General features: G+C 48.7%; 4 protein-coding genes across 9 annotated transcripts; 2 read left to right on the forward strand and 2 right to left on the reverse strand.

Annotated features, from left to right (window-relative positions):
• The first annotated feature begins 12,621 nt into the window (after positions 1–12,621).
• LRIF1 (ligand dependent nuclear receptor interacting factor 1) lies at positions 12,622–24,584 on the forward strand. The gene is made up of 4 exons (XM_074163406.1): positions 12,622–12,686; positions 18,746–20,261; positions 21,804–22,085; positions 23,378–24,584. The coding sequence occupies exons 1-4, from the start codon at positions 12,622–12,624 to the stop codon at positions 23,843–23,845; spliced, it is 2,331 nt and encodes a 776-aa protein (XP_074019507.1). The 3' UTR covers positions 23,846–24,584.
• Positions 24,585–38,125: 13,541 nt separating this feature from the next.
• DRAM2 (DNA damage regulated autophagy modulator 2) lies at positions 38,126–55,382 on the reverse strand. Of its 3 annotated transcripts, XM_074163510.1 has the most exons (10): positions 55,318–55,367; positions 51,009–51,105; positions 50,018–50,082; positions 47,760–47,917; positions 47,009–47,076; positions 46,310–46,449; positions 43,580–43,757; positions 40,703–40,785; positions 39,273–39,365; positions 38,137–38,501 (listed from the first exon to the last, which is right to left on the reverse strand). In XM_074163510.1, the coding sequence occupies exons 4-10, from the start codon at positions 47,888–47,890 to the stop codon at positions 38,394–38,396; spliced, it is 801 nt and encodes a 266-aa protein (XP_074019611.1). In that variant the 5' UTR covers positions 47,891–47,917; positions 50,018–50,082; positions 51,009–51,105; positions 55,318–55,367; the 3' UTR covers positions 38,137–38,393. The 3 variants fall into 3 exon arrangements, with proteins under 3 accessions (XP_074019610.1, XP_074019611.1, XP_074019612.1); XM_074163509.1 differs by lacking the exon at positions 50,018–50,082 and having other exon boundaries at positions 38,126–38,501; positions 55,318–55,377; XM_074163511.1 differs by lacking the exon at positions 50,018–50,082 and having other exon boundaries at positions 47,760–48,025; positions 55,318–55,382.
• On the forward strand, positions 54,068–88,648 carry CEPT1 (choline/ethanolamine phosphotransferase 1). Of its 4 annotated transcripts, none has more exons than XM_074163508.1 (9): positions 54,068–54,350; positions 57,228–57,629; positions 61,413–61,560; positions 62,564–62,705; positions 78,238–78,322; positions 83,304–83,435; positions 84,295–84,453; positions 86,293–86,418; positions 87,831–88,035. In XM_074163508.1, exons 2-9 carry the CDS (start codon positions 57,234–57,236, stop codon positions 87,948–87,950), a joined length of 1,308 nt encoding a protein of 435 aa, XP_074019609.1. In that variant the 5' UTR covers positions 54,068–54,350; positions 57,228–57,233; the 3' UTR covers positions 87,951–88,035. The 4 variants fall into 4 exon arrangements, with proteins under 4 accessions (XP_074019609.1, XP_074019608.1, XP_074019607.1 ...); XM_074163507.1 differs by lacking the exon at positions 78,238–78,322 and adding an exon at positions 69,912–69,996 and having other exon boundaries at positions 54,281–54,350; positions 87,831–88,648; XM_074163506.1 differs by lacking the exons at positions 54,068–54,350; positions 78,238–78,322 and adding exons at positions 55,446–55,477; positions 69,912–69,996 and having other exon boundaries at positions 87,831–88,648.
• Positions 88,649–94,684: 6,036 nt separating this feature from the next.
• DENND2D (DENN domain containing 2D) lies at positions 94,685–107,805 on the reverse strand. The gene is made up of 12 exons (XM_074163340.1): positions 107,695–107,805; positions 103,867–104,051; positions 103,229–103,341; positions 103,060–103,129; positions 101,848–101,925; positions 101,612–101,752; positions 99,341–99,489; positions 99,007–99,184; positions 98,464–98,505; positions 97,680–97,770; positions 97,004–97,243; positions 94,685–95,551 (listed from the first exon to the last, which is right to left on the reverse strand). The coding sequence occupies exons 1-12, from the start codon at positions 107,747–107,749 to the stop codon at positions 95,490–95,492; spliced, it is 1,404 nt and encodes a 467-aa protein (XP_074019441.1). The 5' UTR covers positions 107,750–107,805; the 3' UTR covers positions 94,685–95,489.
• Between the last annotated feature and the right edge of the window lie 9,647 nt (positions 107,806–117,452).

Genomic DNA, 117,452 nt, shown 5'->3' on the forward strand with positions numbered 1-117,452 from the left:
GGGCTCCGGCACCGGGGCAAGGAGTTGTCTGGATCCCGGCCATCATGGGAGAGAAACAGCGAGAGAACTCCTCAGCAAACTTTCTAATTTCTGTGGAATGTGCCTTTCATGGTATGAAATAACCCTGTTGTCAGCTTGGTCGTGGAGTCCCCTTCTCTGGAGACCTTCAAGCCCCGCCTGGATGCAGTCCTGAGTGATGTGCTCTGGGCAATCCTGCTTTAGCAGGGGAGTTGGACTAGATGATCTCTAGAGGTCCCTTCCAACTCTGACAATTCCATGATTCCGTGAAGTGCCCAGGTCTCGCTCCTCCTCGTCCCTGCACCTGGGAACCTTGAAAACATGGAGCCCTTGAATCCCGCCCCCCAGAGCTGGCTGTAAAGTAAATATTGTCACAAATTCAGACACCAGAGTCTTCTAAAAGTGCAGGTTTCCCAAGCATTGGCAGAGAAATTAATCCTGTGTTGCTCGAACCAGGACACCAGGGTTGGCATCTGCCAGAGCAAACCCTACCTGGGAGGTGCTGCTGCGACTGACCCTCTTCATCTGGCATTTTCAGAGCGTTTGTGTTCCAACATCTTCACTTCAGCAAAGCAGCACGTGCAAACAGTCCTGGCTGGCTGAACTTGGAGTCACCCGTCCATGCTTCCTAGGGATGATGCTTTTTGGAAGAAACTCACTCACTCCGAGCCCGAAGCGCTGCAGTTTCACTGCTCCGGCTATGCCCGGCTGCAGGTCTAGGGCTGAGTTCCTCAGTGTGGTATCCATTTGACCCCTCACGGGCTGGGGACCGTGAAGAACAACCTGCCTGTTCCCCAGACAACACGGTTAAAGGTGAAGCTGCTGCCCGAGCATTCACACACTGCTCGTGGTGTCTCATGCACACACACTTAATCCCAGGAGCTTTCTGCTTCTTCAGGCTCGACCCTCGGGTTTCCCGCAGCAGAGTCTCAGGCGTTGGATTTCATAAAGTAATTAATTTAATTGGAAGGTACAGCAGCAAGAACAGCCCAGGCTGGGTGCCTCCAAAGAGAGGGACCACGGACAAAGGAATCCCTGGGCAACGATTCCCTTGTGATCCACACACCCGCCCCTCACGTGCCCTTCACCCGCTGGCCACAAAAGTCTTTTAGTCCAATGGTGATTTTTCGTCCAGGGTCTTCTAACATCTAATTGGGTTCTTTTTCTGTGTCCAGGCAGGCGGGTTCTTATCTCGTTGATTTGCAGTTTATGTCAAGGGTTGGAGCCTCCGTATCTTCTGGTTTATGTTCCTTGTGCACCTGCCCTTGTTGGCAGAAGATGGGGAAATGAAAAGTCCTGGACTTGGGAGAAAGACTACCAAAACATCAGTGTGATACCCAGCACTTTCCACGCTGAAAGACTAAACAACACTGTACCATCTGCTGGGAAAAGTACTGAGAAGAGTAGCTTTCTCATGGCCTAGAGGTTTGAGCAAATCTAGCTACTCGTGCTAAGTAGAGCTAAGCAAGCAGCACAAATCACACCAAATTATCACAGAATCACAGAATGATATGGGGTTGGAAGGGACCTCTGGAGATCATCTAGTCCAACCCCTCTGCCAAGCAGGTGGACCAAAGCAGGTCCACCTAGAGCAGGTTGCACAGGAACGTGTCCAGGCAGGGTTTGAATGTCTCCAGAGAAGGAGACTCCACCACCTCTCTGGGCAGCCTCTTCCAGGGCTCTGCCACCCTCACAGGAAAGAAGTTCCTCCTCATGTTGAGATGGAACTTCTTATGTTCAAGTTTGTGCCTGTTACCCCTTGTCCTGTCGCTGGGCACCACTGAAAAAAGACTGGCCCAAATTATAATCCTAAATAATTTATTCTACTTAAAACTTATTTATGCTAAACAATTAATATCCCTCAACAACACTGCCTTGGTTTGGCTGGATGTTTAAGGGAGAAATGGCTGGTTTCTGGACTGGTTGGGTTTTCTTGGAGAACTGAGCGATGATTTCTCCAGCTTCTGCAGATGGGAGAAGTTCTGAGTATTAAACTTTGACACAGAAACTTCTGAGGTTTTATATCTAAAAATTGTGGTGTTTAAGTCTAATTCCTTTCCCAGATTTACACTCCAAGAACATGGAAATCTATATCCTAATTTAGTTATATGACATTCCTAAGTGATATATCACTTTTATAAATGAGACTTAGAATTCTAAGTAGTTTACTTCTTGAATGTTTTACTGGGTTAATTAGCAGAAACAATAATTAACCTCCAATGTGTGGTGGGGAGGCAATGGAGCGTGTACTCTAAGGTAGAAAACACAGCCTTTGTGCAAGATTTCACAGAATCACAGAATGGTATGGGGTTGGAAGGGACCTCTAGAGATCACCCAGTCCAACCCCCTGCCAGAGCAGGTCCACCCAGAGCAGGTTGCACATGAACATGTCCAGGTGGGTTTGAATGTCTCCAGAGAAGGAGACTCCACCACCTCTCTGGGCAGCCTCTTCCAGGGCTCTGCCACCCTCACAGGAAAAAAGTTCCTCCTCATGTTTAGGTGGAACTTCTTATGCTCGTTTGTGCCCGTTTCCTCATGTCCTATCCCTGGGCACCACTGAAAAAAGACTGGCCCCATCCTCCTGACCCCCACCCTTTAAGTATTTATAGGTGTTGATCAGATCCCCCCTCAGCCTTCTCTTCTCCAGACTAAAAAGACCCAAGTCCCTCAGCCTTTCCCCATAAGAGAGATGCTCCAGGCCCCTCATCATCTTTGTAGCCCTCTGCTGTACCCTCTCCAGCAGCTCCCTGTCCTTCTGGAACTGGGGAGCCCAGAACTGGTCCCAGTGCTCCAGATTGAGTACTCCCCTTGTGCTCTGAATTGTCAAAATTGTAGTCTACCCCTCTCTTTCTTACTAAACTATTTTTCTTTAATCATGAAACTTTCTATACTTGGTCTCGTTAGAAAATATTGCTGTTTAAATTAATGGTGTTTTTTAATGGACCCTCAATCAGCCCATTGGCGTTTCAAACTTTGGACGAGTTTTGAATTTTATTATTTTGTGGTTTAGTCATAATTGTACAAAGGAATGCCTTTAACAAAATGAGCGATATTAGCTAGGATTTGGTGCACCTCTAATAGAATGTCAAGCATTAGTTTGTTTCACGTCTAGAAATGAGAAGGGTGGAATGCAAAATTCTTGCGAACCCTCACGAAGCCCTATTTTAATTAAAACAGGGTTTTACTATCTCTAACGCCGACTTTACTTTTTCCAGCTGTATAATTGGCAGAGAATTTAGACAAACTTATGGCTTTATACTTGCAAATTTGCTTTAAATGATTGAAAATGCTAATTGGGTCTGCACCACTGTGGAGGTGGAAGCCTGTCCTTGAGGGACGTGCACACCTTTGATGACTCGCCGCTAGAAATTGCACTGAGAATTATAAAGCAGTTTATAATTCACGTATCGAATAGGGAGCACACGGTAAACTCTGATTCAGCATCATTTAGCGCTGTCACAAGCGTTACGAGACTCCAGACGTATTAGGGCATGAGTTATGTTAATCAGCCTAATTTGCCTTCTTGTGATATCTCAGCGGCATCGCGTTTGACAAGAGCGAGTGTTGGCGATGTCCCTGTTGATTGGCAGAGGAGGCATCTGCCTGGCGGCTTCTCCAACAAGTCAATTAATCTTCCTGAAGAGAAGACGGGACCCGCATTTGATAAATAAAGCAGTCAGTTCTGCACACAAATACCTGCTTTCATTATCACGTGGTGAACTCAAAGTCAGAAACAAAATGATGGGGTAGGAACAGGCAGGAAAAGGAGGCACCAGTTGAACTGGTGTCCCCCCAAGGACTGCATCAAAAGTGATGTTCATGTGAAGCACATGGGACCGTTTTGTAATTTAGAGGAAGCTGAATTATACCTCACTCAAAATGTTTGAATTTAACACGAGGAAAAAGTTATGACTGCGAAAAAACCTTGGAGGGATTTTAGTCCAGCTTCTTATAAATGACAAAGTCAAAGATCTACCTCACCGTCAGCAGGGGCTGGGTACTCTGCCCGCTCAAAGGGAGCTTGAAAGGCTTGACAAGAATTGCCCAAATCTGAAGCAACCTGAATTTCCCAGAAGCCTCGGCTGGTGTCCTCGCATGATAAAAAACTGTACAGGAAACACAGCTTGGAAACAGTGATCCTGCTGTGGCAGGAATTGTGCCGTAGAGAAAATGAGTGGCTCAGATCAGCTCCCATGGAATTGAACAAGGCACCTGGAGGGAACCAAGGCCACTGGATCGACTGGTAAATTTTAAATCACTTTTCAGAGATTAGCTCCCTTTCCGTTTAAAAAAACAAATGGAGTTAGTCCTAACGATGCGTGTCTGATATATTCTAGATGAGAGGCCAACTTCTGCCTAAACGTGGGATTTCAATGTACTGGCCAGAACATCATTCTGGTGGGAAATAGTAAAAACTTACCCATAGAGATTTGACCTGGCTGGATCCTGATTTCACCCTGGAACGGGGCACGTCCAGAACAGGTCAGATGCACAATTTCCAATTCAGTCAGACACCAAACTTCCTTCCTTAGGATTTCCAGGTGGGGAGAGAGGGAAAGGAGGAGAAAAAGCTTTTGACCAGGTAGAGCGATGACTTCTGGTGAACACATTGGTGATGAGATGGTCACCAAACTCTTGTTTGGGGACATACGAGCACACAGACATCGCTGTGAGCAGCTTCAGGTGAAGTCCTGCTGTTTGTACGGCATGGCAGCACAGGAAGAGCCATGAGCTTTGCCCCTTCTTTGGGTTAGAATATCTCCATCCTATTAAATACATTCTGCTGTGGGGGCATTTCCATTTCAGCCTGAATAGAGGACGGAAGTTTGGGATCCATTGGAGTTACTTTCATTGGGGTAGAAAATCGACTTTATGGTGAATTCCCAGGACAGCACTTTATTAATTATAAATTAATACAGACTTGTACATTGATTCTTGTTTCTCTGAACACACCAACTTCCTCTTCAAATTTTACAAGCTGCCCCCGGAAAGCTCCGTGTCCAAGACAACTTCTTTCATTTCACCCTCGGTCTGGTTTCCAGCCTCCAATGAACAGCATCGCTGGTGAACTTGGAACTAGAAAATTTATTCTTCTCTTTGGTCTCCTGAAGTGATATTTATTTCACTGCCTCCCAGCAGTGAATGAAATGCATCATCGATACTTTGAAAAGCAAATTCACCAATAGCATAGAAGGTTGTTTTTTTTTTTCTTTTATTTCAATTATAAAATACCTTCTACAATTTTAGCAATCATCTTTTATATTCTCAGGTCATGCTCAGAAAACAAGAAGACTCAGAATTAACTTCTGAAGTGAAAAATCAGCTGTAGTGATACAGCTTCTGGAGCTTTAAAGAAAAAAAGTAAAGATTATAGGTCTTGTAGAAAAACTGAAAGAGATTCTCAAGCACCAGCCGTGGTACGAGCAAATCCTGTTCTTGAGTTGCTGGTCAAGAAGTACAAATGAGAGATGATACAGCTCCCTTCTGGGCTGAAAAGATGAGGTCTTTCCCCAGACAACCTCCCGAAGCAGGTCAGGGGTTAGGTCAGCACAGGTCCTTCTCAGAGAGATGATATGGAGAGACCACGACCGGTCACGGTGCCTCTGCCTGGCTTCACCTGCCAGAGCTCTTCTGGAAATTCTCTGTCCTCAGGTGTTCCCATGCCATGTCTCTCCATGAAAGCACACCATTGGCTTCATGTACAGAACCATGGCAGGTTCCAAAGTCAGTTTTATGTTATAAAGAAATAATAATTTTTAAAGATTATAATTTCTCAAGTCTATCAGGAACCATACAGCTCAGAAGATGGTCTGAACCTCTGTGGCAATGTGTCTTGAGCTACCCCAGACAAGAAGGCTGAGGTACCCAATGACGTTTTTGCCTCAGTCTTCACCGGCGACGGCTCTGACCACACTGGCCGAGTCACAGAAGGCAAGGGCAGTGCCATGATTTAACCCCAGCCAGCATCTAGGACCATGCAGCCGCTCACTCACTCCCCCCTCGGTGGGATGGGGGAGGGAATCAGAAAAGTGAGAAAACTCATCAGTTGAGATAAAGACAGTATAATGAATAAAGCAAAAGCCGTGCACACAAGCAAAGCAAACCAAGGAATTAATTTCCTGCTTCCCGTCAGCAGGTGGGTATTCAGCCATCTCCAGGAAAGCCGAGCTCCATCACACATAACGGTGACTTGGGAAGACAAACGCCATCACTCCAAACATCCCCCTGCTTCCTTCTTCTTCCCCCAGCTTTATACACTGAGCATGACATCACATGGCATGGAATATCCCTTTGGTCAGTTGAGATCAGCTCTCCTGGTTGTGTCTCCTCCCAGCCTTTTGTGCACCCCCAGCCCACCCACTGGCGGGGCAATGCAAGGAGAAAAAAAAGGCCTTCACTGTTTAGCAACAAACAAAACCATTAGCGCACTATCAACTATTCCCATCCCAAACCCAAAACACAGCTGCTAGTAAGAAAGTCAACTCCATCCCAGGCAAAACCACAACAGGCAGGGACTGGGAGAATGAAGAACTGCCCGCTGTAGGAGAATATCAGGTTTGAGACCATCTAAGAACCTAAACATGAACAAATCCATGGGACATGATGAGACTCATCTGCGGGTCCTGAGGGAACTGGTGGATGAAGTTGCCAAGCCACTATCCGTCACATTTGAGAAGTTGTGGCAGTCTGGTGAAGTTCCCGCTGACTGGAAAAGGGGAAACAGAACCCCCATTTTCAAAAAGGAAAAAAAAAGAAGATGCGGGGAACTACAGGCTGGTCAGTCCCACCTCTGTGCTCAGCAAGATCGTGGAGCAGATCCTCCTGGAAAATCTGCTAAGGCACATGGAAAATAAGGAGGTGACTGGTGACAGCCAACATGGCTTCACTAAGGGAAAATAATTTCTGATGAATTTGGTGGCCTTCTATGATGGCGTTAAGAGCATTGGTGGATAAGGGAAGAACAACTGATATCACCTACCTGGACTTGTGCAAAGCATTTGACACTGTCCTGCACGACATGCTGGTCTCAAAATTGGAGAGACACAGATTTGATGGATGGACCACTCAGTGGAGAAGGAATTGGCTGGATGCCCACACTCAGAGAGTTGTGGTCAACAGCTCAATGTCCAAGTGGCGACCAGTGACGAGTGGTGTTCCCCGGGGGTTGGTACTGGGACTGGAGCTGTTCAACATCTTTTTTGGTGACGTGGATGTGGGATTGAGTGCACCCTTAGCAAGTTTGCCGACAACACCAAGCTGTGTGGTACAGTTGACACGCTGGAGGGCTGGGATGTCATTCAGAGGGACCTGGACAGGCTGGGGAGGGGGGCCTGTGCCAACCTCATGAAGTTCAACCAGGCCAAGTGCAAGGTCCTGCACTCGGGTCAGGGCAGTCCCAGGCACAAATCCAGGCTGGGCGGAGAATGGCTGGAGAGCAGCCCTGAGGAGAAGAACTTGGGGGTGTTGGCGGGTGAGAAGCTCAACATGTTCTCCAGCCCTGGACAATCTTTGTGGCTCTCCACTGGACTCTTGCCAGTTGGCTGATGTCTACTTTGCAGGGTAGGGTGGGGAAGCTGTGCAAAAGTGGATGCAGTGCCCCATATGAGCCCTCACAAATGTGACTGTGGTGGGTTGACCATGGCTGGCTGTCAGATGACCACAGAGCTGCTCTCTCACTCCCCCTCCTCAAGAACACAGGGGGATAAAAGATGATGAAAACGCTCATTTGTTGAGCTAAAGACAGGGAGGTCACTTAGCAATTAGCCTCATAGGCAAAACAGTTGACTTTGGGAAAATTAATTTAGTTTATTGAAAATTAAAATAGATTTGGGTGGTGAGAAACAAACAGAAGAATTAAACCACCACCTTCTCCTCTCCCACCCTTTTTTCCCAGGGTCAACTTCACTTCTTCATCCCCAACTCCTTGAGCAGCACAAGGGTGATGGGCAATGGGGGGTTGTGGTCAGCCCATAACAGCTCCTCTCTGCCATTCCTTCTTCCTCACACTTCTCTCCTGCTCCAGTGTGGGCCCTCCATGGGCTGTGGTTTCTTCAGGAAACAGCCACTTGCTCCTGCATCAGGTCCTCCACCCCTGCAGCCCTCTCACTGCCACAATCTGGATGCGTACAGTAGTGCCAGGGGACATTTTGCCTTCTGATTCACAAATCCGGAGAGTTTTGACTCATTCTATTGCTTGCAGAGGAGGGAATTAATGGGAGATTATGGTCCTGGAGCAAAAGAGAGAGGACAGATTACAAGAGGGTCTCTCAGTATGTTCCCAAAGAAGAACTTCAAAATCAAGAATCAAGAAGTTTTTAAGAACTTCAAAACCAAGAGTCTCTCAAGTACTTTTTAAAAAATCTTCATGGATACCAAACACTAGTGATTGTCAGCTTCTTGGCTGGGAGCCAGTGAAGCAGCTGAACAGTTGGGAAGATGGGATTTGGGTTGATGTGAAGCCCGTTGTATTTCGTGCCACTGAGAGCTTTAGGCCATACCTGAAGGTTTTCTTAAAAGCTGACTAAATGCAAAAGCCCAGCTCTGAGGTCCTAAATTAGAGGTCAGTTCTGTCTCACCTAAGGCTTCTGCTGACCATTAACTCTAATGACCATTAACATTAACTCAGACACAGTTACTCTTAAAAGTGGGCGTCTAAAATAGATCAGCAAAGATGAAAACAGTCCATTTTTCTAGAGTGGTCATACAGGACAATGAACAGACATGGACATCTACATTGCAGGGATCTGGAGAGCCATTGGATGAGCCACTTCTGGTTTTTTTCATATTAGCCATACAAGCTAAGTCTCCATCAAGGAGAAAGAACGAGCCTGTCAACACAGGTGGAAGAAGATAACTTTAGCCAGCTGTTCCTCCATAAAATGGAGAGGAGTCCAACATATGCTTGAAGTTTCATGTCACTTTGACAATTTACGGTTGGTAAAAGCAAAATTTTAACAGATTACTTTGAAAGTTTTCCCTTCTATGAAATACACACGCTGAAGATCTTGGATTGATGAATTGATTTATAGGGACTGGTCACGTATAGGAATTTATACTCCTAGGGAACTGAAGGGGGGATAGATGATAGAGGGAAAAGGATGAGGGAGAGAAAAGTGCATGCTGTGGGTAAGATGAGGTGGAAAGGAGTGGAGGGATCTCTGGGTGGATGAAGGACTGAGCTAATGCACTGTGATGTATTTGGATGAGCTAATTAGATAAAGTGGTGCCTCATACTGGAGAAAACAAAGCAGGGGGGAAAAGACAGATGACATCTAGGAAGGCTGTGAGTTCAGGGGATGGGTGGCAGCGAAAGGGTTAAGAGTAATTGGCAGAAGGAGGCTGGAAAATCAGAGTAAGCAGACGTCAGAGGTGTAGTGGGCCGAAGAAGTCAGTTGAAGGGGACAGTACAGGTAGAGAAAGGCAACTGATGCCTTGTGGACCTCGATGAGGTTGGTAAACAGGGAAGAACTGAGGGGAGAAGGGCAGACACTGGGTGTGGTGTGGTGATTTAATGGAGAAAGAGGGAAGAGGGGGCCACTGAGATCCAATGACAACTGGAAAAATCACATTTGCTGTGAGTGTGTATAATTCCTCTTTTGTGATGCTCTCCCAGATCTTAATGATTTGCAGGTCAGGGATTTCCTGGGGATGTTGTAGTTTGTTTGCTCAGAAGATGCCTAATAGAGTCCAAGTGCTTGTCTCATCTCCCCTCAAACCTCTCCTGGAGGGAGGGACAGGTGGAGCTTATTCAATGGCAGAGGCAGAGCTGATTTAAGTGGGCAGTAGCTGAGGATGCTGGTTAATGAGATGGCTTGGAAGAAGCAGGGTCAGTCGAATTAGAAGACATTAGTTCAAGGCAATTAAGGAATATCAGAGCTAGCAGCAGGGAGATGTAAACACTGAGGGACAAGCAGAGTTGCTTCCAGAGCAGTAACTGGGAATAAGAGATCCATGCACAGCAAAGGGATTCCCGGCGAGGAAAGAGCGCAGGCGGTGTCCTGGTTTGAGGTAAAACAGAACCAATTTTCTGATCAGTAATTTTACTTTGCAGCTAATCCTCTTCTAATGCTCTGAAATTAACAACATATTGTGCAGAAACTGCTCATTCTCAGAGTGATTAAGACCCATGTTTATAGTTAATGCCAGGGAACGGGATGCAGAGAGGCTCTTGCTTGCACTTATTGCTCTAACAACCAAGGTCAGATAACTTTGTTATTTGCCCTGTTGGAGGGTTGGAAGGGGAGAAGCGCGGAAGGGTGGCACCTGTAGGGAGGAGAGGACAGGAGAGGTGACCCCAAACTGACCAACAGGGGATTTCATCCCATCTGCCCCACGCTCAGTATAAAAGCTGAGGGATCAAAGGGTCAGGCCTCTTTCCTCAAAAGCCAACATCCAAGGAGGACTCTGTTTGTCTGCCTTTGATCCAAATCCATGTGTTTCTGAATCCAGTTCCTGTATCCGGATCTGAATCCAGTTCCTGTCTGTCGCTGTGTCCAGTCCAGGATTTTCCCAGTGCCTGCTGGCGACGTGATCATCATCCTGGGAGCATATTTCTTTTATATACACGTGTATATGTACAATGTAATATATACTATTTACTTTTTATTTTATTATTATTAATATTTTCATTAAAGTTTCATAAAAGTTTCTTCTAAACTCCTAAGTCTCTTCCTCTCTTTCCCTCCTCTCCTTGAAGAGAGAGGTGGGGGAGAGGATCTGTCATTCATCTCGGTGGCCACTCGGGCCCAAACCTGGCAGTCAGCCCGGTGGAGACGAGAGAGGGAGCATGTGAGAAGGCGGAGGCAAGGCGGGCCATTAGAGCCACAGTGTCCTGTGCACAGTGCCACCCATGGCAGGATGCGTAAGTGCCACCAAGTTGATACAGCTTTGAAAGCTTTGCTGCCACCGTTGTGTCTGCAGTGGCAAGATGAGCCGTGCGAGAAAGGCTCAAGAAAGCCCACCTGGGTGCTGTCCTAGGGACACAATTTTGATGATCTTCCTGTGCCAAAAGAATCGGGGGGAAAATGCACTAAATCCTGGGCAGCTCCGTTCTGCCTCCATGTGCCTGTTCACTCGAGTCCTGCTCAGATTTTGGCCTGACGCGTGCTGGGAGCAGCACCCTTTAGTCAAAGCGAGAGAGCCGCGTAGGCAGGATAGGCAAATTCCTGCACCTGGGGAAGAAAATCTCCCTGCACCAGTAGATGCTGGGGACCATCTGGCTGGAAAGCAGCCTGGAAAAAAAGGACCGGGGGATCCTGGTGGCCACCAGGTTGAACATGAAGCCAGCAATGCACCCTTCTGCACAGAATGTGAGTGGTGTCCTGGGCTGCATTCGGTAAAATGTTGCCAGCACATCAAGGGACATGATCCTTCCCCTCAGCTCAGCACTGGTGAGGCCACACCTGGAGTCCAGTTCTGGGCTCCCCAGTACAAGAGCGACTCACTGGAGAGAGTCCAGCAAAAAGCCAGGAAGGTGATGAAGAGACTGGAGAATCTCTCACATGAGGAATGACTGAGAGAGCTGGGACTGTTTAGCCTGGAGAAGAGAAAGCTGAGAGGAATCTTATTAATGTATGTAAATACCTGGCGGGAGGGTGCAAGGAGGGCAGTGCCAGCCTCTCGTCCGTGGTGCCCAGTGCCAGACCACGAGGCAACGGGCACAGGCTGAAACACAGGAGGTTCCCTCTGAACATTAGGAAACACTTTTTCACCGCGAGGGCGACACAGCACTAGCACAGGTTGCCCAGAGAGGCTGTGAGAGTCTTATTCTTAGAGATATTAAAAAAAGCACTGTCTTGACAAAGGCTCTGGGTGGCCCTGGTTGAGCAGGGGGTTGGATCCGATGAGCTCCAGAGGTCCCTTCCCACCTCGGCTATGCCAGGATTCCGTCGCTGTGCGAGTTGACAGCAGAAAAATAGCTGGTTTTGGTTGGAAGAATCACCCGGGAGGCGACAGCAACCTGGTCAGCCCATATTCACAGCACGGGACGCTCAGGAAGGTGACATAGGTTGAGGAGGGGTCCCATGAGGTGACATCCAGTGCTTTGGCCAAGCGCCTGAGGGCGGGCGTGGTGGCTGGGGTCTCCATGGGGATGAAGGGCCTAGCGCAGCGTCGCCTCCTGCCCAGGCTGCGCCGGGCCCTGGGGCTGCTCCCGGCCTGTTGGCTCAGCCCCATCCGTGCCCAGGGTGACGGTGGGGGGAGGCCGGGCCTGGGGCTGTCGCTTGTGCCCCTCGGAGCCATCGCTGGCGACCAAACCCACCATTTCCAGCCCTAAATCCGGCCGAGCCGGAAGCGCTCCCTCATCGCCCCCAACTACTTCCGGCGGCGGCCGGAAGCGCCGCCGCTCCTCGCTACGCCCTTTGCGGCCGCCCGGCGGCGCCGCGCTCCACTTCCTCCCTCCGCCGGAAGTGGGCGTGGCGGAAGTGACTGCCGATTGGCTGGCGGAGGGGGCGGAGAGGTGGGGGAGCGGAAGTGACGCGCACCGCGCTCCGCTCCGCCCCCCGCATTCCCCCCCTCCTTCTCCACCACCCCCCCCCGCGGCGGCAGTTCTCCGCCGCCGGTGTGGGGCAGCCCGGCCCCTCCCGCCGCCGCCGCCGCCGCGCCATGTCCAGCCGCCCGCTGGGGGCCCCGCGGAGCCGAGAGGAGCGGTCGGGCAGCGCCACGCAGTTGTGAGTAGCGGGCCGCGGGCGGCGCGGTGCGGAGCGGCGAGGGCCAGCCCGGCGCTCGCCTCCTCCCGGCCTCGGGCCGAGGTAGGCGAGCAGCGCCCTCCGCAGCCCCGGTACCGCTGTTCTCCCGGGAAGCTCGGGAGCCCAGCAGGGAGAGACCCGCCAGGTACGGTCCTGCCGCCCGCCCTCCCAGCGGGGGCCCGGCGGGGGGTGCGAGGCGGCGGCCGCCATCCGCCCCCTCCCCGGGGCGGGGGTGTCGCCGGTGTTGGGGACCTTTTTTGGGGGGGGCGGGGAGCGGGTGGAGGGCGTGCCGCGGTTCCTCCGCCTCCTTCCCTTCACGGCTCCGCCCCACCACACGGTGCGTTCGCCTGGCTCGACGCCGCTCGCTGCTTCACCCTCGGGGGTGGGGGGGTTGCGGTTGCCTCCCGGGGGACGGTCACCGGGAGGTTGGGTTGTACCGGCGGCAGCCAGGAAACAGGGAACAGGAAGAGCGCTGTGAGGTTGGTTGTGCTGGTTGTACTCGGTGATCTTAAAGGTCCTCCTTCCCACCGAGACCATCCTGTGGTTCTTGGGCACAGGGATTCAGCCTTTTACAGCGGGAGAACGGCTTTACACCAATCTGTTCATTCAAATCACAGAATCACATGGGGTTGGAAGGGACCTCTGGAGATCATCCAGTCCAACCCCCCTGCCAAAGCAGGTCCACCCAGAGCAGGTTGCACAGCAACATATCCAGACAGGTTTTGAATGTCTCCAGAGAAGGAGACTCCACCACCTCTCTGGACAGCCTCTTCCAGGGCTCTGCCACCCTCAAAGTGAAGAAGTTCCTCCTCATGTTTAGATGGAACTTCTTATGTTCAAGTTTGTGCCCATTTTCTCTTGTCCTGTCACTGCGCACCACTGAAAAAAGACCAGCCCCCTCCTCTATTTCCTTGAAAAAAGACTGGCCTCGTCCCCATTTCTCTGTGTCTTGAACTGTATTTTGTATGAATATAAATCTCAGTCTAGCACTTTCATTCAAATGGAGCCCTAGGCGCGGTGTGAGCCAGGTGATGCCAACTCTCATCACGCCAAGGAAGTTTTCCAGGCTGCCCAAGACTCCCCGTTTACATTCCTGCGTTAAACTGGCCGGAGCCCTGCGGGGGCCTACTGCTGGAGTTGTGGTTTGGCTCCCAATACATTTTGCCCGGCTTTCGGGAGTTCTCCGATGGCCGTGGGCTGTAGCTTTGGCGCTGTTGGCTTTCCCTGTAATTCTGCTAATGGTTTTTTGTGGCTGAGGGAGGACCTGGTCATTGATCGCTAGAGCTGTGGTTTTTAATAAAGCGTGGGGACCGTTTCCCCGCAGTTAGCATATCCTAGAATAATTATCCGTACTCCAAGGAATATTCGACAGTGGATGAAAGTGTTTTCATACAAAATTATTGTCAAACCAAAAATGTTTATTCTGTCATTGCTGAAAGCTTTTGGGATTATGATAAAACCGCCAAGCCATTAGGAATGGCCTGGACCTAAATTCTGGGCAGGATTCCTAGCTCTGTATGCAAACTCCACATAAATTTCCAGATTTCCCTCAGGTAATAATAACAAAGATTATTTTGTTGCAATGTTCAGCTAATAGATGGATGGGATACGGATATATAAAGTAAAGATAGACTGCAATCAATTGATTTTGCTTTGTCCCTGGGTACACGCTTCCAATTTATAATAAATGTTATTTTGCTGTTCCCTGGATTCAACTTAACCCATTGAAAGAAATGAAGTTGGTTCTCTGAAATTTGTAGCGGGTTGTAGTTCCTGTTTGATTTATTTATATTCATAGAAGATGAAAGTTGTCTCTAAAGTAATAGCTGGGAGTAAAAGCAGACTAAAATGTAGTTGCTTCTGCCGAAAGAGAATATTTCTTCTGACAGCTTTGAAGTATAATTGGAGTTTGAGCAAGTCCCTGTCTTTTTTTTATTTCCACTGATACATTTTTTTAGATGGCATGATCATGATTTCTTTTGCAATAATGTGTTGGGACGCCCTGGTGGTTGCAACGGATTTGGCGAATGGTTTTATTTACTGAAAATATTCTGTGGATATTTTTGTTAATGCAAAAATTATGGATAGAAGATGAATACTCAGTGCTTTGTTATTTGAGCCTCCTGTTTGCTAAGAGTGATAAATGACATGGAATGAGAATTTTAGACAACAAAATTGGTGTGCCTGATCATATAAGTGAAGAAAACAGGAATTCTGTTTCAACTGAGGAAAATGTAGGCTATTCTTATTTTTATTTTTTTCAGCTTGATAGATATAAATAAATAAATAAATATTCCTGTTTCTTTCTGTTATCTCTGCTTTCATAGCTTGCTTAATTTCATTTCCATCGCTGATTGGGAAGCTTTCAGTGTTGCCATGCAGACTACTTACCTAAAGAAATAATGACCTTTATCGGTCAAGAAAAATGTCATCTAGTTGACAGTTCCCTCTGTGAATGTCACAGAATTTTATTATTTTTTAAAGAAAGCCAACTACCTGAATCTGTGGTGACATTAGATAAGATTTCTATCAGTCCACCACTTCTTTTTTTTTCCTCCATGAGCTTATTGTCCTTGGCTTCTGTTCAGTGATCTGCCTTATATTCAGCCCTTGGGTCATGCTGAAACATCATAACAATAGAATTGTTAAGGGTTAATATGTGAGATTTGAGATGGTTTATATTTGTGGGGTGGGGAAGTGAAGGAGGATGAAGAAGAGAAAGAAATCTCTACTTCAGTAATTATGGGGAAAATCCCCAAGTACAACTTGGCATGAATTACAGAATTCTTGTTATTATTTAGTCTAAATTAATCTGACCTTCTTAAAGGGGGATACTGATGGGAAGATTTTTTTTTCCGCTCTGCTTAAGGAATTCTTAAAATGTATTCTTCACAGAAACAATGGCCTGCAGAGTGAATTAAAATAGCTTCTAGCTCTCTTCTTCATCACTCAATAATGTATGAAATAGCTGAAAATGCTTTATTTTATTTTGGTAACGTGAAATGTCGGTCCTGGTTATTTCTTTGTATCACCTGGAGAAGTCTTTAGTGATGTGAGATATATACGGTTGAAGTATTTTCAACTTCTATCTGAAATAAGAAAAGCGTCTAAAAGCTTTGACACTGACATCTTTCCTTCCTCCTTCATGGATGTTTGAGTAAATACGTATGAATGCAACTTCCCAATATCTCATCTGAACATTTCCTTTTCTCCTTTCTTGTCTATCTTTTAGCTTTTTTGTAATTCTGCAATCCTGTAAGTACCTGCTACTTGCTTCAAGTAAAAGAATGTTATTTTCCAGAAAACTGTCATTTTGGGGTTTCTTGCTTTTTTTACATAGAATGTGAAGATTAAAGGTGCATTGTTTTTAAAAGCAAAATGACCTGCAGTTCAGACAAACTGGATTTTTTTAAAGGAGGTTTCTTCCTCAGCCTACTTAAAAGATCCTGTTTGTAAATCTGTTGATCCCACAGTTTCAAAACCATTTTTTTTTAAGCCCATCAAAAGGGTGGTGAAGAATGACTCAAGGTAGAAAAGAGAAGAGATGAGGTGAGCCCCGGAAACTGCCATTTCCTGCTGCTCAAGGAAATATTTGTTGCTGCTGAAGAAAATATTGATGCAAATGCATCTTCCCTCTCATCTCTCTCTTTCTCTCTCGGATTTTCTTGCTTCCTGTCTCTCTGATCTGCTCCGCTGCCTCTTTCCCAAAAGTTAGCGGTATCCCCTTGCTTTGACAGGTGGAGGAGTGTTGCCTCTTTGGAGGTTTCTTCTGCCCTTTGGTGCCTATTTGCAGTGATAGTTAGTTTGAGCTGAGGTAAGTGCCCGTTTGCTCTGTAGAAGCTGTAGTGGTTCAGCAGTTCCACATCTGTGGAGCCTGCTGAAAATTTCCTTCTGAATTTGCCTTCAGAACATTAATTTTTATCTATAAAAGAGAGGAAAAGTTGAGAGTGTAGATCATGGGATTATTAAAGAAGCACAAAAGAGATACAGGTGTTGTCCAGGAGCTCAGGGCTGGTCTTCCTCATTCTGCATTATCAGTAGCGCTGGGAAGTTTAAAGTGGCTCCAAAAGTGAGTCTTTTCTGCTTTAATTAAGTTCAAACATAAAAATATTTCTCATTGCTCTATGTTTAAGCAAAAATATTTCTGTAAGATCATCACCCTTTTGTACTAGTCCTTCTTAGGTGTCATTTCTGATTCCAAAACATCCAACTCCATTTTACTACTAAAAACTCTGATGGTGGCTTCCACTCGGAACCATGTGGTATATTGCTCATATTTTAATTTTCAGTATGTTTTGAAAACAAAACTATTGCAGAATTTCCTGCCCACTGCACTGATAAATCAGATAAACGTCTGCTTTTTCACGCAATGTGCCTAGAAATGGCCTTGTACCAAAGGATTGGATGTGGGAGTTAATTGTAAGGTTTCAGTGAGGAAAGCTCTGCGTGTCTAAAGCCTTTGTGTTTTAGACAGATGACACGGTCATTTATGTTGACCACCAAGGGGAACGTGACCCCTCAGGCTGTAGCAGGAATTGTCCAACTCTGGGAGTGAAGAGCATCCTTGCGACTTCTCACTTGATGGGAAAAGGCAATGTCTTGACTGACTCCTTGAGCAGATACAACGGTGGAACCCATGAATGGTATCTCCTAGTCACTCTGTTCCAAGCTGAGTTGGAATCCCAAACACGCTTAAGCCAGGAAAAATGCCAGTGTTTCAAAACTGCTTGACGGTAAACAGGACACAATACTGATGTCATCTGGACTGGGAAATACTCTCATGTCCATGTTCTCAGTGCGTTTATTGGTGTAGAAAGCCAATGGGACAGAACTAGAATGCTCTTGGTGACTGAAAGTGGAGTTGGCAGCCTTGCCTTTTAATCATTCTGGATCTGATGTCAAGACCCTGAAACACTTCCAGTTCATTTGGCCTCTTCTTTACTAGTGAGGGAAACTCTGGTTTGATCATACGTGTCTCAACGTGCCATGTTGCTTCTGCAGTGCTTTGGGCATTAGATTGTTCTTCTGAGAGTCCAAGAGTTCTTTGGGGAAGATGCCTGCGTTTGGGCAAACTCACTTGAAGTGGGAAAGATTCTCTGTCTTGCAATGGACTTGAAAAATCTTGACATTTGATGCAGTCACAACTAACTTCTGGTTTGACAAGGTTCTGTCTGCTGCTTTGAGTTCCTGTCTTCATCTGCAAAAAATCTGTACTTACTCTTCAGATTCCGCTGGTGCTGCTTCCATGTGTTCCTCCTTGGTTTTGAAGCCTTTTCCTTCCTAGACTTAGACTCCTGTTCTCATAAATTTATGCACTTTGATGGGATTTGAGGTTGATCTTCTTTTCCATCTCTTTAAAGATGTCTGGCTTCGTAGTCTATACCTAAGGAATGAGCGGGCAGGTGAGATGTAGGCACGAGAGGTGACCACCCTACGGCCTGTTCTACCAAGTACATGTATTCTCTGTTCCGCATCTTAATTTCTTTTTTGTATGTATGTGCCTGAAGTGATTTCTGTTTCCATCTTGCCATGCAACTCATCTGCCTGCATTTTGCTGAAGCTTTCCTGAAATTCATACTTTGTAGTGCTAAGGACACGTATTAACAGGGAGATGGGAGAGCAAAAAACATGGCTTCTCTGTGAAACCTGGAGGTAACATTTTTCTTTTTCAGAATGAAAGGCCCTGTAAGTAGAAGAGGAGGATGATGTCAGGGGTTTTCTTGGGTCTTTGAACTTATTTTTATCTGAAAAGGATGCCATTTCTTGCTACCCTGAGACGTAAAAGTTAGATGCTATTTTCAGATAGTCTCTGATTTTCTGAAACGCTAACCCAAGATGTGCGTGAAGTAGATCAGTATGATTTTTGCCAGTGAAGTTCCTGAGGATGAGATCTGGCATTTTTCAGTAGTAATCTGCTTCTGAGGTGTAGCAGTGCTGGGTATGCAAGTCACCGATGCACGTTAATTAAAATATCTATGCTGTGTTCACTTATGCTGTCTTTCGTTTTTCTTGTTCTTTTCTCTTTTCTTTGTTTTGTTAAGCGTTGCAGGCTGTGTGTACCGCGTAGTTCAGACGACGGGACCAGATGGAAAAAACCTTCTGAAATTACTTCCAATTTCTAAATCTTCTGGAAGCTTTGTGCCAATAGTTCCGTCTTCAGCCATGCCAAATAATTCTAAAGCGAATATTCCTAGTCCGGTCCATCTTACTTTTAAGACACAGCTTGCCAATACTACTACACCTTCTTCTGTTAAGATACCTGTTTTTCAGTCTCCTAATCCTGGGAAGATTATTCTTACGAGGACATTAGACAAACAGGAAGGTGTTAGGGCAGGTTCTGAAAAAGAAAGCTTAATTCCCAAATCAGCTGCTAACGTCCAGAGCAGTTGCGTGTCAGTTGATAGATGGTCTTTGCAGAACGTTGCTGTAACGAGCTCATCCAACCAGAGTAACCCTGCCTACATGTTGCTGAACACAACGAGTCTTCCAGTGGCTGTGAAGTCTCCGGTCCTGCCCTCTGACCACCACCTCCAGATACCAGCTGACGCAGAAGTGAAATCTGTCCCAGCTTCTTTTTTACCGCCTGCAATACAGCAAAAAATACTGGCGGCTGCGGCAACAAATGTGTCTGGAGGAGCTGAAAGTACAAAAATGCCGACTGTTATTTACGTGTCACCAGTGAATACGGTGAAAACGGTACTTCCGAAGTGTTTGCAAGCCATTTGCCCCAAACCTGCCGCAGAAGTTTCAAAATCATTAATAATGTCAGCTACACAAAAGGGAAATAGTTCTTCTCCTGAGACAGCGCCATCTGATGGTCAGCGGTGCCAGCAGACTCCAATGAAGTGGATTGTGCAAGAAAGTCCACAGTCATCAGCGCCTTGCCTTATTCCTGTAAAGTCATCAAATAACATGGCTTCTAAGATCTTGAAAACTTTGTCAGACATGAAGAATGTAGAAGGTAACTCCGCAAATATTTTACCACTCTGTTCTAGTGGTCCCGGTGGAAGCCAAACAAAAATCACACCTCTTAAAGATAATGCTCTGGTCATGTACAATGGGAAAGTCTATTTGTTGACCAAAAGAGGCTCTGATGTTCTCACAGCCCAAGCTGACAAGCAAGCACCTTCCTCTTCTGATGCTTCACTTAAAAAGGACACGTCCAAGTTGATTGATTCTACTGCAGTCAATAAAATAACCAATGAAGTAGTGAATCTGGTATTGTCAAAAAGCAAAGGAATGGTGCTGTCTCAGAAAGATCCAAAACCATGTAAAAACCCAAAAAATTCTTCACCAACTGGCTTAAGAAACGACTTAAAATCTGCACCTGCAGCTCTGGTGACACCAAATGCCAGTCAGGAGAATTCTGCTGGAAACCAGAGAAAGAGTTTGCCCGTCACCGAGAGCATTTCAAGTGGAGCGACCCCTATTACAGCTGTAGGGGCGCAGGAAAACGTGTGTCAAAATGGCAAAGAAAAGAGTCCTTTCCCCAAAGCAGCAAGTGCTGTTTCACCTCAGTCTAAGCAGGAGTGTGGTTTCAGTGACGACTGGCAAAAGGTAACTCTCTCCAATAAACGTGCCCATCTCAGTCTCTGCTAAATTTTTATATGGTCCTGGTTCTATTTGAATAAAAGGGCTATTAATAAGTTCACAGATTTTTATAACCAGGTTTCCTGTCACTGGAAATGCTGGTCTAAAGTGTGATTCTATTCAATAAATAATCTTTTTTTTTTTTTTTTTTTTTTCCAATAAGATTGCACTATGCAAGTGAGAAAATGCATAAAGAAAAGTGCAGGGAAAAGATGACTTTTTATTTTCTCGCAGGATAAATTGTCGGTAACAACTGAAACTTTAGGAAGGTTGTTCGTTGTTTGAGCCCTGGGAGCTGTGTCTGCTCTCTGGTGTTGGTGATGCCACGTTCTGATGGCACAGCCGCTGACTATGTGTAGGTGTGGTGTGAGGCAGAGAAGTTTGCAGCTACCCAAGAGGAAAATGAGGTGGAAGAGCAGGGTTTGTCATCCAGAGACAAACCCTAGTATTGCACTAAGTCAGCTCCAGTCTCCGCTAGCGCAGACGGCCAAAGGCAGAGTTGTGTTTCTGACCTTTCATGCCACGATGGGGAGGGACCCACCTCCTTTGACTCATGGTTTCATGTCAGGCAGAAGAAAATCTTGAGATCTTTAATGGTTTTCCCTCTTCATGCTGGACCAGCATATTCTTTTAAGATCATAATGTTGAAAATATATAAAAAGTCCTTGGCCTCAAATCCCACAAATTCTACCCATGAAGGGTTGTAGGTCAAGTTTTCAGTTGCTCAAGAGGCCAGAATGAATTTGCCTCCTGAAGCTAGATTGTACTTGCTTGCGTTGGCAGAAAAGAAATGCCAGCTCAGCTGATCTGTGCAAATTTTAGACATTTGATCATTGCAACAGGCTGTAGGGCCTCCTTTTTGATTGTTCCTTACCTGAAAAATGGTTAACATAGACTTTTTTTTTTTCCCTTCAGTGCTGTGTGATGCGAGGTGTTAGAATCGTCATTTGCTTTAACCTCTGAGAAAAATAGCGTGGCAAATGTTTACTGCTTTTAGTCCGTAAATTTGCAAGGCCATGGGTTGCCAGACACTGCTGTGAGATTGAACGTGAAGGTCAGAAACAGCTCAGGGTACAATGAGGGTAGGGACGAGAGATGGCTAATAGTGCTTTATTACTGTTATCAACCGCAGTGCAAATACCAAATGCATTCAACAGTCTGAAAGTGATGCTGTAAAGACACTGTCTGATCTTCCATCATCTTCCTTCGTTACTTTGAAGCTTTAGAGCAGGGGATTCCCTTGTTTCTTTCACTTCTGTGGTTTAGTAGTTGGACTACTGCATTTTCTGGATGTTCCACAAGGTACCCGGTGTTTTAAATAATTGTCAACAGTGTTAGACCTCTCAAAGTTGGCTTACCTGTCTTAAGTGTAACTCTTGCAGAATGGCTGACAAAACGAACATTCACCTGTCTTTCTGGTAGCGAATTTTTAGTTTATATGAATGGAGAGAGAAAGAGAGAGAGTGAGAGAGTGTGACTGATGGCGCTCTCACTGTTTCTGTATTGCAGATCCAGTCTGAAAAGATGGATTCACCAGAAAAGCGATTTATTCAAATCAAACAGCAAGAGAAGCCACATTGGAAACAATACTTGGAATTAAGGAAAAGATTTGGCCTCTCTAAGGAAGAGAGAGTGTACCTTAAGAGAATACCATTAAGGACCTCCTATGAGAAACCAGAAGAAAGGGTTTGTTCCAGTAACAGCTTGAAAAGGACAAATGATTCTTGCAGTTCATTGTCGTTAGATGTGGAAATAACAAATCAACATGAGGAATGTGTCGAACAGGAAAAGGTATCTTGACATTTTTCAGTGCTAAAACATATACTGCAGTACATTCAGAGCAGCACGTGTGTGGTCAGTACAGAGCTGCGTGGTTATTTGGACCCTCCCACCTCGGGATTTGTCAGGGCGAGTCAGTAATTGTTATGGTCCCCAGGAGAATTGTTCCTAGAACTTGTTTGTGTGCAACAGAGTTGTGGGATTTCGGTATGACTTGAATACTATCTAAGAATTTTTATGCTTTTTTGGGGTTCCACTGGAGGAAGTTTGAAGAACAAACACTTTGAAAAAGACCAGACTCTCTAGTGGTGGCTGAACAAAGGGATAGTCTCTGCTGGAACAGAAACCACACCTCTGTATCCTGAGTTATATTTAGCCTTCTGCAAACAATTATGTTTATCCAGTAGTGAATGGATATAAGCAGAATAACAGAAGAAGAATTTCTTGCAAGGCTTTACCCTTGAGTTTGAAATCAGTCAAGTGCCATTATTTCAAGGCACTTCAGTCCCTCCTGTGACAGGTGTGACTGGCTTCCGAAGATAGGTATCCACTTAGTCATGTGTGGATTTTGTAAAATAAATACCCATGTACCTGTCTAATCTCTAGAGTTACAAACGTCTATAAATTTAGTCCTCTGTCATTGGCTAGGAACTTACTTGGGGGCTTCTGGAAACGTTCTCTCGATGTAAGGACTTCCATCTTAAGGCATTAAAATGATTTTGTCCATCCAGAGTAGTTCTGTTGAGCCATAATGTTCTAAATTTTCTTTTGTAGGATTTTACCCAGCCAAAGGCTTTCTCAGGTTGTATAAATTGTTAAGAGCCCTGCTTTGAGCAGTTCTACTGCCTGCTCTTTGTAAAGTACCTTAACATTTAAATAACAAAGCAGCTGGGAGAAGTGCAGTCTTGTAATGGGCTTCGTTACTCATGTTTGAGCGTTTTGGAAATGAAAGCATGAAGGATTTTTCCTTTTTGAATTTTCTCATCAAGTTAGATAGAAAGTTTTTGTCTTACGCTCCAGTTAAAGAACTTAAGCAGCAAGAGGTCTGCTCAGGGAAGGCAGAAGTGCAGTTTTGACTAAGGAAGGAATTTAATGTTGTGGAATTGTTAACTGGGAATCTTTGCTAGAAGAATATTGATCACGGAAGTATATTTGCTCAAATTGCTAAAAGAAACATCTTCTGTATAGTAATTCTGAGAAGCTTACAACAAATAACTTGTAGTTTGTGCTTAGTGAACTGTGATGTTATAATAATGATGCTCAGTTTAACAGCAGTATATTTTGTATGTGTCTTGACTGTACAGATAATTATAGATCTGGAAGAGGATTTGACTAAGAAAAGAAAAATAAGATCTTCACCATTGTCAGACAGTGGAAAGAGAAGGAAAACTTCAGTCAGATCATCCACAAGTTCAAGTTCAGAAGATACCAGCCCAAGTTCCAGTGTACACAACAGAAGTGTTTCACCTCCACCAGTCTTAGTGCAGCAAAGTCCTTCCACAGACTTTGTTACATCATCTGCAGGGAGGGACCCTGAGCAAGACCCAGACTCTCAATATAGTTATGTTACAGACTCAAGTATTCCAGTTTTAGTGTCTTGTGAAGATGATACTTCAGTCCTTGAAGGTTCTTTCAGAGATGATGCTTTCCCTTTGACTGCCCCGGACTTGGATGAAACAATACGGGATGAAAAAATAAAACGACTTAAACAGCTCTTAAGAGAACGAGAAGCAGCTCTTGAAGACATGCGTAGAAAAATGCAGCAAAGCTGAAATACTGAAGCTGGTGATCTGGACCACGTTCATCTTCCTTTCAGGAACTTCAAGAAGAAATTCTTCGTTTAAACGAACACGAATCTTTCTGGTAGATAGAAGATCTTAGTGAGATTTACAGTATGTGTGTATTTAGAAAAGCATAGGTTTCTTGTTAAATACCAGAAATAAGACTTTGACCATCAAATTCTGCTTCTGGACATGATATGTATCAAAGAACGCAGAAGATCGGCATTTTTCTTAGTGTATTCCGTATATTTTGAATCGAGGGGTTTCTGTATTAGTCCTAGCAAATAAACTTTCCCACTTTGGAATTCCATGGCCTATCTCTTAGGAAGCGAATGTAAATTGCAAACCCCAATTGTAGATATTTTTTTGTTTTCCTAATGTTTTATAGGTGCATGACAACTTTTGTGAATTCCTGAGAACTGTCAATTGTCATAAAAGGTCAATGGTCAGTGTTTAATAAATGCTATTTAAGTGATCTGGGAATTAGAGTTTAGGCAGTAATAATGCAGATATTTGTACAAACCCCCTTACAGGTGTGAAGATGGAAGCAGTGGAAGCCCCTGCTGACAGTTATCTAGATATGTGTCTCTTTGCCGTTATTGTTGTACGCCTTTATAAGGCCTTTGCCAGCTGTGGAATGTTTGGTTGTGGGGTTATTTTTGGAGAGGGGAGGTGTATTTTTTTTTTAAAAAACAGAATTATGTTGAATAATAACTTGTTGAAGCAAAGGAAAAAAAAAAAAAGCATATTTCTTTATCCAGGGGTGGTATCTTTACTAATTCTTGAGGAGTATCTTTTCCATTAATTTGTTCAATCGTTATTTAAACATGTCTCTTGCTCCCTTTATTTGATGCTCCCTTGGTTTTGCATTGTAGGAGAGAATGTGGACTCGGACTGTCTTTTGCCATCGCAATTTTTATAGGTCTTTGTAGTGTATTTTCCCAGCGTGTTCTGTCATGTGTTGTATGGATGCCTTTTGCTACGCTCTGTTGTCCGTGTCATCGAATCTTGTAAGGCTCTTCTGCACTTCTTCAGTTGTTATTGTTACAGCCATGAATAACTGTGTTGCCAACAGAATTTGTCATTGGTTTTTTTGCTTGTCCATTTGTGGTTATATTCAACATCTCTGATCCCCATCAAACTCCATCGCTGATTTCTGTTCATGGGACACTATTTGATACTCTTCTTAGCTTCTTTATTTTAATCAGATTTTCATCTGCAAGGTTCTTCTCTGTTATCACGTGGATGCCTGGTGTATCTGTAGGGTTTTGGCAAAGGGTGTTGCTTTGGAGAGCCTGGTGGATTGTATCAGTCCTGTGTCCCGTATTAATATGCATCGTGACTGTGTGAAACACTCAAGTGGATTAGGGAGGCAGGACTGCCTTTCACAAGGAAAGAAGAAGATGGTTGCTGCTCTGAAGAGCTGAGATAGAGCAAGTGTAGGAGGTGGTGATACACCACACACACGACGGCGGGTGATGAAGGAAGGTGTATAATGGAGCTGAACTCTTTGGTGATTGAGATTACTGTGCGAGAAGCAAGTTCCTGTGATAGCGCACGCAAGTAAGGGTGATATCATGGGCATCCGTGGGTTCACTGTGTACAGAGAGTGTTTTGGGGCAGAAATCTCATAGTTTAGCACAGGGGAACAGACCTAACAAAGGGCACAGCAGAGAGAATGGTAGGAGTGAGCCAGGAGCACACGGAAAACAGCTGAGCGCCAGGGAAGGACTGTGTTGGTTGGACCAGTGACCCACATCCTGTAGCCGGTCGCTTACGGAGCAGCCGTGCACAAATGTTGCATGTCCTTCATTGGTAAATGTGCAAAGCAAAGAGGATAATTCATGGGACATGATTTTTTTGAGCAGTCAGTGATACCACTGGGGGAGATGTCCTTTTGCCGTCTCATTGGTGCTTGTTCCAAAAGTGTGGAAGAAGCAGAAATTTGGCCAAGCCTGCTCGTGAAATACAAGCAATAGTGAGGAGGCAATCGTTTTGTGTGAAAAGTGGGAATATTCCCTGCACGTTTGTGGGTGTGGTGGGTTGACCCTGCCCAACTGCCAAGCACCTACCCTGCTGCTCGCTCGCTGCCCTCTCCTGCAGGATGGGGAGAAAGTGGAAGGCAGGTTAGACTTGTGAAACGAGATGAAGACGGTTTAACAGGTTAAGCAAAAGGCGAAGTGAAAAAAGGAATTTAATTACTGTGTCCCATCAGCAGGCAGATGTTTATCCATTTCCTGGGTCTCGGTGTGCATAATGTTTACTTGAGAAGACAAATACCGTAACCATAAACGTCCCTGCATCCTCCTCCTTTCATTAAGCTTCTATTTGCTGAGCATGACGTCATATGGTATGGAATATCCCTTAGATCACTTCGGGGACACTGTCCTGGCTGTGTCCGTTCCCAGCTTATCCGTCCCCAGTCTGGGAAGGATGGAGAGTGAGAAAAAGAGGAAGCCTTGATGTGGTGCAAGCGCCGTTCAGAAGTAGCCAGGACACTGGTGTGCTGTTAGCGCTGTCTCCATCACAAATCCAAACCACAGCACTGCGTGGGCTGCAGTGAAGAAAATCGAGTCCATCCCAGACAGACCCAATATGACGGGATGGCAACCAGGAAGGAGGTAGAATCGGCCTTGTGTCTTGTATCTGCTGCTGCAGTCACTTGTGATACTCTCCCAACAGACACCACTCACCCATCCTGTCTTCTGACAAAAGTCTTTATTTTCCAGCGATCTCTAAAGAAATTAATGAAGGTGAGTTCATTTGCCCTCTCCTTTTGCTGGGAGGATTCCAGGTTTGAAGTTCTACAACACACCACCTTCTTTCTTCCAGAACCTCTTTTACCCAACCAAAGTGTCCATCAGCCTGAGTTTTCTCTAGAGACGATATGATACTGAAAATTCAGGGAAGAATCCAGAGGAGCATCCTCACTGCAAGGGTTTGAAGAAACGTGACCAGTAGGATTTGGTGGAAAAAAGCAAATGGGCGATTTCCTCATGAGCTTGTGATGGAAAACACTCGGTGCAATTCAGAAAGACAAAACCAAGCCATCTGTGGAAGAGAAGGAGAGCTCTGTCTCTCTTGAAACAACATCAGCGCAAAGTTGAAAGGGTCAGTGAGAGCCAAGAGAAGCCGCTCAACGTGCTGATGTAGCAAAGCTGTGCCAGCAGCAGGAGCAAAGGGACTTCCAACAGCCAAGGACCTTGTGGGTCGTTGGAACTGCTCCTCATCCAGACACGTTAATTATCTGTAGCTCAGCTTCTGGTTTTCTGCGCTGTTTGTCCTTGAACTCCTGTGATCTGTTAAGGATGTCTTTGCGACAGAAAAGCAGTTACACACCATGTTAAGTACGTAGCAATATGAAAACCATGGATTTAGGCTATGGATTAAAACTATCACTTTCAAACAAAGATTCAGGAAGTGTCAGTGGAAATTTGCTTTTAGAAGTGTCTGGGTCCAAAGAGCAAAGGTGGCGATGGGTGCTGGTCAGAACAGATTGGGAAGCAAGGACAATGCTGGGCCACTTGACAGCATCACCCTGACCTGGTGACTTGGAGTGTCTGGACAGAGCTGTCCATGTGCAGAGGTGTTACTCTTCAGCTAGAGGACAACCCACCGCAGCACTGGCATTTCTGTACGAGGACACAGATCTTCACGGAGAACTCTCCCAGCCATTTAGTCTGAGAGGCCACCTGGAAGCTGGGCACCCCGGAGTCCATCAGGTCCAGTCTCTTCCTGACAAACCAACAGTCAGTTGCTGGGGGTGGAGGTCCCAGAAATACTAGAAAATGAGTTAATCTTCAGATACTTGTCATCAGGGATGTGCAGATTCAGCTTTCGAACTGTTTTGGACAGTGTGGAAGTGACCCTGAATTTCCTACAGCTGTGTGATTTGAGTGGACAAATGGTCATCAGCAGGAGGCTGAATTTGACAAAGCCCCACCTGATCTCCTCTTGTGGCTGTGGGAGGCATGGGGCAGGTACGGTGCAGTCCCAAGAGAGCTTCGGGCAAATGGGAAGGGAGATGGCACCACTCTAAAAGCAAGATATAAAAGCAGAAGGAGTCAGTGGTGGATTAGTCAGAAGATCCATCCAGCCCATCATCGTGTCTCCAGCAGAAACCAGCATGGGAAAGGACATCAGGACAGAGACCGATAGTGGATATCTGGAGAAGAGTACAAAGATCATGATCCTACACGAGACTTCACCAGTATTTTTCATTTTCCAGCTACAACAGCTCTAAAAAAGACACACTGTCTTTAATACTCCTTATTGGTTTTTTTTTCCTTTGTTATATTTTTCTACTAACTTTTTGAGGTGAGTGTAACCTGTCCTCAAGTCACCATGTCCAAGCAAAAAAATGATTTTTGTAGACTTTCTTCATCTTACTCCTCAGTCTCTCTTTTCCTAGGCTTGAAAATTCTGTGTGGGCATCCTCTGAACCAGAACTATCTCAAACTTTTGACTATTTTTCTTGCCCTTGTCTGTAACTTTGTAGTTCCACCATAATCTTTTTCAGATGGATGGACCAGAACCACTATCCTGATTAAAATGTCATTGCATCATGAAGTAGAAGATAGATGGGTCCAAGAAAGCTGGTTAATATTCAAACACCAGTTCCTCCAAGCTCAGATCGGTGCATCCCTAGGAGCAGGAAATCAAGGAAAGGGGGCAGGAGACCTGTATGGATGAGCAAGGAGCTTCTGGAAAAACCCAAATGGAAGAAGGAAGTTTACAGAATGTGGAAAAATGGACTGGCCACTTGGGAGGAGTATAGGAGTGTTGTCAGAGTATGCAGGGATGCAACAAGGAAGACTAAGGCCCGCTTGGAATTGAATCTGGCAAGGGATGTCAAGGACAAGAAGAAGGGCTTCTTCAAGTACATCAGTAGCAAAAGGAAGACTAGAGAAAATGTGAGCCCTGTGCTGAATGAGGTGGGTGCCCTGGAGATGGAGGATACAGAGAAGGCAGAGTTACTGAATGCCTTCTTTGCTTCAGTCTTTACGGCTAAGGCTGGTCCTCAGGAATCCCAGACCCTGGAGGTAGGAGAAAAAGTCTGGAGAAAGGAAGACTTTCCCTTGGTTGAAGAGGATTGCTTTAGAGATCATTTAGGCAAACTCAACACCCACAAATCCATGGGCCCCAATGGGGTGCACCCACGAATGCTGAGGGAGCTGGCAGATGCTGGCCTTATCCACCACTTGGTAGATAAGGAATTGGCTGGATGGTCGCACACAAAGAGTTGAGGACAATGGCTCAATGTCCAAGTGGCAAGCAATGACAAGTGGTGTCCTCAAGGGTCGGTACTGGAACCAGTGTTGTTTTAACATCTTTGTTGGACACATGGACACTTTGCTGATGACACAAAGCTGGGAGGAGTGGGTGACTCACCAGAAGGCTGTGCCGCTAGCCAGAAAGACCTGAACAGGCTTGAGAGTTGCGTGGAGAAGAACGTCATGAAGTTCAACAAGGGCAAGTGTAGGGTCCTGCAGCTGGGGAGGAATAACTCCCTGCACTGGTACAGGTTAGGGGCTGAGCTGCTGGAAAGCAGCTCTGTAGAGAGGGACCTGGGTGTCCTGGTCGACAAGTTGCCCATGGGCCAGCACTGTACCCTGGTGGCCAAGAAGGGCAATGGTCTCCTGGGGATGCATCAAGACGACCATGGGCAGCAGGTGGAGGGAGGTCATCCTCCCCCTCTGCTCTGCCCTGGGGAGGCCACAGCTGGAGCACTGGGACCAGTTCTGGGCTCCCCAGTTCCAGAAGGAGAGGGAGCTGCTGGAGAGAGTCCAGCGGAGGCTACGAAGATGCTCAGGGGCTGGAGCATCTCTCTTAGGAGGAAAGGCTGAGGGACCTGGGGCTGTTCAGCTGGAGAAGAGCAGCCTGAGAGGGGATCTCATCGATGCTGAGCAATAGCTAAAGGGCAGGGGGCAAGAGAATGGGGCCAGACTCTTCCCAGTGGTGCCCGGGGACAGGACAAGGGGCAACAGGCACAAACTGCAACATGGGAAATTCCATCTGAACATGAGGAAAAACTTCTTTCCTGTGAGGGTGGCAGAGCCCTGGAACAGGCTGCCCAGAGAGGGTGTGGGGTCTCCTCTGCAGAGATTCAAATCCACTTGGAGGCGTTCCTGTCCAGCCTGCTCTGGGTGACCCTGCTTTGGCAAGGGGTTGGACTGGGTGATCTCCAGAGGTCCCTTCTGACCCCCACCAGTCTGGGATTCAGTGTAGATGATTGACCATAGATCCCTTTTTACAGATTGATACTGGATTTGAGGCAGGTCTTGTCTTGACTGAATCTGCAGAGATTTTTGTTCAGTTGTAGAGAGTTGTAGTAGAAAAAGAGAAGACCATTCTGGAGAGAGAATGAACAGCCACGGGACCAGTAGAAGAATCAAGCGGCAGGAGGGCTGTGGTCGATGGCACTGAGATTAGCAGCTTATCGAGATCCCAGCACATCTGTTTGGAGCTTCTGAGGACTTCCAGCTCAGGACAGTAATCACAGTCTGAAAAAAAAGGCTTAAAACAGCTTAAAATGAAAACTCAAGCCTTTCAGAGACGATGGTGGGAAGGTGGGGTAGGAGTCACAAGACACCACAAGACGTGAGCAGAAAGGGTAAAGTAATTCCAGATGGTTCACACAAGTGGGCAAGGATGGACAGACAAAAAGATCTGTCAGCTCCTGAAGGTATGAAAAGGTACTTTGAAAGCCAATAGGTCGTTGCCAAAGTCAGAACTGCCCAGGAGCTGTGAGGAGGATTTGGAAGCTGGTGTCACTCTCCATGTCACAGCAAGCAACACTGGACAACCCACCTGGATAACCCACCTGGATACTGGTGTCTTGGCACTGAGCTACAGGCCAGGCCACGTGGACACTTGGTACCTGCCTGTGGCTGTGAGCGTGAGAGGGTGTTTTAATTTAAAATAAAATCACCTTCTCCAATAAGGTCTACCATTGACATTTACTACATTGTTCTGCAATCTCACATTTTCCCACACAGTCGCTAGCATTGCTATTCCATTAATCTGTTTTTCATAGAATCATAGAATCGTCCAGGTTAGAAGAGACCCTCGGGATCATCAAGTCCAACCATCTACCCTACTCTACAAAGTTCTCCCCTACACCGTATCCCCCAACACCACATCTAAACGGCTCTTAAACACATCCAGGGATGGTGACTCAACCCCCTCCCTGGGCAGCCTGTTCCAATGCCCGACCACTCGTTCTGTGAAAAATTCTTTCCTAATGTTCAGTCTAAACCCACCCTGTTGGAGCTTGAAGCCATTCCCTCTCGTTCTGTCATTAATTACCTGTGAGAAGAGACCAGCACCAACCTCTCTACAGTGTCCTTTCAAGTAGTTGTAGAGAGTGATGAGGTCTCCCCTCAGCCTCCTCTTCCTCAAACTAAACAGTCCCAGCTCCTTCAACCGCTCTTCATAGGATTTGTTTTCCAGGCCCTTCACCAGCTTCATTGCCCTCCTCTGCACTCGCTCCTGCAGCTTGATATCTCTCTTGTATTTTATCATAATTTCTACCTATTTTATTGGTATGGACAAGAAAGCGCTGCTCTTCTGGCTCCGTAGACAGCCCTGGGAATGCTTCAGAAACTTGCTGTTGTATTTGCCGCTCTCCTGTGCTCCGGCACCGCAGCAGTTCTCAGTGAGGATTTACTTGAGCTGCTTCATCTTTTGGTCCTTTAGGTTCTTGTTTGAACATGAGAGTACGATCCTCTTCGTTCATAAACTTATTACTGTTCATCATTTGTTTCGAAACTTCTTACCCACATCTCGGTTTCAGAGAGATCCCTCAGTTCCCTGTGATGAAAGGGTGGGAACCTTCTGGACTTTTCTGCGGTGGTCATAGATCCCAATATCTTAATTTTTTCTGATGGACTTTTCGTTGAGGACTCATTCTATGCCTTGATCTTAAAAACCTTCTGGCAAACTTCCTCCTGATGTCTGAAAACATGTTCGTTGTCCCTTAAGTCACCTGCTCGTTTGGATGCAAGGTCGATTTATCCAAGGCTTTTTTTCACCCGACATCTAATGGCTGCCTTAGCCCAGCTCAGCCACGCTGACTGTCCCCCTCCCTCCCCAAGCCTTTTTGGGCTTGGGGGCACACATTCGCCCTCCAGAGTCTCCAGTGACTTGTGCACATTTTGCCCTTCAGGCTAGTGCTTTTAATTCTCTATTTTCTTTAGTTTATGATGGCCTCACTAATCATTTTTCTTAAAATAAATAATAATAAAACAACCCAAGCAAACCATAAAGACCTTGTTTCAATGCAGAAAGGATGAATCAGCTGGAAGTTTCCTTTCATAACACTACAAGCTCCTCGCCAGCTCCTGCCCCATCTTCTCACATGTCTCTGACGACGATGCTCAGTCCTTGCCATGGTCTCCATTGGGTTTTTGTTTGCCTTTTTACCCCATCTTTCTTGCACATTCTCCTCTCTCACCCAATCTGCCCCTTTCCTCCCACAGCTGGCCGCCTCCCATTTGGCTTTGGGTGGAACTAGAGGCTTGTTTTTGTGCTCCACCTCTCACACCTGACAAGGGGTGTTTAAGCTGAAGACAATCTGACAGACCCGAGCTGCCCAGGTGGTAGGACGAGGATTCACCAAGAATTTGAGTGGCCACTGGATGTTGCTGTTTTAGCAGGTTTTTCTCCATTTTTAATAGATGCCTTGCGTCTGCATTCCCATCAGCCTTAGCAAGAGAGCTGTGACTCTTTGGCATGCTTCATCTCCAGTGTTCAGCTGCTGTCAGGTGCCTCTGTTCTGGCTCTCCTTGCCACAAGCTGTGGGCTCGTTTCAGGAGTAACGCTGTAGAGCCACCTCGTGCACCCAGCAGGGGAGAACATCCTCCCTGCTTCCAGTTACGACCTCCCAAGAAGACACTGGTGTCATTTAGGTGGCAATTTCTCTGCAGCCCAAACCTGTAAGTTTCCTGCAGTCGGCCAGGAGTAGAAGAACAAGAAGTTCACAGGGGCCGGCAAGGACAAGAAGTATGAATGTAGCCACTCCTTAATGAGAAAACACTGATGAACTCAATGGGAGTTGACTGAAACATCTCAGCTTGTCAGGGAGTGGCAGGAGTGGGGCTGCTCCCCAAGGAAGGATGAGCTGAGAGTCACTGGGGCACAGGCAGTGTCCTCACCAGGCAGGGAGCTGGGCCAGGGAGGCAGAGCAGGGTGGTGATAACAGGGTCCATAGAATCATAGAACTGTCTGGGTGGGAAGGGACTTTTAAGATCATCTCATCCAACCATCAACCTAACCCTGACAAAACCCGTCACTAAACCATGTCTCTAAGCACTATGTTAACCCATCTTTTAAATCCCTCCAGGGATGGTGCCCCAACCCCTTCCCTGGGCAGCCCATTCCAAGGCTTAATAACCCTTTCCATGTAAAAATTGTTCCTAATCTCCAATCTGAACCTCCCCTGGCACAACTTGAGGCCGTTTCCTTTTGTCCCATCGCCTGTTCCTTGGGAGAAGAGACTGACCCCCATGGGTTACACCCTCCTTTCAGGGAGTTGGAGAGAGCGAGAAGGTCTCCCCTCAGCCTCCTTTTCTCCAGGCTGAACACCCCCAGCTCCCTCAGCCGCTCCTCACAAGACTTGTGCTCCAGACCCCTCACCAGCTCCGTTGCCCTTCTCTGGACCCGCTCCAGCTCCTCGATGTCTTTTTTGTGGTGAGGGGCCCAAAACTGGACACACACTGGTGGTGGGGCCTCACCAGTGCCCAGTTCAGGGGGACGATCACCTCCTGAGTCCCACTCACCATGCTGTTCCTGACACAGCCCAGGATGCTGGTGGCCTTCTTGGCCACCCGGGCACACTGCTGGCTTGTGTTCAGCTGAGGGTCGACCAACACACCCAGGTCCTTTTCCACCAGGCAGCTCCAGCCACTCTGCCCCAAGCTTGTATCACAAGGTGAGATGATGAACGAGGTTCTGGGTCCATCCAAGGTGTTCAGTCAGGAGCAGCAGGAGATAGGACAGGAGACAGGACTGATTGCATATCTGAGGTCTGTGGAGAAGATCAGGTTGGAGGAAAGTTACCCACTATCTAGGTCTGCAGTCTGTCCACAAAACAGAGGCAGAACTGAAGGCACCTCTACCTACAACACAGCTCAGGCCAGGACTGGGTGCTGGAGCCTGGGTTCAAATGGAGCTCCTGAGCCATGGGCAGGAAGTGTGGGAGGAGGTCCCAGGTGAGGCTGGTCGGGGCAATTAAGGTACCTTAATACCCTCAGGAACCTGGACTTCTTGTAGCAGTGGGGGAAACAGATCCTTGAGAGCTTTGGGGTGACTGCCTGAGTCTCCCAAGTTTCCTCAGCCAGCACAGTCTGACTCTGCCCAGCTTCTGCAGGGGAATTGGCCATCAGAAGTCTTCAGTTAAGAGAGGTAGAATCTGGCCAACCCCTCAGGAGAGCTCTTCTGTGCTAGAGGGGAGAAGGAGAAAGAGGCAGTGATGCAGTGGGGGATGTGTCTCTGGAGCGTTCTATCAGGAGTACAGAGCTGTTCCTGGGCGCTGCTCATCCCTGTCCCTTTGGAACAGGGTGAGAAGGAAGGAGGAGAGTTTTCCTGGTATTGAGGGGGCTGTTAAACAGAGAAGAGTTTGCTGCTTTGAGCTTGGACTTCTGTGGATTTGCAAATGAGCAAGAAACCCAACAAGTGGTGCTGAGCAGGTGGGGGAACATTAGGATGGTTTGGGGGGATGGTGGGTTTTTAACTGCAAACTCGGGGATGTGCTTGTTTAGGCAGAACTAAAAGTCTTCCCAGAGCTCAGAGTCCTGATTGCCCACAGTCTGTCCTGGTTGCTCGTCAGAGTGCTGCTGCTATGGAGAAATTTCATAGAACCATAGGTCAGAGTTGAGAGAGACCTTAAAGCCCACCCAGTGCCACCCCCTGCCCTGGGCAGGGACACCTCCCACCAGACCACGTTGCTCCAAGCCCCCTCCAACCTGGCCTTGAACTCCTCTGGGATGGGGCAGCCACAGCTTCTCTGGGCAACCTGGGCCAGGCTCTCACCACCCTCACAGCAAACAAGTTCTTCCCCAGATCTCAGCTCAATCTCCCCTCTTTCAGTGTCAAACCCTTCCCCCTCCTCCTATGGCTCCCCTCCCTGATCCAGAGTCCCCTCCCCAGCTTTCCTGGAGCCCCTTTAGGGACTGGAAGGGGCTTGAAGGTCTCCCCGGAGCCTTCTCTTCTCCAGGCTGAACCCCCCCAACTCTCTCAGCCTGTCCTCACAGCAGAGGGGCTCCAGCCCTCCCAGCATCTTTCTGGAGCAGGAATTGTTCCTGGGGGCAGCGTCTCTGATGTCTGTTGTCAGGAACAACCTCTCTGTGCTCCCCAGGGACCCGTGGGAGAGGGAGGGGACGGCAAGGTGACTCCGGACACCGAGGGTGAGGAGAGCAAAGCCCTGGGAGAAGGCACGGTCCTGCCGGAGCCTTCCTGATGAGCTGCGTGAATGACGTTTTTTGTTTCTCCCCTTTTGTACCAGGAGAAGGGCTCTGTCCCCCCTTCCCAGCAGGGATCAGGGCTCTGCAGACCCAGGGCAGCGTGTCACTGCAGTGACGATCTCCTGGTTAAGCCATTTGCCTGATGAGACTTAAATGGGGCACAGAAAAGGGGTTTCCGTGAGCTGAAACCTCGTGTTTTCAAGGTTGTAGCAGTTGACCAGAAACCGAGGTTTGTGTGTTGCCTCGTCGGAGGCTGTGTAGCCACGTGTGGAACTCTCCAGGGAGGCCCCAATCCCTGGGGATTTATTGGCAGCTAAAACGGAATACTTGGAAATCTTCCCCGAGCCGCAGAGCCCTGGGGGGGTCTCTGTGACTCCGTTAATCGTACCCACGTGTCCTCTCATTCCGCTGCCTTCAGTGGTTCGGCAGGTTTTTGGCTCCAACGCTTGTTTTCACCACCTGAACTGTCTGAGCTCGGGGCTGGACCTGGCTGTGACGGAGACATCCAATTTTAACCGGGGAGGATGAAGTCGCCCAGGGCAGCTGCTGGGATTTCCGGGAGGCCTCCAGCTGAAATCCCTCTCCTGGTCCTTTACCTGCTCCTCCAGGGAAGGGAAGACACCAGCATAAGCTGTTCTGGTGTGGGAGGAAGCACACCCCGGAGCTTCTGTTGTTGTAGACTTGGGCAATAATTTAGGAAGGAAGCTGAGCTGCTGCTGCCAAACAGGGCTCAAAGGCAGCTCGGGACAGTGTATTCCGTGGGTCGGTCTGTAACCAAATATCAAATTACTTTGCTCAAGTTCTACCAAAGTTTATCAAATATGTATTGTTTTAACGCTTCTGGCTCGGTCTGGACACGATGATTGTGTGGGGGAGGTTGCCCCTGTGAAAACAGGGGGTATAACCCCCCTGGAATGCAGCCGGGGTGTCGATGCCCCAGAGAGCTCAGTTCTGGAGCAGCCTGAGGAGCTGCAAGGGCAGGGCAGGGGCTGGTGACTCCACGTGTCCTGGGTTGAGTGACGCGGGGCTAATTTCTCTTCCAATGCTTGGGAAAACTGCACTTTTAGAAGACTCTGGTGTCTGAATTTGTGACAATATTTACTTTACAGCCAGCTCTGGGGGGCGGGATTCAAGGGCTCAGTGTTTCCGAGCTCCCCAGGTGCAGGGACGAGGAGGAGCGAGACCCGGGCACTTGACCCAAGCTGCCACCGGGGTTATTTCATACCATGAACGGCACATTCCATAGAAATTAGAAAGTTTGCTGAGGAGTTCTCTCTCTCTCTCTCTCTCTCTCCCATGATGGCTGGGATCCAGAGAACTCCTTGCTCCGGTGCCAGAGCCCTGAGCCCTTCCCTTCCTCCTGAAGCCGCAGCGCTCACAGGGTCCCACATTGGCTGTTCCTGCTGGGAGGGCACAGCTTCCTGGGATGGAATGGGCTGGGGATAGTCCTTGTGTGTTTTATATTGGTATCGGGATCAATACTGGTTCTTCAGTGTTATTAATGTTACTTTTCTCATCTTATTCTATCAATTCTGTTTATATTTCAACCCTTGGGTTTCCCTGGTGTTTCCGGTTCCTCTTCCCAGGTGGGGAGGGGTCATCGGGTGAGAGAATAATTGTCTGAATGATGACAAATTGTTGTGGGTTCCTCAAACCAGAACACGGCAGCTCTGGGAAGCAGCAGGAGGAACGAGCAGCTGGCTCTTGGGTTGGGACTTCTCGGGGGAGCACTGGGGACATCAAGGCTACAAGGACATTTGTCACGCTCTGTGCTGATGCTGTACGGACACTCGTGCAGTGTGCCCAGGTGGCCAAGAAGCCACTGGCATCCTGGCCTGTATCAGGAACAGTGTGGCCAGCAGGACTGGGGCAGTGACCGTCCCCCTCTGCTGGGCACTGGTGAGGCCCCACCTCGAGTGTGTGTCCAGTTTTGGGCCCCTCGCCACAAAAAAGCCATTGAGGGGCTGGAGCGTGTCCAGAGAAGGGCAACGGAGCTGGTGAGGGGTCTGGAGCTCAAGCCTTGTGAGGAGCGGCTGAGGGAGCTGGGGGTGTTCAGCCTGGAGAAAAGGAGGCTGAGGGGAAACCTTCTCGCTCTCTCCAACTCCCTGAAAGGAGGGTGTAGCCGGGGGGGGGTCGGTCTCTTCTCCCAAGGAACAGGCGATGGGATAAGAGCAAACGGCCTCAAGTTGCACCAGGAGAGGTTTAGGATGGATATTGGGAAAAATTTCTTCACCAAAAGGGCTGTCAAACATTGGAAGAGGCTGCCCATGGATGTGGTGGAGTCACCCTCCCTGGAGGGAGCTAAAAGATGGACATACGTGGTGCTGAGGGACATGGGTCAGTGGTGGTTTGGGCAGTGTTGGGTTGATGGTTGGACTCAATCTGAAAGGTCCCTTCCAACCAAAACAATTCCATGATTCTCGGAGTCAGCGCTTCCCCCCCCTGAGTGAGCAGGACACGGGCTGCGCACTCTGAATCCTCCTTGACTTGTGCAATAAGGCCATTCTGCACGTGGACTCCTGGATGAACCTGTCCATCAGCCCAGACAACTGCCAGGAAGAGGAGGGGAGGGAGGGAAGGAAGGAAGAAGGAAATTCGGAGTGTTTTCCTTTTGGGTTGCTCAAGGGATGGGGTGGCTTTGGGGTCCTTCCTCTCTGGTGTAGCTCAGCCCCAGCTGCCCCACAGCGGGAGTGAAGGACAAGGCTGGAGCCCGACTCTGGGCTGGGAGAGCTCTGTGTGTCTCCCAAAGGGCTTGACCTAAGGAACACTGGAGAGAGGAGGGCGGGGAATGAGAGTGGTTAAACGGGGTGTGGAGGAAGTGAGGAGGAGCCACAACTCTTTAATAACCTTCATTTAGTCTCTCGTGGCATTGGCATGTGCCGAAATGTTACAGGCTGGTTTACAATACTGATAACATTTGCGTTGCTGTGGGTTAATAGCAAAGCCCTTTGTGTCAAGTACAGTACAATCACTTCATAAATTTTTTTTTTTATATATAAAATAAATGCTTAGAAATATCAACCGTTATTGCTATTAAATTCCTGAGTTATGCTGAGAACGTGTTCTCTTCACCTTCATTAGATGCTTCCCGCTACCAGCAGCGTCTGCTCGTCCGTCGCGAAGCTCTGGGGCGTGTTGTAGAGGGTCTGTCCGTGCAAACTGGCAACCGCCCGCAGGGAGATTTTCTGTGTGGGAGAGAGGAAGGAAAATGGGAGTGAGGGGTTTTTCAGCCTCGTTGCAGTGTGGGCAGTTTCAGCGGTCAAATGAAAAACCGAGATGCAGATCAGCTCCAGGACTATGAGCCTGACTCCCAAGCGGTTCTCCTGGCCCGTCTCCATTGTCTGCCCTGTAATCCCAGAGCAAAGGGCCCCCACACTGTGACAGATCTTGCAGGTGAAGCTGGTTAAAGCCAGTCAGATGCCGGAGTCTGGGTGTTACCACAGTGGGATAGATCCTCCCGAGGAAGAGAGGGCTCTTTAATGCTCATCATAGAATCACAGAATGGTTGGAATTGGAAGGGACCTTAAAAATCATCGAGTTCCAACCCTCCCTGCCAAAAGCAGGGACACCTCCCACCAGACCAGGTTGCTCCAAGCCCCCTCCAACCTGGCCTTGAACCCCTCCAGGGATGGGGCAGCCACAGCTTCTCTGGGCAACCTGGGCCAGGGTCTCACCACCCTCACAGCAAAGAAGTTCTTCCCCACATCTCAGCTCAATCTCCCCTCTTTCAGTGTCAAACCCTTCCCCCTCGTCCCATGGCTCCATTCCCTGATCAAGAGTCCCTCCCCATCTCTCCTGTAGCCCCCTTCAGGTACTGGAAGGCCGTTATAAAGTTGTTATCGTGCCACAGGTGTTCCAGCTTTCATGGCTGGTAACATAAGGTGGCCCATCCTGCATCATGCTGGGGTATTTAGAGCTTGGTGAAGCAAAGCACTTAACGTAAACTCCATTTTTACCTGAAAGTCACGGATATAGGTGAGGAAAAAGCTGAGGAAGGAGAATGCTAAGGACCACTCGGAGACAGTGCTGACGATGTGAGCTGTGTAGCCCTGTGTGAGGGGGGGGGGAAAATTAATCAGTGTGAGAAGCTCCTCTTGGACCTGCACAAAGATGGCCTGTGCGTATAGTATCCTGCATCCATGGCTATTCCCTTGGGAGAGCAAAATTTCTCAGCTCTCTGGAGTCTCTAGGAATGAAGTGCTGAACTCAGCAGAGTGAGAATCACCAGGAAAATGCCTGCCCCGCACGACTGGGATGACCCCACCGGGAATTCAATATCCACAGCAAAACCTGAGGTCTCACTGAAGAGCTCAGCGTGACCAAGAGCCAAACCTCTTTACAAGAGTAAGGTTCAAGGCCCTTCTTTGGCTGTAAAGAGACTCCCAAGAGGCTCCTTAAGCTTTAAATAAAGGGAAGGGTGGGAAAAGCCCTCAAAACCAGCCGGCATAGAGCTTCCCCCAGTCAGTGCCCATACCTGCTGGACAGGACGGGGCATGGGCAGAGCTGTTGAGACCTGCAGGCCCTTTGTCCCACTTGGGACCCCTTGGTGGCAGCTCTGTCACTTGTACCCTTTGGCCTTTCTCTCCTTCTGCCCCCACCCGTCGGGAACTGCCCCGCTGCACCCGGCTGCGCCTGAGACCCGTTACTGACAGTTACTGTGTAACTGGGATTGGGAATTGCTGGCCAGCACAGACCAGACAGGCTGGTGGTTTGAGAACTCATTAAGACAATTCAATTATTGCCGGTGAGGGAGATTAATTTACAACAAGGCTTGAAGCTGCAACTGTTTTGCTCAGAGCAGGACTCGGCAAGTAGCTGCATACTGGCTGAACTGGTAACTTGTCCTCTCCCATCCCAGTCTGAGTACACAACTGCAATAAGTGCATTTGCCACTGCAAATCACAGGATGATATGGGGTTGGAAGGGACCTCTAGAGATCACCCAGTCCAACCCCCTGCCAAAGCAGGTCCACCCAGAGCAGGTCGCACAGGAACGTGTCCAGGCAGGGTTTGAATGTCTCCAAAGAAGGAGACTCCACCACCTCTCTGGGCAGCCTCTTCCAGGGCTCTGCCACCCTCAAGGTGAAGAAGTTCCTCCTCATGTTGAGATGGAACTTCTTATGTTCAAGTTTGTGCCTGTTACCTCTTGTCCTGTCCCTGGGCACCACTGAGAAAAGACCAGCCCCATCCTCCTGACACCCACCCTTTAAGTATTTATAGGCATTAATCGGATCCCCCCTCAGCCTTCTCTTCTCCAGACTAAAAAGACCCAAGTCCCTCAGCCTTTCCTCATAAGAGAGATGCTCCAGGCCCCTCATCATCTTTGTAGCCTTAAGTAATGTAGCTGGGTTTTGTTCTCTGTTTATTTTCTCCACTCAACCACTTACTTTTTCCTGAGGGTCCCAGTGCAACTTCTGCACTAGATTCATTCCGTACAGGCCACTGTATAAGACAACTGAGGAAACAAACACTGGGAGGAAATAAGTTAAGGAAGATTCAAGAGCAGGAATGTGCAAAATGGAAATTTCTGCCTCGGCTCTGGGCTGTGAGGAGATCTCTGTGCACTTCCCACAAGGTCTCCCCAGCAGGACGTGCAGTGATGGTGACATGGGCCACCCCACATCATCCCCTCCAGGTTCTGGGTTGTTCCAACTGACCAGTTACTGTCACATGAAAAGGTTAATTCTAATCTAACTCAATTCTCTTTGTTCTCTGTATGCTGCATCGTTTTACCTCCTTGATCAAACAGTGTGTCTTTATGAAAGCACTTAAACTATAATCAAATGTGAACAATTAGCATTTTGAATATTTTTTTAGTGGTATTTTCCAGGCTAATAGTGTCTAGACCTCTTTCTCTGATTGTTTTTCAGCTTCTCAACCTCCTTGAGTTCTTGATGCGTGGGTTACAGCTGGAACACTGTATCCTTCGCAGCAGAGAGGGTTGTTGGCTTTTCCCTTTCCCTCGTAGCTCACTCAGGGCTCGATGACAGCTTGGGCCCAGCAGCCAAGGGAAAACCCCATGTGACAACGATTCCCCACTGATCAGAGAGCGGGGCTCCTTCTGGAGTGATTGAGATGTCACTTTTTCACCATCTTGCCGAGGGAAGAGACGCTGTGTCAGTGCTGCTGCCTGTATAAATGACACTCGGAGCATTAAGCTATAGAAGATCTGATTTTCATAGGATTAACTTCTTCAGTCATTAATGAGATTAAACATCAAGAGCCTCCTGATGTGAAAGATTAATTTTGCTGGTGAACAAGGCTGAACTTCCTGGCACAAACATGTCTTTGAAAACCCAGACTTCCAAAGCTGATTAAAAAATTGATGTGAGTGGTCCAGGGAGCTCTGGTTACTGATCTGAACGCAAGATACCCAATTCTCTGCTAATTAAAATGTACGGCTTTAGTAGCTGTTAGTTACCTGCCTGAGTTACTACTGCAATGGAAAGAATTTAATTATTGTGATACAAAAATAACTGGCCGCCATCCTCCCCTCGTTACAGAGCGGGTAATTAACTGCTTTGCGCTTTGTGTGTTGGCAATTCTGCGGTTTCACTGCAGAGGATCAGGAGCGTTTTTAGGTTTCCTTCTGTCCCCCAGTACCAGTTACAACCATTTCACCTATGGCCACAGACTTCTCCCTGTGCCTCCTCTCCCTAATTACATTGAGCTGTTAATGTAGAAAATACTCTGACAATTTCCCTTTTCTTCCCCTTCCACAGATACCTACGTATATATCATTGTTTCTACAGCTGTCTCTACTTCCCTCTAATTTTGGTTAGACCACGCTCGTTTAAAAACCTCAATAGATTTTGGGGTTTGTGGGTTTTTTGGCAACAGTAAAAGACTCATTAACTTGCAGCAGTTCATCTTCTCGCATTTTAGTCTTCCCTGACTGTACTTTGCTCCTTGCTGTTCACGGCTGATAATCTTGTTCTTTGCTAGCACCAGAAATGCCTGCCAGGGCCGGCAGCTCTCCAAGGCTCAGAGATGACTTCCTTGCTCTGTGTGAAGCCTCCTCAGCAGGTAAAGGTCGTTCTCGCTTCTTTAGAGATAATGAGCCCGGGCCCCGACTGTCGCTTCTCCTCTGACCGGTACAGATTGTATAATCTTGCCGTAGCAGGAACGGGTGCTCAGCGAGATGCTCCGTCCCTGGGAAACGGAGCGGGTGGTTCAGTGTTGGTTTTGGCTGCTGGCCTGGAAATATGTGGAATTGGTGGGGATTAAATTGGTGGCCTTGATTCAGCTGCAGAAAGGACAGCATTTAAGCAATGATTTTTGCGCTTATGTCTTTGGAATGTAAATTTGAAAGCTTTATCGTGTTGTAGTCCTGTTTGACAGAGAACTGAGTCATAATTTTTGAAATACTATGTTTAGGTCCATCGGGGTGAGCAGAGGAACTGTTGTGGTTCAGTTTCCTGATCGTTAAATGACTCTGGAGAGGAAAAAGGCCTCTCTTTCTGGATGGGTTTGCCCATATTTCTGTAAACCCCACAGCTGCTTACAGCATGCAGAATTCAACGTTAAGAGAGCTGATGGATTCCAGAGCCGAGGGAAGGGCACAGGGAATGCCGTCAGAAATGTCTTGTCTTTCCAACTGTAGGATGGGCAGGGGAGGTCAGAGGCTGTACGTCTTTTCTGGCTCAACCTTGGCAACATGCTCCCGAATTGTCTCTCTGACAAATACCAGCACTTTAGACCTGCTCTGGGAGCCAGCTGGCACAGTGCAGCGCTGCTGCACGTGGTCAGGTTAGGAGGATTTTCTCTCTCTGTACTTCTCTTTTAGTTGTATCCGACTATAAAACTTGCTGCAGCATTTCTGTCACCAGGGAAGAGACATTTTTATTTCTTACCTGGCTTTTTGTCCCTCCATTAAAACCACCCATCTCTTAAGTACACTCCCCTTTCTCCCCATCTTTCACAATCTACAGTCAGACTTATTTGTGATAAACTCTTACTTTGCCATTTTCGGTCTCTGGTGTGCAGAAGGAAAGGAGAGGAGAAAGGGTGCTAACCATCCCTCTTACCTTTTTTCTATTATCCAGTGACTCACTTGTGGGCTTAACTGGATGGTTCTCTTTTTCCTAAAGTTCCCAGGTTGCAATACAGACTGTAAATAACATGATACAAGCTGTACCTGTAAAGATGACGGGCCTTCTGTGGCACAGCCTTTCACATTGGTGGGTTAAATTAGTGTAGATGCAAACACTGTCATTTGTGAAGGCTGCTCCGTCTTACGGTGACGCTGCAGAGCGAAAGGATACTGCTGACAATGCTCGAGCAACACCAGAGGAACACGGACAGACGGACCCAGAAGATGTCTTTGCTGTGAAGTTCTGGCTGCATCAGGTAGGAGAGGACGGTCTGAACCAGCATGTAAATGGCCCCTACTCCAAAGGTCAGGCAGGCTCCAACCACGTGGATGTAGTAGAGGATACATTTCTAGGGAAGGAAAGCACCGCTTGTACAGAACCTGGTTTCCTTTTAAACTCCAAGAACCATTTTCTTCTCTGAACCTTTGGCACTTCACCCACACAATCACCTTCTCGCATCCCAAATTAAGCAGTTCTGGAATGTGCTGCAGGAGGCCATGTTCTTCTTGGAAGGCCTGTACAGAGTTAGCTGGAAGCCAGCACCTGCCAGCCCTCTGCATTGCTGCTTTTAAATTCCTGTGGCTGTTACAGGTCTCAGCTATATCTTAACTACAGGAATTTGAAGGAGCTGCTCTCGTTAGCCATAATGGACAGTAACACTGAAACTGGATGAAGGAACACCTGCAGTTGGGCAGGGAATGAGAGTGACAGGTGACCGGCTCAGCATTTCTATCCCAGGAACCTGTGCTTCTGTGAAAGATAATGCAATACAGGAGAAACACGACACAGTCCTAGACCTCAAAATGGGATTAAAAATAATGAGGTTCAGCGATTTTTCTGAATTACTCTAGTTTGAATAAACCTTGTTTGTCAAATTGGTATCTTTGAATACTCAAAGGGAACAAGGTTGAGTCAAGCAGTAATACTCTTAACTTAAAAAAATACTATAGGAGAATCAACTGTCAAATAGCAAAAATCCTTAAAATTGGAAGTCATTCCACAAAAAACAACCCAATTCAAAATTTATGCCCCGAAAAGTCATATTGTCTTCCTTTCCATTCCTTTCCTCTGGTCCCTGGCCAGACACAGTACCCACAGACAGACACTAAAAGGCGTTATCTTGCCAGTTGAGCAACGCGAGGCCTGGCAGCCTCCCCGCTCTCCAATCGTGTGTGGGATCTTTTATGCCCTAAAGCAGGAGGCTGGCTGTGTATTTTACCGAGTAACTATTAAGATCAGGAACTGGAGACAGCCTTTCCTCACAATCTCCACGTGCACCTTATGTGCACAAATGAATCTGAAGTGCTGCATCCTCAGCATAACAGGGAATATATATTTAAATAGTGAATAACCAAGTTGCAAAGGCGCGTCCTCGAAAATCATGTGCTTCTCAGTGACGAGGTGTCACCAGAGAGAAATCTGTGCCCAATACGAGAGGAAATCACTAGCCACAGCTGGAATAAAGCGATAGGACTGGCTGAACAGCAGGAATTAAAGCTCCCCTGAGGATGAGCGATTGCTGTTGCTGTGGTGCCCAGCAGTCGGAGCTGGCGGGAGCTCTCCACGATGACAGCTCTTCCCAAATCCCCTTTGTTCATCTTTGTGCATTGTCACACTTCAGTTGTCTTCAGTAATTAGTGGATTCCAGGGGGCTTTAGCTCCTTTTGCCTCTGGGGTGGCCCTCAACCAGTCCTCAGCATCACGTGGACGTGCAGGTACAGCACTTCCAATTTTTGTCTTTATCAGGATGAAATGTTACACAAACTACTTAACTAATTAGCATGTGCCTTCTGTATTTTGATTATCTTGAAAACTGCAGAAAGCAGACATATCCGCTCCTGACCAGTGGTGGAGGGAAACAATGGAGCTGGACACAGCCCTGGGGCTTTTGCATGGTGGGGGTGGCAGGGGAGGCTGCGACCTCTGGGTAGAGCTGGGGCTCTATTAAAAAAAATAGATTGAGGCCTCCAAAAAAGCCAAAAACCAAACCCAAAATGAATATGCTGAGCCAGGGACTGCTGAAGCACTCAGAGAGCTGTGCTAGAGAAAGCAGAAGGGAAAAAGGTGGAGCTTTCCAGGAGCTTTTCCTCCTTGCTTTTCCCTGGCCCTAATCCAGGAGACCGAGGTGACGCTGCAGCCTCTAGTGGCTGAGGGAACCACTACAGATCCCCCAAAATCCGGCAGGTAATTAATACGACGAGGCTGGCAACTGTGCGACTGGCTTGTCTGTAACAGCCAACGATGGAGAATGTGGTCCTGCTGATGGTGCGATATGTGAGAATATCATCAGATTTTTGGAAATACAAAGTGTTGAGGAGGGGAAAAAAATAGACACCGAGAGGGAGAAATTCAAAAGTTGTTTGACACTGCAGTATTTTCAAGAATTGGGCAGGTTATTGTGTACATATATATAAAATATAGGTACATTAGGGAAATATACCTAAAAAGGTAGATTTTTCAGAGCTGGATGACTTCTGGGGTTGGGTGTTTTTGTTGGCTTTACTTAGTTCTAAGAGTTTTTGACGATTTGACACTTGATTCTCTTAAGGCAAAACAAAATACAGTTGTGGTCTTTTAACCTGGAGCTAAGGCTTTCAGATCTATACGGAGATCCATCTGAGTTTGCTTCTGCAAAACTTAAGGGTTTCTTAATGTTTTGGAATTTCATGAATGGCTGGTCCCAAGTCCCAGTGGATAAAGCAAATAAGAAATTATTAAGAAATTCTAACCCAAAACTTATTTTTTTTTAATGGTTTTCTGTAGGGGATTTGACAGGAACACAAACTGACAAAACAGGTTTGTCCTAAAAAGTTTTGCTTTCAGTAAAGCCCCCATTTTATCAGTAAACAAACAAACACACAACTCTGGGCAGCCTCAGAACATTGCAAGCAAAGCACAAACCTGGAAATTTGCAATAATGCAAAGTCCAAAACAGCTCATCAATCCCAGCGTGAGGCCAATCTTATTAAGCTTGAGGATCTTGGCTTTTTCTGGATTCAAAGCGTAAACTTGTTTATAACGGACATACATGGTGGCCACACCTGTTAACGAAGAACCCAAATGCAGTAAGATTTTCAGCTGACGAGCAGAGCGTCCTGTGTTAACCGGGAAGATGCTGAGTGACAGAAGCAACTAATCAAAATAAAAAACTGTCTTATGGTACACTGAAATAGGAAAGCTGAGAATCTGGAAGTCAAAACTGAAATAACATAATGGTAAACAAGTCAACTTTACTAGATTTTTCAGATCTCTTTCATTTGACAGATACACTGGGTTGTTTTTCCCCTCTCCAGAACTGCAGCACAAGTAAGCTGACTGCCTTGAATTTGCAGTTCTATTCCTTTTTACTAGTCTGTTGGGTTTTTTAAACACACTTTTGGCCTTCTGGAATTTGCAATTGTCACGCTGGCTTTGTGGCTAACATCCCTGACACACCCCTTCCTTGATTGCTGAAGAGGATTAAGATTGATTGCTTAGAAGTTAGTTTTTGACTGAGAATTATGGGCTGTGTAATGATTGGAATACGGAAATGAAATTGTTCAAAGCTGTGTGTATTCCAGAACTGCCTGCAGTTCACCAAGGACAGCTTTCTATACTCACCCAAGAAAGTGGAAATGTTTAACATGATCCCAAATAAGCATCTTTCTGGTGGTATTGTCCCTGTGTCACTGGAAGAGATAAATGGAGTGATACATATTTATCCATACTAAAAATACATGCAACAAAACTTTACTTATTTCAGTCTACAAAGGAACCATAAGAAACAGATTTGTAAAAACCCTCCCAGATATTTTTTACTGAATTTTGCATTACTCAGACTATACTGTGCTAGTTTCTAGAGCTGTAGAAATAAGCATGGTAAAGATAAGCTATCCCTAGATAGTATAACTATTCTTTTATATTGATCTTGAGTCCGTAAAAGGTGAATAAAGAGTATTAAAACTGGAAAAATGAAGAACCTCGAAAACTGAAAGACCAAAATTATGGCCAAAGACAAATTACTGTACAGCCTGGATGCAAGGCAGCTGGGAACAGAGATTATAGCATGGATTTACTGGTGCAACGCAACCTGGTGACAGAAAGACGCTTTACTCTGAACAGAGGGCTGGAGAGCAGCCCCAGCCTTCTTGTTCACCATCATTTTAAGGATACGTTCACAGAGCCACGGCTTAAAGGTTAGACTTTTGCACTAGAATAAACAGCTCTAAACAGAGTTACACACAAATAAACAGGTAGTAACTTTGGAACTGGAGCTGTTAGGTAAGAATTGCTGTTTCAAGTTTGGAGTTGGGGAAGAATTTGCAGGAGTGAGGCCAATTCAATACCGTGGTAGGGTCTGAGCGTTACTGACCTGATGTAGGGCACCAAAGGGTCGACGTGGTGCAGGACAATGGCAGTGATGTACGAAAACACGAAAGACGCCGCTGACCAAACAACCAAAGCCACAGGCAAGACAGAGAGGCCTTGCTGAAACCACCACATTGCAGCGCTGACTTCTAAGTCCGAACACTGTGAGGAATCAATTTGCAAAGGTTTACTAAGATTTCTCAAAGATTTTGCTTTTCTTGAGGCAAGCTGCTTTGAGTACAGCAATTTGGTATTGCTCTCGGTCCTGTCCTGCAAACCCAAAGTGAACACTTGACTTCACGGCACAGAAGCAATCATAAATAAGCAGAAGTAACATCTGGAAACGTTAATTCTGAAATTCTTAGATGATTATGAGAAAAGAAACCAGTAGTGTCATTTTACTACTTGTCTTGGCATTTGTTGCTGCCAGAATAAGGTCAAATGGGTCAACATGAATAACTGACTCTATTTTCTTCTTGCCCTTGTGTCATAACACCGTGTTAGAATGAGGGAGGCTGACAGAGAACGTGTCCCAGTAGTGACAGTTTAACTGATAGTGGCTGTCGAGGAGCCTCTAACTTCCATTAACAATCAACTGGGCAGACTTGGAGAAAATGACCTAAAATTACTTTAATATCTGCGCTCATTTACTCCCTGTCACGCTGTGTGACTCAACATCTGTTACAAGCATCACTTAAATAAGCTCACGGGTATCTGTGAGCAAGAGCTGAGTGCTACCAGCTACAGCCTTCATCCTCAAGGACTGCTTTGTCCTGGTGGCAGTGTAGCAGCCACCGTGTTTTTACTGGTGGGAGGAAAAGGTCCATTTACCGCAGAGTGCAATGGGTAACTCTGTACTCATGCTACCCAGTTCCCTAAGTCCCAGCCTGACAGCAAATCTGTGCCTCTACCTCCAGCTCTCTAAGAGCAATAATGGGTTATTATAAGAACAAGTAAGGGTTGTGTCACCCTGGTGAGCTCACACAGAAAGAGATGTGACTCCTCTTGCTGCTACAGGGAAGTAATTTTCTACCTGCTTCAAATCCAAAGTTAAACAGAGCTGATTTCAGCATCCCAGAATGGGAAGGGATGGCTGGAGGTCATCCTGTCCAACCCCCTGCTCAAGCAGGGCCACCAAGAGCCAGTGGTGAGGACAGCTTTTGAATATCTCCCAGGATGGAGATACTACAACCTCCCTGGGCAACCTGTGCCGGTGCTCTGTCATCCTCACAGTGAAAAAGTGTTTCCTTCAGTTCTGACAGAGCCTCCGGAGTTTCTGTGTGTGCCCACGGCCTCTGGTCCTGGCACTGGGCACCACTGAAAAGAGCCTGGCTCCATCCTCTTTGCAGCCTCCCTTCAGGTATTTGTAGACGTTGATGAGATCCCACCTGAGCCTTCTCTAGGCTATTCTTGGCCCTGCGTTTATTGCCATTCTTCTGATGGCATTCCCTTATGTTTACACCAGTGAGTTCAGAAAGTGTTTGAAATAGTTGAAACTGGAGACTGAAAATGGAATATGAAACAGGAAAAAGGTGAAGAGAAAATAATAAGAAGTTTTGATCCAAGGGCATCCAGGCAAAGATCAAGCAGTGCGTCAGAAAAGAAAAATAATGTTGAGACCAAACAGAGTGCAGCTCTGAGATGTTTTAGGAGGTGGGCACTGCCTAGAGTGTGAGAGACTGGAAGAAAGAGAAAAGGAAGAAAAAGACAGGAAACACCAAGACTATAAAGTCTCATGGGAGGAAAAAAGAAGTTGAAACAAAAGTGGGTGAATCCTGCAACAGATCAGAGCTGATCAACTCCTTTGTATGTCACTGAAGAGACCTGACGTGCTGGTCACTTGGCAGGTTCTCGGTCCCAGGCAGACCTTTGTCATTCCAGGGCGTAGCTTTTTGCTGCCCTTTGCCAGCCGCGTGTCCAGGAGAGCCTGTGGAAAGCCAGGCTGATAGATACATCCCATAATTCATAACAACACATAATGAGAATTGCTCATTTACCAGAAGCTCATCAGTGTCTTGTGTTTGTGCTGCTTTTAAGCTTAGAATATTAGTGGTTCAAACAAGAACAAATGAGCTCTGGCATGCTCCTGGGAGGTTATAAAAGCCAACTGATAGCCCTTGAAAAGAATGTACAATTACATCCTTGTCAAATTAAAGGTTCAGCTGTGTGTAAGGAAGACGTTAGGTAGCAGATAAAGGTGTCTAACAGGAGACGTAGTGGATAAGAATAGTGTGATAGAATTAAAGGTGCTCATTTTCTTACCCTTAAGCTTTCATTTTTAAGCTAAGTATAACATTTGCCCTCCAATGTTGACTTTCATTTTAAGGCTGTAACACAGTAAAAACAGTAATGAATGTAACTTCACAATCCCATCTCTTGTATGAGTAAATTGGGAATCTGTATGAAAGAGAAATGGATATTTTGCATGAAGTTCTGTTACAGATGTTACGTGCCTGGGCATGTAACTTAAAACTTCAAGCAGTGAGCCTGATGCTAAGCTCGACATGAGCCGGCAGTGCGTGCTGGCAGCCCAGAAAGCCAACCCCATCCTGGGCTGCATCAAAAGAAGCGCGGCCAGCAGGTTGAGGGAGGTGATTCTACCCCTCTGCTCTGCTCTTGTGAGACCCCACCTGGAGTACTGCGTCCAGCTCTGGAGTGCTCAGCACAGGAAGGACACGGAGCTGTTGGAACGGGTCCAGCAGAGGGCCACAAAAATGATCTGAGGGCTGTAGCACCTCTGCTATGAAGACAGGCTGAGAGAGTTGGGGTTGTTCAGCCTGGAGAAGAGAAGGCTCCAGGGAGACCTTGTAACGGCCTTCCAGTACCTGAAGGGGGCTAGAGGAGAGATGAGGAGGGACTCTTTATCAGGGAATGTAGCGATAGGATGATGGGTAATGGTTTTAAACTGAAAGAGGGGAGATTTAGATTAGATACCAGAAAGAAATTCTTTGCTGTGTGGGTGGTGAGACACCGGCCCAGGTTGCCCAGAGAAGCTGTGGCTGCCCCATCCCTGGAGATGTTCAAGGCCAGGTTGGAGGGGGCTTGGAGCAACCTGGTCTGGTGGGAGGTGTCCCTGCCCAGGGCAGGGGGGTTGGAACTTGATGATTTTTAAGGTCCCTTCCAACTCTAACCATTCTATGACTCTATGATTTTACTTTTCCTTTAGCATTTAAATGTTAATAGTGCCTTAATTTTATTTCTGAGCTAATAGATTTTTGCCTGAAAACAAACAAACAAACAATATGCCACATACCTGAGAACAAGGGCATCAGAAGAAATGACACATCAAAGGGAATCCAAAGCCATCTTTCTGGTGAAGTTCCACATTTCCTTCATGTTTTTTTCTAAATCTTTGAGATATAAAGGAAAACAATCAAGATGTGAGGTACTTCCATACCTCTTACTCTATAGTATTTATTCTCCTTCTTAGCATCTTCTATTAGTCACTGCTGCTGACTGGACATGGGATTAGATGGATGGTTGGCCTGACACAAGATGTTTTTCCTGTGTTCCCGGTGGTTTATGGAGCGAAGCTTGTGTATGGTGGGATGGTAGAAATGCAGAACAACAGCTGTTTAAGACTTTTCGATTTATAGGACTTGTCTACAGAAAGATTTAACTTGAAAAGAGAAGCTTTTAAGAAAAAAAATTAATGTAACTGAATGCAATTAAAACCAGTGCCTGTGATCACTGCTTTCGTGTAAGGAAGGGGAGAGAACATGGAGTTTTCCCGTTTCATTGTGGATGGGTATCCCAATGGGATGCTGATGCTGTGGCAGGACGGGTGCTGAAGCAACCTCAATTTAACCAGACATCCCCCAGCTGTCTTCTCCTCACATGGGCAGCTGCCATTTCCACACGCCGGAGAAGCCGTCAGAGAGGAGACACTGTGCTGCGTTCCCGTTAGGGGGGGGAGACTCATGAGCTTGAGACATCTGCAGCGTTTGGGTGCGGGTCAGATGCAGCTCTGGGGTGGTGCAGTGGGACTCTGCCCTGGTGAGGCCCCATCTGGAGCACTGGGACCAGTTCTGGGCTCCCCAGTTCAACAAGGTCAGGCAACTGCTGGAGAGGGTACAGCAAAGGGCTACAAAGATGATGAGGGGCCTGGAGCATCTCTCTTACGGGGAAAGGCTGAGGGACTTGGGTCTTTTTAGTCTGGAGAAGAGAAGGCTGAGGGGGGATCTGATCAACGCCTATAAATACTTAAAGGGAGGGTGTCAGGAGGATGGGGCCAGTCTTTTTTCAGTGGTGCCCAGTGACAGGACAAGAGGAAATGGGCACAAACTTGAATATAAGAAGTTCCATCTCAACATGAGGGGGAACTTCTTTATTTTGAGGGTGGCAGAGCCCTGGAAGAGGCTGCCCAGAGAGGTGGTGGAGTCTCCTTCTCTGGAGACATTCAAACCCTGCCTGGACACGTTCCTGTGCAACCTGCTCTGGGTGGACCTGCTTTGGTCCACCTGCTTGGCAGAGGGGTTGGACTAGATGATCTCCAGAGGTCCCTTCCAACCCCATATCATTCTGTGATTCTGTGACTGAAGCTATGGGGGGGGTCAGGCTCACAGACAACGCAGATTCTCCCCATTAGGAGCATTTCTGTGCCTATGCAGATTAATTTACCCGGACTAAGGTGAGGTTAGTAAAGCAGAACAGCTATTCTGAATTTCCCCCCTGGATATTGCTCTTCTTACACAGTAAGTGCGTCCACACAGGCAGCTCATCAGCAGCGGCTGCTGCAGAGAAGCCCTCGGTCGGTCCAGACTGGGCATCTCTGCATCCTGTGCTGTCACTCACCCCGAAGCCAAGGCCTGGATGCAAATTATGCTCGTTTTCATGTGGTCAGGCGGAACGAGCGGTGTGGCAGCTTTAGTTCCAACCTGAGAGCTCTGGCGAGGCGCGACTTCTTACTGCGGCAATAGCTGGAGGCTGGTACATCCCAATGGTACAGGGATTAGAGCTGGTTTAGGCTCTGCCAGAAAACTGCTGCTCCAATCCTCTTACTTTCACAGACATAAACCTCTCCTTACAACTGTTTTGCAATTTTTTTTCCCTCCTAAATTCTCTTAATTCTGTCAAGATCTTCCCTGAATTCTTACCGTCTCCCTTCATCTTCCTCCCTGTTTAAAGTTTTTCAGTGAAATCAAGCCCTTTTTTCACGCTATTATGTAGACAGACTGCAAATACCAAACAGGGGCTTGGTTCCGTTGCAAAGCGCTGTGCACATTTATGGCACTGTCTGCTCGAGGCCATCCAAGCTTCGCACGGCTGTAGATACACCGTGTCACTGCCAGCTCACGGGGCTCTCAACCTGGAACGTCTGGGCAAGCGCAGGCGCATAAGGAAGCATCTCAAATCACCAGGAGGCAGGATGGAATTGCCTCGCAATTTGCCAGCTGGAAGGTCTTGAAATAGATGATTATTAACACCTCATCCTGTCCTATTGTTTTCAACAGTAAGAAAGAAAACACACTCTACCTCCTTGTTTTTTTCACAAGGTCCTTTGCCAACTGATTATACAATGGTAATGCCTGCCCTGTCTTTTCAACATAACTAGGATTTTCTTCAACATTTATCCTGATCTGTAGGCACTTTTGTGTCCTAAGTGGAGGTTTAAGCCCCAGATTACCACAGATCTTTCCTGCAATAGACATTATCAAACCATCATCAAGAGCAAGTCAAGGAAGGGTTTTGAAAACAGTGGAAATTTTAAACATCTCTGAAGTTTTTCTTCAAATGCAGGAAGTTTTTCTTCAAATGCAGCACCATTCTGCACACGCTTGAGCAGGCAGAACAGAAACTACAAATGAAACTGAAAGGTGGCCAAGACCATTAACGGCAGAAAGTTAACGTTTATCTAGAATGATAATGCTGAGAAGATGGTTAAAAGAGTACATGTGGAAAAGGGAAATTTCTAAATTAACGCTGATACCCTCATGGTCAACCTGCCCCTCTCAGCAGGACAGGCAGAGATAAAGCCGAACTACGGGATACTCCTCTTTATCTCCAGCAAACTACTCCAACAGACACTGTGCTGAAGGAATAAAGACACAGCAATTTGCCGTGCGCTCTCCTAAGTAAACACGAAGGTCGGATGGGGATGAGTCAGAAAGGGACCGAACATGTTCATTTGCGCAACTTATTGTCAGGGTCAAACTGATAACAACAGTTAAAGGTTGCTAATCCTCAAAGGCCTAGAAGTAAGAAAGTAGAAAATGTGTCGCCTTTGTTGTTCCTACTGCAGGGTAATGACAGATGACTCATTCTGAGTGTTTTCTCGGTATAAACACCAAAAAAGTTGCTACTAAATCTTTTGGATATGGGGGTCAGCTTCCAGAGAGTTGAGGCTGGGCTCTTTATGCTCTCGCTAAGCCCCCGTTACCCAGCTGGGGAAGCAGCAGAACGGCACGGGGCCAAACCAAACAGAGCCAGGCACAAGATACCATGACATAAGGATGTACCAATGCCTGTTTTAGAAACCTGGCATAGCACGGTCCCGGCCCGTCGCTACAGCTGACTGGGGAGCTCAGTGTCGGGGATGAACGCACGCTACCTGTCAGTCCAACCTGTCTAACCAGAGAAAAGCAGCTAAAAATACGTGAGTACTCGAAGCAGAGCACGGGAGAGAGTTTCCCACGTTTCAGCTGGGGAATCAAAGTTGCTGCAAGGTCACAGAGGGGGACTGGAGGTGCCTGGTGTGGGGGAGCAGCTCTGGTTGTGAGAGAGGGAAAAGGGAGAGGGGACAGCACGGAGGGAGGGAAGGTTTAGGAGGGGGAGGAAGGGGAGATGGAGGGGGGGAAAGGGGAGGCCTGGGGGCAGGGAGGTGAGAGGATTGAGGGGTTCGATGGGGTCCCTGGGGCAAGGGAGTCATTGGGAACGATGGGGGACCATGGGGAATGGTGGCTGGGGGTAACTGGGGCAGCAGGGAGAGCGATGGCAGGTCACTAGGGCTTACGGCGGGATATTATGGGGGTGACCGGTGTGTTGGGGGTCTTGTTAGGGGAGGGAGGAAGGGGGGACACCTGAGGTAATGGGGAGTCCGTACAGCTGTTGGAAGCTCCCAGTGCGGCCGGCAGGAGAGCGGCAGGGAGGGCTGATGGGGAGTCGGGATGGAGGGGGCCAGGGATGGCACCGAGGAGGCTGGGGGACACGAGAGGGTCACTGAGGGGGTGACAGGGACACTGGACGTTTGGTGAGGGGGGGTGACAGGGAGGCCGGGAGACATTGGAGGGTCGCTGAGGGGGGTGACAGGGAGGCCAGGGGACACTGGAGGGTCGCTGAGGTGGTGATGGGGGCTGACGGAGACACTGGAGGGTCGCTGAGGGGGGCGACAGGGAGGCCAGGGGACACTGGAGGGTCGCTGAGGCGGTGATGGGGGCTGACGGAGACACTGGAGGGTCGCTGAGGCGGGGACAGGGACACCGGAGGGTCGCTGAGGGGGGTGACAGGGAGGCCGGGGGACACTGGAGGGTTCCTGAGGGGGTGACAGGGAGGGTCGGGACCCGGGGTGGGGAGGGGATGTCGCGCGCGGTGAGTCCTCCCGCCCCCCCCCCCCCCCAATTTACCTCAGCCGCTCCCGCGCCGTCCCCGCGGCGGCCTCGCACCGCCCCGCCCCGCCCCTGTCCGCCCCGCCCCGCCCCGCCCCCGGCCCGGGCCCCCGCCCACCTCCTTTCCGGCCGTCGCAAAAGGGGCGTAAAAGCGCCGCCCGGTGCGGGGAGGACTGAGGTAAATGCCGGGTTTCCCCTCGGTGTCGGGTGGGAGGTGAGAGGACGGGGTCTGTCCTCCGGGCTCTGCGCCTTCATTCCGGGCGGGACGGGGTCTCCGAGGGAGTGGGGCGCCCCGTGTGGGCGAGGGGAAAAGTCCTTGAGGTCGGGCCTGGGCCTGTGGTGCGGGCCGGGGGCTGGGGTACCCCCGCCCGGCCTGGGCGCGGGTGGGTCCTGGCCGCCTCTGGGGCTGCCGCTTTCGGGAGGGGAACGAAGCGGTTGGCTGGACCGAGAGGTGCCCTTGTCCTCCCTCCCATCCCCGGGGTGTTTGCCGGCGAGCAGCCAGGCCCGGGTGAAAGTCCTGCGGAAGCCAGGCAGTGTGGGGTTGTTTGTTTTGGAGGACGAGGCGGTCTCTGGTTGTTTTCTCTCCTCGGGGAGAGTAACCCTTCAGGAAGAGAGGAAAAAACATAGTTTTCTGCTTCTGAACTAATTTTTCTGGTCATCCTGGACAACACCCACAGGGACCTCCTAGGTGACTAAGTCTGATTTCCTGATAAACGAATGGGTACAAGTCTGTCTGCTCCCAAACTTATCAAGTTCCTGCATAAGCAAGGCCCAGTTTGCTTGCATTCTCCTCTCTTCCCACTGGCTGGGCTTTCTGTGGCTGCCTTTTCACTATAAGAAATTGCCTTAATTGAGCTGTGGAGGATGGAAGTGAGAGCACTTGTTCTTATGCCAGTATTGACCTTTGATTTACATGGCTTATTTTCCCTACCTGGTATGTGTGTTGCTGATGGCTTTGGCGATAGCTGTCATCTTCCCCTCACTACCTTCATTCTGCTTGACTTCACAAGTAGTTGTTGGGTTTTTTTTTGGTTTTGTTTGTTTGTTTTTTTCTGATTGGCTCTTGTAGATAAGTAGCAAAGTTCTCTTTTTAGTCGCCTTTCTCTACGGCTTCTTTAGCTTACGTGGAGAGTTATGTGTTTCTGATCACCTTCCTTCAAGGGAGGTGGAACATTGTGAGGGTCCTTGTTTGCGCTGGAACTGCTGTTCCCAACCCTGTGTTTTCCTTTCACAGCTGCCTCACACTGGTGTCTGGGCTGTCCGTGACCAGCTAAAGCTCTCTAGCTCCTGGGTGGTTTTTGCATATCGTAAAAGTTGAATAGACAATGAGCTTTCAGATGAGCTGGGTTAAATTTGGAGAAGAAAAAAGCCACAGCAAAACTGAAATCAGGAACAGCAATCTGAAAAAAATCCTTATAACTGCTTTTAGGTAATTGTTCAGCTTCACCAAAGAGGCAAAGCTGCTTCAAACCAGTTAAACTAAAAACACTACACACACAGAGAAATCTTTAGTGCTGTCAGTTGATAAGCTAAAGGGGTGTATGTCTCTTACGTACAGCTCTCCTGTGAGAGAGATGTGAGGGCACTGACTGTGCCTTAGTCTGTAACGTAAGTCAGTGGTGTGGTGTAAGTTTCTGCTGCTGATGAAATTTAGGCTGGTAGCTGCAGGATATTTGCTTCAGTAGGCAGCAGAGAAAGTAAACAAGTGCCACTTACCATTTTATAACTGCATTGAGAACCCTCGTTTCCTTTTTTTCCCTCAGCAATTCTCCAAATATCTTTCTTTTCTAAGGGAAAACTCATAAAATCATCTTGGTTTGCTGATGGCAAATGAAACGCTCCTTGGAGCAGCGCCTAGAAACTTCTGGTATCTTAAAATCTCATTTGTGCTCTTCACCTCCAATGTGTCTCAACCCTTTATGTTGCAGGATCTTATGATTCTCCGTAGCAGCTGCTACCTGCCAAATAAAAATTCCGAGGCCGCCCAATCCATGAGTGGGCATCGAAACGTAAAGAGGCGATGTGGGGAGTCACACCTGGAGTCCCCCGCGGGCTGTGGTCATGGTCCCGCCGCTGGATGCGTGTTAAGCAAACTAGTTCAGTTGCCTACACCTCCCTTGTCAAAGCACCAGCTGAAACGGTTAGAAGAACACAAATATCAGAGTGCCGGACGATCCCTGCTTGAACCCCTAATGCAAGGTTACTGGGAATGGTTAGTTGGAAGAGTTCCAGCCTGGATTGCCCCAAATCTGATCACCATCATTGGACTGTTAATAAATATATTTACAACTCTGCTATTAGTATATTACTGCCCGACAGCTACGGAACAGGTAAGTTATGGACCTCTGATGGTCTTTGTTTGTAGTTACTGTCATCTGGTAGCAGCTGGTGCTGTTTTCTGGTGGGTCCTTGTCGTTGTGGAGAACTGTTTCTCGTTGATCAGCCCACAGCTCTCATACGTTTAAGCTAAATTCTATAAATGCGTGTGCCTCCACATGGCTGCTTGTGTGCCAAGAGCCTGTGTGGATTCTGGGGTTAGCGTGCTGAGGGAAAACAGCGGTTCCTCTGGCCACCATGCACCGTATGAAATGGGGTCTGGAACCAAAATAGCTGTTCCTGTCGTGGCTGTGAAGGAGCTGCTGCATGAAAGCTGCAGCCCCACAAGGCTTGAGTTCATGTGCAGACAATTAAGGAAGAGATTTGCTGCTGTCTTCCTTGCATGGCATGGGGGTTTTTTTGCCTGTTTACTTTTTCTGCTTGCGACGGGGTTAGTCACCTTCAGCTTTCTGCTCTAGAGTTACCACACAACGAGAAGTGCAAGGTGACTCGGTTGGCAGGGAGCTGAGCCTGCCTGCGAGCCCAGCTAGGGTTGCAACACAGCGAGGAACTCGAGCTCGGGGAAGGGACCCGGTTCCAAAGGGGGGGTGCAGCTCGGGAGATGAGGGCCCGTTGCTTCTTCTGAGGCTGGGGTGACTAAACCCAGCTTAACTAAAATAAAAAAACCCACCTTTCTTCATCCCGCCTGGGCCCTGGCAGTTCGTGTTACCAGGCAGCTCAGATCGGGGCTGTGGGTACAGCGTGTTATGAGCTGTGGGAACACAGTGTTGTCTTCTTGAGCAGCACGTTGCCCGAGCAGTCCGTGCTGCAAGAAGGCTGGATAAAAGTCAGGAGTTCTATTCTCTGTCCTCAATGCACTAAAAGTTCCTGACCTGTTTTCAGGAGAACTGTCTTAACATCCTCTGGAAACATCCTGGTTTCAGGGGTACGAAAGTCTGTACGAGGCATTTCAAGTTACTAGTTTCAAACACTTTCTCTCTTACTAGAGTTACCTCGTAAAGCACTTGAAGACTTTCATTTTTGTGCACTGGAAAAGTTTTTCCACTTGAATGTTGACTCTTAAAAGCTGAAAAAAGCTTTTAAGCACTGAAAAGAGGAATAGTTTGGTACAGGAAATGTATTAATATCAAATAACTGGAGAATGTCTCATGAGTTCTAGCCTTTAAAATGCCTGAACTCCTTTGTAACCCAGTCTCCCAAGTTGGAAAAAGCCCTCGTGGTCAAGCAGAATGCAGTGTGTTTCCACCCAGGCTCTAAAACCCCCCGGGTGGGTTGGCACGTTGAACACTCCGCATCCCTGTTCCACAGATGACGTAGCAGAGGGATGTTTGCCTCTTCTGGAAATCTGTTGAAATAGATAGTTTCACAATAACTTGTGGAATTTGGCAGGTGTGAGATAAAAAGCGGATATGAAGTTCGAGCAGTGACTCCTTGGAGCAGCTCTTTCCTTTTTCAGGCGATGGCATTGCTGTGTGGCTTGGTTGTAACTCGCTGCTCACTCCTGAAGCTGTGTTACATGGGGCTGAGACTCCGGAATCCAGTTCAGTAGAGAGCTTTTGACCTGTCTCTATTTCAGCAACTTAGCAGCTAGTACAGGCCACTGAACCAGAGCATAATTTCAAATTTGGAGTACAGCTGTATTTTGGTTGGTAATTAAACTTCTGAAGTAAGCACTAAGCTACACTCGGAGCATCAGAAAGCGGTAGCGGTAACTGTAGCCGGCTGTATTAAAACACTGGGTTGCGTTTAACAGTTTGAGGGTTACTTTGTGCAAGTGAATGAGATTGTCTTCTCACTTCAGCTGGAAAATAACTTTCTGCTGAGGTAGGTTTCAGTCTGATCTGATTTGCCAGATGGCACTGCAGCCCTGTGTGCTGGCACGACAGGGAGGGTGCCATCTCGGCGGTGAGCCGGGAGCTTGTGCTTTTTAAGTGTCAAGTAGCTGTCTGGGAAAAAAATGGGGCTTTGAAATTCCAGAAACAGTGTTGGTTGTGTGTTTTTCCCCCCCCCCCCCCCCCCAAAAGCACTATCGCTTTCAGATGTAAATTGTCTCTTCCTTGTAGCTCAGTCTTAGTTCTGCTTTTTTCAAAAGTGACTTGTCTCTTCCTGTAGACGAAAGGTGTAGCCAAGGGAACGTGGCTATCGCTTGCAGCTCACTGGTAGCCCAGAAGAAAACGAGATACAAATAGTTCGGTTGCCTGTTTAACTTGGGAGGGGGAGGGGGGCCCAGCTAGCAAAGTGCTGAACAACGGAATGGTATCTGAATTTTTGTTTAAGGAAAAAAGGAAATTGGAGAAGAGAGGGAGCTGTGAAATTTTATGTGGATACAAATAATATCTAAGTGGAAACACCTACACTGGTAATGAAAGTAGTGTTTAAGAAAGAAGAGGAGCCAGCAGTCTGATTATTTTAGAGTTTATAGAGGGAAAAATTGCATGACACTGAAAGATAACTTAAACCCTATGTATAAAAATCTATCCATAAGAAATAGAACTATCATCTATTCCATGGGATGGAATTCTGTAGCATCAAAGCCTTGTCTAAATGCAATCCTCTGCTTTTGGGTGACGTGTTTCCCCTTTAACTCTTGTCTTGTGCTGGTTTGTGTAGACTGGTTTGCTAAAAGCAGAGCACGCTGCCAGCGTTTGAGGCAGGATGAACTGTTTTAGTGAAATGCAGTAGCAGGAACAATGCAAGCTGTACAGGGAATATATTGAAGTTGATGTGCTGCGAATGAGTCATGGTTGTGTAGATCAGAGGGAGCTGGACTTTAGAGCTTTACGAGAGGCAGGTCAGCTTGTTTAAGCTGCTGAGTTGTATTGGGACTTTATTGGCGTGGTCTGTAAAATGCAGCTGCTCGTAAATGCTCGCTTTTATAAAGTGTCAAATATGAAGATTGCAAAATATCCAATAATACCTGTTTTATGGATGCGTAAACTGAGACTAAAGGCAACCCTCTGGCTTTGTGGTAAAGATGGGTTATGCTTCAAATACTGAAAAAAGCTTGAATTGTAGTCTTTGGTCTAGCAGGGATTTGGTATCATTTATATTTCTGTAGAAATAAATGGCTATACGGGATGTGAGTACTAAGTGTTGTTAATATAGATTTGGCAAAGCTGCTGTTACCCAGTAATGGAAAAGCAGTTGGTGCTGGAGGTGCTGTTCCGCAGAGCCCTGAAGCTTTGCAGATCTCGCAAAACACGGTAGCTGAACCTGAACTCTCAAAGTTTGAGGGCTTTGCAGTGACACGGTTCCCGAGTGCCGCTGTAGCTGGTGATACCCTGTACTTGGCAGAGTTTTAGTACGTGACACCTCGTTGAGGTCTTGTGAAGATGAGCTCAGTGTTTCTGACACAATTGCCCATTTTCAGGGGCTAAGAAACTTTTCCAGTTTCTAAATCACTCAGACAACTCACAGATACCTCTACAGGGAAGAGAAGCAAGACAAGAACTTAATTGTGCACTGCTTTGCAGATGTAGTAGTATTTTTATTTCTTTTTTCCAGAGGTACAGCGTAGCTTTCTGCTTTAGAAAATCTGCTGTAGCTATTAATGTAAGCTGGTAATTCATGTCTGTTTTATTTACATTTCACATGTCATACCCCCCTCTGCCTGTCCCTGCAAGGATCAGCTGCTGACAGGTCCATGCATGGGATGAGGAAGTGTGTACAAGTGAAAAAACTACTGTATGAGAGTGTAAAATAGTTCAACTTCAGGCTTTTTTTTTTTTTTTAAGATTTAAAAAAGCTTTTCCTCTCATTGACTGTTTCTTTCTTAGGCGCCTCCCTGGGCATACATTGCTTGTGCGTGTGGCCTTTTCATCTACCAGTCTCTGGATGCTATAGATGGAAAACAAGCAAGAAGGACGAATAGCAGTACTCCGTTAGGAGAACTTTTTGATCATGGCTGTGATTCGCTTTCCACAGGTATTGTCATTTTTACTTGAAGTATGAGGATTAAATGACTCTATTTCAGGGGTCAAATCTGAATATAGAAAAATGCTTCTTTACTGAAGAAGAGGACAAGTGAGATTGCTGAATGTATAGCTTTTCAGTCAACATTTCCATAGACAGTGCTCTTGACCAACTGAATGTCCTCTTGTATTACACTCAAAACCACTAAGCGTGTGATTAACTCCATCTGAGCCAGAAGTTTTCTGTGTTTGCTTTATCAGAGCCTTGCTGCTACAAAAATTTCTGCAAGAAGTTGTCAAAATGTTCTTTTAGATGGAAATCTATATAGAGCGATTGCGAGACAGGTATGAAGCCTAAACAAGGGGACTGTAGAAGTTTGAGAGTTTAAGATTAGAATCAGCAAGACCAGTTCCTTTCTAGGTAGGCAGAGCTCACTGAGCCAGCCGGAGCTTAATCCCACTGCGAAAGAACGATCAGATGCTTTTGGTTACTTAAATTCGCTCTTATGCTTTTAAATATTTATGAATACTTTATTAAAGTTGTGTATTTAAAGCTGGCGGGGAGAAGCGTAGATACCTTATGAGTATTAAATGACAGAGCTTGGGTTTTCTTAATGGCATAATAAAAATTCAAAAGATGGAGGAAAATATGTCCAGGAAACTTGGATACATGAGAACCCCAAAACTCTGGCCACAGGCTTCAGTTGCATAAATCACTCGAGTCCCTTAATGTCTAATCCCATTAAGTTCAATGAAAATGACTAGACCCCTCAATATTGAGAATTTCTAATAACTGATAGGAATTTAAATATATGCTTTACAGCCTGTACCTTTTTAAAAAATAGAAATGTTAATCTGTTACGTCTGTGAAATAAACCACATCAGGATACCTTCACGCTGTCTCTGCTCTGGGTCCTTTGGTTAGATTTGTTTCTGGTAAGGATCTTTATACGCATACACACTTCATTTTATTTTTTTTTTTTTTTTTTTACTATGTGACTGATTTTCTTCTGCAGTCTTTGTGGTTTTGGGAACTTGTATTGCTGTGCAGCTGGGAACCAACCCTGACTGGATGTTCTTTTGTTGTTTTGCTGGAACATTCATGTTTTACTGCGCGCATTGGCAGACATACGTCTCTGGAACGTTGCGTTTTGGCATGTAAGTACCTTGGCTGAAAATAAAACTGAAAGTTAAGCTGCTTCCTTGTCTAGTTGCACTTTATGGGATCCTTAGAGCAGTAGTAAATTGTTTATATTCACATATATTTCCGCATTTAGAGCTTGTGGTAGCTACTACCTGTTGGATCTGCAATTAATCCTGAAAGTTACTTAGCTTGTTTTAAGAGTAATAAAATATCCTTTTGTCATATTAGTTAATTAGGAGCTTCTGATGTGATTTCCTGTATTTATTTATGTTTAAAGTACCTGGTGTTTCCTCCCCAAGAATGGAAAGCTTTTGTCAGATGGTGGCAGTGTGGCTTCACTATTCAATTAACTACCCATCTCTTAATACTGCTTGACTTGTGATGATGCATCTTCACTGTTAACCATAATTCTTAAAATATAGTGTATTAATTGACACTATGCCTACAACTTAAAGTTCCAAGTCCCTTGTAGTTAGTGTAGACCGTGGTTCTGTCAACAACGGGACCCGACTTGCAGTGCCAAGGAAATCAACAGCTGAAATCCTCTTTACTGCTGGGTGAGGGTTGGTGGGGAAATGGAGCACAAGGACTCAGTGACCTGCGGGATTCACTGGCCTTAATGTGGAAATGTATGTTTGTTCTATGTTTGCATTTATAGATCTAACATATATTTCAAGCAAATACACTGCAGAATGATTTCGCACCTGGGAACCTCTGAAATCTGTCCCTAACTTGTATGGGATTTTGAAACAATGCTAAAACATGCACCATTTCTTTATAGTCTATTGTTACTGGCCTGGAGATACCCAGATACTGCTAAACCAGTACACCTATGGACCTCTTGTCTAGAGCAGCTCTTACTGACAGGATGCTAATGCAGATTCTCCTGGGAAACTTTCATGTTTCTGCTCAAAAATGTAGGATGACAGAGCAGTTTTCAATGTCTGTTGGAGGAAGAAAAGAAAAACATCTAAACCCCTGTTCTAATCCTGCCTACACCAATGCAGATAGAGTAGCTTCAGTCAATTCTGATATTTAAATCTTTAAAGTATCTGGCTCAAATCTTGTAATGTTTTAGGCTTCTCCCTTTCATGCTGCACCAAAGGTCTCCATACTGAATGCTTTCAGCTCCCTTTGAACTTTACGGGGCCCTGGGAATTAAAGTTTTCTTGTTACCGATCAAAACACAAAAAACCCAACCTTGGCATGTGCTTGACTTCACAGATGCAAGAATCAAAACCACCCAATTCGTTTTTGTGCTCCAGACAAATGCGTATGTTACTCCTGGTATTCATGGGAACTTGGGCTTTTTGCTTTCGTGAGGAGTCTTTATATTTTGGAGACAGCATTTTGTAGCAGGTGCTATTGTTCTGCATGGCCTTATATTAGGAGAATTTGATGATCCATCAATTTGTAGCTGATTTAGAGAGGGCAATAAGCACACAAAGGTGCGTATCATTATTTTAGGTAATGGACAGCCCTCTAGAGTAAATACATTTGTGTCTTCATTTGCCCTGTGTCATAAGGTTAATAGACTGCCATAAGCTGATGTTAATTTCTATGGCAAAACTGGAGAATTATTTATCCAGTTAATTGATTCTTACTGTTTGACAGTAGTTTTTTCTGAAGCTTTCATTTCACCAATCATAAAACTGAAAAAAAGACTGTATTTTATCAACCCTTTTGGATTCACTGGAGAGCGCAGGCTTAGATATTCTTACTCCTGAATAAGTGGAATTGGAGACAGCTATTGAAAGGAGCTGAGAAGGTGTTAGTGCACAGGAGCATTTTCCTTTCTGTGTATCCTACGTAGTAACTCGGGGTCGAAAATACGCTGAGGGGGCTGGGAAAAGTAGTGATGCTCAGAAAAGCTGTCAGCATTTCTGACTTGCATTCCAAAGAGGCAGGAAAGAGCCCACAGCTGGTTATCACTTGCTGTCTTTCTGTGATGAGATTATGTTCAAGAAATTGTATTTCATTACAGAGATCAAGTCAATAAGCAAATTGGAAACGGCTTGGAGAAGAGGAACAGGCTGCTAAAGGGCAAGATTAATATTTTACTCCTTACACACAGCTCAAACTTGAACAGTGAAATACGTAATCAACTTGGCTTGCTGAAGAAGTCCATTGTCTTCAAAAAAGCTAAGATGAATTAGTGTGTCAAATTAAGTATATGCTTGTGGAACAGAATGTCTGAGTGGTGTGTGCTGTCCCTGTCCCAGCCTTGACGACCCACTGAGGCTGTGCAGAGTCTGTCTGCAGAGCGGGAGTGTTCACCCCGAGGGAGAAGGAAATGGAATCACTTCTGCTAAATTCCTATGGAATATGGCAGGTGGAGTAGGAAAATTATTAGTTTAATTGTGCCCAATTGCCGCATACATCAGCTGTGCTGGTTCTTTTTCTTCCCACTGACAATTGCGGGGCCCTGCCCTGTGCCGCTCCAGGGTTGTGGAATGATCAGCTGAGATGGTCAGACCCTGCCATCTGTCTCCATCTTTTAATGATTATAGAATTTTATTAGATTGTGGCAGCTGATGCAGACTTTTCAAAGAGCAATTCGAGTTGGTTAAATAGCTCAAAAAAATAGCTAGAGGTCAGTATTGCTTAAAAGTTCCCCGTGAGGAAGCAGGAAGTGTCTCAGAGCAAGTTTTGGCTACGGTAGAAGTCGCTGTGAGTAACATCAGCAGAGCAGAGGCAGCAGGAACAGCACGGACGCTCTCGTACGCCCAGGTTTTGTTCAAGAACAAACACCCAACCTGGGAATGGACTCGTGAAAGAGCAGGAATATACTGCACATGTGAGGAAATAAAAAGGTGATTCTGAATTGCAGAAAAAACTTCAGTATTAAAGCAGCCCAAATGCTTTGTTCTCCTGTTCTGGTTTTCGGCGCAGTGACTCGTTTATCTGGGCTGTGGACTCGCTGGGCTGCAATAGAGAGTGAGCTTTGGTTCAGGCTTAGGCTTGTGTGGGCACAGCTGTGCTGTAACTGGGGCATCTCTGGTTTGGAAAAAGTGCATTTTCTTCTGCATATCATGAAAATCAAACTGGGAAGCCCCAGTTTCAGAAGCCCACATGGACATGTGGAAGTGATCTGGTCCTTTAGGAACATGGTACAGCCTCTGGAATCAGTAGGGAATACAGTCCGCAAACCCTGGAGGGAATTAGCCTGCCTTAATCACAGCTGGGCTCCAGGTAGTCAGCTCTGGTTCTTCTGGACCCAGACTTACTCCACTTGGATTCGATACAGCACCTGCTCACTGTTGTGGCTTCAAGAAATATAATAGTAGATGTCTGTTGGTGCAGGTTGGGTGCTGGATCTGCCCTCACAAGGTCAGTGCACAGACAGTCGGACCGGGCAGGAGCTGTCTCGCATCCAGGGTGGTTAGAAATGGAGCTGGAGCTATTAGTCTCTGTCAGATCTGAGCTGGGTTCCCCGTTGCAACCTGAGTCTTGTCTGGAGAGACGTGAGACACGGCACGACATGGTAAAGATCTCTTATGTTTGGCTGTGCCAGACTTGGGGGAAGTGCTAAGGCTTATTCTAAAACCCCAGTGGGCACTTAGCAAGGGTCTGGCCAGAGATGCGCACCATGGGCTCAGAATTTCTCCCACAAGTTACTGCCTTATCTGGTTTATCCCAACCTTTCTTAGTTGAAATAGGGAAGGTTGGCAGCAGTAGAAATTATAAAGGGAGGATGTGTGTGTATATATGTGTAAATACACGCAATGAGATGGGAATTACCTTCTAAGGATGGTTCATAAGGCATATCGGTAAACACTGAGAGGAAGAATTGGTCCTTACCAGCTTTCATGTAACTGAAAAGTTAAAAATGTTGCTTCACTGTTTGAGTAATAGTCCCCAGAGAAAGCAAAAGCATTCAGGCTGTCCAACAAAACAGCCGGTATTGAGGAATGTTGGAGAATTTGGGGAACATTCTTGCTCAGTGACACTGCAGCAGTTGTCTGGGCAAGAGCCCATTGATGATGGGTTGGTTTAGGAAGGGGAGAAGGTTAATTTGGTTAAACCTCAGAGCCTGCTTGGCAGTAACTACCTCTGAGGGGAAAAGGGAGGTTAGGAAATGAGGCTGTATTTCAGAAAGCAGCTAAAATGAAGCCCTCCTTGTTAGCAGTAAGGGAGTCAATGTGTTGTCTTGGACAGACAATTCACACCAAATATCAAAACACAGAGATGGAAACCTTCCAAGTCAGAGTTTAGCACATCGAGTTCTTGCTCTTGGGAACAGCTTCAGGATTATGGTAGGAGATAAGGCACTAATCTCCATGATTATAGAGCTTAAAACTTTCCATCTTGCCAGTTTTTCCAACTCTTCTTCAAGAACTTTAACACCTTGGTTGTTTGCGGAGGAGGGTTTGAAGCTCAGTGGAGTCTCTCTTGCTGTTTGGGGGGGGGGGGGAGGGGGAATTAGTTTCTCTGTATTTGCAAGAAGTATCTGGTGAAATATCTCTGTGGTAGGTCTAAGTTTGTCCTGCCTCCTGCAAACCTCAGTCCCTCATTGCCACCCCTCAGCGTTTCTCCAGTGCTTGGTGTGTGTCATAAATGTGTCAGTGCTTTGCTATAGCAATAATACCCACAGCTGAAATCGCCCAGGGCTGACGTAAATGATGAGGGGGGTTTCCACATCGTGATCCTCCTCCTCCTCCTTTCCCTCTCCAAGTCCCTGAACAATGTGTTAAACCAGGCACTGAGCAGTCACGTGCAGAGATGATGCTGATGATTTTTTTTTCTGCCTTTATCATTGAAAGATGTTCTTGCTGCTCTGGGAAATAGCGGCTTCAATGTAATTGCCACAGGCTTCACCCCCTTATCTGATCTGCTCAACTTCTAATCTATGTTAACGAGCAGCAAAAGGAAAAATTTACCCCTCATCTTAAATGTATTACAGCAAGGAAAGGAGAAAAGCTTATGGCTCTATTTTATTTTATCTTATCTTTTTTATCTGATTTTAACCTCAAGATGAATTTCCTGTAGCTGGAAATAGTTTTAATTTGCTTATGCTTTTCTTCCTTCTGTACAGTTATTCATGCTATTTATTTCATTACGTCCAAGTGAAAATGCTGGATTGCAATGAGTTAGGATTAAACTCCATAATAATCTTTAAACACTGAGCATTTGGACATCTAGCACGTGACTTTTCGCCTTTTTTTTTTTTTTTTCTCTTTGTGTTGCGATGATGAACATTCTTTTCTCGCTGCAGTGGTTCCCCTGAGAACACGCCGCTTTGTCTCGGGCGCAGATTGGTGGGTCCTTCCCCACGTGGTGGGTATGGGGGCAATGCACGGAAGAACCATCATTTCTCAGCCCCCGGTGCTGCTGCGCAGAGTTAGTCAATAGTAGACGTATCCCCTTGAGTTTCCCAGCCTCAAAACTTCTGTGCGCTGATGAGGCAAGAGGGTTTTTTTTCTTGTCTGCTGCGTTTTGCTACACGGGACTATTGCAAGGAATTCTGTGAGGAGGAGGACGGTGCGTAAATGCCTCTTCCCCCCTTCTAGTTTCACACAATGTTAAAAAGCTGTGTTAGATCAGCTCTATGGGTAATGATTGACTTGATTTCAGAGGAATCTCCAGTGTAATTATCTGTTTCCTGTTGTTCTTGGTTGGTTCATTTCTTGGGAAATCTCTCAGCTTTTGAATTAAATCCTTTCGGTTCACCGTTCCTGTCAAGGAAAGAACTGACTCCAGCTGTCTCTGAACTCCCAAATTTGGCCCTTGTACAGTCTAATGGCTTGTTTAATCAAACAGGGCCTTTTAAAAATTGCACATGAAATATGCTCAATAAATGAGCGCTGCCAGGAGTATATTTGGGATGCATGACTAATCAATTGCCTGTTAATTGGCTTAAGACTGTTACCAGCTTGACAAGGGACCCCAGTGGAGCAGACAAAATGAGACTTGTCACTGCCAACATCTAAGAGTTAAGCACATGCCGAGGTCGATGGTCCCCTCTTAAGCTTTCCTGGATAATGCTTAAAAAAATGAATCCATAATTGTCTGAATTACAAGTATCACTTATAGAGTAACATAGGAAAAAATGGAGAAGAAACTGCAGCTGTGGAGAAGTACCAAAGCTGTGGGGTTTGTGTGTGTGTGACTTTCTCTTCTTATATTCCCTAAAATACCAACCGTTACCTTTTCTAACTTAAATCCTGCATTATGTACTGTGATAATTAAAGCGAGAATGCTTGTCAGACTGAAATTCCCCATGCCCTCTCACGCCGCACGGCGTTGCTGCCCTTCTTGAGCTCCGTCAGTGCCAGCACCAGGAGCTTGGGTTCTCTGATGGACCTTTACAACAGATTGACTTGCTGCTGGCCGGCAGACTGTGCCCGTCTGCCCCAAGCATGCTCTGATAAGCGCCGCAATAAACAGCAGCTCAGTTATGGCTGGATCTGTTATTGATGAGATTTTTTTTATTTATTTTTTTTTTTTACTAGATGGTTTAATGCAATTTTAATTTGACCGTATTTTAAAATACCTCAGTTACAAAATGCTATGAGTCTGTATTTTTACGCTAAGGAGTATGTGTGGTACTTGTGGCTCTGCCTACAGCAATTTTTTCAATCCCTTTCTGTCCAGGGTGAAAAATAAATGTATAGAGAACGGAGTTTGGTTGCCACTGAACAGGGTTCCAGAGGTCACTTGACTTATTTTAGCATTATTTGCCAAGGAGGTGTAACTCCTTGATTTGCCTTAGAGGTGGCAAAGGGAAGATGGAGACCGTGCTTCTGCTCTGCCAAAAATACGCAGTAGCATCTTTAGATGAAAAAAAATTCATATATTCAGTACCATTTGGAGATGTGAGCGTGGGGGAGGGAGATGAGAGGCCCTGAATTGCGCTTGGTTGTGAATTTTATTTGCTGTGACTGGGAGCGGGGAATCTCATCTGCTTTCCTCATGCATACACCGATGCTGGTGTTTGCCCGTGGGTCGGAGCGTACAGTGAAGTGCAGAAGCTCTTAATGGAGTTTAAAGTACTATATGGGTTACAACATTATTGTTAATTCGCTAATACTAATTTTTTTTTTGTGGTCATTAATTCCCTTCCTCTGGCCTACCCTTTAAATCATCTCGATGCCACACAGTAGTTGTCTGGATTTTGCTCTTTACGCCGTGACTGAAGATCTGCTTTAATGGCTCCACTTAACTGAAGTGCTCAGGAAAATGTTTTGAACCGTTTCTTTCCCCCCCCTTCCCGCGCGTAGATTCGATGTTACGGAGTCCATGCTCTGTACCGTAGCCATCCAGCTCCTCACGGCAACGCTGGGGCCCTGGTTCTGGAACTACACGGTAAAGCCCAGGTTGACGCTGCCGGCAAGCGATGGCATGGACTAAGCAGAGCCAGCGCCTTTCTCATGCACACAGTAACTGGTACCCAAAAAGCAGCTTTCTAGGGGTATTTCACAAGTGCTTTAATACCCGGGGAAAAGAGGTTTGCAAAGTACGAATGAGCAGTAAAAATCTGATCTAACTGGAAATCAGGGTTGGTTTTGTGTGTGTTTTGTTTTTTTTTTTTTTAAAGCATCCTGTTTTACTTGAAAACAAAGCAAAAAACCTGCCCGTTAAACAGAAAAAAAATTGCTTGGAATGTTTCTTCTTATTTTGGCTTCACCAAAGAGATAACCAGGGTTGTGGAAGCAGCTCTGTAAGGAGGGGGGGCGTAGAATAATTTTGTTGGAACTGCTTTTTGAAATTGTAGAATTATTTTTTTTTCTTGTTGCTGTTTAAATACCTTTCCACCAGAAAAAAAAAAAAAAAAATTGCTTGGCTGGTTCAGGGAACTCTACGCTGTGCAATAGCTTAAAAATTCATCAAAATGGGTTAAAAATGCCCATTTTGAACGATGCCTCTTCCTCCGCGCAGTCCAGTCACTTCACCAACGATGCTTCGGGCTTCATCGTTGAGTAACTTCACTTCCTGATTGTCTTTATTTTCAAAATGCTTTTCCTTATGTCTGGGCTAAATATATCCTTCTCCACGCTGGTTTATTACTCCTTAGAAAGGACTTTTTCTTCCTTATTTCAGCTTTTTTAGTACGGCGTATGTAGGTGGGGGGGGGTTTCCTCCCCACTAAAATGGTATCATTAGAAGTAAGTTGAGTTCCTTGAAACTTCTCCTAGTTGCTGGATTATTGGCCAGGAGCTTCCCTTGAAATATTTGAGGATGTAAGAATAGCTTTTTGATTGCTGCCTTAGAAAGGCATCAGATTTGAAATAAAACCGAGATTATTTATTTTGGTGCTTTGTTTACATACCCTTTGTTAAACTCGCGTTGATGCGAACGATGCTGTTCTTTTGGGTTTTTTGGTGGTTTGTTTTTGGTTTTTTTTTTTTTTTTCATGTAATAGTTCAGCACAATCTAAGCTTTCATGAGGCTATTAGAGAGAGTCCTTAATTACCAGCTCTCCTTCGGATCCACCACTATCAGCATCTGCTCCATGGCGATGCACGTCATGCCCACGTTGCCTCCGCCCCCCTGGGTGTGCTCCAAGGTAGGCAGATGACATAATTTTTTAAATACTTTGTTGACAGTCTATGAAAGGCTGGAAATACTTATTGTCAGGAAATGGTAATGTAGCAAGCAGCGACTTGAAGGAAGGAAAAGCTTAATCAAGATGTTAGGCTGTGGCGATAACAGCGTTATGACTCTGCCCAAGAAGTCACTTAGGGTGGAAAAAAAAATAATGATAATAAAAAAAATCCCCTTAGTACTGAAACATTTGGAGCCTTCCCAGGTCACCCCTTGGTACGATAGTTATGTGAGAGGAAATGACTCCAAGTCTGTAACCAAAGGGAATTGTTTAAAATGGATGAGGACGAATTTTTCACGGAATGGGGGAGCGAGGGAGGGGTGGGGACTCTCTGCAGGGGTGACCGGGAGCTGCTGGAGGTGTCACTCTGGAGCCCCCACCCTGGGACAGGAGCCTCTGTCATCCAAGGTGAAATTTGTTTTACAAACAGTAACAGAATGCCAAGTGCTTGCCTATGCCAGGTCCTCACTTGCATGCTCGTTTTACCCAATTTTTAGGCATCGTGAGTTACAGAATGGACTTAATCACCTTAAATTCTTGGATATGTCATTGCAGGTGCCTTCTGGCATCTTTATTTTTAGGTTTAACTAATAAGCGAAGATGCTGCTGCTTCAGAGCCGCTCACCTGGAACACACGAAGCATCATGTTTATATTTTGCCATTTGAGATGAGGCGATACAGACTTCTGTTTCAGTGTTGCACCATCTCTGGGCTGGTTGAGCTACAGGAAATACGTATTCACGCTCTTTTTCCATCTGATAACTGTTTTCATGTGACAAACATTTGCAGTGAGAAAGTATAATAATACGGCCCTGTCTTAAAATACTACGTGATCTGGCAAAACATGAAGTGAATAACTTCCAGGTTAACAACACAGATAAACCTTGTACTTCCCCGTGCTGCGTAGTAAGGCTTTTTATTCATGAAGGAGGGAAGAAGATTCTTAAATTGTTAATAAAGTTTGCCTTTAGCCTATGGAGAAATTATTTAAAAGAAAATGGAGTCTTTAAACAGGGGAAAACAAAAAGATCTTGGGGAATAGAAAGAAAAGGTTAAAATAATACTGTTCCTAATAATCTTCTATTATGTCAGGATACAGAAGTTTAAAAACTAGCGAGTAATTTGCATTCAGGTTTGGCACACGAAGGAAGGGCAAATTAAGAGTAAAATGTGCTGCCGTGTGTGCAGTGACATCCAAAAGCAGCTCTTCGAAGCTCTGCAGACGCTGTGCTGCCTGGTGAATTTAGGCAGACAGGGAGCCAGGGCTGAAAATTTCATTTAAAAACTCACAATGTTTATGCTTCCCTGCCTTTATCCGAATTAAAACACTTGGATATTCTTGTTTACAGCCCTTCGTTCCCGGCGGTAGCTGGTGCTGCGCTGACATTGTTCGACCTCGTCCCCGCCTGCCGTCTCCTGTTCTGCAGAGCTGCTCCTTGTTATTCTCTCCTGACATCAGTTTGCTGCAGAATCAGTATTTTTCAGGGTCATTTTGAATGTTTTTCCCAGCCCTGCAATGAGGTGTTCTGTCTCGGCATTTTTAGTTTGTTCAACTGTTGAGTCTTGGTTCTTCGCTGCTTTGTCTTCAGCGTCTGATCCTTGTTCCTTGGTTCTTTCCCTGGATCTGAAAAACTCGATTCAGGGTCTTCTGTTTATTTTCTAGAAGTTGAAAAAGTCCCCGGTTTATTTGAAGAAGCGATCTTTGGAGCTCGACTGCCGTGTGCCTTCTTGAGGAGCTGTTAGAATAACTCTAGTCCATCCATCGTAGCGTGGCCGTGTCCTTGGGGAAACGGTTTGTTTCATTTTCTTCATTTCATAGGTCTTAGGGAGCCGCCACATACTGCGCGCTGCATCTCTGCGTCATCCTCACAACATAAACCGTTTGGGCGATGCTGACATGACTCAAGCTGTCAGGAAACATCAGGCAAAAAACCTGTTGGGTCAGGGGAAGTGTGGCTCCGAGCGATTGCTGAAAATATCCTGCTTCCGAGGCTGTAAGAAACCCCCTCACTGGGGCTGCAGAATTCGTGCTGCTCTTCCCATTTGTGTGTTTTTTTTTTTTTTTCTTAGGATGCCCACTGTGCCGTTTAGAGGAGTAAATAAATACAAAGCCAAGGAGAAAATAGAATCAGACTTTGAACTGGCTCGTTCCCTCTTGCTTTGAAAAGTTTTCTGCTTTCCTGCAGCTCTGCTTGTGGCCCCAGCTGCTGGTTGTGTGCGGTGATTAAACGGGGGGCTCTGCAGCACCAAAGGCCTTTCCCCTTCTCATTTCCCAATGCTGTGAGTTTTTTTTTTTTTTAACCTCACGGTGCCTATCTTTTCCCATTGATGCTAAAAATACTTTTCTATTATTAGTTGATAAATGATCCACTGCTTGAGTTTGCGTTTTCTACAGGTCTTATCGTAGGAAGAGGCTCTCCAGTGTGCGATGGAACTTCATGTGGAAAAAAAATAATAGTACTATTTATGTAATACTTAAGCAGGAATGTTATCACCCTGCTTTGCAAATAATGGCCCTGGCCACTAAAACAAGCTATAGATATTTTTCCTCAAAAGGGCAGTGTGGGGAGTGCAGAAAGGCTTTGGTCAGGCTGGATCCAACCCCAGCAGCCCCTCTATGGTCTTGTAATTTATTGGGTACCCCCCTCTGCTTCTACCAGAGTTTAAAAACAATGTGGTGATGAGGCAGTTTATGGTTCTTTTTATTGTGAGCACATTGTATCTTGAGGCAATACATAAATACAAGTTAATTATTAAAGTGCAGGAATGAATGTCCTCTAGACTGCCCTTTGGTACCCCTTTCCAGGTAGTGCCATGTGTCACCTTTGCTCAGTGTCTTTCTTGCCAAAGCCATTGTGACTTTCTTTTCTAATTGCATTATTTCACTTTTTTTTTCTTACCGTATTACATTTTAAGGGCTGTTTAGGACTTTTGTGAACATTGGTAGCAGTCACATTTGGAAACCTTGACTTGTTCCTATTTATTCCTCCTCTTACTCCCTTGTTGTCCAAGTCTGTAGCTGCCCAGTGGCTTTGACCCCGTGGGGGTTCGTTCAGCTGCTGGAGGAGGGACTGCAGCCCCTCCACTGCCCTCCCGCGGGCTGGCATCAGTCAGGAGGCCACACAACGTGGATGAGGAAAGCTGATACCCTAGAAATTGAGATAGAAACCTTTCTTTGTCATCTTTTTCACAGAATCACAGAATTGTAGGGGTTGGAAGGGACCTCTAGAGACCATCCAGTCCAACCTCCTGCCAAAGCAGGTCCACCCAGAGCAGGTCGCACAGGAATGCATCCAGGCAGGTTTGAATGTCTCCAGAGAAGGAGATTCCACCACCTCCCTGGGCAGCCTCTTCCAGGGCTCTGCCACCCTCACAGGAAAGAAGTTTCTCCTCATGTTCAGATGGAATTTCCCGTGTCGCAGTTTGTGCCCATTGCCCCTTGTCCTGTCCCCGGGCACCACTGGGAAGAGTCTGGCCCCATCCTCTTGCCCCCCGCCCTTTAGCTATTGCTCAGCATCGATGAGATCCCCTCTCAGGCTGCTCTTCTCCAGCTGAACAGCCCCAGGTCCCTCAGCCTTTCCTCAGCACAGAGATGCTCCAGCCCCTGAGCATCTTCGTAGCCTCCGCTGGACTCTCTCCAGCAGCTCCCTCTCCTTCTGGAACTGGGGGACCCAGAACTGGTCCCAGTGCTCCAACTTTTGGTTGTGTCATTCTAGCTAAGCCAGTTTTGGGATCCAGTTGATGGCACGCGACTGTAGGGCTGGCATAGGGGAGAAGGTAGAACTGAGCAGGTGATTTTTGGGGAGAAAGTGGCTGGTCTGTAGAGAATTCAGGATGACGGCTCCTTTTAGCAGCAGCAGGGATTTAGTCCAGTTTTTGCCATAGTTGCACAGTCGCTTTTAAGTCAAGTTAAATGACCGGAGGAACAGTGTGTCTCTTCTCCCTTTCACCCACCTTCTGTTTCCAGATGTTGTTCCCTTTTGTGATCTCACTTCAGGAGCTGCCTGTCTGATCCCTGTGTTCTTTGATTTCTGAGTAGTGGCTGTTTGACATCCTGCAAAAAAAGAATTGGCCGGATAATTCCAGCATCAGGCACGTGCTCTACTGGTGTCGAGCCTGTCAAAGTCATCTAATGGTAGTTTTGATGAGCATAGGATGTTCCCAGTCCTTTTTCATCCTTGGCATTAAGAACTTATACTTTATTTAGGTGATTGTTTAAGTGTTTAGTTTCCCTTCATTTGGTCTTAGTTTCCCCTCCTTTGGTTTCATGTCTTTGTCTTCTGTCTTAAGGAGACCTTTGGTGTTTAAAAAAAAATCTTCTCTTTATGTAGCATTGAAGTTAAGACTCATATTTGTTCTGCAATACGAGATGCTTATAGTAAGTCAGGGAGGAGTTTTTAACCAAATAGACTTGCAGTTCATTGCTGGACCCTTCCCAGCTGCCTGATGCCATTTTTATTTGCCTTGGAGAGGGCAGAAGGAGAGGCCATGGAGCAAAGGTTGTACTGTGGCTGTGGAGAGAAGATAATGCCGCTCCCCAGCTTGAACCCAGGCTCTTTCTCCGTGGGTTTAGTTGGGCTCCCAGGTCTGTGTGAGAGTTTCTCTTTCAGAATAACTTCTCTTCTATGATCTAAAACTTGTTCTGAAGTATATGGCCTTACTTGATTTTGCATGAAGATTACCGCTGCCGAAAGAAACCTGTTTTACTGTCCAAGGAAAGCTATAAACTAGAGTTACCTACACTAGTTATTTAGTAGGTGATAGTTATTATAGTTATTAATTATTACCTACATTAGTCACTGTTTCTGTGAGCCTTCTCAGTTGCTTTGTATTCTTCGAGGTCATTGACAGAAGCAGTGGAATAGGCTAAAACCCATTCCTGTTTAACCTGTGGGTGTTCATGGAGCTGCTTCAGCCCTTCCTCGGTCGGACACGCTGAAAACACATTTCCCTGCGGACTCTGGAAGCCAAGGGGAAGCAATTTGCATTTAATCAGATGTTTTGTATATATCTTTTCTCGCATGGCTGAGTATTTTTACTTCTTGCGAGGCAGCTCAATGGCTTAATTTGTTTCCATGAGGACTGAAAATATGGATTTTATTTTTTTTTTTAGAACATTCTTTCCTCTTTGTGGAAATTCATTTTTTTTTTTTCCTCAGGCTGGTCGTGATTGCCTGACAGGGTTGTTATTGAACAAATCAGAATACAGGAGCACCCCTGAGGTTATTTCCTGTATCTCGTCTCTCCATGCTTGCTGTGGTGAAAAGAATATTTACAAAGCAGAGATACCTAAAGGAAATGGTCTCGTTATTGGAATCTTCTCTAGATTTCCTCTGACAACTGGGACTAAACTTTCCCATTAAATGCCAAGAGTCTGGCTCGTTCCCGGGTGTTGCTGCTCTCCCGTCTTTTTTATCCTTTATGTTCCTCTCTGCTGCTTCATGGCTTATTTATTTAGGGCTCTGGGAGGAAGCAGTGGTGACAGTCAGGGGATGGGTGCCTCGTGTCCTGGTTGCTGGCTGCCCACAGGGCCACCACGTGCCCGTTCTGCTGTTTGATCCATAGGTGTGTGTCCTGCTCTGAAGGAGTTGTCCAGAAAGTCTTTTGGCCATCGAAAGGATGAAGTTGCGCAGTGGGAGGTAGACGATGCAGGGCTTTTACAGCCGGCTGGAAGAGGTCATATGGATTTAGATAATTCAGAGGAAGAGAAGAGATTGCATTGAATGCCGCGTACCGTCCCCCTTCGGCTTTCTTATGCTTTGGGGGATGTTCTACCTGGGAATTAGGTGCAGCCTCATAATTATCCCTTGAGCATATTGGTCTCCTGCTGAAACAAAGTCATATTTTTGGGCAGACTGGAGATTCCCACATGAGACAATCCATCCAAAACCCGTGCAGAGGCTGTAGAGAAAACTTGAGGTAGCACATTGATCTGTTACTAAACTTAATTATGTGATCTTATAGCTCGCTTAAGGCACACGGGCAAAAACCACCCCGACCCGTTACTCCCTGATGCCGATGCAGTTGATAACATCAACAGTGGTTTTGTAGCAGCAAAGCAAGATTTGCAAGAAACGTTTTTGAGTCTTAGATAGAACTGTATTATTAGAGATAAGGAATAGGCCATAAATATCACAAATTGACTGGAAGGATTATTTTAGATATAGTACTTTTGATAGTATTATTGCTTTTTGATGCAGTACTTCTGATATTATTACATAAGTTCATATCATCCACCAGCAAGTCCATCCTCTTTTTATTTCACCTATATTTTCCTTGACTTCTGTATCTGGCATGGGTTTGTAGAGCTGTTTTTCCCTCGTGCTAGCTTCGAAACTTTTGCGTGCTCTTTGAAACCAAGTCTTAAACTCAGTCTTTTCTTTAAGCCTTTCCTTCTTGCCCTTCTGCAGAACACGGTGGCTGCGCTCGAGCCAGAAGTGGTTTCTTTTGCTGCGTGTGGAGACTGGATTGCGCAATCTCTGGCGATGCAGCTGACTCTGCCCTTTGCATTTGCCTCAACCTTTCAGGGATTCATGGTTCTTTTTAAAGTTTGCTGCTATTCAGAGAGAATACTCCTATTAAAAAAATTGGGTAGGGAATATAATAGGGGTTAAAAATCTTTCCTGAATTTTATCATCTGAAATAAATTCTTTTTTTTTTTTTTTTGGTGGGAAAGGTTAAAACTGAATATTTATTTCTGCAACCGGCAGAGGTCAGTTAAAAAAGAAGAGTTCCAACTGTTCCTTTTGACAAAATGGATTTTTATTGCACTGTGAAATAAAACCGAAAGTGTAGCCCAGCATGGCTCTGAGTTTTAACAGTAAAATTAAAATATATTTTTTGCTTTCTAAATTATTTATAAATTTAGCTGCTTTTGTTTTCCTCAATATTTTGGAGTTTTGCTACTGTGCATGATAGAGGAGAGCTGCTGAGCTTGCGAATAACTGACTTGAAATTGCTTTGAATAATTTTGCTTTTTTTGGCTTTTTGTACCTAATCAGAATTGATGTGACTGAAGTACAAATCTTCATAATAATCATGCATTTACTGGCAGTGATTGGAGGACCACCTTTTTGGCAATCTCTGGTAATTTTGTTCATGTTCTTATTTTATCCTTTTTAATCATCTCGTAGACACCTGGAAGAACTCCCTGCACAGTTTAATTTGTGAGGTGAAGGTTTTCCTCGCGCTTTTCCTCATAAATGGAAATATATGTTGTTGTATACAGGTCACACGGCAATAAGTGTGCGTTCTGGTTTTGCCAGAGTTATTAAAACAAGCTATTATTTTGTATCTTGTGTTTGCAGGTAGAAAGCTATCAAAACGTTGCACAAAGTTAAATGTACCTTCCGAGAAGTCCAGCTTCCTTTGAGGGAACTGGCCCAAACTTGAATGAATTCATGCAGCGAGGTAGAGCAGCGGCGGAGGAGTGCTAGATTGGATTGAGGATTTGGGGGAACTTTTTGGAGAGCAGTTGGTAACCAGCAGGAGATCATTTGCCCTGAATGTGGCTGACAACCCTTATCTGTATAGGGAAAATATTGTCACTTTTCTTAAAAATTAAGATCATCCTAATTAAGCAAGCCATGGGCTGGCTGTGTATAGATCCTGCAGATGTTACATAGGCTCAGCTGCCTCCTGTGGGCTGCCATAAATTGACTTTATATTTGCATTACTGAAGCCACATTGGGCTGGCAAAATGCCTTTATCCAGAGGAAAACATATGCATGCCTACATAAATAATAATAAATTTCTAGAAACAACATCTAAAGCATTGATTTCCTTGGAAGGTTTTCCTTCCTGAGTTATCGATCTTGTTTTGTACTCAACAGATGCAGTTCTTAAGGTGGATAAAGAAATCTTGATTTGCAATAAAACCAAGAGATGGTCAAAAATTACTGAAACAAGTCAATGAACTTCTAATCTGCTTCATCTCACTGGAGAAATGAACTCTCTAACGCTGTCGAGATTATCTAGAGAAAGGAGCTAACCTTGGCTACCCCAATTTTGCTACATCCGCTTTCAGGCTTTTAAAAACCCAGTCCCCCCCCCCCATTTAATGATGTAAACTGCAAAGTAAATACCACCTGAAGAGAACGAGTGGGGATAGAACTAATTCTTAAAAAAAAAAAAAAAAAAAATAAAATAATGAGGCTACAAGTGCCAAAGAGTTCCAGGGAGATTAGTGTGGCCGCCAGCCCCGTGCAGCTGCATTTCTGCCGTACAAACAGGGATTTCCCAATTCGTGTTCTCAGTTTCCTTTTTCTCTTCGTTGAAAAAAGGAGGAGAAAATGCTGCCACAGCAACCTCTGGCACAATTCAGTGCGAGGTCGTGCTTGTGTGAGCTTAGAAATTGTTCTCGTGTGGTATTAAATAACTCGAATAACCCTTTTAACCTATTAAATAACCCCTTTTCAGCAAAAATGTTGAAATCCTGTAGAAGTTGTGTGTTGCAGCAGCATTTGGCCAAGTCAGCTCCCGAAAGATTAACCTATTCTGAAGTCTGGTGTTGGGCTGATGGAGGCGTTTCTCCGGAGGACAAACTCCATCAGCTTTCCCATGACAATTAGGAATTTTCCCTTTTCATTCAACTTGCGAGATATTTGTGTTTGCTTGGAGGTAAATGTTATTTCCTACTTGCACAGCAAAATATATCGCACAACTTCCCAGTCCGTTAACATTTGATGTGGCAGCAAAATTGGTGGTTTGGTATTTTTGTGGGGTTTTTTTCTGTCTGGGAGGGGGGAATAATGGAATAAAATGTGGTTGTACACTCAAACATTCCACTTTCTTATGCTAACGTGCGAAAAGCAAAACAATCTGAATAGGTAAAATGCAGAATTGTGTATTTTGTCAATTGTTGCTTTCATTAGCTTTCTTTTTTTTCCCCCTGGGAAACGGTGTGTACCTGTGCTGGCTTCCTCCTCTCTCTCAGTGTAGATTCTCTTTAAGGCGTGTTAAAACGCTCTTCTGGGAGGCTCCTGGAGCGCGGTAATTTCGGGTGGATGGTGAGTACGGCTGAATGCCATCCACACTGGGAAAATGTGAGTCAAGTGAGCGAGCTGAGGCACAGCTTGTTTGATGCATTCATTATATAGAGGTGGGTTTCTTTTTTCCTGTTTGAATTGAGAAAAGAGCTGCAATTGCTTGAGTTTTATTCCACGCCGTAACCTTTAAAAGCATAAACACTTCATGAATATAAAGCAGGCTGGGTTTTGGCCCGTTGTGGGTTGTTGTTCCTCCTGCAGATGTGGCCAAAGCGTGTGTCCGTATGGCTGGGCTCCGGCACGGCGGGAGCACCTCTGGCCACCGACGGATGTGTGGCCTCTTCTACACTCTTCCCTGATGCTTCCCTCAGCCCTTAGCTCTGCTCTTTTCCTGACTGCTTCCTAATATATTTATTTTTTAAATCCCACTTCATGCTGAGTCTGGTCTGGAGGCCTGACATTAATTTTCTGGCAAGTTATTCTGGCCTTGCTTTAATCCAGACTCTGGCAAAAACTCGTTAATCCATTCTGTGCCTGCTGCCACTTGTTGTTATTAACATGCATGGTTTTTTTTCCCCAGCCCAAATTTGGAATGCTCCTTTTACCAGGACGTACCTGTATTTGGAAGCTTTCTGTGCAGTGTAGCCTTTCTTTTCAAAGGGTTTAACAGAACGTAATTTACCCGCAAAGATTTGGCCTGTGCTACTTCTCTGCATTACTGACAGCCTTGGGAAGTTCACATGGGTCTGACTTGGGGTGAAACCCGGGCAATTACCGGCAGGGCCGGAATAATTGCAGGGACCGTAGTGATAGATGGAATAGCAGACGAGGAATTCTTGTGGCTTGTCTTGGAGTGTCCTCTTATTTAAAAAGTCCGGGCCCGCAATGCCATTTTGCAGGAGGATTGCTGAGTGCACCTCCCTCTCTTCTGCTACTCAGATATTTTTTTTTTATTTTTTTTTTCCCCCCTCCGTGCTATTTGCTTGTCTTTGCCGCTTCCAGCTCTTGGCCTCGCTGCCTCCATTCTGTATGCAAAGCAATTTAGCAGGTGCTGCCTTGGTGCTGCCTTTTTACGCCTCTCCTTTGACTTTCCTCTGGCAAATTTCTGTACGTAGCTTTGTTTCCCGTTAACAATTTCTGCGAGGTAAGTGCAGTCTAATACCGCTGATGCAGCTCTCAATGGAAGCAAAAAGGAGAGTGCTGTTGAAGCACAACTAGCTAAGCTGGATGTTACAACAGCGTGGTCTCATCCTTATGCCTTTCCATCCTTCTCAGGTGTTTTAGGAGCAGTTGGGAGCTCCTGGGGTGTGTTTTCCAGCAAACTCCCCTTCTCCTCGGGGAACATCAGGCTGAATGTCTTTTGACTCCTGTTTGAAGTTCACCGTTGTTTTCCTCTTCCTGTAGAAGAGCGAATTCACCTCATTCTTTAAATATCAAAATACGGTTTCTGAAGCAGAGGGCAGCACAGGTACCTTCCTTTGTAAGGCCACAGAGAGACCTTCACAAGTCCTGGATAAGGACACAAGTCCCAGTAGCGTCACTGACTGATGTCAGCACTCCAGTCTGTGGCAATCATGGAATTGTCAGAGTTGGAAGGGACCTCTAGAGATCATCTAGTCCAACTCCCCTGCTTTAGTAGGGTTGCCAAAGCACATCACTCAGGACTGCATCAAGATGGGTCTTGAAGATCTCCAGAGAAGGGGACTCCACACCCTCCCTGGGCAGCCTGTTCCAGGGCTCTGGCACCCTCACTGGAAAGAAGTTTCTCCTCATATTTGAATGGAACTTCCCATGTTCCAGCTTGTGCCCGTTGCCCCTCATCCTGTCACTGGGAACCACTGAGAAGAGTCCGGCTCCCTCCTCCTTCAACCCACCCTTTAGATACTTGTAAGCATTAATAAGGTCTCCCCTCAGCCTTCTCTTCTCCAGGCCAAAGAGTCCCAGCTCTCTCAGCCTTTCAATGGGTGCCTTTTGGTTGCTTGACATTATTCTTTCTCCACTATCTTTCAGAAAATGTTTTTTGACTTTACGGCCCAGCCTGAGCAAGGGAGGGATGTGTAGGAGTGTCATGAAACTCGGCTGGCAGCGATGTGGAGAGGAGACCTGGGTGCTCCTCAGGCTGCCCAAGAGCCAGGCTTGAAGAGTTCAAGCTGCCTCTTAATTGTGCCCTGAAAAGATCGAGAGATTAAGTTATTGAATGCGATAGAAAACTAATGATCTTTACCTGCTGAAAGCTATGCTGAGAGTGTAATTGAAGAAAAATAGAAACAACTTGACCTCATTTAGGGCTCTGTGTGTGGTTGCACTCCTTGCTGTTGGGGAGCCGAGTGTGTTTATTCAGTCGAGTGTTAGGGCTTCATGAGTTCCTGCTTTAAGAGCCCGTGAAGACTTTCAGTAGTTGTTTTGGGTAGTTCTCTCTAAACACTTGCTACCATAACACATTTCCTGTGGCTTATTTTGAGCTCTTTTTTTCTTCAGTTCTAGTTTCTCCTGTTCTGCCTGAAACACACCGCTGCTACCAAGTGAAGTAACCACTGTCTTTCTTCCAAAGCTGCCCCTGCTCGTTTTTCATCTCTTTAGCAGCCCATGGCTCGCTCTCCTGGGCTCGCTGACCCCAAGATGACTTGTCTGATCTCTGGTTGCTTCCCTTCTCTTGCCTGTAAGGTGGTGCCCAGTTTCTTCGGGGGCTTTGTTTAATCATCTCCAGTGGCGCTCGCTTTGCCCTGTTTGATCTTGGGCTGCAACCGTGGGTCTCATGGCCAGCTTCGGAAAAGATTTCTTTTCCACTGATAGCTGGGTGATCTAATTAGCCAGTTCTTGGTTTCTGTCCGCTTCTCTGCTTTTGATGGCTCTTTTCAGGTGACTGAAGATAAGCCTGACTTTATAGGAAGCTTGATGGAAGGATTATTGAAAAAATACATATTTCTCTGTGCCTTGTAGAAATGTAAATCTCTGCATAGCAGAGAAAGAAAAGCAAACGTGGTGTTGGAGAGTGGAGTGTTTGAGTGCACCAGAAATATTAAGCCCAATTTTTCTTTGCCTGTGCATATTTTAACTTCTTGTCTCTCTCCTCCATTAAGATCCCAATACTGAATATTCAGGTGAAAATATTCCCGGCTCTCTGCACTGTGGCAGGAACCATATTCTCCTGTACAAACTACTTTGGTGTAATCTTCACGGGGGGAGTTGGCAAAAATGGATCCACTATAGCAGTAAGTACTTCGTTCTGCTGGTTACTCTTCAGCGCTCTGTGGCTTTTCAGCCAGGCCTTTGGGTTTTATTTCACATAATACCTCCTACACGTGAAATGTTTTCCTTTCAGTTCCTTGCTGGCTTGAGGAAAACAAGTTGATATTGTCCGTGTGAGAACAGTAGCTTTAGGAGTTGAGTTTTACAGTTTTTGAGTGACTGAAAGTGCACGTGCTGCTTTGACGTTTGCTTTTGAATTAATCCTATAAAACAGGTTGTACAAATAACACACCCTGCCAAAGAGCGCGTAGAAGAGTCCGGTGCAAAAATCCATTCAGAAGGAAGTTCATCAAGACCTTTGGTTATGGTTTTGATCCTTCTAAGAGATCTGTACAATTCATGTCACCAGTGAAAAAGTACAGGTGGGGCTGACTGCACAAGGACTTTCTGTTTCAGTGGAGATGATTGATTCTGGAGCCCCAGGAGTTTTCCAAAAAGCAATTCTCTACTGGCCTAATAATCATTTGCTACCTAGAAGGCTGGTTTAGTTGCTTTGTAGCTGGCAGAGAAAAACCGATAGAAGTATTGTCCTCTGTCACTTGGGACTGCCTGGGAGAAACATCAGGACTGTGCACTTCTTGCTGCCTGAAACCTTAGTTTCTCCCCCCGCACAAGAAAGGTCCCACCACGTTCTCAGCTGATGCTCACTCATATTTCACCACACTCTGTTCCTGTTAGTACCTGTGTTCAGAAAGACGTGTTTTTGATGTGATGTTAGTTAGAAACCACACGTTTCGTACCACGTGAGTGTTCGGCTTCTTGAAGTTTCTTTGCAATGTGCACGTTTTATTGACCTGACGCTTTAACCTTATCTCCCTGTAGGGAACGAGTGTCCTTTCACCTTTTCTTCATATTGGGTCAGTGATTGCGTTGGCTGCCATGATCTACAAGAAATCTGCCGTGCAGCTCTTTGAGAGGCATCCCTGCTTATATATACTTACTTTTGGTTTCGTATCTGCTAAGATAACAAATAAACTAGTGGTAAGTGTCCCAGAACCTTTGAGTTTCTTGTTACTGTAGTAACAGTTTTTTGTAGATGTTAAAGTTTTCTGGTTATTCCATGGACATCTGTTTGTGTACCAAAGTGATGCTCGTGCCTTATTCTCAGTGGCTGGGAGGTGCAGGGGAGCCTTTCTGCTGTGTGAAAGGGGAGTGTAACCTCAAGTAAACCACAGCCAGTGCCAGCGCAGCTTACAGTTGCCCCAGTTCTGTTTCTTCCCCTTTCCCAGCTGTTTATTAACACTTTTGCAGTGTGTTTGCACACGTGTGGTGAGCTGGGCTGGAACAGAGGTGGCTGAACCCCCCTCCAGATGCAGAGGGGAGGAAAGTTTGGGAAAGGAGAGCAGGTGACAGAGCTGCTGAGGTTTGGAACAATCACTCAGGGTTTAACTTAAACAATTGGAGAGAAATAGTGGTAAAAAATTATGAACAGGTTTGTACTTGGGGACAGATATCAGTGCTGTTGGGAGAGGAGCCCCCCTTAGACAGAGTGAATGAGGGATTAAAGAGCCCTTGCCCCACACCGCCTTGGTTCCGCAGGCGTGTGGTGCGTTGCCACCTGAACTGGATCAGTGTCAGACGTAACTCGTGATGGAAGAAGAGTTTATTTCTTCCCAAGCCCAAGAGTTTATTTCTTGCCCAGGTTCGGAGGCAGGAAAGGCAGGGATGTGGTATGGGACAGCCTCTGTGTGCCGGGGGAGGGAGGGAAGCTCACACTTGGACAGAAAAGACGCAATCACCAAATTGTCACCTGAGGGAGGTGGTGAAGTGGGATGGGAGCCAATGAGGGGGGTGAGAGGAACACCAAGGGGCTCTGGTTTTTGGAGATGTAGCAGCTGTGAGTTGTTGTTTCCAGGCTCAGCTAAACCTTAAATTTTACTGGTCTGCTTCCATTTTACTGTTTTGTTTCTGGCAGGAGGAAAAAGTTTTGTGGGCTGGCAAATATGTTAGGTGATTTTACTGTAGCTGAATATGAGCCGGCAGTGTGCCCAGGTGGCCAAGAAAGCCAATGGCATCCTGGCTTGTATTAGAAATAGTGTGACCAGCAGAAGTAGGGAGGTGACTGTCCCCCTGTACTCAGCACTGGTGAGGCCACACCTGGAGTAAAACTGTGTCCAGTTTTGGGCACCTCAATACAAGAGAGATATGGAGGTGCTGGAGCGGGTGCAGAGGAGGGCAACGAAGCTGGTGAAGGGCCTGGAAAACAAATCCTATGAAGAGCGGTTGAAGGAGCTGGGACTGTTTAGTTTGAGGAAGAGGAGGCTGAGGGGAGACCTCATCACTCTCTACAACTACTTGAAAGGACACTGTAGAGAGGTTGGTGCTGGTCTCTTCGCACAGGTAACTAATGACAGAACGAGAGGGAATGGCTTCAAGCTCCAACAGGGTAGGTTTAGACTGAACATTAGGAAAGAATTTTTCACAGAAAGAGTGGTCGGGCACTGGAACAGGCTGCCCAGGGAGGGGGTTGAGTCACCATCCCTGGATGTGTTTAAGAGCCGTTTAGATGTGGTGTTGGGGGATATGGTGTAGGGGAGAACTTTGTAGAGTAGGGTAGATGGTTGGACTCGATGATCCCAAGGGTCTCTTCCAACCTGGATGATTCTATGATTCTATGATTAATAAAAGATACTTCTCTGCAAACCTTGCATCTCGTATAGCTCTAGACTTTCATGGCCGAAGTTTAAATACTTGATATATTTTACAATAACATGGCTTGAACTGTGACCGTTTTGGCTTTGTGTATTCTGAAATCACTCTACCTTGGCTGAAGTATGTTTATTTCTTAAACTTCCTTTTTTTTTTTTTTTTTTAACGTAGGTTGCACACATGACCAAAAGTGAAATGCACCTGCACGACACAGCGTTCATAGGCCCAGCACTATTGTTCCTGGACCAGTATTTTAACAGCTTTATTGATGAGTACGTTGTACTCTGGATTGCCCTGGTACGTATGGGCTCTTTGCCTGTCACAATCACCGTGAGCGTTTGGGTGCTCTCCCACAACCGCTCTTCCTGCAAGTTGAGCCCAGCTGTCTCACCTGGAGTGTGGTGGGACTGGGAACCGGCTTTACAGAGATGATTTTAAATAGAGTGCATGCAAACATTTTGTGCGCTGGCAGTCCAGAAAGCCCCCCCACACCCTGGGCTGCATCCCCAGCAGCGTGGCCAGCAGGGTGAGGGGGGGGGGATTCTGCCCCTCTGATCTGGGGAGGCCCCCCCCCACTAGTGCTGCCTCCAGCTCTGGGGCCACCAACATCAGAAGGACATGGAGCTGTTGGAGCAGGGCCAGAGGAGGCCACGGAGATGCTGGGAGGGCTGGAGCCCCTCTGCTGTGAGGACAGGCTGAGAGAGTTGGGGGGGTTCAGCCTGGAGAAGAGAAGGCTCCGGAGAGACCTTGGAGCCCCTTCCAGTCCCTAAAGGGGCTCCAGGAAAGCTGGGGAGGGACTCAGGATCAGGGAGGGGAGCCATAGAAGGAGGGGGAAGGGTTTGACACTGAAAGAGGGGAGATTGAGCTGAGATGTGGGGAAGAACTTGTTTGCTGTGAGGGTGGTGAGAGCCTGGCCCAGGTTGCCCCGAGAAGCTGTGGCTGCCCCATCCCTGGAGGGGTTCAAGGCCAGGTTGGAGGGGGCTTGGAGCAACCTGGTGTGGTGGGAGGTGTCCCTGCCCAGGGCAGGGGGTGGCACTGGGTGGGCTTTAAGGTCCCTTTCAACCCAAACCGTTCCATGATTCTATGAAATAGATACACATGGTTTGCTCGGTGCAGAGTTTAAACAGTTTTAAAGCAATGTAGCAAATGTTCTGCTCTAAGCTTTGAACATTTTGAAGGTTTGTGTTGACGCCTTGTTAGCGAGGGAATATGTTACGCACAGTGCAAGTGGAGTATGGCCGTGCCTTGAGCTCTTGAAAGCACGTTCATCTGTCATTACTAGCAGCACTTGTTAGGGAAAAAATATCTTAAGTGAAGCTCATATGTGCTCATCAAGCACTCAGGTGTTATCTACCAAACAGCAGTGTTAACCTTTTAATAAAATTGGTATTTTTTGTGTGGTTATCACCGTTCAGAGTTAATGGGGCATTTCACAGTGTCTGTACAGCTCCTGTAACTGCTTTCCCCTCAGTGACTCTAGAATTAAGAGTCTGTTTTCTTACAAAGCTGGAAGGAAGTCCAACATGTTCAGAAATTGCCTTTCTTCCGAGTCATTATTCCTACGGAGCTTGAGATGTAATTCTTGAAGAGAGGATGCTAATATTCTAAAGAACACAGGTGGTGTTAGAGTCTTGGGTTATACTCTGTGAACATAGACTTAAATGTATGTCTCTTTTTTTTTATTACTATTTTTTTTTTTCCCTTGGCAGATCTTTTCTCTCTTTGATTTGCTCCGATACTGCGTGAGTGTGTGCAATCAGATCGCTGCCCACCTCCACATCCACGTGTTCCGAATCAAGTCCTCCGCCGCACATTCTAATCACCATTAGTTAAAGGGGGAGTCGCCCTAAGGAGAAATGAGGAAGAGTTGGTTTTCTACATGAACGGATGTGAAGAAATGTAGGAGACTAAGGCAAAAAAAAAAAAAAGAAAAAAACAGATAAGAACAAAGTAATTTATAATAATCAATGTTGTATAACTTTTATTCTTTGTTATCGGTAACACTCCTTAACTAGTCTCCTGCCTGAGAGAGTGAGTTCCAAGTCCACCCTAGTCAGCTCTCCGTGTAGTCAACTCTGGTGGTTCGAAGCCCGGGAAAGCATGCAGGGAGTAACGCTCTGTCTTTGTAATTCCCTTGATTACAAAATAATCTATATATGGTGAATGGATCCCCAACAACTGAAGTTTCTAATGTAGTATAATTACAGCTGCAATACGACTTGCTTTTAATTTTAATATTTCATCATCTCTTAGTGAAATACTTGTTTAGTGTCCACTTGAAATTTATTTACTAAAGACCTGAGCTGGTAAAAACGGAGATATCGCACTAGCTTGTGTAGCTGCAGCAGCTGGCGAGGTTTGAGCCCAGACTGATGTGGTTCTTTTGCTTTATGCGTTGCTGAGAAAGCGGTTTCTTGCTAAAGACTGATGCGTTGAACAGGGTTCTGCAAGCAGAAGGGACGACCGGCATGCAAAATAGTGTGGTATCTTTGTCAATTAATTTTATTTTTTTAAATAAACATTATCTAAAAAGACAACTTATTTCTCAGTTTTCTTCAGTGGAAAGACTATAAAAAGAAAATTTTACTGTTTACTTTTTTATGTATGGAACTTAAGCAAGGTTTTCTTTCTGCTCTTAATAAATGAGAATTCTGAGAGCAACAGTTGCCTTCAGGTGTGTGTGTTGCTCGCTCCTGCTTAGGCTTCTGAAGTACACGCTGCCTGCTACTTGGAAAGCAGTTTTCTAATGCTTTTATGTGTATAATAGTGTCGTTCCAGGATCTCCGAGAGCTTTCTCCGCTCTACACAGTGCAGTGAGTTTGGGGTGTGGCGATGGTGGTGTTTTAATACCATTTGAAATGTGGTGATCTGCACCGGGGAGGCTAAATTAGACTTAATGGAGGGTTTAATCGCAGGGTAGTGAAGTGCTGCAGTGTTTGCCACTGGCCCTGGCACTGAGGGGACTTCAGGCCCTGAACGAAGTGCCCGGTTTTGCTGAAGGGAGCGTCCGCGGAGCAGGATCTGCCCTGGCCCCTGGGGAGCTGCTTGGGAAGGGTAGGAACCCGGTGGCTGAAATCCTCATCCTCTGACTGTGAAGCATCTCACTAAGGATGTTGGGGAAAATGCCTCTAGTGAGCCACAGCAGTACCCGAAGAAGCTGCGTGTGTCTCCTCTTTGAAGGAAATAAACACAGCTCACTTTAAAAAGAAAATTAAAGAGACCCCAACAACAATAAATCAAAGCCCCCGCCTTGGCCACGGGAAGTGGTGAGATGTATTTCCTGTGATACCCAGCGATTAGAAAACATGTGCAGGAAGTGGAGAGAAAATGTTCTTTCAAGTTCTTTCAAGTGACTGGAGAGGTTTTTAAACCCCTTCTGGGGTTCAGACCTCCCGGGGACAGGGAGGTCGGTCTTCCCAAGCTGTGTCCTTGCAGAGACATGGGGCTGCCTGGGCCAGGGGGGGACACTAGAGGCGTGTGGCTCCAGTTCAGCTGTTGAAAAGTTTGTCTCTGAGGATGTTTGAGGTGTCGCAGGAAGTGGAACCGAGATGTCCACTTCTCCAGCTGAGCGTTCAAGCGCGTGGACGTGCTTGGTCTTGTGTTTCCTCTGGTTGGAAGAACTTCAGTTCCTTGCCGTGGGGTGATACCGTTCCAACAAACGAATTGGAGGTCACCCGTCAGGACTGGGGCTCTGAGGGGAGGAGGAATGTCTCCAGGACGAGGAGAAAATTTATGTAGGCTTTGCCCTTGAACTCCCAGGCATCTGCATGCATGTGAGCAGCTATTTTATGGTGAGAGCAGCTGAGGGACCTGGCCCTGTGGGGTTGTGTTGGGGGTTCCCAAAGGGTCCCTGCCAGGCTGATGGCGGAGGGGGAGTTTGGCTCCTGCATCCTCACCACGTACTTGGAAATGTTCTGGTCCAAGTGCCTTGGTACTGGGAACATCTCCAGCGTGTAAGGTCTCCTCAGTATCACAGTTTCAGATACAACTGGGATTTAGAGAGCTAGTTTATTTAGTTTTAGCTGCATTCAGCTGGGTGAAGGGTTGATCCGGGTAAGTCCAGCCTCTGCTGCTGCCCTTCAAGTGGTGAGCGGGACGAAGTCTGCAGGGCAAAAGACTGGAAGGACTTTAAAGTGCCGAGGCTCCACCTCGCCTCTCGCAAACCGTGTGTTTCTCTTCATCGACATGAAGTGGATGCGAAACGGAGTCTCTTGGAAAGTCCCTCCCTGGAGTGCAGGTGGTTTTTTTTGGAGATGCAAACGAGGAGAATCATCCTCTGGGTCTCCAGGGGTTTAAGATTAAGCTGCTCCCAAGAATTTCTCACTGATGCTTGAGAGTGGTGAAGAACCGAAGTCTTTAAAGGGTTGCTCAGGACCAAGCTTTTGTTTACTAAAACACATCTAAGCTAAGGCCAGTTGATGGTCAGGAAGTGGCAGTAGGGCACCTTCTCCTGGGCTTTTCACTGCCTGGAAGTTCGAATGCCTTCTGTGTTCAGCCAGCCGGAAAACATTCCCATGTCTGTCCTGGTGAAGTTTCAGCGTTAGCAGGGAATAGTTACCGCAGGTAATCCAAAGCATATAAAGTGTTGCTCTGGATATAGGTCTTGTATAAATGCCTGTAATAAATAATGGAATAAATGAACTTTCCCCCCAGCGCTTGCACATTACAGTGCTGTCTCGTCATGGTCACAGGTTGTGCCTGTAGAGCTAAGGCTCCTGGAGGAGCTGAGAAGTGGAACAGGATTTCTACTGGCTCAGTTTGATCTTGTGACGTGCTTTTTCACTTTCTGTTGTGCTCACAAGACATTTAGGAGGAAGAGCTTTTGCGAGGGTGGCCTGTTGAGCTTCCTGGAACACCTGTGTCTGAGTGTACTCCTTCAAAACAAATACAACCTGTTCTCTCTTAAGCAAGTTTTCCCGTATTTCCTCTTGGTGTTGAAGTGTTGCCGCTTCTAAGAAACTGGTGAAGGATTTCCCTTGCTCTGGCAAGGCGATTACCACAGGAAAAAGACAGGTCAAGATGCCTCAGGGCTCCTTTCTCTTCCATCCGAGTGTCAGGTTTGGTTCACGTTGGTATTTTTCTGTCCTTTCCTTCCTGCCCTGCGTGCACCAGGGACATCCAGTGCCACCGTGTCCCATCTTTGAGCGTGGAATGGAGTCGCAGAGAAGTTTAATCCTTTCCAGAGAGCAGGAGGCGAAGACTGCAGTGAGATCTTTTCTTTTATTTTTTTCTTTTCTTTTCTTTTTTTTTTCTCCAGAGGTCATAGCCAGGTGGGAAGTGATCTGAGGCAGGAGCTGTGTCCATTATAGTTCTGGAGCAATCTAAAGGCATTTAGCCATAACGGCTGCGTTGACTTGGGTAGGTTAAATATGCCCGGGACTGCTTGCTGGCACCCAGAGCAGCTGGCAGAGGGTGACACATGCCATAACTTGAAATTTATCTTCCACGCAGGGCAGCTGCGTGGCAGGAATTGAACCGCAGATGAGGAGCGATTCCCGAGCTGAGTCCCAGACCGTGCCCGGGAGCTGTTTGTCCCAGGGAGAGTTGGCCAATGCTCTGCTGGGAACTATGTTAACAATTTAGCAGAATAAACGAGCACTTTTCCAGTTGAGGGAAAACATTTCTTGGCACTCTTTTTATTGACTGTTGCAGACGTAGATGGAGTGTTAAACAAATCCGGAGCGGGAAGGAGGATTTAAAAATACGCCGTGAGTTTTGCTGATGCACTGCAATGTGACCTGAGCCCAGCTGGATGGGTCCGTGCTCTGGGTGAACCCCGGCATCTCCAGCAGCACACATGGTGCTCCCACCTACAGGCAGGTGGTTGGAGAGAGGCAGGCTGAGCCCAACGAAATAATTAGGCTATTTTCCTCAGCATCTGCCCTTTCAGCAGGGTGTCTTTCTTCACCAATCTTGATCGATGAAGATCACGGAATCACAGAATGGTATGGGGTTGGAAGGGACCTCTGGAGATCATCCAGTCCAACCCCAGAGCAGGTCCCACAGGAATGTGTCCAGGTGGAGTTTGAATGTCTCCAGAGACGGAGACTCCACCACCTCCCTGGGCAGCCTCTTCCAGGGCTCTGCCACTCTCACGGGAAAGAAGTTCCTCCTCATGTTGAGATGGAACTTCTTATGTTCAAGTTTGTGACTGTTATCTCTTGTCCTGTCACTGGGCACCACTGAAAAAAGACTGGCCCCATCCTCCTGACACCCACCCTTTAAGTATTTATAGGCATTGATCAGATCCCCCCTCAGCCTTCTCTTCTCCAGACTGAAAAGACCCAAGCTCTGTCCGCTCTCCAGGCGTTGAAGGGAGGGCATTAAAGCTCTGGCCAGATTGCACCAGTCAGTGAGTAAGCAAACCTGATAATATCAAGCTACTTTTCAATGTTCAGGCCAACCCAGCTCAAGAAACCCTTAAAACTTGCTGATCAGTGAACGACATCAGTCACGCAAGGCTTAGGGAACAAGGACAGAGCTGTCACGAAGAGTAAGGACACACTGAAAGGGAAAAGGTGTGAGAGGGGTGTGTGTCTGGGGGGGAGATTTGGGGCAGATTATGCCCCTGGGCTTGTTTTCTTCCTTTTCAGCATCTTGAGCTTCACCTGTAGCTCTGACCCTGCAGCTGGAGGGTGGGGAGAGCAGTTAGTGCCAGAAAAGCGCCTGGTTGCTCCTGTTCCTCTGTCCCCTTTTGTCCTCCTGTAGCCAACTGAGAATCTGAGCTGGGACCTGCTGTGCCTCCCAAAGGATGCTTCTCCGGGCTGGTCACTGGGGGTGGATCTAGGTCTCTTTTTCCATAACAATACTAGAAGGAAAAGTGCTTTAAGTAACTTAAGATCCTATTTCAACCTGTTCCTTGTTCCTGGGTCACACAAGGTAGCACCAACCCTCCCAACTCGCTGTAGTTAACCCTTGCTGACATCTGTAGCACTGGCTACATTCAAACAACTTTATTTTATTTTTTTAATTTGAAGATCAGTTTTTGTGTATCTCCCTTTTCTTTTCAGCAGCTAAGGAACAAGCTCCTATTGCATCTTTTTCTGGCAGGAATTAAGCAACCACACAATCCAGTCGCGTATGTGATTTCTAATTCTCCTTTTCTGAAGAGTTACTGCCACAGCGAGGGCCGCTTCCCATTTTTCTCAACTTCTTTATGCTTCACAACCAAAGAGGTCGGCATCTTCTCAAAGTGTGGTAATGCCACTGGGCACCACTGAAAAAAACTTGAACATAAGAAGTTCCATCTCAACATGAGGAGGAACTTCTTTCCCGTGAGGGTGGCAGAGCCCTGGAAGAGGCTGCCCAGAGAGGTGGTGGAGTCTCCTTCTCTGGAGACATTCAAACTCCACCTGGACACATTCCTGTGGGACCTGCTCTGGGGTTGGACTGGATGATCTCCAGAGGTCCCTTCCAACCCCATACCATTCTGTGATTCCGTGATCTTCATCAATCAAGATTGGTGAAGAAAGACACCCTGCTGAAAGGGCAGATGCTGAGGAAAATAGCCTAATGATTTCGTTGGGCTCAGCCTGCCTCTCTCCAAACACCTGCCTGTAGGTGGGAGCACCATGTGTGCTGCTGGAGATGCCGGGGTTCACCCAGAGCACGGACCCATCCAGCTGGGCAAAGTGGTAATGAACAACGAGGAGGAGGAGGAGGACACAAGTGGCCTTTTCAAAAGGGGCAATTCTTGATAAGTGGAGGTGCCCTTGATTTTCCACACACACACACACAATTTTCTGCTGGCAGGTGAACTTTTTTTAAATGAAAAGGACACAGAAAAAGACCACTAACCTTTAATTTCCTGTGGTTAACCTGTCAACTCTATCCCTACCCATAAGGGGCACCTTGCAGAGCCAGAGCAGGTATCTGCGGTGCCAAAAATGCCCTTTTTTTCCCTCGTTCCCACCCTCCAAACACACAGGGGGGCTTAACAAAAAATCAACAGTTTTCTTTCAGCAGGGCGAGAGAATTTCACTGCTGTTCAGTCCCTACCCTCTGTCCAACTCCGTTTCTGTCGCTTGTATTCGTGCGTGACTGCACAAATAGTTACTTCGAAAATAAATGCCCTTTACATCGCTCTTGTTTTTGTTAGATGTTCAACGGCTCTGAAAGCGGGAGCTGTCTGGCACTCGGCCTGCTTGTTGGTTGTTGTTTTCTTAGTGTTTGCGTAAAATCGCTCGCCGTGGCATCCAGTGCCTCTGCAAACCCTGTATGGAACTGTATTTTTGATAACGTCTGCCCGTGTCGCAAGTGTCGAGTGGGCGCTGGGGGACACGGCAGCCTGGCTTTAACATCCCAGGGAGGAGGATGAAGCTCTGCCTTCGGCCCCAGCCCTCACTGGGAGAAGTATCTGGCCCTGGTTCGCCTGGGAAGGAACCAGGCAGCTCCGCAGCCAGCGCCAGCTCTCCCTGCTGCCGTATTTATTCCCTGGGTGAGTGCATTAGGAAAGGGGGAAAACCATCATTTAGCTCTAAATCCGCTGCAGGCATCGCGTTTCGGAGACGGCGCTTCAATGAACTGCAAGGTTTTTAAAGAAGTTGGCATCAAAACCAGAAATGAGGAGGATGTCGACATGTTTTACTACTACTGGATTTAACAAATACTTCCTTCCCCCCCCCAAAGCTGTTGATCACCCGTTTCCCTCTACTACAAAACACAGCCCTGTGGCCTTCACAGTTTGCTTACAGCACAAATAAATAACCTGTTGGAAAAGAGTATTTTTGTTTCTTTAAAGAGCTGAACCGGGCTCTAAATAGTACCAACGAAGCAGACAGCTGCTGTAGAGGAAACCGCTAAAATCCACCGCAACCGTTCCTGCCGGTGTTTAACAATGAGCATATCTTGATAGAAAATAAAGAGAAACAGTTGTTAATAATAGAAACCTCAGAAAACTTATTCGATAGGATGTCACTTATTTGCTAAACCTAGCTTTGTTTTAATTAGAAATAACACTATTTCCTACTCGTCCCTTTTTTTTTTTTTCCCCCCCCTCTAACTCTACACCCTTTTCTTGTCCTGTGCCGGCTCCTCGCCCTCCCTCCCTCACTCCTGTTGGGGACAACGACCTGGGACCCACAGTTTGTCCCTCCTGCGAGATCGGCAAAGAAACCGCAGCCGGCTTGGGGTGAAACTCCGTGTAGAGGAGTTTTCCAGTGCAACGACGCCCTGAGGAACAAAGAAAGGGCAGAAACTGGTGTTGGGTGCTGCCCAGGCATCTCGTGAGGGGTAGGAACCGTCGGGCAGATCCAGCAGAGTCCAGGGAGCTCTGCCCTCGGATGGGGAATAGGGGTCTGCACAGCGCGGTGCCGCCGGCGGGGTCCTGCTGGGGTCCCAGCCCCGCTGCCCCCTTCCCAGACTGGGCTTCAGGATTCCCTTCGGTGCTTCTTCTGTTCGTGGTACTCTGTTATTTTCCGCTGGAAATAGGCTGTGGGTGAGAAAAGGTCGTCAGTGAAATGCAAGGGATGGGGCTGGGGAGGATACGGGGCTGCCAGACCCGTCTGGGTTATGGACCTCGGCACCCAGGTGAGATGGGGGCTGGTGCAATCCCACCCACCCAAAAATGGGCTTTACTGTGCTGGGTTAGCCCAAGTTTTTAACCCACTCCTGTTATTTTTGTGTTTCCTCTCCAGCCAGCAAGAAAGCAAGCAAGCTGTAGACCGTGAGAATGTAAATAGCCAAAAAGGTGGCATAGACTGGGAATATAATGAGAAGAGAGCTGGGATTGTGCCATCTCTCTCTCCCAGCCCCAGGCAGACCCAGGTCTACGTCTGCCCTATAAAGTCTGCCCCAAAAAGGTAGAGGAAGTAGCAACCGAGGTGGTGCCGGGCTCCGAGTGCCCCCGGTGGGCTGGAGAAGGACCCACCGCGCGCATGTCTGTGGCCACCAGAGATGTTTTGGGTGGCTTCCTCAACCTCTGCCACCCCTGTCTGTCCTCATCCCGGGCTGGGAGGAGGCTCAGCTCTGCCCAGTGCCCTGTAAATCCCCTGGAAGGGGAAAGGACCAGCCCTGTCGCCAGGGATCCGCGCCGGAGCCGGTGGCAGCGATGAGTCAGGGCTCGCAGGCAGCGCAGCCCGGAGCCAGCTCCCAGCTGCTGCCGGCATCCAAGCCAAATATTTGTGCTACTACTGGCATGTTTGCCTAAACGCTGAGCTCTCCGTAAGCCTGCCCCGTCCCCAATCAAGCGACAAGATCTAAAAATGAGCCCGAGGATTTTTTTTTGATTGTTTGACAGGGACAGAGAAATGCAGCTGTTGGGAGCTGCCCTGAGCATCCTCAGCCTTGAGCTGCATCCCTCTGCGGGCACAGGGCATCTCTTTCCCTTAACCAAATCACACGAAATCCCAGAATGGTGGGCGTCGGAAGGGACCTCTGGAGATCACCCAGTCCAACGCCCTGGCAAAGCAGGGTCACCCAGAGCAGGTCCCACAGGAACGTGTCCTGGTGGGTTTGAATGTCTCCAGAGAAGGAGACTCCACCACCTCTCTGGGCAGCCTGTCCCAGGGCTCTGACACCCTCAAAGGAAAATTTTTCCTCATGTTGAGATGGAATTTCCCGTGTCCCAGTTTGTGCCCATTGCCCCTTGTCCTGTCCCCGGGCACCACTGGGAAGAGTCTGGCCCCATCCTCTTGTCCCCTGCCCTTTAGCTATTGCTCAGCATCGATGAGATCCCCTCTCAGGCTGCTCTTCTCCAGCTGAACAGCCCCAGGTCCCTCAGCCTTTCCTCAGCACAGAGATGCTCCAGCCCCTGAGCATCTTCGTAGCCTCCGCTGGACTCTCTCCAGCAGCTCCCTCTCCTCTGGAACTGGGGAGCCCAAATAGACCAGAACTTTGCAGAGCTCACCCATCCGGAAAGGGAAGGAGAAATGGGGCCATTTACCTTCCTGTGGGATCCTGCTCTTTTCTGCTTCTTCAATAAATAGGGAAAACATGTTCGTCTTCACAAACTTCTTCACGAACTTGCGGTTGGTCTTGGAGGTGATGGCTTTGCAGAAGGCTCGCTCCTGGAAGGTCCCCGAGCCGTTTTTGCTCCATTTGATGTGTGAGGAGTAGTGGCCAACCATTCGGACAAAGAACTGTACGAAGGCTTCGGAGACGAGCGCGTTCACCTGCTCGGATGCTGGAAGAGGACATGGAGACGAGAGGTGGGGTTGGGACCTCTGAACGTAGAAAGGACAGACCTATTTTAACCCGGCCAGTTCGTGGTCTCTGTTTGCATCCTGAGAAATTTTTTACTTAAAACCTCCCTCTGCCAGTAAACAAAGATCAGACTGATTTTGCTGAGGGAGCACTATCTGTGTTTCTTTTCCCATCTTTGCAGGCCAAATATTGGCAAAACCTAATTTTTTTCAGCAGAATTAATTGTTCCTGCTCTCACGTTTTGCAGGACAAGAGAAAGGCCAAGCGATTTCTCTCCCGTGGCTGCATTTTATTGCAAATTGGGGCAGAAACATCCCAGGCCATGTCTCTTTAAGCAAACCATTTCACCGAGGACTCTGGCCATCTGCGGAAGGCAGCTTGTGTCCGTTTCACCGTATATAAAGAGTCATCCTTACTGTGTACATTGTTGTTGTTGTTGTGCCTGTTCAGAGATGTCAGCATCTCATTCTGCAGCTTGATGGGCAAGATCTCCTCCTCATCGCCCACCTGGAAAGCAACAGGGCTGTGAGGCACCCGGCTGAAGTGGGAAACCCAGCTCAGCTGGCCATGGGAAGTAGTTAGTGCAGCCCATCAGTGGGGCTTTAATTAGCTGGGATTTAATTATCCTTGAGGGGTGCTGCAGTGATGGTGGGAGGGGGATGCCCAATGCACAGCCCCTGCTCCTCCAGCTCACAAGGCACATGCAGCAGCTGGAGACATCCCTTCATAGAATCAGAGAATGGTTTGGGTTGGAAGGGACCTTAAAGCCCACCCAGTGCCACCCCCTGCCCTGGGCAGGGACACCTCCCACCACACCAGGTTGCTCCAAGCCCCCTCCAACCTGGCCTTGAACCCCTCCAGGGATGGGGCAGCCACAGCTTCTCTGGGCAACCTGGGCCAGGCTCTCACCACCCTCACAGCAAAGAAGTTCTTCCCCACATCTCAGCTCAATCTCCCCTCTTTCAGTGTCAAACCCTTCCCCCTCCTCCTATGGCTCCCCTCCCTGATCCAGAGTCCCTCCCCAGCTTTCCTGGAGCCCCTTCAGGTACTGGAGACATTCCTCCCTGAACGGGTGACACCGAGATGTCTGTGACCCCGAAACGTGAAAGCTGCCAAGCAGCTGCCACCGAGGGGAAAGGGACCCTTCCTGGAGCTGCCCAGGCAATGTGAGCCCCCCCAGCCCTGCACGGGGGGACCTACCGCCCGGAGGATCTTCCCTTCACAGAGGTCAACCATCAGAGCCTGAAAGAGATCAGAGAGTGAGCAGGTTTAGTCCTACCAAGGCACCCGGGCTTCCTCCCACCCGTCCTGGGATCAGACCGCTGTGTCTGCAGCCCAGGAGGGTGGCAGGAGAGGGATCGGTCCCTCTGTGCTGGAGGGACTGGGACAGGAGGACCAGAGCATCCCCCCCGGGGACTGTGTTTGCCCCAGGCTCAGTGGCTGTCCCCACACAGCTTTTGTCTGCTTCTGTGAGGTTGGGATGATGCCGACAGCCAGCCTGGCCGACAGCAGCCCCTGGGGGCTCCGGGCTGTGGGTCCTGGGGTGGCCGGCACCACCCAGGGGGATGTGGAGGTGTTGCCCCAGGTGTCCCCAGGAGGAAAAATGCAAAAAGCCCCAATTTCCAGCCTCCCTGAGTGGGAAAAGGGCACAACCAGAGCCCTCAGCCCTGGAGTGACCCAAACCCAGGTCACGGACTAACCCATGGCTCCATCCAGATGTTTTCCCCCTCCCGGATGAAATACCTCCTCCATCGGCTGGTCCAGGACCCGCTCCAGGTGCCTCATCTGGATGCCGACCATGAAGGGCGTGGGGCAGCAGACGGTGTCGAGCAGGCACTCGGGGACCACGGGGATGTAGGTGTGAGCCCAGGTGAAGGGGTAGAGCAGAGCAGCCACCGCGTGGATGCACTGCGACAGGACACTGCGGGATAAGGAGCCATCGTGGTGGCATGGCATTGAGGATTTCACCACTTGGAGGCAACATCCCACCCCGAGCTCAGCTGTGCTCCTTCAAGGGTTGGGTTTTTTTTGTTTTTTTTTTTTGTTTTATTTTAAAAATAAGCAGATGGGGACTCACCTCAGCTCCTCCGCCAGGAAAATGAGCCGCCGCTCCAAGACGGCGGAGGCGAAGATGTGGAGGATGAGGTGGGGGCTGAGCCGCTGGAGCAGAGCCTGAAACTCCACGTGCTCCAGGTGGGCGTCCACGGGCCGCGTCAACTCGATGAGCTGCGGAGGGAGAGCCACCAAACCCCAACTCAGGAGGTGGAAGGCTCCCCCTGCACCGCCCTGACCCCCGCTCCCCCCCCGCCCCGAGAAGGTGATTTGGGAGCAATTAATGGCCCAGAGTTTGCAGCATCTGCATCACGTCCCTCTGCAAGGGACAAACCTCGTCTTGTCCTGTGGGCTGTGAGCACTGAGGATGCAGGGGAAGCCAGAGATAATGCGCGCTGCAGGGTTTATTTATGGGGGGGCATTGGATTTTTAACCAAAATGCCTCTTTTTTCTAGCACTCACAAAGGGGACATGCCCTCGTCTCAGTGGCTGACAGCTCCTCTGCGAGCAGCAGCAGAGAATGTTACCCAAGAAAGGGCGGAGGGGTGAAGGCATGACTTTTGCTATAAAAACCACAAAAACTTCCTCAAAAGCCTCTCCGGGAGAGCCAGCTCCTCTCGCCCTAGCAGGGGTGGCCCAAAAGTGAATTATCTAACGGATATTTGCAGGTGGCCTGTCCGTTCTGCTGGCTTTGCCCCAGATGAGTCTCCCAAACCTGGTCGACACCTCTGCCCTGCTGTGGGAAGCCCCGAGACAGCAACCGCTGAAGGGTTAACAGGACCGTGGGGCTCCTGACACACTCCTGGCCCCTCTCCCCAGCTTTACAGGGGGAAAATCCCCCCTCCTCCAAGTCCCAAACCCCTTTCCAGCAAAGCAGCATCTTCCCAGCCACAGCACAGGGCTTGGCTGGGCTCCTCAGCCCCTTTCCAGCACAAATCCTGCCCCATCCCCAGCCCCCAGCTCACGCAATACCCAGGATTGATTTTTCACCCCTTTCCTCGTTTTCTCACTCGTCTCCTCGACTTGCTCCAGCCCCTGCCTGGAGCCCCAAAGCGCAGCTCTTTCGAAGAACATCCTCAGAACGTCCTTGCCCCGTCACCCCCAGCCGCGCTCCCTGCAGCCTGGCCGCTGGCCAGAGCGTTGAGCAACCTGCAAAGCCCTTGCACAAGCCTTCCTGGATGAAGAAATCTCTTGCAATTTGATCGCCAGCTGCCAAATTGCACTAGAGAGGAGGGATCTTGCTCTCAGACCCACCCTGGCAGGACAAATTTTGGGCATGTACAGCACTGAGGTTATTTTGCCCGGTGCCAGGGTCCTCCTCCCCCCCACCCCGTTTTCCCCCCCAGCTTTGCCACAAGAGAAAGAAAAAGCAGAAGAAAAAGGCGCTGCCCGTGCGAGCCTGGGCCGTGCGTGGGCGAGATGAGCCCCGCGGGCACCGTGCCCGGATCAGATCTGTGTTTCACAGGTAAAGGCTGGGTTTGCCCCACGCCTGCGCCGTGCCGGCTGCCGGCTCGTGATGCTGAACCCGGGAAACCACAGCCCCCGACACCCTGCCACAGCCCCGGCACCACCGTGCACCCCGACAGCCCCGTGTGCCGCAGCCGGAGGTGCCAACGGCGGCGCGGGAGTGGGGTGTGTAAAGGCTCTGCAAGCACTGACGCGTTAAGAACCAGCATCCGGGGAGGTTTTTGTGCTGGCAGCTCCGGCTCGAGGCTGATGGAGCCACAAAGACGCTGCTTGGATGCAAAGATTCATAGATTCATAGATTGGTCCAGGCAGGAAGGGACCTCCAAAGGTCATCTAGTCCGACCTCCCCGCAGTCAGCAGGGACACCCCCAACTAGACCAGGTTGCCCAGGGCCTCGTCGAGCTTCACCTTGAATATCTCAAGGGAAGGGGCCTCAACCACCTCCCTGGGCAACCTGTTCCAGTGTTCCACCACCCTCAGAGTAAAGAACTTTTTCCTAATATTCAATCTAAATCTCCCCTTCTCCAACTTAAAACCATTGCCCCTTGTCCTGTCACTGCAGGCCTTTGTAAACAGACCCTCCCCAGCCTTCCTGTAGCATCACCTGTGGATGAGCTCCATCCTCATCCTTAGGGCTTGCTGCTCCCCTCCTGGACCAGGAAGGAGGTGGTACCCAATTCCCCAGGGCATGAGGTCCCCAGCAGCCCGACCCACTGCTCCAGCGAGCAACCATGGATGCTGCAAGGTGTGGAGGATGCCCCCAGAGGTAGCCCAGGCTCCCCATGAGCAGTCCTGAGGGTGCCACTGAGTCCCCGACACCGCCACCAACCTCTGTGCCTGACTCGGGGATGAAGCTTTTAATGGTGACAGTTTTCCCTGGAGCTGGGAAGGGTGATTCCCGAAGGCCCTGCATGAAGGGGTAAATCACCGCCATGGAGATCTGGCGCCTCTTCTCCACCTCATCCAGGATCTGGGGGAGAAGAAAAGTGAGCTATGAAACCCCGGCAGGCAACAGAGTGGCTGCCTGGGTCACCAATGTGCCAGACAGGGCCACCACATCCCTACCTTGGAGAAGAGCCCGAAGCAGCCCAGGCAGCTGATGATGCAGAAGACCTCAGGGAGGCGGACACCACGGCCAGATGGCTGGAAGAGGATGGGAGAAGGGTTTGAGCATCTCCCAGCCCCACTGCACCAGCTCCGTGCTTTCCCTAGAGATCCCCCTTGGCCCCACTCGCCCGCTCCATGATGCCCAGTCACCCACTGGGGGATTTTCAGAGCAGGGGCTGAGGCCAAGGGTGCAGTTGATGCTGTAAAAGCCTCTGGAGGAGGCAATCCAAGATGCCAAAGCTGTTCATCATTTTGGTGCAAAGCCCTCTGGCATATTCCCAAACTTCCCTCCACCCCAGAATCACGTCCTTCAAGACCTCCTGCCCCACCATCCTCGGGGCTAATTCTGCCTCCTACTGGAACAGGAACCAGCGGGATGAGTGCCCGGGCTGGTTTTCCCTTTCCAAGTAGATTATCCTGGCTCTGTTTGCTCCCTGCACTTTCAGCCCTCCAGACATCGAGTTCAAACAGCCAAAGCCCAGCCGTGGACACAGAAGTGGGCAGGCTCCCCAGGGAATGACAGGGAGGTGGGATCCAGCAAGTCACTGAGCCGTGGTGTGTGGCCCTGTGGCTTTATGTCCCTATTGAATGAGGCTGTGTGTAAATCAGCAGCCAAGGAACCCTCCACCACACCCTGCAGCCCCCAAGCTGGCCAAATCCATGAGCTGAGAAAGGCAATCACTGCTCAGAATTAATTTTTGGGGATGGGGCTGAGGGCATCCTGCTTCTTGGCACCTGGATGGGCACACGCACATCCCCATCCTGGTCTCGAGTGGGATTTGCAGCCATCCTGACCACTGCGGCCAAGGGCAAGGAGCCAGGGAAGCTGCGGGAGATCGGTGGGGAGGCAGCGACCACCAGCACGGGGAATGGCACCGCCCAACCATCGCATCTCCTGGTTGTATTTCAGGCCAGTCCTGGGCTACAGCAAACATTGCTTTCCTCCATCCAGCATCCAACTGACGCCCCAGCAGAAGAAAGCTCCAAAGAAATCTCTTTGGGCACCCCCTTGCTCCTTGTCATCATCTTTGCCAGGGCAAGTGGCTTTCTAAGGCATGACCCAAGAGCTGTACTTTGGGCATGGCAGAAGGCATGGTGTTCCACCAAGGGGATGGGGTGGCATGGCCACCACCGACCCAGCGATGGGTGTAGGGACAGTGGGACACTCACCAGCAGCCGCCTGCAGTAGCCGATCTTCCTGCTGCCGTCCACGTTGGTCAGGACGAAAGAAAAGGTTTCACTGCAAGGAGAGACAACACATGGAGATGGGACGGCTCTTCCAGCCCGCAGCCATCAGGGGTGGGAAACCATGGCTAAGACCCCACCATGGGGCAGGTACCTGGTGAACTCAGTGACGGGGGCCCAGTTGTTGCCGTCGGGGAAGCAGAAGAGGGGGATGGCTTTCAAGAGACGTTCCTCCTCCTCCTTCTGGCCCTTTAGCAAGTTCTCGCGCTGGAACAAAGTGATGCCAAGAGTGAGGATGACGGAGGGCACTCATGGCCCCAGGGGATGGGGTGGGATGGGACGTGTCCCCTGGCTCAGACCAAAGAAGAAAGTGCCTGCACAGCCCTGGAGAAGCATCTCCCAAAAATCCAATTTTTGACTCTCTTACCCCATGGATAGTGGGGCAAAGCGAAGGCACCCGGGGCCCTGCTGCGAACATGGGGTCTCCTCCTGTGCCATCTCCCCAAAGTGTGATTTCACTGCTGTGGTCTCCCCCGTGGAACAGGAGACAAGGGACCACCCTGGAACTTTCCTTCTGGGGTTTGTGGCCCAGGGCTCAGACAGCAGGGAGGGACAGACAGTCCCAGCAACCCCAGCCCACGGCAGGCAAAGCTCTGGAGCTTGGCTGTGTGACTCCAGGGCATGCGGTATTTTTCTGTTCTCTTCCCCCTGCTCTAGTGGCGGGGAAGGGGCAACATCTTTTTTGCTCTAAATTCAGAAAACTTATCTTCCTGGAAACGTGGGACTAAATACCTTTGGGAACTGGTAGGTTATCTTGGGTTCATAACATCCATCTGTCATCTTCTTCAGTGACACCACCACCAGGTACTCAAAGAAAAACTGTCCAGCAGAATAGAGGACGGAGCTCCGCTCTCCTGGTTTCCCTTGTGGCACCCGTGAGGGGTTGTTTTCCTTCTTTCCTTCCTCCTCTTTTCCTTCTGTAGCCAAAACCAAAAAAAACAACCCAAAAACCAACAGTGAATGAAAGGCCGGGAGGTGTCCTGATGGCAGGAGAGGGGATGCAGAGCTACATGTGAACCAGCCAAAGTGGCTGGAGAGAACCTGGACTTGGTGCACAGGGTGTTTTGATCCCCGCAGTGAACAGCTGGGGACACGCCGGTGCAGGACACGGAAAGAAAAATGGCTTTTATGAGGCTTTTGGAGAAAATCAAAGTGCTGTCAGACACTCCCAGCCCTCCTTCGTCCCATCCCAGGAAGGGTAGAAGGATGCCCAGAGTGAAGCTGGCAAGTGGGATGGGGAGAGCAGACGGTCTCTGCAGAAAGCATCTGCAGGAAGGTGTGGGAATGCGTTTATAGCAGCTAATTTTATTCCCTTAGAGGAAAAAAAATCAAACAAACAGCACAGATCTTGTTTGAGCACCTCCAAAGGCTCCAACAAGATGAATCCCAACCTCTCCCTGCCAGATGTCCTCAGTTCTGGGAACTGCTGCTTGCAAATGAGATACTGGAGGGTTTTCCCTAAACCACAGCTCCCAAAGCAAAGCAATTCCCTGAGATTACACCCCATTTCTTGTTCAGCCGGTTGGGTAGGACAGCCGGCGAGCGTCAGCCGTCACGACCCGAAAAACTAGAAATAAGAGTGAAAAGAGTCCAAGCCGATGTCTCCAAGGGCTCTGGCACGATCACGGTGGGGCAGTGAGATCCGAGGGCTGGGAAGGAAAGGAATTAAATGCCGGCAAGAGGCTGCAGCCAGGCCATGCCACATCTCTTCCCTCTCCCCGCAGCCGCTTGCGCCTCTAAATCCCCGGTTCCTGGCACTGAAACTGTCCTGGGCTTGGTCTTGGCTTTGATTATGGTGGGGAGCTGGAACAGAAATGCTTGAGCTGCTCCTAGGAATACCAGGCAGGAAAATAAAACGTGTAGCTGGATGAAATAACCGACTCTTGCAATTTTTCCCCGCATCCTGGAGTCTGTCCCTGGGCTCTGTGGGTTGTGCCGCAGCTTGGCAGGGCAAGGCATGGCCATGGATGGCTGCTCCCATCGTCCTGCTCCCCTGAGCATGACAACCTCCTCCAGAAGCAGTGCTGGTGGACATCCCACCCCGTGTGTTGCCCCAGCTCTGTAGCCACCTCCTTTAGTCTGGAAACACCTTTCAACCTTTCGCTCCAGGTCATGTGGAGCCGATGGGAGCAGAAAGCTCATCTGAGGAGGTGACACTCACGGTCCCATCATGGGATGCCCTTTCCCAGGAATGCCTTTCCCAGCTCAGGGCGGGGAGACGTGTGACGCTGCCCCCGCCTGCACCCCGAGGCCGCTCCACCTCCACATGCAAAGTCCTTCCTCTTGGCAAGGTGAAATTCACCCCGAAGATGTCCCTCCGCAGCAGGGGGAAGCCCAGGAGCATCCCAGGGATGAGACCCAGCTGCAGACACCTCTAGTTTGTCCTCAGCAGCGTCACCTGGGTGACAGCCCAGCAAAGTGCTCCGGAACAGGGAAAATAGGTCAACAAGATTCACTTTTCTTCTTCTGCTTCTCCTTGGGATGCTCCAGCAATGGCTTCAGCCGTCCCATCTCACCTACGGGGCCGGGGCAGGAGGTTGCTGTTGGGAGGACCATGGGGAACCAGGCAGTGGGGAGCCTTCTGGCATCTCCCACCCTCTCTGGATGCCAGCGTCAGTTGTTTTCCCATCACAGATTGCCAGGATAAGGTGAAAGTCCAGTTAAATCCTGCCTATCTGGTCCCATCCTGCATTTTGGAGAACACAAGCCATGCTCTCAAGTAAAGGCTGGGTTTGCATCACGTCCAGGGCATTCTCAAACAGCCCAGTAAAACCAGCCGTGCTGGGGAGACTGGCCGTGCCGGGCTGGGGGTCTGCCGCTCACAGACGGACCCTGCGCCTGCCCGAAGGTGACCCGGCGTGGTGAGACCTGCCGGCAGCGTGGTGTCACCCGGCAGCGCTCCCCTGCACCCGGGCTGGTCACAAAGCCCTTGCCGGCAGAGCCTAAATCCCTTCGGGACCACAATACTCCTTCCCTGGGCTGGAAGATGAGTTCTGGGGATGTTCAGGGCCATGAACCGTCGTGCAGCATTGGATGGGTGGCATCAGAAGTCCCAGCACTCCCCAAAACCGGCAGGATTCACAGTCCCTGATGTGTCCTGGGGACACAGGCCACTGTCACAAGAGCGTTGGCCAACGACTCTCCCGGAGCTCAAGCAGGGAAGACTTGGGGACCACTCCCAGCTCCCCCAGCAGTGGGAGCATCCCCTGCGAGGATGGGACGGAGAAGGTGGCCGGGGGGGGGCTCATCCAGCTCCTGGATGGAAAGCGGCTGCCGGTGCCGTGGATTTTCACCCCCTACCTCCGCCGGGCACGGCGAGGGCAAAGGCTGCCGCGCTGCGCCCCGGCTCATGCGGAAACGGCACCGGGGCCGCCGGCGTTAAAAGAAAACATCTTTTTTTCTGCACTTCTTCCTCGACCAGAGCAGGGTTTTCTTATCAGCCGAGGGCTGTGCTCAGACCCATGCCGTGATGTGGCACAACATGTTTCTTTCCTCCCGGAAAACTCCCGGGCTGCGGCGCACCGAAATCTCCCAGCCTGGCGTGAGGGTTTGTGGGGGAGCTCTGCTTCCCACGCCGTGCAGCCACCCACCTGCCCCAGCGGAGAGGAACTGCCTTTTGCTTCATCAAAGCTTTTCTGTTGAGCTCGGAAAAACATGTATCGCACCCGGAGCAAGAGCCAGCCGGCACAAAACAGACCCGAGGGGGGAACCTGCAGTGATCCCCCCCCCCCAAATCCACAGGTTGCCCCAACCTGCTCTGCTCTGGCTTGAAAGAGAGCAGGCAAGAACCCCCCGGATGATCCATCCCGTATCTCGGCAAAGCTCACAAATTCCAAAGGATCAGTTCCTGCGTCGTCCTCTAAAGGCTCTGGAACACTGATCTGCCTCGGGGGGCACCGTGCCCGCCATCGCGGGCTGGACCTGGCACGACCTGGGCACGTCCTGGCCCGTGCAAGAGCTTGTGTGGCCGCTTTGCCCGTGATGCCACGCTCTGGTGCGCCCTGCGACGCTACGCTCGGTGGGAAAATGGCTTTTGGGGATGTGGTAATAGGAAGCCTGGGGGGCTGCCCCCGGGATGGGGTAAACCCCCGGGGGATCGGGAAACCCTCCCGGGGGATGGGGGTTTGGGGACTCATTTAGGACCGGGTTGGCTCCCAAGGGATGGGGGGCAGCTCCCGGGATGGGGTAAGTCCCTGAGGATGGAGCAACCCCCGGGAGACGCAGTAAACCCCGGGGACAGCCGGCCCGAGCTCCGCAGGGTACGGGGAGGGCTGGGGGGGACCGAGCCGGTGCCGGTCCCCGTCCCGTCGGTCCCACCCGGCGTGGCCGCGCTGCGCTGCCCGGGAAAGTCCCCGCTCCGCCGGCAACCGTCGGGTCCCGCAGCCGCGGCCCCGGGGCTGGTACCGGCGGCGGTTCCGGTCACCGACACCGGTACCGGCACCGGCACCGACACAGGCATCGGTCCCTGCTCCGCTACCGATACCGGCACCGGTACTGGCACCGCCACCGGCACCCCCCGACGCGGGGCTGCGCTCCCCGGTGTCCCCTCCCGACCCTCACCTCTGCGGCCGGAGCGCCGCAGGCTCCGTCGGAAGAAGTTGCCGATGGAAGCCATGGTGGCCCCGGCGCGGAGCGGCCCCGGTGCGGCCCCGGTGCGGCGCGGCGCGGCCCGGCGGGGAGGGCTCGGCTTCCGCCCGCCGCGCTTTCGCTTTCCCGGGGGAGGAGGGACGGGACGGGGCGGAGAGGAGAGGAGGAGCGGGGGGGGGGGGGGAGGTGGACTGTACCTGGCACCGGCCGGGCACCGGGAGCCCGTCCCGGGAGCAGGGACATCTGAGCACGGGGGTCCCGGAGCGCCGGGCACGGGGAACCGGGGGAACCGGGGGAACCGGGAGAACCGGGGATGGGGGTCCCGGGAGCATCGGGAAACGGGGAGCCGGGAGCACCTGGCTGCAGAAGAGCCGGGAGCAGCGGGCACGGGGATAACCGGAGCGCCGGGCACCGAGAGTGTTCGGGCACGGCGGTCCTGGGGGCATCGGGAATGGGGGAGCAGCGAGCACCCCTGGTATCAGGAGGAGCTGGGCATGGGGGAGCCGGGAGAACCGGGCGTGGAGATGCCATGAGCACCGGCCACGGGGGAGCCGGGAGCAGCAGGCAGGGGGGTCCCGGGAGAGACCTGGACGCAGGTGTCGCAGGAGCACCGGGCTCGGTGGGGCTGAGCACCCCCGAACACGGGGCTGGGCTGGGATACCGGAGATGGGCACAGCCCGGGTAGGGTACGGGGCACGACTGGGCACAGGGTGGGAAACGTGGCAGGGACCCCGGGGACAAGGGGTGACTCCATCCTACACCACAGGGGAAAAAGCGCCCTGCCCCAAACCTCCAGCATCCCCCCAGAGCCCGGCTCTGGTCTCCCTGCCACCTGTAAGCCCTTTTATCCCCAGGAGCCCACTGGTGGCAGGGACAGTGCCCAGCCCAGCCACTGCAGAGCCGGGGGTGACACTGAACAGGGGGACAGAGGTTTTTGGGGTCTCCTCCTCTAAAACGCGATGGGGACTCAGCTGAGCCACCCTGATGGTGCCACCATGGTTTCGTTTCCATGGCCATCGGCTGCGAGGTTGTCCTGGCTCCGCTTGGGAACGCCGTCCGGGTTGTGCTCTCCTTTGGGCTGGCATTTCTCCATCAGGCGAGAGATTTATTCCCCCGCTCGGAGTGACTCAGAGGCGCCTCGGCCAACTCTCGGGCTCGAGGCCGGTTGCCATCTGTCTTCGTTACAGGAAGGGAGAGCAGTTCGTTAAAGCTGAGATACGGCGGCCGCCCCGCCACGGGCACGCAACCGGGACGGCTGCAGAGCTGCTCGGCTTTGCTGGGTGGTTTAACTGCTCCGGACCCACCAACGAGGGAAGACTCGTTAAAACCAGTGATATCTTTAAAAAAAAAAAACCCTTTCCCCATCCTTAGCCTGTCCACACCCCTAAATTTCCTCTGCCATTTTTAGGCAGTGCTTATGCAGTAATTAAACACACAAAAGGGGCTTTGGGCACAGCTATGGGTTGTGAGGACTTTGGGTGTGATGAGCTGTGCACAGTTCTCAGCCCTGATGCCGGAGCGTGGCTGTTTGCAGCTGCAGAGCAGATTTCCTACACCAACTATGCTCCTTTCTTATTTTGCAGCGCTTCCCATCCCCTTTCCTTCCCTGAGCGTGGGCTGGAGCTCGGGGCTGGGTTTGCAGCCAGGAGAAATAGCCTTTGCCAGCTCGCAGAGGTGGCGGATGCTTTCAAAACACGTCCCTGCCGGAGCGCGTGCCTCTGACCCGTCCGGGATGCTCCTCCTCGCTGGGGTTATCAGGGAATCGCTGGTCCAGGGGATGGTTTCAGGCTGATCTTGAGTGGGTGAAAGAGCACGTGGGCTTCCCGGAGGAGGCGGCAGCGTGTTTGTTTGCACACAGGGCTTGCTCCCAGGAGAAATTTCCTCTTGGCACGAAGGGAAAATAGAAAGTTATGGGTTTTCCCCCCTTGATTTTGGAGGAAAATCCCTGCTTTCCTGGAAACCGGAGCAACCTTGGGAAAACAGCTGCTGTCTTTAGCCAAAAGAAATCCCCAAATTCTTTGGTTGGTTGGTTTTTCTTTCCTTTCCCCTTCCCCCCCCCCCATATACACAAATCTTTTCTGCTTTCTCCCTTTAAGGTAAGTCTGTGACTGCGATCCTGCCTCGATGCTGCCTTGCTCAGGCGGCTTCTGTGTGGGGAAGAAAAGAGCCGTGTTCCCAGCCACAAAAACTCCCCGCTCCCGAGGAAACACTGTCCCTTTGTGCCCCTCGCACAATCCAGCAAACCTTGCGCTGCTGAAAGAGGTTTGAACTCTTGAATATTCCCACTGAAAGCTCCTTTCTGCGGGAAGCCAGCCGCCCACTGGGCCAACAAACGGGCACATTGTGGGACCCTCGGGGCTGCTGGCCGCTGCGGATGCCACACTTGCCGTCGCGCTGCTCTGTCGATGCTGCCAAAGTCGTTTCGCTTCTGAGGAGAGTTCCTGAACCCAGGGAGTTTTGTGTTTGTTGGGTTTTTTTGTATTTTGTTTGTTTTTGGTTTTTTTTTTTTTTTAATTTCTTTCCTCAGTGCTGATGAATACACGCTGGAATTTGGCTTTCTGCAGGCGTGGTGTGTTCAGACTGCAAATATCCTGCGCCGGGCGACACCGTTGTGAGCAGCCCATGGGGCCGCATCGCCCTGGGACCGGGATGTCCTCGCTGCTGGGACCCTGCTTGCACCGCAGCCTCCTCCTCCTCTCGAGGAAGGCTCAGCTTGCTGCCCCTTACCTCCTCCCGATGCATCATCACCCCTTCCCCATCCCCTCGCTGGGTGCTGTGTTTTGGGAGGGCATTAAGATGCTGGAGCGGCTCAAGAGTGCAGAGTGCAGGCGGTTTTTATTTTGCCCATCACGGCCAGGCTGGGGTTGGGGTTTGGAGATGGAGGCTCGGGTTTGCCTGCAGCATCCCTGGTGGGGAGGTCCCCGAGGGCAGTCCATGATGGTGGTGGGTGTCCCTCCCCCGGGTTTGGGGACCCCAAGACCTTCCTTACCAGCCTTTCCCTTGCCAGGGAGTTTCTCCCACTGGATGGCAGCATTAGAGCAAAGAAGTGTCTCTGGGAGACCTTGCGGGAGAGGGGACCTTCCTCCCGAGAGACTTTTCTCTCTGGCTATCTGGCTGTGGGGCAGCTTGTGCTTGGGCTGAGGACGTGTGTGTTCAGCTCACTTGTGTTTACACCATTCCTGACATTGATGCTTCGCTCGCTGCCCTGTTCAGTGCCTGATGTTCACTCCCAGCTCCCCAAAACCTGGTGCTATGTAACATCCCCTGCCTGCTCCTCTTCCCCCTGATGCTTGTGGGTGCGGGGGGACCCGCTGGGACAGGGGGGCTGAGAGCCAGCTGGGACACTCCAGCCCAGCACCGGGAGCAAAGCAACCCCAGACCAGGTGAGGAGAAGAGATGTCAGCCCTCAGGGGACACTAAAATCACAGCTTCTTCTCAACCTGCATCCCCTATGCCCCAAAGCCAGCCCTGCTCTAATTGCTGGGGTGCAGAGAGCCCAAGTCCAAGTCACAGACCCCAAAGGTTGCACATTTTTGCATGAAAAAAATCTTTAGGGACAATTTCTTGCATGATGGTTGCAGAGGGGGCTGTGAAACTCCTTGGGATTAGCAAACAAAGCTAATTTGGCCACTTTTCCTTCCACCTAATGGTTTTAATCCCAAGCATTCCAATCCACCTTTGGGATCTCTTGGAGGTGGTGTTGGGCAGCGGGTGGGCAGGGAGGGCTGGTGCTGGGCTGCAGCCCACTTCCAAATATCGTGCAGGGAAACTGCTCCTTTCCGAGGCCGTTTAATGGTCAGGAGGCGCAAAGACGTCTCAGTTTACAGGCTCCTGGCAGGGCTGGCATCACTGTTTACGGGCGGGCATCCATAGATGGAAAGGGTCAAGCCACAGAGCCCAACCTCAGGTGTAGCACGGGATCATCCCCGGTCCCTCCCATATGGAGCCAGTGACTCGTCCTGGGCTGAAATGCCAGCTCTGAGCCATTTGGCCTTGGGAGCATGTTTCAAGGGTTAATTACCTGCAGCATGTGAAGCCTGTGGCTGATTTCCCATCTGGATACATCTGGATTTGGCTCCCAGGTCCTTGCTTCCCCATTTTCTGCTCAGCTCAAAGTGCTTATCCCTCCTCTTCCCCCCACAGGCAGGGCCCCGGTGCAGAATTAGCCCTCAGCTGAGCTCGGGAAACTCATGGCATGTCTGGAGGCAGGTGGTGGCACCATGATCCAACCTCCTGGGTGGCTTTTGCAAAGTCCTGGGCATCCCTTCCCCAAAGCGTTGGGGTTCAGCGACCTGCTGGTACCAGGGGTGCTGGGGACATGGGGGACCAGGCTGGGGGTCACGGTGGCTCACCCCAGGGAGCGTGGGACAAGGCTGGTGAGGGCCAGGGCAGCCGATGGGGAGCTGGTTTGCTACTTGATAAAAATATGGAGGAAACTGAGGATTTTCCAAGTCAGGCTGAGCAGGCTGGGAAGGGGAGGGCAGGGAAATCACAGGGCCGGTCCTGCTCCTTGGCAGCATGGGGTGGGGGCACCCAGGTGAGCGTGGGGGTCCTGCAGCCCCACACCCGGTCCTGAGCCCAGACCTTGCCCCATCTCCTCCACAGAACAGGAAGAATTTGCAGCTCAGTGCAATCCCTGGGGGCTGGGGGCGGTGGGGGGCACTGGGGTGGCGAGACACTCCCCCCCCCCCCCCCCCGTTACACTGACCGGGCTGCACACCACGACCCCAAATTGAGCTTTAACCCAAGGAGCTCTGTAAGATTTGCTAATCTCGAAATATTGTTGGCATTCGGGAGGGTGATTTACTGCGTGTTTTGCCACAGCGAGTACTTTCCGAAAGGCCATGCTAAGTTTACACCGGAGCTGCCGGGATCAGATAACCCCTCGCTGGCGGCTCCCTCCATCCTCCCCCCCATCCCTCCCTCCCTCCCGGTGGCCGTGCCGGGGTGCAAAAGGACATCTTCCTGCGCCCCGCAAGGAAGAGGTGACCACGGTCATGAGCAGGGGAAAAAAGGGACAACCAAGGGCATTTTTGCTCATCCGGGCGGTGGGGTGGGATGTGGATCACGGACTAGTGTGCAGGAAGATGTGAACTTGTGGAGAGCCCAGACACTTTGCTTTGCAAGTCACACTGCCAAGGACAGAAAATAACCAGCCCTGGTGCCCAGCCTGGCCATGTCCACCTCCCCAGGGGCTTTGCAGGTTGTGAAATTAAATCAGCTTCTCACCTTCAGTGGCACCCAGGGCTGGGCGAGAGCCCTGCACGTCCCTCTGCATTCCTGCAGCCATTTACCACCCCATGGGATCCCCGAGGGCTTTACAGGTGCTGGGCAGGAATGACGCCTCTGGCCACCATCTCCTGGTGGGATCCCAGGGCATTTCCAGCCTGTGGAAAGGGTGGGCTCCCTCAAGGAGCAGTGGTGGGGTTGGTCCCTCCGTCTGTCTTGTTTGGGGGGAAGTCCTCCTCCTTCCTAAGGGCCAGCACTTGGGAGGCACGGGAACCCTCATCTCTCCCCCTTGTCCCCAGATCCTTTGGCATCTCTGCTACCCCCAGGAGATGGGAATATCTGTGTGGGATGGGTGGTAAAACCCATGGCAACCCACCTTGGCCATGGCAGGCTGGAGGTGGTGGCTTTCCCCTGCAAAAATACAAGTGTCCTTCCTGCATCGACATGTACATGGTCGAGGAGGAGGAGGATGGAGTGTCCTCCTCCATGGCTGTTCCCTTGCAGGTTATTGGGTCAAGAGATCAAAACCCATTTGCTCACCGAAGCCCATGTCCTGGCCCAGCTGATCTGGAGATGCTTTGGGGTGATGCTTCCTCCAGGGAAGGCACAGGGCTGTCACTCTGTGCCACGTGGGGACAGCAGAGATGGGGCAGGGCTGGGACAATAGGCTGGGTGCCCCAACCATGGCAGCAGGCACCCTGCGGCAGGTTGAGCCCCTGCATCCAAAGCAGGGCTGGGTCACACCTGGCTGTGGGGACACCAGGGACACTAAAGCCCAGGCGTAAAGGGAACAGTATCTTCCCAAAGCCTGGCGCAATAGAGGGTTTCAGTCCAACCCAGGGTGAGGACAGCCTGATTAAATGTCCCCATGATGCTCCCTGGTGGCAGCAGGGAAGGGTGCAGCTGGGCCATGGTTGGACAACAGCAAACTTGTTTGTCTTCCCAATTTACTAGGGCCTGGAGGGAGTTACTGGGATTTGGGGAAGGTCCAACCTCTCATAGCCCCTCTGATCCAGCAAACTCTCCAGGGAGGGGGGCAGAGCAGGGAGGATCCTGAACAAAGGTGCCTGGGTTAGAGAAGGACGTGGGGTGGGTCTGCGATGTGCTGCTCCATCCATCAATGACCTGGATGAGGGGACAGAGTGTACCCTCAGCAAGTTTGCCGATGATACGAAACTGTGAGGAGTGGGTGACACAGAAGAAGGCTGGGCTGCCATACAGCGAGATCTGGACAGGCTGGAGAGTTGAGCAGAGAAGGGAAGTTCAACAAAGGCAAGTGTAGAGTCCTGCAGCTGGGGAGGAATAATCCCCTGCACCAGTACAGGTTGGGGGGGGAAAGCAGCTCTGCAGAGAGGGACCTGGGAGTCCTGGTCGACAAGTTGCCCATGAGCCAGCAGCGTGCCCTGGTGGCCAAGAAGGCCAATGGTCTCCTGGGGCGCATTAAGAAGACTGTGACCAGCAGGTGGAGGAAGGTATCCTCCCCCTCTGCTCTGCCCTGGGGAGGCCACATCTGGAGCACTGGGTCCAGTTCTGGGCCCCCCAGTTTCAGAGGAGAGGGAACTGCTGGAGAGAGTCCAGCGGAGGCTACGAAGATGCTCAGGGGCTGGAGCATCTCTGTGCTGAGGAAAGGCTGAGGGACCTGGGGCTGTTCAGCTGGAGAAGAGCAGCCTGAGAGGGGATCTCATCAATGCTGAGCAATAGCTAAAGGGTGGGGGGCAAGAGGATGGGGCCAGACTCTTCCCAGTGGTGCCCGGGGACAGGACAAGGGGCAACGGGCACAAACTGGGACATGGGAAATTCCATCTGAACATGAGGAGGAACTTCTTTCCTGTGAGGGTGCCAGAACAGGCTGCTCGGAGAGGTGGTGGAGTCTCCTTCTCTGGAGACATTCAAACCCCACCTGGACATGTTCCTGTCCAACTACTCTGGGTGACCCTGTTTTGGAGGGGATGGGAGGTTGGAGGAGATGATCTCTGAAGATCCCTTCTAAACCCTATAATTCTGTGATTCTTTATTTAAGGGAGTAGAACCCACTTGCTTCAGAGCATCCTGGGAAGGGACAGCCCTCCGCAAACCCCTCAGACATGGCAGGGTACAGGCAGTCTTTGTGGTGCCAGCCACTACCACGCCAGCCTTGGGGACCTCCTTAGGTTATTGGCTGCCACACCTGGAATATGGCTGGTCCTAGTGCCACCAGGGCTGGGACAGGTCTGGCTGTGGGACATCATGCTGGTCCCCCTCTGCTGTGCTCCTTTCAGCCACACAAGCTGTTGATGTGGTGGAGCAAGGCAGTGTCCTGCAGGGACCCTGCATGGTGCGGGGAGGAGGTTAGAGGGTGCAGATAAAGAGGAGAGGATGGGGAGAGCAGAGGGAAAGGAGACAGGTGAGGGTGCCAGGGAAAGCATTTAAGGCAAGGAAAGGAGGAGTGTGGATGTGAGAGAATAAGGGAGGAACCGGGAGGGGAAATGGAGACACCAGCCCCCAGTGCTGGTCCTGCAGGAGGGTTTGGAGGCTGGTGAGGAGCTAAGGTGGCCTTAGTCCTTGATGGAGGTAAGGGGACCTGAAGAGAAATTGAAAGTCAAGTGAGACCAGAAGTGTGTGCTTGGGGTGTAACCAGCCCATGGCGTGGTGCAGCCTGGCAGGGGTTTCAGTGCCTTGAGGTCCTTATGTCAGGGCTGGACACCTTCCTGAGGACTAGCAGTTACTGGGCTAACTGGGACAGTGGGCACTGCTTGGGACTGCGGGCATGGAGACGAGCAAAGCAGGGCTCTGGGTAGTGGTGCTTGCCCCTGAGCAATGAAGAGCAAACACCTGAGATTCCCGCTGATACCAAATGATAAAGAAATTCACCCTCGGTGCTGGTGGAACCCAGGGCTGAGCTGGTTTCTCCCCCTTCTCTTGCGGAGCATCCCAGCTCCCAGGTTGCCAGCCCAAGGGTTGCCACAGCTTGGGGACAGTCAGGCACGTGGCTGTGTCCCCCGGGTGCAACCCTCATGTGTAAACGTCCCGAATAAAACAGCAAAGGTGTCTTGCGACATTCTGGTGCTCTCTGAGCTCCTGGCTTTTAACGCAGAAGGGAAAACCCAAGCTGCTTATTTGCAGCCTTTCCCTGCCCCAGCACGGGACCAGGCAGGGCAGGTGGTGACAGAGCCTTATTGGCGTCCCCAGCTGCTGTCCCCTCGGTAGAGGTGACCCCCGGCAGTCTGTGGAGAGCGGGGCTAGCACAGGCTCAGCCTCTGCGGGCTCTCTGCCTGCCAGCCCAAGGTAAACTCCCGCTGGCAGCCCCAAAGGTAGGGCAGGATTGGAAAAGAAAACCCGCCAAAGGCAGAGTGATGCCCCAGGGTTGGCACAGCTTCTGGGCGCTGGAGACGCGGGAGGTGACTGATGCGGTGCCAAGGTGTGTGAGGGCTTCTGCTGGCCCGTCACGTCCTGTCCTGGGTGCAGCTGCTGGAGGTCACCCCTCCTGCCTCCCGCGGCTGCCGGTTCGGGGGGTGCTGCCCACCTCGCGCTGCCGCTGCGATATGCGATGGCCCCACGGATGGAGCTGTGGGGACCACTTGGGCTGGGGGCAGCGGGTGATGCTGCTCCAACATGGTTTTCCCCCTGCAGTGCTGTCCCCAAGCCGGAGGGGACACGGAGCTGGCACTGAGCTCCCTGGCTCAGCTCCCAGTGAGGCACTTGGGCAAAACTGGGGCATCCCTGTGGGAGTTTCTCTATTTCTCTCCCTTCCAACCTGGAGGAGAATTATCGCATCACAGCCCCAAAATAACACCCCAAAGAGCCTGTTGGTGATGGGTGTTTGCATTCACGTGCCCTGCCCACACCTGGCAGCTCCTCGTTGGAGGTTGCAGCTCCAGGCACGCAACTGTGCTGCTCCGTGAGCTGATAACAGGGGTGGCGGGTGAACCCATTGCTCTCCCTGACTGATCATAGAATCAGAGAATCATTCAGGTTGCAAAATACCCTTAATATCATTGAGTCCAACCATAAACTTCCAAGTCCGCCACTAAACCATGTCCCTCAGTGCCACATCACCACGCCTTTTAGATACCTCCAGGGATGGTGCCTCAGCCACTTGCCTGGGTAGCCTGTTCCAGTGCTTGACAACCCTTTTGGTGAAGAAAGGTTTATTAATCAAAACTTTGAATCAATGAATCAAATTGTGATTGAACTTTGAATCAAATGAATCAAACTGTGGAGATGTTGAGTGCTGGTGGTGTGAGCTGATGTGCAACCATGCAACCGGGACAACCCTGTGGAGCGTGAGGCTGGGCTGCATGAACCCTACTTCTGCGCCCACCGCCCAGAACCCTACTTCTGGATGCCCAATGGGACCTCAGAGATACCCTGAATCACACTGATAATGTCTCTTTATTGCCTGTCTGCACTTTCTAGACCAGACAAGGACATTTTAGAGCAATTCTAGCTTAAAACTCCTGCCCCAGGGCAGCACTGCAACAAGCACTACCCCGGGGGGCTTTGGGAGAGGGGTTGAGCCCCTG

The sequence above is a fragment of the Numenius arquata genome, chromosome 24, assembly GCF_964106895.1.
Source record: "Numenius arquata chromosome 24, bNumArq3.hap1.1, whole genome shotgun sequence".
NCBI classification, from domain to species: domain Eukaryota; kingdom Metazoa; phylum Chordata; class Aves; order Charadriiformes; family Scolopacidae; genus Numenius; species Numenius arquata.

Excerpts from the sequence above, each read along its gene's own strand:
- DRAM2 (XM_074163509.1), bottom strand. The coding sequence starts at position 47,890 with ATGTGGTGGTTTCAGCAAGGCCTCTCTGTCTTGCCTGTGGCTTTGGTT. Across the intron at positions 46,450-47,008 it reads AAACATTTCCACTTTCTTGG|GTGTGGCCACCATGTATGTC; the intron begins GTGAGTATAGAA and ends CTTCGTTAACAG. Across the intron at positions 39,366-40,702 it reads ACTGGGACCCTCAGGAAAAA|GGCTACACAGCTCACATCGT; the intron begins GTAAGTGGTTGA and ends CCCCTCACACAG.
- DENND2D (XM_074163340.1), bottom strand. The coding sequence starts at position 107,749 with ATGGCTTCCATCGGCAACTTCTTCCGACGGAGCCTGCGGCGCTCCGGC. Across the intron at positions 103,130-103,228 it reads CCCGTCACTGAGTTCACCAG|TGAAACCTTTTCTTTCGTCC; the intron begins GTACCTGCCCCA and ends CTCTCCTTGCAG. Across the intron at positions 98,506-99,006 it reads TGGACCAGCCGATGGAGGAG|GCTCTGATGGTTGACCTCTG; the intron begins GTATTTCATCCG and ends GATCTCTTTCAG.
- LRIF1 (XM_074163406.1), top strand. The coding sequence starts at position 12,622 with ATGTCCAGCCGCCCGCTGGGGGCCCCGCGGAGCCGAGAGGAGCGGTCG. Across the intron at positions 12,687-18,745 it reads TCGGGCAGCGCCACGCAGTT|CGTTGCAGGCTGTGTGTACC; the intron begins GTGAGTAGCGGG and ends TGTTTTGTTAAG. Across the intron at positions 22,086-23,377 it reads AATGTGTCGAACAGGAAAAG|ATAATTATAGATCTGGAAGA; the intron begins GTATCTTGACAT and ends TTGACTGTACAG.
- CEPT1 (XM_074163508.1), top strand. The coding sequence starts at position 57,234 with ATGATTCTCCGTAGCAGCTGCTACCTGCCAAATAAAAATTCCGAGGCC. Across the intron at positions 61,561-62,563 it reads CTGTGATTCGCTTTCCACAG|TCTTTGTGGTTTTGGGAACT; the intron begins GTATTGTCATTT and ends TTTCTTCTGCAG. Across the intron at positions 86,419-87,830 it reads TTGTACTCTGGATTGCCCTG|ATCTTTTCTCTCTTTGATTT; the intron begins GTACGTATGGGC and ends TTCCCTTGGCAG.